General features: G+C 44.0%; 1 long non-coding RNA gene across 1 annotated transcript; it reads left to right on the top strand.

Moving 5' to 3' along the window:
• The first annotated feature begins 26,123 nt into the window (after nucleotides 1-26,123).
• Nucleotides 26,124-106,172, top strand: LOC144930371 (uncharacterized). The gene is made up of 4 exons (XR_013635500.1): nucleotides 26,124-26,195; nucleotides 90,286-90,331; nucleotides 91,672-91,727; nucleotides 105,895-106,172. It is a non-coding gene; the product is annotated as an uncharacterized LOC144930371 (long non-coding RNA).
• Nucleotides 106,173-121,896: the final 15,724 nt, after the last annotated feature.

Here is a 121,896-nt window from a genome sequence, read left to right on the forward strand (position 1 = left end):
GAGGGTGCAATCCATGCCATCCTCCAGATAATTAATGAAGATATTGAACAAAACCGGCCCCAGGACCGACCCTTGGGGCACTGCACTTGATACTGGCTGCCAACTAGACATAGAGCCATTGATCACTACTCGTTGAGCCCGACAATCTAGCCAGCTTTCTATCCACCTTATAGTCCATTCATCTAGCCCATAGTTCTTTAACTTGCTGGCAAGAATACTGTGGGAGACCGTGTCAAAAGCTTTGCTAAGTCAAGGAACAACACATCCACTGCTTTCCCCTCATCCACAGAGCCAGTTATCTCATCATAGAAGGCAATTACATTAGTCACGCATGACTTGCCCTTGGTGAATCCATGCTGACTGTTCCTGATCACTTTCCTCTCCTCTACGTGCTTCAGAATTGATTCCTTGAGGACCAGCTCCATGATTTTTCCAGGGACTGAGGTGAGGCTGACTGGCCTGTAGTTCTCCGGATCCTCCTCCTTCCCTTTTTTAAAGATGGGCACTACATTAGCCTTTTTCCAGTTGTCTGGGATCTCCCCCGATCGCCATGAGTTGTCAAAGATAATGGCCAATGGCTCTGAAATCACATCCGCTAACTCCTTTAGCACTCTCGGATGCAGTGCATCCGGCTCCATGGGCTTGTGCTCGTCCAGCTTTTCTAAATAGTCCCAAACCACTTCTTTCTCCACAGAGGGCTGGTCACCTCCTCCCCATGCTTGCTGCCCAGTGCAGTAATCTGGGAGCTGACCTTGTTCGTGAAGACAGAGTCAAAAAAAGCAATGAGTACATTAGCTTTTTCCACATCCTCTGTTGCTAGGTTGCCTCCCTCATTCAGTAAGGAGCCCACATTTTCCTTGACTTTCTTCTTGTTGCTAACATACCTGAAGAAACCCTTCTTGTTACTCTTAACATCTCTTGCTAGCTGCAACTCCAGGTGTGATTTGGCCTTCCTGATTTCACACCTGCATGCCTGAGCAATATTTTTATACTCCTCCCTGGTCATTTGTCCAATCTTCCACTTCTTGTAAGCTTCTTTTTTTTGTATTTAAGATCAGTAAGGATTTCACTGTTAAGCCAAGCTGGTCGCCTGCCATATTTACTATTCTTTCTACACATTGGGATGGTTTGTCCCTGTAACCTTAATAAGGATTCTTTAAAATACAGCCAGCTCTCCTGGACTCCTTTCCCACTCAAGTTGTTCTCCCAGGGGATCCTGCCCATCAGTTCTCTGACGGAGTCAAAGTCTGCTTTTCTGAAGTCCAGGGTCTGTATGCTCTCCTTTCTTCCTTGTGTCAGGATCCTGAACTTGACCATCTCATGGTCACTGCCTCCCAGGTTCCCATCCACTTTTGCTTCCCCTACTAATTTGTCCTGGTTTGTGAGCAGCAGGTCAAGAAGATGACTAAGGGGGGGATATGATGGAGGTCTATAAAATCATGAATGGTGTAGAGAAAGCAAATAGGGAAGTGTTATTTACTCCTTCACATAACAAAAGAACCAAAGGTCACTCAATGAAATTAACAGGCAACGGGTTTAAAACAAATACAAGGAAGTATTTCTTCACACACCACACAGTCAATCTATGGGACTCATTGCCAGGGGATGTTGTGAAGGTCAAACTATAACTGGATTAAATAAAGAATTAGATAAATTCATGGAGGATAGGTCTATCAATGGCTGTTAGCCAAGATGGTGAGGGATGCAACCAAATGCACTGCATGTGCCTAAACCTCTCAGTGCTAGAAGCTGGGACTGGACGACAGTGTATGGATCACTCGATAATTGCCCTGTTCTGTTCATTCCAGCTGAAGCTTCTCCTATGGGCCACTGTTGGAAGACAGCCTACTGGATAAGCTGGACCATTGGTCTGATCCAGTATGGCCATTCTTATGGATTTCCTAACTCAAGTCACAGCTGGATCTTTCGAACATTTTCTTTTGTTTTGTTCAAGGGTTTTTTTTAATTGCAACTGATTCACTTTTCCTTTCCTCATCAAAACCATCATAGCTAGAGATGGATCGAAGACATAAAGTTGATACCTAGATTCAAACTTTCCCAACTTCAGGTCGAGGCTGTTTGGATCTGGGATTTTTGTTCAATCGCTTTTCAGCCCTGATTCTGCAGTCCATCCCTTTGCAGAAAACCACTTGAATCCACGCTTCCCTTGACGTTGCTGGGACTTAAGTCTGTGTTTAAATACTCTAATGAATTGAGGGCCACAGAGAATTGGGGTCAATACCAAAGTTGGAGCTGGCTCTCAGTCTAGAGCTCAAGTGTCCCAAAGAATGTGGTGTTTCAATTTAATTACAAAATATGAGGTCTAATGACAGAGTTTCTGTCTGGATCTGAACTGAGTCAGAGGGCTCATCCACATTTGGATTTTTCATTCAGGACCATCTCTAATTATAATGTCAAAGGACTGGCCCACTGCAGTTCTTGCATTTGATGTTAAACAGTGTGTTGGACTAAGCAAACCTCTTCTGTCAGCCTGTATTGGCAATATTAGGCATAGGGAATGCTATACAGGGACTCTCTTGAGTCTTTTAGTCATTTGCTAATATGTATCTTCTTCCACAATGCCCATTGACAACATAAATGATAATGTTCTCTTGAAATATGTTCCATCTCTCTGTCTTGTCTCTGTCTCTGCGTCGATGTAACGTATGTATGCAATACAGATGTATAGACAGACATGTGGGGCGGGGAAGATTCTTTTTTGTCTTGGAAGACTTAATTCTCTCTCTTCTCACATTGGATCTGGACTTAGTTTGCTTGTTGACTCATTTATGGACCTCAGCAGCTGCACCTCAGTTCTTCCACAGAGCCACATCATCAGACTGTCTCTCCTCACATTCCTGGTGTTGTCCTGGCTTTTTCTGACCTTGGTGTTCTAATATTCTTGGGTTAGCACAGACTACCCAGCTGGCTGAGTTCCTGACTCCTCAGGCCTTGTTAAAGACAAAATGCTGTCTTTTTACAGTTCAGTTTCTTTCCATAAAGTTAATCATGCAGCCTTCTTTTTACAAGGGAGCTGACCCTTTGGTCTTTCTTCCTCTTGGCATGCTGAAGATTCTTCCTGCTGCCAGAATCACCCCCACCCCCTTTCTTAAGGCAGTCTAGTAAGTAAAATGAGCGACTCCCAAAGGCAAGAGAGAAGCTGCTTGGCTTGTGTAGGGATCAACCCCAATGGGATATACGCATTGTACCCTTATGCCCTCTTTTCATTAAAAGACATTATTGGACATTTGTATATATTTCTGGTATTAGAAATGGGTCCAAACCAAGACCCTGGATCGAAAAACATACAAACTTTGGGACTGTTCAGAGCTCAGATTGGGATCTGGATACACCCTTTTTGGCCAGAGCTCATTGCTTATTTGCATAGTTCAACACACAAATAGCATCACACTCAAGACAGAAAAGCTGCTGACATGACTGAGAATCCAAATGGTAAAGTCTTCTAATATAAATCCCACAAACCTAAAGGCAAACTGGAACCTGGACCTATGAGTAATCATGGTCTCAGCCCATGTTACACAGAGCACACTTTCTCTGTTCAATAATCATTTTATTTTATTAAAGAAAACATCAATTTCAAATGAGACTCAAAACAAACTTTTCTAAAATCCTGTTTATTTTAAAAAATATTCCCTACCTTTTGACTTCCTCTCAATGCCTCTCTCCAGTGTCTCACGCTATAGACTGTGGCCTTTTGTGTCATTAATCAACAAAAATCATCCCTTAAACATTTCCATGCCGTCATTTTCTTTTCTCAGGTTTAGTCATGGTTCTCTCTGAGGTTTAAGTTTTCCCATGCTAGTGAGATCGAGATCTTCAGGCACTCACTGAGCCTAAACCTGTCGGTCTCACCCCATGTGCTACAGCAGATTTTGATAGCTTAATTAATAAACTGCTTCATTTTGCAAGATCTTTGCTCTCTGCAGTCTCTCTTCACTACCCTAGTTTTTGCTATTTCACCCCTTCTTTCTGAGCAAACTGTCAATTTCCCAAATATCACAGTACTTTCCGAGTTCCAACATTCCATTCGTCCCCTTTAAAGGGACCGATCCATCCTAAAGGGATTTTTTTCCCTTAAAAATGATCTTACTGTGGTTTTATAGTCTGCTTCCCCAAATGAGTGTGGGCCACTTTCTCCTCTCCTCATACCATTATTACACTGATTGTAACATCATTGACCTCAGTGGAGTTACTCCTGGTTTACCCCAGTGTGAGAATTTGGTCCTGTCACTGGGCCACAGGATGGAATACGTTGTATCCCTTTACAAAACCATGGCAACAATAGATTTGTACCTTCCATCTTTAATATCAAAGGATCCAAATGTGCTGTACAATCTTAAATATATATAAAACTATATACAGGATTCACTTCATCTGCCAGTGAAATGCAGCCAGCTCAGAGGTGAAATATGGCAGACTGTTAAGGCACAGTCACGCTATGCAGGTAAAGAATACAGTGTCCAATTGAAATTATTATCATTAGTAGTATTATGGCAGCGCCTAGGAACCTCATTCAAGGATCAGGACATGCCCACTGTGCTAGGCTAGTAACAAAGAGGACACTCTCTGTGCCAGAGAACTTACTGTCCAAGCGTGAGACAGGTGTCAAACAGGTGGAGAGTGAGAATTTTAGGTAGGTAGTATGAAATGATCTGAGCTAGTATGGAGCCATGTGAGATGGGTGTTGTGTTTCACCATAAACAAAGAGGAAAAAGTGTGTTTTCAGTCTTGATGACTTTTATTTCTGATTAAGAAAAACTAGTAACAAACAAAAAGAGCAACTCTCCAGCCCCCATGAGAGAGAGCCCCCATGAGAGAGAGAACACAGTGAGTCACTCTGTAACATTCTGCAGCTAAAAATGGCTGCTGCCTCTGCTGCAGGGAAGGGGACTCCTTATAATTAAAGGTGCAGTACCCAGAAAACTGAATGCCATAATTTCAGTTGCCGTGCTATATACACCACCGTCAGGAAGAGGATTTTTTAAAAATGTCTCGCCTGAATAGCAGCACCGTCCAGCTGCTCTCCACCACACCATGACGAGACCTTGGTTCAATATTGACATGGAGAGGAAAATGCTGCCTGTTGAATCACCACTTCCTACAGTACCTGGAGGTTTCCCTTACCCACATGGTGACCAAGCCCATTCCATCAGCTCAGAGGGGAAGTAGGGTCACAGCACGTCCTGAGGTGACAACATTACTCAGGATCGACTGGACAGGCAGCAGTACTTCTCTCGTTCCTGTTTATCTAAAAAAGAAGGGTAACGCTTTCCCCCACCAAGTTAGTTGGCAGAGCAGGGGTGTGTGTGTGTGTGTGTGTGTGTGTGTGTGTGTGTGTGGGGCGGGGATGGAGGGGGATAGAACTTGGCAGACTACAATCCTTTCATCTCAAACATCTTGCTCCCTCAGTATGATTGGCTTTTGGCGGAACTCCCTCTCCATGCCTCCCCACTATACACACCTCAGTGCTGTGGCCAGTAGCATGTATTGCTAAGTGCCTTGTGAAAGGCCTAGTTTATACCAAAGCAGACCCTTGGGTCAGTGGGATCTGGGCCCAAAGTACATCAACAGGACAGTGAGTTAGTGAGCACCAGGAGTCACAGCACACATGTGGTAGCTGTCAGATGTCCATCTGTTGCCAGTTTGCGACTGGCATGAGATCATGCATCCTGGCTAGCCCACTCAGGTTATACTGTAATGTAATCTGAGGGTGGGGGAACAGCTGGGAGCCAAATGACTATGGTTGATGGCCATAACTGTGGGTGGAATGATGATTTTAAGGTTCAGGCACAAGTCTGGGTGTTAGGAGACGTGGCTTCTATCTGCCTGCCTACTGAAGAATTCCTTGGGTGAATCTCTCTGCCTTTATTCTCCCAAACTGTAGCCTGGGAATGATATTGGCCTATTTCACTAGAGTGCTCTAAAGCTAAATTAATGAAGGCCAGAAAATTGCTTTGAGGTCCTCAAAGGGAAAGTGCTATAAAAGAGTGAGACTGCACTTCCAGCAGCTCCCATTGGCCTGGAGCAGTGAACCGTGGCCACTGGGAGCTGCGATCAGCTGAACCTGTGGACACGGCAGGTAAACAAACCAGCCTGGCCCGTCAAGGGCTTTCCCTGCACAAACGGTGGAACAAGTTTGGGAACCACTGGGCTAGATGATCACTGTGGTGATCTGGTCTTGGTATCCATGAATCTGCCTTTGATGCTTTGGTATCCACACTTTGAGACATGTTACTGGACAAGGTGGACCACGGTACCATTGGTCTGCTGTAGTAGCAAAATTGTGATTTACACTCTGTATGCGTTAAAGATCATCTTACACTCGTTCACTTGGCAGGTTCAAACCAGTGGAAACCAGGTTCAATTCCATTTAATTCCAGCTGGGATCAGAGGACCATTGATCCCATAGCCCATTGAGAGACCATAGCCCATTGAGAGGGGTAGTATTATTTAAACCATAAACACAACTTGGATTCAAGGTGACACATCCCAGATAGCAGTTTCCTTCAATAGTCAATGCAAGAGCAGACAGAAAGAACTAGGTAGGGGAAGTAAACATGCATGTTACTGAGAAATGCCCCTGTCTGGCACTTTGTAAGGAGCTGGAATCTCATTGACTCATAGGTACTGTATTTCCAGACTTGACTCACTGGTTATTAAAACCATAAGATTGTACCATGTGCTTCATGTTTTCCTGGGGGAAAACAGCATATGAATATGATTAGGTTTAGTTAATCAAAATCTTAATCTTCTTTGTGTGTTGAAAGTTCCAAAGAGAACAAGTAAAGAAAGAAAACTAATCTCAAATAAATAAGTAATAAAAGAATCCCATCTAAATATTCAGGATATGTTGCTGGTATAATCAGCAGCTTAGACTAAGGCAGCAGATTATACCATGCATTCAGTGGCATCCGATGAAGTGAGCTGTAGCTCACGAAAGCTTATGCTCAAATAAATTTGTTAGTCTCTCAGGTGCCACAAGTACTCCTTTTCTTACAGTGAAAGAGCTGTTTTTGATATCCCCCCCCAACAAATTCTCAGAATGATCACAATATTTTGCCATGAGCCAAAGCCGGGGGGGAAAAATATCTGGTTTTGTTTCTCACCTAATGAAGTGGCTCAGTGACTCCATTTTTCTCAACTCACCTTTCTGTAGCTACAGAGGAGAATTTCTGTACGTGAAAGTTATACTCTGTGGTTGTGTTCATGTTTGTCTTGAAGCCCTTTTACCCCTGCAGATTAGTACCATTTAATAGGGGCTTTACTTTGGTTGTGTGGAAACTGCTGCTACCTGGTTAATTGGGGTTAAAAGTCTGTTGTCGAAAAGGAAATACTTTTTAACACAAGGCAATGTTACTTTGAGAAAGTCATTGCCACAAGATGTAATTGAAGCCCAAGAACTTAGAGGGATTCAAAAACAGGAGTGGACATTTATAGGCATAATGAGAACTTTAAAAGTTACTCTGAAACAAAGAAACAATAAACAAACAAATAAAATCTCCCTTACCCAAGAGTTTTTGAAGGGATATAAACACCATACTTCAGGGCCTAAACCAATCTACTGGGCTTAATACTAGAGTATTTAGATAAAATTTTACATTCTACAGGTCAGAAGAGATGTTGTAATGGCCTCTTCTGCTCTTAAAATCTGTGAACCTCTAATTAATGGGGGTTAGGGAGAATTTCCCCTGGGGGCAGGTTATTCGATAACTGTCTATTGCAGGCCTTCTTGTGTCTTCCTCTGCAGCTTCTGGTACTGGTTGTCACCCTGTCTGGAGTGGCTCAAAAATGTGGGTGCCAACCTCAGGATACAAACCCCAAATTAGTTGTGTGTCCTATAATTAGATTTCATCAACCAAGTATCCAGTGTGAACTCCTCAAGCACTATAACAGCCTTGCCATGGAGTTACAGTCGGGCCTCTTAGGTACCCTGATCTATCTTGCCAACCAGGCAAGTCTTCCTTTGTGGTAGATGGTTCCTTACAGCAAAAATCACAACAATATTCAGGTTACTCCCAGTCCCAAAGGACCAGTCACTGACCCCAGGTCAATGGCACCTCAGATCATATTTGTAGCCAGTCTTGTAATAAACTAACTAAAGGTTTATTAACTAGGAAAAGGCAACAAGAGAGTATTTTTAAATGTTAAAGCAGGTAAACACACACACATAAATGAGTTACAGCCTTAGGTTCCCAAAAATAACAGAAGCTGCTGCAATGTGCAAGTTCTGTATGTCCTTTAAGAATAACCCAAGCTAAGCTGCGCGGGGATCCCTTGCTTACGCTTAGAAATATTGTCTTCTTCAAATTCCAAGCCGCATAGTAATGACAATTTGTTCTAGACAGGGATTTTTATTCTGTTCCCCTAGAGTTCAAGCTATGATGGGATGAGTGTTTGTGCATGGGTGTGGGGAAAAAAATCAAAGAAGTATTTAGTCCACTGATGTTCCACTGTGGTTTGTCTGGCGTTTATGGGCCTTCTTTTGTTGGGCAGGAGATGACACCTCTTGTAGTAAACTAGTATTTCCCACTTGGTAATGCTTCTCTCCTGACTGGGGCGGGGGTGAGGTGTTCCAGTTTCATAGCAAACACTTTTAAAGTTACAGAGAAAACACTTAAGTATTACCTTATTACATGGGATACTGATATTATAAGTGAGATTAATGCACTCAGAAACTCACAAGCATTTCATAAAGTCCAAACACTGAACACATCTCTATAAATCTAATAGCTATTTTAACAATGCTAACACACAGGTGAGCTAGACTGGTTTCCAGCTCTGCATTGTCAGTGCTCAGCGATGCCTAGGGGCCTTGAGATGAGCTGGAACCTGGTCTGCCAGTGTCACACTGGCCATTGTCAGAAACAAGATACTGGACTAGATGGACCACTGCTTTGATCCGGTCTGACATTTCCTATATGTGTTGATTTACCCTTTATAGCAGCTGATAGCTGTCCGGAAGTAACGAGCAAACTTATTTTGATGTTAACTAGGCCAGAAGAATTTCTTCAGCCACTAACATACCTGTGTTGGCAATATGTTGGGAAAAAGGGCCAGACACAGGTTGACAGCATGTGTAGGGTCTATGCTGCTTTGCGCATACAGCTAGGCCTATGGCTTCCCTGAACACAGGGTGGGTGTGTGCTCTACCCTTATATTTGGACTGCCTTGAGAGGCTATGGGGAAGGTTTCACCTTCCCTCCCTCCAAGATCTGCCTGTAATAGAGGTGGGATGGTATAGAGATAGAAGGATGCCATAGGCAATTGGAAGGCTATGAAGGTAACCTCAGTGCATGCTGAAGCAGATGGAATAAGCATGGAAAGCAGTGTAACAGCACACCTAGGTTCAGCAGACCTACTGTAGCAGACCTAGGTTCTACTCCTGTCTCTGTCACAGACCTGCTCTTTGACTCTGGGCAAATCATTTAATCTCTCTTTGCTTTGATTTCCCCTTCTATGAAATGGGGCTAGTCAGACTCACCTTGCTTTGTAAAAACAACAAGGAGTCTGGTGGCACCTTAAAGACTAACAGATTTATTTGGGCATAAGCTTTTGAGCTGTATGGATGGAAAACTTGAGATAGCAGTTAATTTTTATTGTGTAACAGGGTGGGGAGTAGGGATTGTCTATCCAATACATCCATCTGTCTAGTACCTAGGGGACAATTCTCTTCTTAAGAATAACAGGCGCTGCTGAGGACTGAGAAAATCGAGCCATTTCTGGGAGGTGCTAAATTGGGAGCTGAAGTATTTTTGAAAATGTGCCCCAAAATGGATAAAGACTCACACATGTCAGTGAATGAATAAAAACTAATTGAAATTAAGCCAGAGACAAAGATGAAACAGTGGATTGCCCATGACAAACTGTGAGAACAAATTTGTTCGCATGAAATGGGAATAAGTATTTACTCATAACTTACCATTACTCAAGAGATTTTGAAAGAGCACAATTCTGCAGGAGTCATAATGTGATTAGTCACCTAAAATACATCCCAGCTAGGCCTTGTATGTGGTACCTGAAGAGAGAAAACCAGACAGTGGACCACAATTTGTAGGGGAGGAATTCAAACAGACTACTGACTCTGTCATGCAGAAAGGCACAGGCAATGGTTTGTCTTTGAAGATAGACCAGATCATTAAAAGGCTACTTGAAAAAGTGAAAGCAGAGAAAAGTGTGCCTGTCTGAGGTACCTCAGCTAATAGACTCCTAGTTTAAACAGTAGACAGATGGACACATGGCAAGTTTGGTGTGGGGTCTTGGACTCCAGAGCATACTTCACCATTTGGGCCACCACAGCATGGATCTGGCAACCCTCACGTAACCCTACAAAGGTCATCTATTTTCTTAGATATTTTTCTTGTGGGTGTGATGAGAGAGTTTGAGTTCAGAAGTAGGGTGGTGGTGGGGTATCGTTTTTTAACATTTTTCCATTTGGTCCGGATTTTCTAATTAATATTTTGTACATGCCCCTATTGTTTTGAATGAGTGGATTTGAAATATATCAAATTATTTTATTAAATGTCTCAGTATCTTGGAATATAGAAACATTTATTTAAAGGAAGGTGGGTCCCCAGGTGAATAAATGGGGTGGGGACTGCCTTGATCAAAAACAAATGTTAATGGAAGGATACTTAATGCTAATGATATTGCTCTGTTTATACACATTTCCAGACCTCACACCCAAACATTTAAGAATATTCAGATCCCTGGTTTTGGTTTGATCCAACATAGAGGTAAGAGCAAGATATGAAGTTAGGAATTAGATCCAAGCTGTGAAATCACACACACAAGTCCATGGATAGTCACTTCTGTGTTTTGATTCAGACATATTTTAATGTACAGAATCACTTTGCACACTGCTGAGATGCAGCCGTTTCTAAGGTGAAGCACCGCAACCGGTTAACAGTGTGACAGAACACCTCTCACAGCTTTCAAATGCTGTATTTCAACTGATACTGCCAGGGGATTGGAATGGACGGGTTTAGAAAGGCAGAGTGTAGATTCCCATGTTGGGGTTCGGCCACGAAAACAGAACTGGAACTCTTGTGTCACGGGATTTTCAATTACCACCGTTAGGACTTTGGTTTCACTTCTTAACAGAAAGATGAGCCTGTAGTATAGTCGGGCTTTCTTGAGGAGCAGCTGCAGAGTGAGGCGTACACACACAGTCTTAATCTAACGTTATAAACACAACCCGAAAACACAGTATACAAGTATCCTGCAACTTGCTACATCATTAGTGGGAGCCGTATTACTCATTCCAATACCTTGCAGAGACGCATCCAGCAGCAAAGCACCCCTTGCCACTGTAACGAGGCATTGGTTCTGTACTGACTCACTGGGGAGAACACCACCTACTGAACTTCCAGTGCACTTCTTACCGCTCTCTAGGGGACTGATTCGCTACTCTCTGTACCTTGAGTCTGATTTTCCACTGCTTTCTGCTAATACCTATGCCAAGAGAATGAGAAAGGGGTATTAAAAGGCTACTGTCTTCTGATATGGAAGCAGTTTACCCATGATGTACATTTATACACGAATACACAGGTGCATGGCAGTGGAAAAATAAGGCCCAAGCTCTTTCCCCTTGAGGTTTCCCCTCCACCAGGTATAGCCCTATTTAGTTTGAGGGGCAAAGAGATCACAGCTTGACTCAGTTTGGCTGCAGGTTAGATAAAAGCAATGATCAAGCAAAGCAAACAAACAAATCAAAAAACCCAGATGAGTGAAACTTCTTGAAAGGTTAAATACAGGTGGTATTCCCTCTCCAACAACCTCCCTTAGATTAAAGATAGGTGAGTTAGTTCAGACAAAAGAACTCATCGAAATTTTCACCATTCCTCACGCCCTATCTTATTAACATTTAGTTAACAGCTGCCATCTTTTCTGCTGCACCAGGGAATCCTCTTCCTAGGGTCATACCTCCCAACAGTCCTGGGTTTCACAGGCCGGTCCCGCTGTGATCCCCAAAGTCCCCGGTCCTGTGTCAGTGAGGCCCATGTCACAGTCCTTGTTGTCCAGGATCAAACCTGAGACCTCTGGAGCTTAAGCATGAGCTGCAAGACATATATCTCTTAGCCAAGGCTCATCAGGCTCTAGCTGATCTAGCTGCCATTAGAGGGGGGCAGAGTGCCACACCTGGGTTACGCCCACAGTCGTACGCACATTACGCACCATTGGCAGAGCTAGGGAAGGCAGCAGCTTCGGCGGCTCCTGAGCAGCCCAGAGATGGGGAATGACACTGCACCTGGGTGGACTGGGCTGGGTGGCAAGAGCTGAGTGTGGCACAGACTCCGTGGGCAAGGGGTGGGGGCAGAGGCTGCAGACAGGCTGGCTCCACAAGAAATTGGCAGCGATGCCTGGGATCTGCTCAGTTCCCATGCACTGGGCTTGGGCACCGCTGCGCTTCGGAACCACTATGTTCTTGGTGGGTGGCTCCCTTGCATCCCACTTTAGCCACTTGAAAACTTGGCAGGTATGCCTAAGGTATTTACATGCCCCCATCTTCCCATTGCATATGCACATCTCACATTATTTTATACCTTTATCCTCACACCACCCCTTATTTTATGGGTGGAGTAGTGAGACTCAGAGAAGTTAAGTGACTTGCCCAAGGTGTCCAAGGCAGCCTGTAGCAGAGTAGGGAATTGAACTCAGGCTTTCTGAGTCCTGGACTAGTTCCCTAACCACTGTACTATCCTTCCTCCAGAGATAAAACCTACAGCTGAAGAGACAATCCCTGTAGCTGGGGCTGTAACCAATTCATACCCTCTGTAGCTGGGCACAGAAGAGGGTGATGCGTAACACTCGCTGACCCGTGTGTTGCTTAGTTATTGAAGTCCAGTGTACTCACTCTGAGCATCTCTTCACCGATGTCTTCCTCCTCTCTAAAAGTAAACCCCACCCAACGCCTATCCATCATAGTTCTCTCTGCTCCCTATTAAAGCGTCCCCTAGCAGCATGTCCCTACATTATTACTATTATTTTTATCACACTAGCACCTAGAGGCTCCATTAAGAATCAGGGACCAGCTGTGATAGATGCTGTACAAACAGGTAGAAAAAACAGTCCCCCCCACCCCACAAAAGGAACTCACAATCTAAATTCATGACAAGATGCAACAAATGGAAAACACGGACAAAAGATCGGTGAGGGAAGGATGAGGTAACTAAAATGACTCTTCTGTGCATAAAAAAACAGATTGGTTTCAGCTTGCCACCTTCTGAGCCATGGTCAGGTAGCAGGGTTTTTCAGGCATCATGGCAGAAATAAGTCTTAAGGAAGGTTTGGAAGGAAGACACGATTGTGGCTTTCAATGGGGGAAGAGCAGTTACTTTTAAAAGGATTAATGGTGATGAGAAGCACAGTTGGTGACCAGATTTTTGTCTGTGCTACTTTTTATAAAACGTTAGCTGTTCGCTTTTAAGGATCATTTGCGAATGCTTACTTGTCATACGTCTAAACGAGATTTCCTCAAGGTTTGTTGAATCACTGCTCCCCAGTGTATGGAAAAACGTAACGCTTAGCATGGTTTCCTTGGCCAGTGTAGACAGGGATTAGCCAGGCTATCTATGGGCCTTCAACACTGTTCTGGTTGACACTAGCGTTGAGCCAAAATCTGCTTTTTATCCGAACTGCTACAAACTTTGGTGGTTTGGAGAGAAATGGAACCTGGATCTGAAACACCTCTCATTTTTATTTTGATTTTGTAAAACCAAAACCCAGCTACCTCATCCCATTTCTAGTTAACATGGTTTGAACTCTAGTATAGACAAAGCCTTTTTGTAATGAAGGAAGCCAATATGCAAAGGAAGGAAAAGTTATCAAGAAAACTGGAGTAACTTTCCATGCAAATCTCAGGGACTTAAATGCATGTTGAAGTGCCATATCTAGCTTCAGTCCACACGTGTCATTTCTTTAGGAAAAGGATGGCATTCTGATGTGCGATGAAGATGGACTTGTGAAGAGCTGAGTACCTGGGTGCTGATGTGCAAAAGAAATGATTGTGAACGCCTTGAGCTTCATTTGACTTGCAGTGTCAATTTGCTATCTGGGATACAAAACCTGCCCATAATAAAAACAGTTTTTCAACATCATCAGATTTTTCAGATGCCAAAAATAATGAAAGAGACAAGGTAGGTGAGGCACTATCTTGTACTGGACCAGCTTTTCTGTTGGTCGAAGGTACAAATTAGTGCAGGTTCAGCTCCTCAGACCTGAGGAAGAGCTCTGTGTAGCTTGAAAGCTTGTACCTTTCATCAACAAAAGTTGGCCAAATTAAATACCAACACGGCTACAACAACACTGCAAACAACTATGGAAGAAATAACAATAGTATGGTGTGAACCTCTCATTACTTGGATTTTCCCAGAATTGTTATTAAATTGGGCCTTGGAATCCATGTCAGTGCCTTAAAATTTGCACTTAGTTGCAGCTAAAATAGTTATAAAATCTATCTTAGGGTTTTATATATAGCTGCCCATCCCTATAGTTTCTCAGCACCATCCATGTAATGTGTTCCCAAGGCTAAAATAAAGAGCTAGATGGGACAGACTAATGTCAATTCTCCAAATCTTTGAGGCAGCTGAAAGGGTAATAGTTTCTCTACGTTTCTTTCAGAATTTGTATTAAAAAAAAAAATAGGGCCATCTTACAGCGAACATCCATATTCAGTGATGGGGGCAGTAGTGGATACAGAGCCAGGAACCACAACCTGGCTCTCTAGGTTCTTGCATTTTCCCCAGAGGTTGCTGCATCGTAGTATACTGTATATGTAGGGCTTATTCCAAACAGGAGTCTTCCTAATGATTTCAGCGGGCATTGGATCAGGCCCACGGCTTGTATATTGCTTTCAGACTGGGGTAGGTGTCAAGCCAGGATGCACAGCAGCATACTTGCCTGTTCAGTCTCTTCTTTGTTGATTTTATGTCTGAAGCCACTTAACTATCTGCAGGCAGTAAACTCTTCAATCTGTCATGCCTCAAGGCAAAAAGCAAAGTCACTGAACAGCTAATTCAGGAACTGCTTTTTTGCTGCTCCTGCTGCTGACTCGTCGCCCATTGAAGCCAGAGCTCCCAAAACTGGACATTTGTTTTAAATGTAGCAGCTCCAAAAACACAGCCATCTGCCACTCGACTTTCCGTGAGTAAGAACATTATGATTTGGTTCCAAGACTGGCCAGAGACTCATGATGCATCCAGCACAGGCAATTGTGTTCGTTATTTCAAGCCACATAATATATACCTTGGTGATGTTTACCAAGAAATGTTAGAGCCAGAATGTGGGCTTCAGAAAGGCTGCTAAAGCAAGGTCAGTCTCTCTGTATTAGATGGTGTTGTAAATGCTTGAACTATATACAGCAGATGTTGAAATTGGGTAAGTGATGCATTGGCTAGTGTGTCTATATAACACTGTCCCTTAACGGCTGGCCTAAAGAGAATAACAGCCCTCCCCCTGACAGCTAGTGAACATTCTCCTTCAGCACAGTTGGTACAGAGCTCTGGTTCTGGAGCTAAGGATTCTGGTCCCACTGAAATCAATAGCAGGTTTGCCCCAGCAAGGGTTTGTCCATGTTGAACTCACTCTGGCAATTCATGTACACCACATATGCAGTCACATGTTTGTAAATGTAATGTGCAGCTTCACATGCTGGAGGATTGGTGACACATGACTGATTTCCCTTGCAGACTCGGAGCCTTGCACCCCTGACACCCCATCTGCCACTGCCTCACCATCATCCTCTGAAGAACATGGGCCTTTCACAGCTCCATCATCACCATCCTCCTCTTGTGATCCTAGAGCCTCGTCGTTTTCACCACCCTTATCTGCCCGCGTCTCAACCTTCCATCCTGAACTGCCTCCTATTCCACCAGCAGCATCTGCCTCCCCTGCCACCCTGCACCCTGGACTTCCCCCTGGCCCACCACCACCTGCTTCTAGATCATCCCTACACCCGGAAATTTACTCACCTGCAGCCATCGCACATGCCAATGCCACCCACCTCATCGATGTGTTGCCCTACCTTGCCTCAGGAACATCTGCCGGCATCCGGGGGAGGGAGGAAGAACAGCCACACACAGGGACAGGCCCCATCGAGAATGTGAAAAGGTGTGGAAGTGTGCCTCTGCGTGCTTATGAGGAGGGAGATGACCAGGCGGGATGTATGGAGGAGCTGCCTCCTGAGGCTGTTTGCTCACCTCCGGCTGCCCACAGCAAGCCCTCCAGTTCTGAGCAGGCATCAGCGAGTGGAGGGGACATACTGTCAGAGTTGCGGACAATGAACAGTCACCTTTCTATCATAGCTAGAGCCCTCAGCCAGCTAGCATCAACCTTTGCACCCCAGCAGGATTCTACAGATGCCCCAGCCCCTTAGGGTCCTCTTCGCTGCACAGTTAACCCGAGCTCTTACCTGGGTTTTAGTCTAACCCTATTACCATCCACACAGAAAAACCTCTGACCTGGGTTTGGAAGTGCTTCCAGCCTGGGCTAGCTTACCTGGCTGGGGGTGGGTTTGGGTCATAGCCCAAGCTCTGCTTTAACTCAGGCTGGAACACACCTCAGCCCCGCCCACTGGGGTGGGCACCAGGCTCACCAGCAGCTGTCCTTAGGTCGCGCTCTTGTATTCAAGCAGCGTGCACACCCCCAGACAGGAGATGCAGGCAGCTATATGGAAGGGATGGGGGTGGGGCTGAGGGTGGTACAGCCGTGCTGGAGAAGCTGCCGGGCTGGGGGCGCTGTCTCCTGGGAGCAGTGGCCCCGCATTCTGCAATGAGGCAAAATCACTTGGATGCTGCTAGTCCTCCAGTGGTCTTCTGACAATTCCTCCCTGAAGGGCAGACAAGTTCTCCCACAGCTGACACAAGTGACTGGGAAAGAATCCTACAGGAGTGGCCTTCAACCTTTCCAGACTACTGTACCCCTTTCAGGAGTCTGATTTGTCTTACATACCCCCAGATTTCACTTCACCTAAAAATGACTTGCTTACAAAATCAGACATAAAAATACACAAGTGTCACAGCACACTGTTACTGAAAAATTGCTGACTTTCTCATTTTTACCATATAATTATAAAATAAATCAATTGGAATATAAATTTTACACTTACATTTACATGTACAGTATACAGAGCAGCATAAACATGTCATTGTCTGTATGAAATTTTAGTTTGTACTGACTTTGCTACTGCTTTTTATGTAGCCTATTGGAAAACTAGGCAAATATCTAGACGGGTTGATGTACCCCCTGGAAGACCTCTGCATTCCCCCAGAGTTAGGGCCCTGCGCGAATACAAATTTATACCAATGGATGTGGATATAAATCGGTATCCGTGGAATTGCAGGGCTCTCCCAGGAACCAAAGCAGTGAATGGAGCAGAACGCGGGGGGGCCGCTGCTCCCAGGAGACAGCACCCCCAGCCCGGCAGCTTCTCCAGCGCATCTGTACCACCCTCAGCCCCACCTCCGTCCCTTCCACGCAGCTGCCTGCATGTCCTGTCTGGGGGTGTGCACGCTGCTTGAATGCAAGAGCGCGACCTAAGGACAGCTGCTGGCGAGCCAGGTGCCCACCCCAGTGGGCGGGGCTGAGGGCAGTACAGCCACGCTGGAGGAGCTGCCGGCATGGGGTGCTGGCTCCTGGGAGCAGCAGCCCCACGTTCTGCTCCTTTCGCCACTGCAGTTCCCGGGACAGACCTGCAGTTCCACGGATACCGATTTTATCCGCGGATATCCGCATCAGCGGGAATAAATTTGTATCTGCACCGGGCTCTACCCAGGGGTACCCCTGGTTGAGGACCACTGATCTAGAGTGTCTCAGCTCAGACCGTCATGGGACAGGCACCTAGACACACATGGGTGAGGGCAGAAATACTGAGGTCACACTGTAATTTGCATACGGCTTTGCGGTGGGAATGCTTGCACTTGGGCTAGGCTAACCCAGGTGCCAACCACCTGAGTAACTGTGCAATGAAATCAGACCCTTAGTGACAAATTATAGGTCAGTTCATTGTCCTTACAATGGTTTCTCATGTATGTGTTAGCTAGGGAGTGTCATTGATGTAGACGGTGAATGGTAAACAGATCTTGAACGTGCCCAAGTGTTCTGTGACTGTTTGCCATGCCCCGATACCTACCATGTCTCTGTGGTTGTCGGTTTTTTCTCCTCCTTGTAACTTGCTGCATATAGAAAATTGTTTTGTATTGTTAATAAAATGGTTTATATTTGTTATTCCTGCCATGTGTCACCACTCCCCAGGCTATCACCAGAGTCCCACCACAGTGCACAGGAATTAATAATACCTAGCTCCTATACTGTGCCTTTTCATCTAAAGAGCTCCACATACTTTACAAAGGAGGCAAGTATAATTATCCCCTTTTCACAGATGGGGAAACTGAGGCAAGGGGAGGTTAAGTGACTTGCCCAAGATCACCCAACAGGCCAGTGGCAAAGCCAGGAATAGCACCCACATTTCCTGCATTTAAGGGCAGGACCCTGTGTAATCCCATGGGGCTTCTCTGTGTGCTAGTAACTCAGGGAGAGATGCACCGTCCTTGGAAAGCAGGAGGGCCATGGGCAGGCTCAGAGTCTGCCGGGCAGTCAAGAAGGAGAGATACCATTTTGAGCAACAGCGACCCTGGTCAGCTCAGGATGCCTGGACAATCACCAGTGCCCCTGCCCAGAGGAAAAGCAATGTCTTAGAGAAAGGAGGGAGTTAGAATCAAATGACTGACAAGTAAAAGCCTGGGAAGAAGAGCTAGCCTGACCAATAAGGGAGGTTCCCAGTGAGATGACTACACCTGGGAGCACTGTGCGTGGGAAGAAGCCATTTTGGAGGAGTCTGGAGACAGCCACTGAAAGGGAAGGGCTGGCTGTGGGGTGAGCTCGTGAGTCCCCGGCCTGCATGCAGGGTTTCTGGCCTCTGGGGATCTGGTAGCAATATCCCTCATTAATGTCCCTATTACTTATAAAAGCTGAGTTAGTAAAAGCAGGTGTATTCTCCCACTCCTGCTGCTCGAATGAGGTATGCAGGTCTATTTCTGTTCCCACCCACAAAGACTGGCTTGATTTGGAAGGAGTCAGTGTCTCTTTTCTGCCACCACTAAATCAAAATATGTGTGTACACATTGCTGATGCTTGTAGATCTCCCTAGAATTCAAAGGCACCATATCCAGTGGGTACAGGGCTCAGCCCTTGTCATGTTATAATCCCAGATGTTTAGTTACCACATCTATGAGCCTATAACTGGCATCATCCTAGTTTGTGTCCATACAATAGATTACTTTAAGGTTGCAGTCATTTGCCCAAGCTGGGGTTTTATGGAAATGTGTCTGCAGTTAATGGCACCGGGTGCAAATGCTAAGTGAACTGTTTCATGAAATGTCCTCATGGATGGACGTTGATTCTGTGATTCTCTTTGAAAATAAATATTTTGACTAGTTCTCCTGAGAACAGCACAGGAAGATGATCTAGCTCTTAGCAGGTGGGTTATTTCTTATCATGCCTCTTAAAGGGTCCAAAGTTTGAATATATTTCCCCCCAAACTTGAATATTTAAAACATTAACTGGTCAGACTGTGTCATAGGCTGTGTCTCTAGAGTGCCTCCATGGGATGGGGATGTGCACTTCGTCTGTCCCCAGTGCCTTTCTCTGGCTGCTGGTGATACTACAGAGGCGGTCTGCCATGGGAACGTGTCTCTCTGGGTATGAGTCTCAGGGGACCATTCTTCCCCTTCCCTTCTTGGAGTTTTTCAGCACTCCAGATGCAAAGAAACTGTAACAGTCCTATTGTCTCCCAGGCAGTCCAAGTTCAAGGCTAATGGAATCATAGCCACTGAGGAAGGTCTGCATCTCTAACACCCTGTCAGTCTGAGGGGCTAGGCTGAGCATCCCAGGGTTGAAGAGAGCAGAGGTAGGGGAAGAGTAAAAAAGGTCTTTCTACTTAACTAGAGAAACCAGGCAGCAGAGGATCCTCTGCAGCTTTCCTAGTCAGTACAGTCCCTGCTCTATGAGTTTTAGGAGCTCTGAAGCTATTTCTACACTACAAACAAGGATGTGATTTCCCTGCTCAGGTACACATACAGTAATACCACTTAATAGCCAATCTAATAATAACAACTAACAGCTAATGGCAACATGTCACCAGGAACCAATCCCATCCCATTAACATCAGTGTTACTGGGATTCATATATTGGCAACAGACATGCCACTTATTAGCAACCCATTTACAGGAGAGGTCCTACCTGTAATCCATTTTCTGGCATTGAGCATGTGTAACTGAGCACTTCCATCATGTGTAATGGCTTCCAAATACACGGACCTCTCCCATGCTGCTAAAGTTTGAGTTCTGGAGGCCCTGGGTGAGCCCGGTGATAAGCAAGGGTGAGTAGTCACAAAGTTTGGTATCTCAAAGTCAGTTGTTTCGCACATTCTGAAGAACAAAGCTCACATTTTACAGGAGCACAGGAGCAGCACGAACTGGGACCACAAGTATCAGCAGGAGGGAAAGGAGGCAGATATTGGTGAATCCCGGTGGTGCTGATGTCAGCTTAAGCTTGGCCAAGGTTCTCAACCCTCTGGGCCAGTGCTGAAACAGAGAGCAACTCTGTGGGCAGCGGAGCAAAGGAAGGAGTTCAACCCTTCAGACAGCTGGCTTTATGGTGGGAAATGTAGGGGTCAGGGTGTGGGCGGTCAGGCTTAATGGTTAGCATCAGGAGCCTGGAACCAAAGCCAGGGTCAGAGCCGGTGTCAGAGTCAGCTGCCAAGCAAACAGACGAAGCCAGAAACAGAGTCAGGAGCCAAGCCAGGCGTCAAAGCCAGAGTCAGTATCAGGGGTAGGAGCAGGAACCAGGAGCGAGGCACAAGGAACCAGGGACAGACGGGGAGTGGGATGAGAAGGACAGACACCGGCAGGAAAAGAGGGCTCAAGAGTCCAGCAAGTAAGCAGGGCTGATAGTAGCTAGCAGCCAGCCAGCCAGCCAAGGATTCCTCTAGTTGCTCGTACAACTTCCTGTGCCTCTTTCTGATTTAAGTAGAACTTCCAACCAGCTGGGGTTGGGGGAGGGCGGACATCTCCCCCAATCAGAAGCTTTGTGGGCGGGGAGCTTTGTGAGCTAGAGCTTCATTGGCTCCCTGCTCCACTAATTCAGGCCAACTGCTGGGTGATGGCTGTGGTCTGAGCATTGCCTAGGGCCCTGCAGGCCTGCCCGGCCTCCCTCCTGGAAAGCCCAGCGCAATGTTGCTCTTGGTGAGGGAACAAGACGCTGACCTTCTGGCAGCTACTCAAGGACAGGTACCCCGCCCGGCACACTAGAGGAATTCCAGCCACATGACAGCTTCAGCACTGATGAGAATGGTCTCTTCTGCTGGGGCTTTCCTGACAGATACCGTAGCATGCTGAAAGAAGGGTTTGCAGGAGAGAGAAAAGCTACGGACCACATTGTGTTGCTGCGTTATGCAAACTGGGGTGGAGAAATAGCCTCTTATGTTGATTGGAAAGAGCAAATGCCCTCATTCTTTTCCTAAGGAAAGTTGTCCACGATCTACAGAAGCTCACCAAATGCCTGGATGACAAGTTCGTTCTGTGACAAGTGGCTTAAGATCCAGAACAGAGAGCTGTGCCTACAAGACTGCCAAGTGTGCCTGTTGATTGACAATTGCCTAGCTCATTACGCTAATGTAGTGCCTCCAAACACAACCTCAGTCATGCAGCTGATGGACATGGGTGTCATTAAAAATCACTGCCATGCTCATCTTAATGTGCACATCATTGCCTCTTTTGATGCTGACCCGCCCCTACAACTCTAATTGATGCACTTCTTCTTGCTAACGAGTCCTGGACTGTTGTTCTCCCCATGACTAACTGCTTCAGAAAGGGAAGGTTTGCAGAAGCAAGAGAAAATGTTGGCCTGGTAGACTTTGATGTGCTAGTCAATGTTTCAGTTCCTGAAAATCTAACAGCACAGGAACTTGAGGCCATTCTTGTGTCTGCCTGTTGTTTGCACATGGAAAGTGAGCCCATGGATGCAGAACTTCTGGAGACAGTAGTGTCTGTAACGTGTCTACGTGCAGATGAGCCACAAGGAGCACAGGAAGATAATGCATCAGATGATAAACCCGAAGAGCCTTCAGTACAGAACAGTCACATATGGTGGACATTTTCCACAGGATATGCCATAATTGTGCCTTTGAGAAAAGTGATGAGGTTGTGTGCAAAATTGAGAAGGATTACAGGTGAAGGTAGCAAGCCACACAAAGCAGAAAACAATGGAGAAATGTTCCTTTTAAAAGCATTTTTAATTTTTTTTTTTTTTTACGTTTTAAACAAATACAAAATGCTTTATTCTGTGTGACACATGAGGAGCGCTAACTGCCAGTACAGTACTGGTCAGCATGCCGAGACATGCGGTAAGTATTTTATATGTTTTCTTTGGTGCTTTTAGAATGCATTTTCTTCACAGAATTGTGTGCTGCTGTAGTCTTTGTGATACATAGCAAACTGAGATTTTCCAAGTTTGCTCTAAGCATTGTATCCATTTCTGTGTGTCACAATTAGTTTTCTTCTTTAGCTCATTGTATCGAACTGAAAGTTAATAAAAAAAAATCACTTTACCATGTATCATTGTTCCATTCTCAGATTTCAATGTATCCCCCTGAAAACAGTGCCTTCTGCTTATTGTGAACTTCCAGATCACAGCAGCATTTTGTTGGGAACCAAGTGGTTGCTTGTAAGTGGAATCTACTGTACTCTCACCAGCTCAGCTGAACATGAAAGTGGTCTAGAACAGCTGTGGACAGCAGCTCATCTCAGAGCTTCTGAGTCAGAAGAAACCTCAGTGTGGCTACAGATAGTATAGTGGCCCAGCACCTGTGAAGATGGTGTCTATGGCCCTATATGGAATATAAACTGCTATTCCACTGGTATAAAGCATCATAATCCCTAGTTTAAAGGATTTGCAATAAAACAAGGGTCCTTCATCTCTAGGTCACGCAGTGAAATCCAGCTCTGGTTGCTAGTGACTAAAGGTTTTTACTCTTCAATGGGTGTTCGGCACCTATGTAAAAAGAATTTATGTCTCAATCCAGTTCCTGCTAAACTACCTACAAATCCCCCGTGGACTTTTCCCTATGAAGCTCCTATGCAGTCCACAGCCTAATTTCATTCCTAGTTGTCATGTTGAGAAGCACAAAATCAACACTCTGTATAGTGGTAGAGATCTCTAATGAAATTAATGAAGCTGCTTGGGACTTCAATTAGAAAAGTCAGAGGACTTCTGCGACCTTCCTGAAGATTAATAGATTCCAAGGTCAGAAAGGGCCATTGTGATAATCTAATAATCTGGTGTCCTGTATAAGAGGACTTCTGCGACCTTCCTGAAGATTAATAGATTCCAAGGTCAGAAAGGGCCATTGTGATAATCTAATAATCTGGTGTCCTGTATAACCCAAGCCATTGAACGTCCCCAACATAATTCCTAGAACATATTTAGAAAACATCCAATCTGGATTTGAAATGGTCAGTGATGGGGAATCCACTGCAAACTCCAATACACTGTTCCAATGGTTAATTATACTAATGCTTAGAAACATACACCTTGTTTCCAGTCTGAATTTGTCTAGCTTCAGCTTCCAGCCATTGGACCATGTTATACTTTTGTGGGCTAGACTGAAGAGGCCATTATCAAATATTTGTTCCAATGTAGGTACTTATAAACTTATGAACTATGATCAAGTCACCCCCTAACCTTGTCATTGTTAAGCTAAATAGACTCAAGGAGCTCAACCACTATAAAGAAGGTTTCCTAATCCTTTAAGCATTCCCATGGCTCTTCTCTGAACCTTCTCCAGTTTACTAACATCCTTTGCACTATGGACAAGACTGAGAGTCTCATTGTAAAATATAAACTCTAGTTCAACCAGAAATTGTGGGCTTGGTGCAGGAATTGGTGAAATTCCATGGCCTGTGTTATGCAAGAGGTCAGACCAGGTGATCATAATGGCCTTAAAATCTACAAATATACTGTGTGAACTTTTCCATTGAGAATGGCTCTGCTGATCAGATGTTCTACACATATACTGCACAGAGCTATTTGGTGTTCATGGCTGACTCTAGACTGGTGCAACATCTAAATATCAGATTCACTTGTACCCTCTGTTTGATTTATCAGTAGCTGGGATAGTGGATTGAAAACTCATGAGAATGGAATCAATCGCAGAACCAAAACCTCATGCTAAAGCAAATATGCAGTCCCATCTCTTCTCATGGGTGAGGAGAATGATTCTGCTACTCTGGAGCTTTCCTTTCCTTTCTCTTTGTTCTGAGGTTAAGCTCTTTAGAAAGTGGAACTGGAAGCTTAGCAACTTTATGCTGTGCCTGATTCATTCACTCAGCTCTTAGTATTCCAGTGGGAGTTATTGCAAGCAGGTAGCGGGCTGTACATAGTGTATTAGACTGCAACTCGAGAAGGTGGGAGAAATCACAGGTTGACTCAGTAGGAACTGGAGGAGGCATGTTTTTTCACTTTGTTTTAGGCAGGGTATATTGTTTTACTAATACTTGTACACACTGTCACTGTAGCTATATTCAGATCCTCCAATAAAAATAATTAAAACAAGAACCAGTGCTGGGTATGAATTCCTGTAGCATTAGCCAATCTGAAAGCTGGCAGCACACTGTGCCTGGACGTGGGTTCAGTCCTAGGGATAAGATAGTTATTCAGTGTGTTTTTGTCTGTGAAGTATAATGCAGGTACAGTCTGCAGGAGCCCTGTCTCAGCCCACAAAGTAACATGGCCTGCACGCCTTCAGCCTCCCATTAGAGCTTTTACCACAGCGTCTTTCAGATTTATTTGAGCTTCTGTTCAGATTGTGAGCAGTTGCCCAGGCCACCCATGTCAGAATATTGGCAGCCTGCATGTCTACAGGGACAAATCCCGACTCCTGGGCAAAGCCCAAGCCAAGAGACTTTGCAAAGAACTTCTCCGCAGGCGTCTGGGGATAGAAGATCCTACCCCCACAGGCTAGAGAGCACCAGTAGGGTCATTCTACTGCAGCAGCAGGCGGCCATTGTTGATCCAGTAGGTAAACCTGCCCTCAGCCTCTGCCCCAGGGAACAGAGAGTCACTATGGAGCTGCTGTGTAGCATACCAGGGTGGTAGACTTCCCCCTACTCAGCCTGCCAGTGAGTGAGTCTCCTCATTTCATACCAGTTCTCTCTCGTTATGATGTATCCACTTCACCTGATAATTAAACTCTCCTCCTCACGTGGCCAGGAAAGGCAGTATTGTACTTAAACCAATGACCTCCCCACCACCCCTTCAAGAGAAGAGGGACTAAGATAATGCAATTGGTGCTTGGGATAAGGAGAAAAAGGTGAGCAAGACATTCTGGGCCAGAGCTGGTATAAATTGGTGAGGCTCCTTTGGGTTTTTCTTTCTTTCTTTCTTTCTTTCTTTCTTTCTTTCTTTCTTTCTTTCTTTCTTTCTTTCTTTCTTTCTTTCTTTCTTTCTTTCTTGTTACCTGTAGGCCTCTATTAAAGAGCGTCTGTTTAATTTAAATACCTTTTGTTGATTTATGCTGAAAATACATTCTTCATCTCAACTGAGGGGAATTCAATGGTATAAAAGTTCAGCTCAGAGGAAGATTATACAGCAACCCCTTGCTGGATTTTGTTTCAAACAGTATGTCAAAAATAGTCTGGCCAGAAATAGTAACTTTTCTCTGCAGCTTTTGTTTGAGGAAGTGCTTCACAGTTAGCTGGGATTGCTTGCCGTATTTTGTGTATCATACACTCTGATAAACAGGAAACAGGATGATCTGAGTAATTATAGGCCTGACATCGATCCTAAGCAAGATGATGGAGTAGCTGATACGGGACTCAATTAATACAGAATTAAAGGAGGGTAATGTAGTTAATACAAATCAACATGGGTTTATAGCAGAGTTGGGCAAACTACAGCATGGGGGCCACATCCAGTCTGCAGGACTGTCCTGCCCAGCCCTTGAGCTCCCCGCCTGGGTGGCTAGCCCCTGGCCCCTCCCCTGCTGTCCTCCCTCCCCTACAGCTACGCCGCCGTGCAGGCAATGCTCTGGGCAGCAGGGCTGCATGTTCCTGCAGGGCAGCGCAGCAGTGTGTCTGGGTCTGGGCGGCGCGGCTGCCAGACCTGCTGCTCTGCGTGACATGGTAAGGGGGCTGGGGCCAGGGGGTTCTGAGGGGGCAGTCAGGGGATAGGTAGCAGGGGGCAGTTAGATAGGTGTGGGAGTCCCGGGGGGCCTGTCAGGGGGCGGTTGGATGGGGCAGAGGTTTGGGGGGAGCAGTCAGGGGATGGGAAACATGGGGGGCTTGGAGAGGCGTGGGAGTCCCAGGAGGCTTGTCGGGGTGTGGGGATGTAGATGGGGTTGGGGCAGTCAGGAAACAGGGAGCAGGGGGGGTTGGTTAGGGGTGCGGGGTCCCAGGAGAGGACAGTTAGGGGACAAGGAGCAGGGGGGTTGGATGGGTGGGAGGTTCTGAGGGGGGCAATCGGGGGTGGGAATTGGGAGGGGTCAGATAGGGGGCGGGGCCAGGCTGTTTGGGGAGGCACAGCCTTCCCTACCTGGCCCTCCATACAGTTTTGCAACCCCAATGTGGCCCTCTGGCCAAAAAGTTTGCCCACCCCTGGTTTGTAGGAAATAGATCCTGTCAAACTAACTTGGTATCTTTTTTTTTGGATGAGATGACAAGTTTGGTTGACAAAGGTAATAGTGTTGAGGTAATAGACTTAGACTTCTGTAAGGCATTTGACTTCGTCCCAGACACCATTTTGATTAAAAAACTGACACAATATAAAATGAACATGGCACACATTAAATGGATTTAAAATGACTAACTGATAGGTCTTGAAATGTAATTGTTAATGGGGAAGCATCATCATGCATGTGTGTTTCCAGTGGGATCCCACAGGGATTGGTTCTTGGCCTCTACACTGTATAAAATTTTGATCAATTACCTGGAAGAAAATGTCAAATCATTACTGATAAAGTTTGCAGGTAACAAAAATTGAGGGAATAATGAAGGGGACAGGTCACTGATTCAGGGCAATCTTGATCATTTGGGAAATTGGAGCAAGCAAATAATATGTGTTTTTATATGGTTAAATGTAAATTCATACATCTTGGGACAAAGAACGTAGGCCATACTTACATGATGGGGGACTCTATCTTGGGAAGCAGCGACTCTGAAAAAGATTTGGGGGTTGTCATGAATATCAGCTGAACTTGAGCTCCCAGTGTGATGGTGTGGCCAAAAGAGTTAATATGATCCTAGGATATATACACGGGAATCTCGAGTAGGAGTAGAGAGATTATTTTACCTCTGTATTTGGCACTGATGCAAGCAGTGCTAGAATACCATGTCCAGTTCTGGTGCCCACAATTCAAGAATTGTTGATAAATTGGAGATGATTCAGAGAAAAGCCCCAAGAAGAAAACATGTCTTATAGAGATAGACTCAAAAAGGTCACTACATTTAGCTTAACGAAGAGAAGGATATGGGGTGATTTGATTTCAATCTATAAGTATCTATATAGAATCATAGAATATCAGGGTTGGAAGGGACCTCAGGAGGTCATCTAGTCTAACCCCCTGCTCAAAGCAGGACCAATCCCCAATTTTTTCCCCAAATCCCTAAATGGCCCCCTCAAGGATTGAACTCACAACCCTGGGTTTAGCAGGCCAATGCTCAAACCACTGAGCTATCCCTCCCCCCAAATATGGGGCGCTACTATTTAATTGGCTCTGCTCTTCAATCTATCAGAGAAAGGTATAACACAATCCAACAGCTGGAAATGGAAGTGAGCCAAATTCAGATTGGAAATAAGGTGTAAATTTTAACAGTGAAAGTAATTGACCTGTGGAACAATTTACCAAGGATTGCGGTGGATTCTCCATCCCTGACAATTTTTAAATCAAGATGGGATGTTTTTCTCAAGGATCTGCTCTAGGAATTATTCTGGGGAAGTTCTATGGCCTGTGTTATACAGGAGATCAGACCAGCGATCAAAATGGTCCCTTCTGTCCTTGGAATCTATGACTCTATGATCTATACATTCCATATACCTGCTCAGTCTATTCAGTTTCCTCAGTCTCTCACTATTCTAGAACCAATCTGTACTTGTCGCAGTTCTGAGAGATGTGTTCTTGATGTTTTTCTTGGATTTTGGTTCTTTTTTTATGATGGAACTGTGACTAGAGCTTCACATTATTCTAACATAGGTCTCATTGAAATGGCTCTGGAAAGGTCTTTATTGCAAATAACTTAAGCTAGTATCTCTTAGATTAAGTTATTAGCATCAGAGATATCACTGTTGGCTGTGTACCTCTGAACTGGGGTCCCATTCTCATAACTTCTCCCAGCTTCTGCTGGCTCAGTAAGCAAGCTTCCTGAAATTGTTGGTAAAGACAGGTCTCCTGTCCCATAGGAAATTATGTACATTACGAGCCTGCTGCAGGAGCATATTTCAAAGCAAGCTCTCTTTAAATTGTACAGCAGTCAAATTACATTTAACTTAAGATGCTCCCTGGGCTTTACATAAAGTAAAATAAAACAGTCTTTCACTGACTCTATCAAAACAGTGTAGTCAGAGTTAGGCCCCTCACCAGCCTGGGCTTTTGGGCTAAGACAGAGAGAGATCCTTCCCCCGCTGTCCCAGCTTCACCCAGAAATACCCCAGGGGAGGTGGCAGCCAACCCTTTTTATCTTGCTTGCTGAGTCCTTCTAGCTACTTGAAGGCTTGAGGATCCACTTGAGGATCAATTCTGGCTGACCACACCAATAAGTGATCCTGAGCAGCCTTTCTGGGCAGCTTCTGGAGATCTAAACTTGCTGCTCTTTTTTATTTACCCCCAAAGGACACCTTCATTGGATGGGGTGAGCTAAGACAGTGGGGCCTCCAGCAGGGGGCACTAAATGCCTGGTACACCCTGTCACACAGCCAAATCATATATAGTCCCACTACCTCAACCTGCTGTGAATTGGAACCCATGTACCAGCCCTCAGCTGATGTAATTCAACATAACTCCATTGGCTTCAATCGACTTCAGTGCAGCTATGCTGATTTACACCAGATGAGGACCTGACCCCAAAAGTTTTACTTGTAAAATGTTGGTGGCATGGCCCATCATAGAAACAAATAAAGTTTTTACTTTTTATACGCTCCATATAAACTAGCAGAATTTTTATGTTTTACCATAAATTTTATACTCACTATCATTATAGAGATATAGGAGCTTGATATTATTATTATTTACTAAGCCCAAGGGGCTTGATTCAGTGGGAATTACTGGTATCCTGTGACTGGAGAACAGGGGCTGTGGAGTGGAATAAGTTGTTTAGGGCTGTCCAGGAGGCTTTACAAAAGTAGTGGTATGAAAATGAGCCAAGGAAACTTTTGGCTGAACATCAGAAAAATGTTCCTAACAATGAGGTCTATTAGTCTGTGGAATGGGCTCCCTAGGGAAATCGGGGAAGCTGACTAGACAAAGCAATGAGGAACATATTGTAGGGAGCAAGCCGGCAATGGCAAGATGACCTAATGGTATTTTCCAGCTCTAGTTTCTATGATTCAACCAGTACGCGGGTGCACTGTATGACTACTGCACTCTGCCACATCAACTACTGCTTTGGGCAGAGCTCCACAAAGCCAGCAGTCAGGATGAGAAAGGCACAAATGCTTTAACATCTAGACGCCTTCAAAGGTTCTACCATGTGCGGGTTGCTTTTGGTGGGTCTATGAATATGCACCATTCTTGATTGTGCACCATATTGTTCTATAACTCTGTACATGTCAAACATAACCTTTTTCATTCTTGTACTATTCTTTTCTTTGTGTTTTCTTCCTGGCTTTTCTGTGCATTTGTTTACAGAGTTTTCCACACTCAGAAACTATTGGTTCTGATTACAATTTTCCGTGGGGGAATTTGTTAGAGTTTGTCATGCAACAGATTAGAGACAGGCTCAAGCTGCAAGATTCAGAGCCTGATGCAGATTTTTTAACATCTCAAAGTTTGGCAGTGTTCATGCGATAGCTGCCATCTTGGCAGACGTCAAGCATCAACCAGGGCTCTCCAGAAATAAAAGCATGATTTGCTCAGCTTGAGCTAAAGAGACAAGCCATTCTGTTTCACTGCTGTAACAGACCCACATACTCCGGTGCTCAGGCACAGAAGAGGACATGTAACTCACCTCTCAGCAAGTGAAATTCATATACGTGGTTTTAGTTCAGCCATAGTGCTAGTGGCTAACTAATCATGAGGAGATGTTATCATTCTGTTTCCTGAGTATTGCTTTTGAAAGATCAGAAGCCCATCAGCTAAAGCTGAGCCATAGTGCTAGTGGCTAACTAATCATGAGGAGATGTTATCATTCTGTTTCCTGAGTATTGCTTTTGAAAGATCAGAAGCCCATCAGCTAAAGCTGGTTGGGGATTTTTTGACAATGTTTTTTTTTGTAAAAACATTGCTGATTCATTGAAACCAAAACGTTGCATGAGAAAAGATCAGTTCTGATTAATTTCTTCACTTGAAATTTTTTTGAAAAAAGTGGAGATGTTGTTGAAACGCCCTTTGGCCATTTTCAAAACGAAAAGTTCTAGTTTTTCTGTTCAAAATGACTTTTTGTTTCAAAATTTTAGCTAACTGGAGTTATCTTTTCTAAAAAAAAAAAATAATGGTCTAAATCAAAGCAAAACATTTTGATTGACACAAACCAATTTTTTTTTTCAAATGGCCAAATCCTTAGTGGAGGACATAAATTGTTGTGGCTCCATTGAAATCAAGCTCATTTATACTAGCTCAGGATCTGGCCCTGAAAGTGTATGTTTTGGAAAACATAACAGGCCTATTATATAGGCAGGGGAACAAATTCAGAGCTGATCAATACTAAGTGGGCATAACTCCATTGAAGTTAGTGGAGATGCATTACTTTACACCGAGTCTGAATTTGGGCCACTTGTAAACTTGGGATTCATGTTCCGTTTTCAGCCAGGTTCAGCAGACTGGTAATCTGAGGGCATGATTCACACCCATCTCAGACATATACATGTATGCTCACAAAAAGCAATCAAAAGAGTGGTTTCGAGGAAGAGATAAGTAAATCTAGAATTCACACATGATCATTTCTGTATTCAATGGAAGCTGACTGCAGAGCATAAAAGTAAATACTCATAGTGAATGGGTAAATTGCTGAAAAAAGCTTCTAGAAATAGAAGACTGTTTAGAAAGAAATTAACCAGCAGTTAGTAAGTAATGACTAATTGGAGAACACATTAGGACAAGGCAGGACTGCAAAGACTTTCTAGTGTCTATGTAGTCATCTTCTATTTAATATCCAACCTTCGTTCATAATAATCCTTTAACAATCTTTTTAAAACATTCCTAGATCTCTCATCCGCCTGCCCCATGGAAATGACAAGTTCAGGGGCAAAGCCTGAGAGATTGACATATATTAGACATTGCACAATATAAACCCTTTCAGTGTTATAGGGACATAACAGGGGAGTACAAAATGCACAGTGAAATGCCACTTGCTGAAGTCATTAAAAGCTCTATTCATTGGCTCAAGTGGCACCTTATTGAACTGGAGCTTAACAAACCAATAAATATAACACTACTGAGAAAAAAATCATTCTAAACTCTGATTAACCTGACATCAGAGGGCTGATAAATTATCGCCCAATAAAACCCATCAAGATGTGACCTAAAATATTCCAGATCTCCATTCTCTGAAGGAAAAAAATAGCTTGTCAGTCCTCCAGTGTCATAATTCTTTTATTTTTTATTAGCACCATTTAAGTTAATGTACCTGCGCTGGTTTATACTAGATAAGGATCTGGCCCTAAGCTTATTTGCAGAGATCGTCAGATGGTGTAAATTACCGTGGCTTCATTGACTGCTCTGGAGCTATGACAATTTATGCCAGCTGAGGATCTGCCCCCTTGATTCTGAAGAATATGATATATTTTCTCTTATCTTTCTTAGGAGCCACAAGAAAAAATTCCCCTTCCCTTCCCCCGTGCTTTGCTTTCCCTTTTCTGTACAGTAGAACAGGGATTGGTAACCTTTGACACACGGCCCATAAGGGACATCCACTGGTGGGCCTGGATGGTTTGTTTACCTGCAGCGTCTGCAGGTTCAGCCAATTGCAGCTCCCACTAGCCATGATCCACCGTTCCAGGCCAATGGGGGCTGCGGGAGGCGGTGGCCAGCACATCCCTTGGTCTGCGCCGCTTCCTGCAGCCCCCATTGCCTGGGGACAGCAAACCGCGGCCAGTGGGAGCTGCGATCGGCTGAACCTGCGGATGCTGCAGGTAAACAAACTGTCCTGGCCCTCCAGCAGATTTCCCTAATGGGCTGCGTGCCAAAGGTTGCCAATTCCTGCAGTAGAATCTGAGCATTACAAACACCTCGGGAATGGAGGTTGTTCGTAACTCTGAAATGTTCGTAACTCTGAACAAAATGTTGTGGTTGTTCTTTCAAAATTTTACAACTGAACATTGACTTAGTACAGCTTTGAAACTTTACTATGCAGAAGAAAAATGCTGCTTTTAACCATCTTAATTTAAATGAAACAAGCACAGAAACGGTTTCCTTATCTTGTCAAATCTTTTTTTTTAAACTTTCCCTTTATTTTTTTAGTCATTTTCATTTAACACAGTGCTGTACTGTATTTCCTTTATTATTTTTGTCTCTGCTGCTGCCTGATTGCATACATCTAGTTCCAATGTGTGGTTGGCCGATCAGTTCGTAACTCTGGTGTTCTTAACTCTCAGGTTCTACTGTAGTTCCTTTCTCCACTCTCACAACCATGAATGGAGAAGCTCAATGTACAGAGAGGATAGCAGCAATTCAGAACATAAGAACAGCCATTCTGGGTCAGATCTCTGGTTTATTTAGCTCTGTACCTGTCCCCAGTGGTAGCCAATACCAGAGCTTCAGGGGGAGTGTACAGAACAGAGCAAACCTGGAGAGCTCCATTCCTATTTTCCCCTTCTGGCAGTCAGAAGTTTAGGGTTGCCAAGAGTGTGGAGTTTGTGATGATCTACTAAGGGGTATGTTTTTATTTCTCCAGTTTAGGTCATGCCCATAACTGCCATTGTCATTAATGGGAGAAGAATATACTCCTGAATGCACACACCTAGAACAAGAAAGACTATTGTGTTCCTGCTGATACTCATAATAATTCTTACATTCGCATAGCACATTACCTCCTAAAGGGTTCCATAGCACTCTCTCCACCACCTACTTCATCCACCCCGCGAAAAAAGGGAGGCAGGCTGAGGCAGTGTGATCCAAGGGACAGGGCTTTCAACTGGACTTTTAGGAGATCTGGGTTCTATTCCCAGAACTACTACAAGTCTACTAGATGACTCTCTAGGCAAATCACTTCACTTCTCATTGTCTCACCTGTAAAATGTAGATAATGACACCGACAGCCTGGTTCCTTTGCAACAGACTTGGAGCTCTGTGGAGGAAAATGCTATATAAGAGACAGATATTAATTATGATGATGATGGTTTAGGCACCGGACTGGGAAGCAGGAGTTCTGGGTTAATTTCATGGCTCTACCACTGGATTCACATGTGATCTACCGTAAATCACTTAATCTCTCTATGTTTCAGTTCCCAGTCTTCAGCTTGTATGTTGTATCCCCTTTTCTTATCTATTTAGACTGTCACCTTTTTAGGGCAGGGACTGTCTCCTACTATGTGTATGCACAGCATCTAACACAATGCGCCCTACTCCATTAGACTCCTGTTAATCTCTGCTGGTTTCTGTCTGTAGACCAATAATCCCACAAACCAGAGCTCTTGCTTCTACCAGTGTAAATCACAAGTAACTCCTGAATGAATTCTGAAGTCAATGGTATACATTGATATAAAATGGATGAGCGAGAAGAATAAGTCTGTGATAAGCAATACTATTATCTAGTGGTGAAATTGTAACCTAATATTTTAATGTTCTAAAACATCGTTGCCAAATAGATGCAGCTGAAAATATTCACCTGGTATTCCCAGTATGACGATGTAATTGCACCAGCCGCCCTGTATGAGGGGTTTGGATGCAGTTAGTGAAGAATATTATTGTGTAGGTAAGATTTAATTAACCAACTGGACTTTAACGAGGGCACCAGGCAGCACAACCCTTTCTCCTAAGAGAATTGCCAGCGATAAGTGGACAGATCACAAATGGTCAGGATCTCAGCTGGGCATCCGAAAGATGGCACCAGTGACCCATCGGCACCACTGTGCCCCCTAACAGCACACTGGGGCACACTAGTAGAATCGGTGCTAAGTCAGCCGGGGAAGAGTGATTCACTGCCGCCGCAGCTACTCCATTCCTTCCCTCTTCATTTCTACAGAATATCACTCACTTCTGGTCACAAGTGAAAAACAGAAGTGCACCATTACGGTGAGTCTTCGCCTGAGGAAACCTGCTAGATCGCTCCCCAGCAGTCTTAAGACAAATGCCACCTCTTAATAACTGATGAGTGCAAGGAAGCATGACCAAGTATCAGTATTTTCTGAAAGATGGCTGGTTATTTCTTCTTCCAGGTACCGCTCTTCCATATTGTTCTAAGTGCCTTGCTAGATGTAAAAAAGAAATGACCTCCCCTTTCTTCATACTGCAAATAACTTGTTGAAATGATGATTGAAACCATGCGACGGATGCAGCCAGCGTAGTGGGACAGGAATTTGGCAAGGGTAGTGTGTAGCATGTCTCTCCCTCATTATTACAGATAACTTTTAAAAATCAGGAAGATTCAGGAAGCAGACCCCTTCCACATTGACCCCTTCCACATTGCCACAGGGCATGTAGAGCAGATCTATTAAGCTGCTGTGTGCACAGAGCTCTGTGAGCTACAACTGCCTGGACTGGGATGGGGGATTGGGCCATTTGTCTCTTATAGAAAATAATAACGTGAGAGCAGGCAAAAGAGAACTTTTAATGTTTCACATTCCTTAAGTGCAGGATGTTTTCCAAATCAGAGAGCATGTGCTAGTCCCTGCCTTCTGTTGTGTCTTATGATGTGGGTTACTATCATGCAATAACCAACTGAGAGCCTATAGTTTTAACATATCAGTACATAAACCTCCATAATATTTGCAATCACATTAAAGTCTATTGATGTCTTAAATGGCAGGAGTAGATGCATCTCTGAAAATTCCTGAGCAAAAACATGTGAATGTCAGAGAAATAACATTTATTCTGTGTGTCTGGCCATCTGTGTGTCTATACAGAAAGCAACTTTCAGAGGTGTGGTTATCACAAGATCATTACACCTCTATGGAATTAAAGTCAACTGACTGAATCTTGCAGCTCCATGTACATAGTATGAAAGTATAGCTAATGTGTATCCTATTAAAATATTAGGTTACAATTTCACCACCAGATAGCAGTATTGCTTATCACAGACTTATTCTTATCACTCACCCATTTTATATCAATGTAACTCCATTGACTTCAGAATTCATTCAGGAGTTACTTGTGATTTACACTGGTAGAAGCAAGAGCAAAATCAGGACTGTTCTTTGTTGGCCAAATTCTGAGCTCTTTATGTGGCTGTTACTCAGTTCTTACTGAGAAAAAACTTTTATGTGAGTCAATGGGACTTTTATCTGAGTAAGGAATTTATCCTGCATGTTTGCTTGCCTCTGAAAGGAGCATTTCCTTATCAAAGAGAGCAGATTCTAACTGTTCGTGCTCCCCACACCTATGTAAATATCAGTAGGATGATAGGCTCCTACTGTTTAATAGCACAACAGCAAGGCCCTAGGGTGTCATCTTAAAATAACCACACTCCCAATTTTGTGTTTTGCTTCATTATTTTATGTTTAGATTCATAACAATATACCATTGAAAAGTGCCTATTGTCAGCCCCGGCTGCCTCTGCCAATCCTGAACATGCAATTACACTAACAGAAAAGCCAGGAACTATTCCACCACCCACAGGCCAAAATTAACCAACCACAGTAAAAATCAAGGCCAACCACACTCCCCTCCCAAACATGGGCCCCTCCTTCCACTCTGCCAGTAAATAAATAGGCTTTATAGCATGGCCCGAAGGTCAATACATTTAGGATATTTCAGACTGAGGTTCCAAAATTGAGGCCCCTTCAACCATCTCTCCCTTATACTGAGAGGGTGTCTATCTTGAGCACGTCTGTTCATTGCAGTTGGACTCAAACAGTAGATCAGGCTGTGTTGGGTAAAACCGAGGGCAGGGTGGGTTATATCAGCATGCTGAAAGCACCGTAGCCCCTATCTCCTCAGTAACCCCCTACTGGCTCCATATACAGGTGAGACAAGAAGGAACGTTTTGAACTCTGCACAGCAGCACCTTTAGAAATAAAGAACAATTGCCCAGCGCCACACTTTGGGAACACGCAGTAAGAAGGGAGTGGAACCACACGAGTTAGATCTAGCAAGATCATCGTGGGCAGCTAGTATTCACCCATCACCAGGAGAAGATCATGCACCAATATCACCAGTGCGCTGTCTGCTCCACACCCAGGTCTGACAAGAGCCAGGGAGACATCAGGAATCTAGGTTCTTTGAGAACATACTCTATAACCCTGAACACAAAGGGAAGATAAGACCCTGGGAAATGGTTAGCTAGATTACTGGTATCAAGAAGCCACAGGACAGAAGCAATCTGATAAGTATTCTGATTCCATTAACCTTCAAGGGGGTACTATTCAAACACGTTGGGGCAAACTTGCCCCCAACAGGGAAGGTTTGCCCCAACTTCAAAGCACTGGAGGGAATGGCTGATCCTTGACATTGGCCTAATTTTCAGCTGTCTAATTTCCAATCCCAGCCCCACCAATAGATTGAGAATGTGACCAGCTATGTGAGTTAAGACAGGAGCTGCCTGTAATCGTCTCAGGTCATCTTGGTGGCTATCAGATCCTGAGCTGATTCTCAAGATTTGTCATGCATCACATGGCTTTCCATCTGAGTTCCTCTTCTCTGCAGAGAGCAGCTGCAACACCACTTAGCTGCTGGCAAGAAATAGTTCAAAAGCAGCCAAAGGATACATGAAGACTCTGAGGCTGGATTGATATGGAAAGGCTATGTGAAAAAGCCTGTGTTATAGTAGGTATTTGTTTGCACACAATAGTTGTCCTGTGTAAAAACCTGCCAATTCAGCATTCATTGGGCTACATTCATGCTACATTCTAGACCCTGGCAGATACCCCTAGCCATATAATATCTGCTGGAGTGGCAACAAAGTTGTAGAGGCCACAACTTTTTCTGAGTTGGGCAAATGTTTAGAAGGATAATGTCACCTGAAAAGTTGCTATGGAGAGGTTTGGCCAGGGCAACACTGTGCTGATTCAGTACAGCAGACTGTACGGTGGGACACCTGGAGGATTTGAAAGCTGCTCCCACCCAGTGAAAACAACGAGGAGTACTTGTGGCACCTTAAAGACTAACAAATTTATTTGGGCATAAGCTTTTGAGGGCTAAAACCCACTTCATCAGATGCATGGAGTGGAAAATACAGTAGGAAGATATATATAACAGTAAATGAAAAGATGGGAGTTGTCTTACCAAGCTGGGGGTCAGTTCTAACAAGACAATTCAATTAAAGTGGGCTATTATAAATTGGACGAAAAATCACTTTTGTAGTGGTAATCAGGGTGGCTCATTTCAAACAGTTGACAAGAAAGTGTGAGTAACAGTAGGGGGGTTTTAGCATGGGGAAATTAGTTTTCAGTTTTTGTAGTGACCCATCCACTCCCAGTCTTTATTCAGGCCTAATTTGATGGTGTCCAGTTTGCAAATTAATTCCAGTTCTGCAGTTTCTCATTGGAGTCTGTTTTTGAAGTTTTTTTGTTGAAGAATTGCCACTTTAAAGTCTGTTATTGAGTGTTCAGGGTGGCTTAAGTGTTGTCCGACTGGTTTTTGAATGTTATAATTCTTGATGTCTGATTTGTGTCCATTTATTCTTTTGCATAGAGACTGTCTGGTTTGGCCAATGTACATGGTAGAGGGGTATTGCTGGCACATGATGGCATATATCACATTGGTAGATGTGCAGGTGAATGAACCCCTGATGGTGTAGCTGATGTGGTTAGGTGCTATGATGGTGTCCCTTGAATAAATATGTGGACAGAGTTGGCAACAGGGTTTGTTGCAGGGTTTGTTTCCAGTGGAAACCCAAAGGAAGAGCCATGTGCACTCCCTGGGTTGAATTTCCACTGGGATGCAAGGAGTCAGGTTGGAACATGGAAGTGTAAACAGTACATCATTACGCCAAATTCAGTAAATCTGGACCAATCCCATCAGCACGAAAGGTCTTTGTCTCAGAGGGCCTGCAGCCATACCACCTTCCACTGAGATTTTCTCATATCTCACAAACTAAGGAGAAGTATGGTACTTGGATGGGAGAAACAAAAGGAAAATCTGGGTTTCTGGGTGAAGCGGCATGAGTGATTCAGTGCGGTACTCTTCTCCTTGAATTAGTACTGATCCAGTGCTCCAGCACAATACAATGGGGCCCTGTGCTTCTGGCAGAGTTGTTCTTTGGATGAGATATTAAACTCATAAAACTCAGAGGAGGTCCTGAACACTTGTGGTCATTAAAGATCCCATGACTTTTTGCAATGGCTTTGGTGTCCTGGCCACATTCCAACTTGGAACACTTTGTCTAGCTAAACTCCCCACACAGTTTCTATTTATGAATGTATCCTTCACTTCTAATCCTAAAATGGTGTGTAATTTTGATGATCCTTGTTAAACTGCCATTGCATTTCATTCCAGACATGGCCAAAGTGGATAAATAATAGTTATGATAATAATTAGTGAGGAAGTGAAGCGTCTGTGTAGCTTGTATACGAGGCTCAGAAAAATGTTTTGGGTTGAAAAATGCTATATAGATGGAAGATACTATTAAATCTCTTCTTGGGTTTCTAAGAACTGTAGTTAGTGTTCTTTCCACTGAATCACACCTAAGTAACTGGTATCATGATAAGCAGCACTTATAATGCTTAGAATTTTAAACTCAGACCATGCATTGGGTAAACTACAAATAACGATTGCTTACAGTTCTCATGAGATACATTCACACAAGAAAGTCAGCCTAGCAAATCAGGACTCAGGATTTGTATTGGGTCCCTTTTGAAAAACAGAGCTTTAAATCACATTCATCACTATATCAAGTGATGCCCAATACACTTCCCTTCACTGTCTGGATGAAAAGGTCAGATGTGTGAGAATCCAGGCCACTAAGTCTGCAATAGGCTATTAAAATACACCACATCCAGATAACATTTGCTTTAAGATTTTCATTTTCACAGCCTTACACAGTGAGAGCAGCTTAAGAAGCCTCCTGTTTAAAGCCTGATTTGTGATTTAGAGTGATTTATAACAGCACTAAAACCTCCCACAAAAGACAAATTAATACTCAGATGCTTTTTCAGCACCTCCTTTGAGAAAGAAGGTTTTGGTTCAGTGCCAAGAAGTGGGAGGCAAGTATTTCTACTGAAACTCAAATGGGTGGCAAGCTCTGTAATAACATTTTGGCATGAGATACGCTCTAAATTTTTGGAGTCTCTTCTCTTTAGAAAGCCTGAAACTTTCAATTTCTTAAATTAAATGTTCACTAATAAAATCAGTTGGTGGGGAAAAGAAAATTAATTTAAGTTATGGATAGAGGTCTCCTCCAATGCTTTTTGCACATTTGAGTTTTAAGCCCCCCTGATCTGTTGCTCAGTTCCCGGTGTTTTAAAATAACAAGGACCTTTTTTATGGCTCCAGGCATCATATTATATTACCATTAAAATTCCAGCTAAATCCTTCAGGTTTGTAATTATAACTATGGAGAGACCCAAAAGTAGAAAACTAAGGGCTGCAGAGCTTCAGCAGAGGAAATTGTGGAAGAATTCAATGCCGGAAGAGCTGCGTGAAACTGAATGGAATAAAACAATGGAGCAGATGGGGGAAAGAGAACATGTCCAAAGAACAATTAATGGATGCCTGAGTGCCATGCGCCCCACTTAGCAATGCATGGGCTAAGACTGGACAGGGGCTAAGGCAGAGGCAGAATGAAGTGCAAAAAATAATTGAGGATAAGAGAGAGATCCATGGATTCACACTGTAGGAGGTCAGTGAATCAAATACTCTTGCTAGAGTTTAAAAGGTCAGGTTTATTTAATGATCAGCCACATAATAAAGGATCAAGGTAATCAAATCTCATGATTCAAGCTATAAACTGATAACCAGGAAGTATTTTTTTCCTCTCAAGAATGTTGCATTAGACTATGGTTGCTTTGTGTAGCCGGACCTAGAGACAAGTCTTGGTGGGTCAAGTTGTCTGACTGAGTGCGACCGATCTGGTCTTCTTATGAAAGGTACAAAATATAAAGTAAGAGAGGAGAGGAATCTGGATAAAATTAGAGTTTAATTCTGCCTTCATTGCTCTGGCAAAACTCCCAATGACATCAGTGGGAAAGACAACAGAAGAGACTTCAGAGCATGGAAAGGACAATTAAAGCAATCAACCAGCGCTGAATACAGGAGGAAAGAGGTTAAGATGAAATAGTTAGGTATCTTTTGAATACCCAAGAAACAGGGCAGGACATTGGCCATTAAAGGCAGTGACAAAGCTCCCATCAACTGCAAATGGTTTTGAATCTGTCCCAGTATGAGGATTTCAGAGTTAAATTTTGCTTTTAACAAAAGGAAAGTAAATGGAAAAAAAAAAAAACACCCTGACAAAATTCTTTCCCTTGGTATCCACAGAGGTGGGTGAAAGGCCAGACAGCCAGCAATAAAGCTTCATAAGGAAGAAAGGGATTCAGAAAGAAATTAGGATTGTGTCAGAACAGGCACAGAATTAAAAACTCTTTAGCTGAAAAAGCTGCAGGGCCACACAATACCTATCCTTGACCCCAGAAAGAAATGGCTAAAGAGAAAGGAAAAACTTTTAGCTTTGACATTTAAAATCCTTAAGGAAACAGGGATGCACTGTGGGACTCAGAATAGGTAGGGCCAGTTTCTGCACTAACATACACTGCAGGTAATCACACTGAAGTTAACACAAACCATTGCAGAATTTGGCCCGCAAACTCTTCAGGGCCAAACTCATCAGTACGGCTAGGCCATTGTAAAGCCCTTGTAGGCAACAATGTCGAATGGGTGTAACTGAGAGCAGCATTTGGCTTCATATTTAAGAAGAGACCTGGCGAAGGGTAAAAAAATTGTAAGCCAGTAATCTGGACATCAGGAGTTGGTAGATAATTGCAAGATAGCCATGTATATAGCAGGGGAACAGTCGCAATGTCAACAGTGAGGAAAGAATGGGTTGATAAGAGGAAGTTGCAGACAGTCACAGTTAACTAGAATGAGAGGGGAAACTGGTTTTGTGATTAAGGCTTTAGAGTAAAAAGAAAAGGAGGACTTGTGGCACCTTAGAGACTAACCAATTTATTAGAGCATAAGCTTTCGTGAGCTACAGCTCACTTCTTCACTTCTTTAGAGTGGGACTCAGCAGACCAAGGTGCTATTCCCGGCTATGTGAGTTTTGACAAGTCACTTAATTTCTCTGTGTTTCAGCTCCTGTCTGTACAGCGGGGGCAAGAATAATCCCCCTTGCCCACCTCTTGTCTAGTGGGATTGTAAGCACTCTCACAATGCATGTCTAGCCTGTCTGGCACAGTGGAAGCCTGATCTTGGTTGGGGCTTCTAGGTATTAAAGTTATACAATCAAGAATAATAATAATAAGTCCTGCTATTGCTAATAAAATGGTTTCCTTCATTGCCTTGAAACATTATTAAAAATATTCTATTCTCCCTAACAAAAGCCATGCACACTTGCAAGTCAAGAAGGCTTTTCCCCTTCCAAAGCTGACAGTGTGGGGCATTGAAAATAGGGCTTATAAGGGGACTATGATTGCATGGGTTGTTCATGGGAGCAGCAGCCTCCTCCTGGGCTATACATTGCAGGATCAGGGCCTTAACTATAAAAACTTTCTCTGCTGCCGAAGCCATGACATATGGAATAAACTGATAAAAGTAGAAATAAGAACGGGCATAGTAAATAGAAGCTTTTTAAAAAAAAATGACCACTAAGTAGATGTGAAAACAATATTGTAGGGATACATCTGCTAAATGAACATGAGAGTACATGGGTGTAATAGATGGATTTCCTGGAAAACTTTTGTTCTTCATATTTTCTGAAAAGTCTAAATCTAAGGTTGTTTTTGTTTTTGTTTTTTCCTGAGTGCTCTCACTTTTGACAATTTACTGTCCCTCACAAATGCTTTTAGAAATGGAAGATTCATTTTTGCTGATGTAGGAAGCTAGTTTCCCCTTCCTTTAAAAACTTTCTTCCCCCTGACCTGGCCATTGGACTAGACAGAGATGTGGTTGTTTATGATCTTACCTCATAGTAGTGACTCTAAATATCTGAAGATAGTTCCTCAGCTCTAGAGCCATGTCTGTGTAATGCCTCCCTCTACTGGATTTGTTTGCACAGATAAGACAGTTAATAGAAGGCTGTGGATCCCTGGCAGCACTGGAAATAGATGGGCTTCTATGCACATTCTAAAAAGGCTAGCAGGTTTGCATTGAGTTTACATGGATTAAAAGTCTGACATATATGTAGCTTGGATAAATAATGGCCAAAGGAGCTGTGATAGCTATCTACAGAAAGCTGTCAACATAGAGGAAATGAAGTTTGCATTTAAGATGTTACACCTGTATTTAAGTGATGGGACTAGGAAGGGGTGAGTGAGCCTTGCGGAGTTTGCGGCGAGTGAAACTCTTGAACTGTTTTTTGGGGGTTTGCTAGGTTTACAGAACTGGTCTGAGTTCTTAGATTCCTTTTTGTCCTGAAAAAAGAAAAAGGAGTACTTGTGGCACCTTAGATCCAATGAAGTGAGCTGTAGCTCACGAAAGCTTATGCTCAAATAAATTGGATTGTCTCTAAGGTGCCACAAGTACTCCTTTTCTTTTTGCAAATACAGACTAACACGGCTGCTACTCTGAAACTTTTTGTCCTGGTAATTTAAACGTATGCCCCATTTTGAATTCAATTTTGTGAACATATGTTTCTGGCTCCTGAGAAATCTGTTTTAACACCCAGGAGAGACTATATAATTGCCATAAATAGGTGCCCTCTTGGCAATATATATGTGCATAAAATCAACCATTTTCTGCATGGAAATGAGTAAAGATCCTGTTAAAGGGAAAAACCACATGCAGCCTTAATTATGGAGATACTATTGTTCCTGCATTTACTCTAAGTGTGTAAAGTGCCTAGCATCACAAGGCCCTGATCCCTGATGGGGACCCTAGGCACTACTACAGAACTACTGGTTTTATTTTTTAATAAGAATTTTTTTCACTTTCTCCCCTCTCCAACTTTTCTTAGACCTCATGGGATTTGAAGTCCATATCTCATTTTTCTCCAGAAACTCCCACTGACTTGCAGAATCAAGTCCTTAGAACTGGACTTTGTTTGGCTGTCAGCCACAACCGGTGCTAAACAATTGCTGATGCACAAGAGGGAGCAGTCTCTAGCTGACTCTCTCTTAGCTGGGTCAGCTCTGCAAGGCTAGCAGGAGTGACAAACTTATTGTTGTCATCAAAGTCAGCAGCAGCAGATTTGTTGAGTAAAATGGAGCTATTTTTACATAGTTGCCTTTCAGATTAGAACTGTTCTTTACAAATATAGAGATGTAAGTTGATTTTGTTATAACGATCAGATAGACTTGAACCAGATAAACGAATTAGTTACGAGCACAGATCACAAGGGAATGCACTTTTCCAGGGGTGGGGGTAGGGGTGGAGGGAGGGCAGACTATCCAGAACAGACTTTGCAATATTAGTAAACTGCAGTGAGATCAGATTGTAGAAAAAGGGGGCAGGGCACAGGAAGAGAATGGATGCCATTCTATTAATTAGAATAATGGTTATATTTTGTAACTGAGAAAATATTTGATCTCATGCATTAATTGTGATTTGGCTGATGATGCTCATTAAATTTTAAAATGTCCTCCACCCAAAAGCCATTAGTCAAAATAATCTAAAAATACTTTGCAAAACTCAGATGGTTAGATTTCATCCCCCACATCCTCCTCCCAACCTCGTAAACACTATCGGTTGCTGTATTGGAATATGTAACAGGGATCATGTTTCCTGTGGACAAAATTCCTCAATATCTTGCAGCTTGAATTGTAAAGGGTTGCAGAAGCTCAGATCATTGAGAAGGATCCTGATCTTTCTGTCCCTGTCAGTTCTTATTTCTTGAAGTTGGCCTGAGTTAAAAGAACATAAGAGTGACCACGCTGGGTCAGACCAAAGATCCATCTAGCCCAGTGTCATATCGTCCGACAGTGGCCAGTGTCAGGTGCTTCGGAGGGAATGAACAGAACAGGCAATCATCAAGTGATCCATCCCCTGTCATTCACTCCCAGTTTCTGGCGAACAGAGGCTAGGGACACTCAGAGCATGGGGTTGCATCCCCACCCATCCTGGCTAATAACTATTGATGTATCTATCCTCCATGAACTTATCTAGTTCTTTTTTGAACACCCTTATAGTTTTGACCTTCACAGCATCCCCTGGCAAAGAGTTCCTCAGGTTGACTGTGCATTGTATGAAGAACTACTCCTTTTTGTTTGTTTTAAACCTGACACCTATTAGTTTCATTGCGTGACCCCCTAGTTCTTGTGTTATGTGAAGGAATAAACAACAGTTCCTTATTCACTTTCTTCACACCAGTCATGATTCTATAGACCTCGATCATATCCCTCCTCAGTTGTCTCTTTTCCAAGCTGAAAAGTCCCAGTCTTTTAAATCTTTCCTCATACGGAAGCTGTTTCATACCCCTAATCATTTTTGTTACCCTTCTCTGTACCTTTTCCAATTCCAATATATCTGTTTTGGGTTGGGGTGACCAGATCTGAATGCAATATTCAAGATGTGGGTGTACCATAGATTTATATAGAAGCATTATGATGTCTTCTGTCTTCTTATATATCCATATGTAATGGTTCCTAACATTCTGCACATTGAGAGGATGTTTTCGGAGAACTATCCACAGGGACTCCAAGATCTCTTTTTGAGTGGTAACAGCTAATTTAGACCCCATCATTTTGTATGTATAGTTGGGATTATGTTTTTCAATGTGCATTACTATGCATTCATCAATGCTGAATTTCATCTGCCATTTTGTGACCCAGTCATCCAGTTTTGTGAGATTCCTTTGTAACTCATTGAAGTCTGCTTTGGACTTAAATATCTTGTAATTTTGTATCATCTGCAAATTTTGCCACTTCACTATTTACCCCTGTTCCAGATCATTTATGAATATGCTGAACAGCACTGGTCCCAGTACAGACCTCTGGAGGATACTACTATTTACCTCTCTCTATTCTGAAAATTGACCATTTATTCTTAACCTTTGTTTCCTATCTTTTAACCAGTTACTGATCCATGAGAGGACTTTCTCTCTAATCCCATGACTGCTTACTTTGCTTAGGAGCCTTTGGTGAGTGATATTGTCAAATGCTTTCTTAAAGTCTAAGTACACTATATCCACTGGATCATCCTTGTCCACATTATTGTTGACCCCGTCAAAGAATTCTAATAGATTGGTGAGGCATGATTTTCCTTTACAAAAGTTATGTTGATTCTTCCCCAACAAATCGTGTTCATCTACGTGTCTGATAATTCTATTCTTAACTATAATTTAAACTAATTTGCCTAGTTAGTGCCTAGTTAAGCTTACTGGTCTGTAATTGCTAGGATCGCCTCTGGAGCCTTTTTAAAAAATTGGTGTTACATTAGCTATCCTCCAGTCATCTGGGACAGAAGCTGATTTAAATGATAGGTTACATACCACAGTTAGTAGTTCTGCAATTTCATGTTTTAGTTCCTTCAGAACCTTTGGGTGAACACCAAGTCACATGTAGTCAGCACAATAACAAATAGCCTGATTTTGAGAGTTGCCTAGTTTGCACTAGTATTCTTGCAGGTCATTTAGACATGCCTCTGTAGCTGGTGTGCTGATACAGTCAGGCACTCTGATGTGTAAATGACCTGTATTGTGGGTGCAAAAATGGAAAGCCAGATTTTGTAAATGTTGCCCAAACCATTAGTGGGCATGTCCTCCTGTAGCCAGTCTATGGCTATTTTGAAGAATAACTGAGGATCCTTGGGATATCTGTTTTCTTTCCCTACGTACTGTCCTTGCTTCAGTTCCTTAGAAACATATTCACACCCTCTCTGAGCCTCTAGCTCTCTATCTGTGTAAGCAAATATCAATAAAGTATGGATGTATTCCAAATACCTTTTTAGTCTATGAGGACATAGGAAACAAAAGAAGCCTTTAACAGAAAGAGTATTGTTTTCATGTGTTGTTTTTGCCAGCAGAAGATGCCAGTATCTGTGAGCACATGGGGTCAATACTCCAGAGAGAATCTCTTTTAAATAATTTGAATATCTCACATACTAGAACTGCAGGCAAGAGTAAAACCAGTCACTGGGGTGCTGGAGGAGAGGAAAAGGCTGGGGTGGAGTAATAAAACGCTGATTTTTATTTTTTACATTTGAGAGATGTGGCTTTGCTGGTTCAGTTCTATATAACTCTTACTTCATCTAGATTTATGGGTGTATGGTATCCAAATAAAATCACAGCTGAAGAAATCTTCTGTGAGCTTCAAAGGGCAGTTCTGCGAATTACACTCAGAAAATATCCCCTGTTCTGCTCCTCATCTGCACAAAACAATAACAGAGGGCAGCAACTTCCAGTCCTACTTCTACACCCTTTTCCATGCTGACCCCATGTATGGAATGCTCTTCTGAAGACACTGTGCCTCATTCTGATCTTTCCTGGAAACATAGAGCCAGATTCTGACCCCAACAAAGGCTGCTGCCAGTCACTCCAGTCATGCAAAACAGCATTAAATCCAGCTTGACTGGCTTCCTGGAAGTTCCCAGATGGCTCTACACCACTTTCTCACAGATCTTGGAATAGAGGGTATGTTGGGGGTATGGCCACGGAAAGGGGGACATGGTCAGGAAGCCATAATCTCCATCCATTCCTGGTTGTCAGACCTCACAGGTGGACCCAAGCTTTGCCCCTTTCAGGACTGGGGACTCAGACAGTCAACTCTTTGGAGCAGGGACTGTGTTTTTACCCATTTCCATGAAACACCTAGCACACTTTGGGGCAATTATTATTAATCATAATAATAACAAAATTTGGGTGGGGGATTGACATTGATTGACAGATGTCCACACAGGAATACATACCCTCTGAACCTAGAGGTGTGTTGGTTACTGTACAATAAGATAATGAAACTGTAAAGTAACTTAACATGTAGCGGGTTCAGAAGTACTAAAATACAGTTCAGCTATAGTTCCATCAAGCAGAGGTATGGTCCTCAGTACTATTGTTCTAATCATGTTAAAAGGGTTTCTATCAAGACTGCAGCTGGAGAGACCCAGAATAAGGTTTTTAGGTGTGGGGACAAGGCAATTATTAGCAGTGGGAGGTGCTGGACCCCTTGCTGAAGGAAGTCAGAGTGGATCCAGATCCTTTGCTTGGCTCAAAATAGAAAACACACCTTTTTGCTAAAGTCTTTCTTGATCTAATGACTCCTATAAAAAACATCCAAAGATGGGGAGGAAAATGCCTTTTTAGACTTTGTACGCTTTCTTCAGAACTGTCGTAAGGTGCCTAGATACCAAGCTGACAGATGATGTAGAAATGCCATGGAGGGATGTATGAATAGATATTGAAGAACATTCTTTCCCTCCTCCCCCTGCCATTTCCTTGGTAAGTGAAATTTGGCAAGTGGCAGGGATGATGCAGTGGATTACAATACTTCTCCAGGTGTGAGCAGCAATTATTTGACAGTGATAGCTAATGACCATCCTGTGTTTCCTCATGTTGGCAAAAACTCCTATAAAATTGAAACACCATACGGGAGTGGCTAGATAGTGTAACCCTGTTAAACTCACTCATGGCTCTAGCCTTATCTCCCAGTGTGTCTATATAATCAAAGGGACTGTGATATTTGCTCTGTTTCTCAGTGGTTCCATATCAGAAATGCTTAGGTTACAAACTAAGAGATGAATTTTCTAACTCTCAGGGCTGCACATTCAACATCCTACTCCCATTAAAAGCTGCAGCAAAATTTCTCATCAGGAGCAGGACTGGGTCTCAAACTATGGCCCAGACCATTTCGTATATGGGAAAATTCCATGTAGGGCACCAGCAACTTCACAAGACTCTTCTGTGGAGTTTTCTCTGGGTTGTTTCTAGTAGGACTGTGATAGATGAAGATGAGGTTTGCCTTCTCATGGACCTAGCCAGAGCTTTGGTCCCAACCCACATAGTGGAGGGCTTGAGCTTCTGTATCATATCTAGGGCCTCTGGACTTCTCTCGGCTCCATGGCAACATGGTTACATTGAAGATCTACTTCCACTGGTTCTCCTACCAGTACCTTACTCCAGAACTTCCCCCTGGTGGTAGGGATTAGTATCAACTGCCCACAGACGGGGCACAACAGATGATTCTATACTAACCCCCAGCATGCCGTGGCGGTCCTATCCCTGTAAGTGCTCCTCAGTTCTGAAAGGTTTCAGAGTAGCAGCCGTGTTAGTCTGTATCCGCAAAAAGAAAAGGAGTACTTGTGGCACCTTAGAGACTAACAAATTTATTTGAGCATAAGCTTTTGTGAGCTACAGCATCACAATGCATCCGCTGAAGCTCACGAAAGCTTATGCTTAAATAAATTTGTTAGTCTCTAAGGTGCCACAAGTACTTCAGTTCTCAAAAGATCTCTGGTGTCCAAGGGAGGGGGAGAAATGATGCCACAGAGGCTCTCACAGGGATGGCAGGATAATTTTCATCCCTTCCTCCAGCAGTGGCTAAAGGGATGATTTGGGCCTCTGTACTTTCCCTTTAAAAAAAACCCAAGTGATTTTCTGCATGTAAAACCCCACAAAAATCCCATTTAATTCACATGGCATTACAGAATATTGTCAATAAGTCAGCAGTTAGAAATTCATTCAGTGCCAGCTGATGACTGGTTTGGCATCTCACATCCTGAAGGGTGCTCTTGGTGATCCTCTAATTCTTGTCCAGAGAGGTACATAGGTTAAGTCCTTTCTGTGACTCATTTTCTGAAAGGACTGTGCTGTTAGGGCCAGATTCAAAGCCCACTACCGTCAATTGAAGACTCCTATTTATTCCAGTGCCTTTGGATCAGGCCATTTTTCAAAAGTATCATGATACCAATACCCGTGCTTAATATACTGCCAGTCACCAACAGGGCATGACTCCCACATTTTTCTTGAAATCTGCCCAGATCTATGGCTACCAGGATATTGATTAAGCAAGTACAAGTTCAGGGCTTCATAAAACTGAGGAACTCCCTCCAATCCTGTATCACCTGCTAAAAATCACTCATTTCAATCCTACTGTGATTTCCATTAATTGGATCCAGTGGCTCAGGTCTGATATACATTGCTCTGAATAAAAATTTATAAACACTATGGGAGAGATTTTCAAAAGTGCCTAAATGACAGAGTACAAATCCCATTAACTTTAAATGGGATTTATACTCCTAGCTCATTAAGTGCTTTTGAAAATCCCACCCCAGGTGTTTGGAGATTATTCTGCCTTGCTCATAGACAGACATCCATTCAGTCCTCTCATCTATTCTTCTGCCAAACCTCTCTCCTATTTAGCCTTCACTTCTTTTCCCAGCCCTGTATGCTTCTTCCAGTGACACAGATATTTCTTGTTGAATGAATGTGTTTGCATTTGCCCCTTCAGACGGTTGACCTCAGTGCCTAAGCTTCAGAAATGCTATACGGTCAGGAACCAGCTATCCTCTTCTATTCTCTCCTCTTTTCCTCTCCTCCCTGAATAAGTATTCTGAAATTGTTGTGAAGAACAGAAAAATGGGAGGAATAATTTTTTACCTAATTTCTTGAAATATCTTTAAAATCCTGTCCTTGAAAACGCACCACAAAGTTTTCACAATGAGATTCTTTTACAGTCTTTTACATTTTCCTGCTGCATCATTCACAGTAATGATGACTCTGATTCAGGGACTTATCTGACAATTTCACTGATGATGGGCAAGCCAGAATGGAGTCTGGCTCACTCTCCCATAGATATGTTGATTCTGTAATGCCTGCAGGAATAAAACTCATTTAGTCAGTAAACTAAATGGATATGATTTGCAGGGAAATAGGGCCAGGTTCTCCTCTGTTACATTAGTGCAACAGCAATGATGTAGATATGTTGTCTGTGAAAATGCCTGCTATGCACTAAAGTCAGCATCAATGCTCCCATTGCTCAGTAGTGCAAGATCAGCATCAGTAGTGCAATCACGTTTCTGATTACAAACATACTTTAGTGTGTACTTGGTCTGTGTGGTGGTGATTTGCAACATGATTATGATTCACATATACATGCATATATATGTGCATCATAATCACATATATATGTATATGCATCATAATCATGTTGCAAATCACCACCACAGAGAACAAGTACAGGCTAAAGTAAGTCTGTAATCGGAAAAGTGGTTACAGTGCTGATCTTGTACTGCTGAAGTCAACGAAAATGTTGATACTGACTTTAGAGCATACCAGACATCTTCACAGTCAGCATATCTACAACTTCACTGCTGCACTGATATAACAGAGGAGAACTTGACCTGTGTCCGTTCAAATCATATCCATTTAGTTTGCTGACTAAACAAGTTTTATTTTTATATATTTAAATGTATAAAATGTATATACATATAAAATGTGTATATATACACACACACGCGCATTCTTATAGCCTTGCACAACTGAGACGCACCTTAAAAATAGTCATATATCACTGCTGAAACTTAAAATAATAAAGGCAGAGGCCTGACTGAAGGTTAATGCTGTACAGTGAGTTCAAGATTTTTTTTATTAAAGGAATAAAGGGAATTTTTTTCAGTGTCACTGATTTCAAAGAAGAAACACGGTATTGTTTCTATGGGGATTTATGTCACAGATTTTTTTTTTTTACTTTGGTGTAAATCCCAGCTAGAAACAATACGTTTTTTGTGAAGCACTCCCTGCAGAAAATTTGAGAAATAAATCTTTCACTATCGCTGCTCAAGCTGAAGTTGAGCAGGACTTGAGTACAGAGGATTGGTGCTCAAAGGAAATAAATCATGAAAAATGAAGAGAAAGAGGGGGGAAAAGAAAAAGAATCTAATTAAATTAAGTTGCTCAGTACTGTGGCAAGTGTGGTGTGTATGCCTGGAGAAGTGTGTCTGGGGCTTAGAACCCAGCTTCCATTGCTTTGCTGTCTTGGGGCACATCTATTCTCAGAGCATTTGTAATATTATTGCTTCAAGGATGAATGACTGCCTGACACCTCAGGAGAACCACTGGGAGGCATTGTTCCTTAGAGAGCCCCCTGAGATATGATTCTCTCCTTGCCCCACACTTCTCCCCTAGGCAAAGGGGGAAGAGTAATTTATACCAACTCAGCTATGCTGTCTTGCACAATGGGGAGGCAGAGCCAAATCGCCTCATCCAGCTACTTGATGGGATAGGAGGGAATAAACAGCCACACAGCTCTCTTACTCCTCCGTGTCCAGACTCAAGGTGTGGGTAGCTCGTGCAGATGTGTAAGGAGGCATTTGTATTCCTCCTTCCTCTCTTGCACAGGGAGTATAATCTAAGTCAGCATCTTGCTCTAAAATAGACAGCAGAAGACAAAAAAACAAAACCAGGGAAGCTTTGTGCCAAAAAGAATCAACAACAAAGAACTTGGGGTCCAATTCTCCTACCCATATTACAGTAGTAGTAGTCCCAAGAACTATTGACAGAGTAAATTACCACTCAGCATAAGCAAGGTGCAGGACTGGGCCCTGAATGGCCACCAGCCTTTATGTTTTGTACCATTGCCACATATAGAAGGCTGGCTCTTTGATTAGAATGATAGATGAGGACATAGAAGGTCTGGGTTTAAGTCCTGGCTATCCCGACCCCCACCACAAGCTCTTTTAAGGCTTAATCCTCCCAAGTGCTCAGTGCCCTCAACCTCTGTGGACATCAGTGGGATTTCAGGGCCCTGTGCACTCAGACCTTACAGGATCCAGCCAGTCAATTCAAAGCCCTTCAGAAAACAGCAGTTGTGGATTTGATACTCCCCCATAGAATCATAGAATATCAGAGTTGGAAGGGACCTCAGGAGATCATCTAGTCCAACCCGCTGCTCAAAGCAGGACCTAATCCCCAGCTAAATCTCTTCTGCCAGTGTAAATTAAGAGTAACATAGCTGCTAGTTAAATATACTAGAGTTGAACAGGCTGCCTGTCCCGTGAAGGCATTTAAGAATGCATAGTGCAATCTGCAGATCTAAACAAAGGAGCTGGCTAATTTCCTGGAGAAAGCGACAGGAAATCTTCTCCTCGGGTACAAGTTTTCTATTCAGGTGAGAAAAAGGGGAAGTTTTCAAGCAACCATATTCTTGGGTTTTTATATCCAGTGTTTTTTTCATTGGAGTGAAAAATAAAACTGTCTGAATCACGTTAGATCATTGTTGTTATTATTGTTATTTTAGATACTTATTAATGTTATGGTTAACTTTATCCCCTCCTGTGTTATTGTTGTTATACCACATATTAATGTAGTGCTTCTGTAGCCGAGAGAAGTATGGTTGAATTACAGTAACAAGCTACAAGCAGGAGGAAAGTGCTGTGGTTTGGCTGGTCCACTAGTAGATATACACCAGCACATCTGGACAGGAGATCATGTGACAAGTAGGAAAGCCAGAAACATATCCTGGATACTATAAAAAATGGGTTCTGTTAAATTGAAAAGGCTTTAAATATTGGCTCAGCTGGTTTCTGTAGAGCATTTTTTAGTAGTCTTGGAATGTGTTGCAAGATTTGTGATCACTGAGAATTTGATTAAATATTGCAAATCTATTGTGTTGTTAGTTTATTCACATAGGCTCCTCATGTCTTGCCAGTTCTCCTGTGCTCTCGTAACTCAAGACTTGACTCCTGATTCTGGATTAGAACTTTGTGTCCTCAGAACAACTTTTGTGAAGAGAACCAAAAAACAAAAAAAAACAACACTCTCTTTACATCACATTTTAGAGACACCCCATGCTCTCGCAGATTTTCAAGTGCTGTAGGACACTACATTACACTACACTATCATGATTCCATGTGGTAAAGAGCTGGTCAGTAGATTCAGAGGTAGAAGTTGTAATCTCAGGCCAGACCAACTGCTAAATTTCATCCATGTCTATCCTGATTTACTACAATATATTGTTCTTGAAACAGAACGTTCTGCTGTCATTGGCCATTCTGCAGAAAAGGACCTAGGGGTGACAGTGGACGAGAAGCTGGATATGAGTCAGCAGTGTGCCCTTGTTGCCAAGAAGGCCAATGGCATTTTGGGATGTATAAGTAGGGGCATAGCGAGCAGATTGAGGGACGTGATCGTTCCCCTCTATTCGACGTTGGTGAGGCCTCATCTGGAGTACTGTGTCCAGTTTTGGGCCCCACACTACAAGAAGGATGTGGATAAATTGGAGAGAGTCCAGCGAAGGGCAACAAAAATGATTAGGGGTCTAGAACACATGACTTATGAGGAGAGGCTGAGGGAGCTGGGATTGTTTAGCCTGCAGAAGAGAAGAATGAGGGGGGATTTGATAGCTGCTTTCAACTACCTGAAAGGGGGTTCCAAAGAGGATGGCTCTAGACTGTTCTCAATGGTAGCAGATGACAGAACGAGGAGTAATGGTCTCAAGTTGCAGTGGGGGAGGTTTAGATTGGATATTAGGAAAAACTTTTTCACTAAGAGGGTGGTGAAACACTGGAATGCATTACCTAGGGAGGTGGTAGAATCTCCTTCCTTAGAGGTTTTTAAGGTCAGGCTTGACAAAGCCCTGGCTGGGATGATTTAACTGGGAATTGGTCCTGCTTCGAGCAGGGGGTTGGACTAGATGACCTTCAGGGGTCCCTTCCAACCCTGAGATTCTATGATTCTATGATTCTATGATTCTAATTTCTCCCTAAGTAACCCTATTGGGCTGGATAATCAACGGTTCAGATTTTGGTCCAGGCAAATTATCTATTTCCTTTTTTACACACAAGAGCAGCAGTTCCAGTGGAACAGATGGCTCTTCTGGGAACAGTATTATAGGAAGACTATAACAAAGTGTTGCTGAAGCATCCCATAGAAAGTCATGATGATATTTAATCTCATTTGCCTACTGTTGTATTAAAGTATCAACCAAACACTGCAAAAGTAAATTAAGACTGTGATGAGGTGTCTAAACCCTGCATCAGAAGGGAAGGGGTTAAAGAGCAGACACGGGCTAATTTAGCCCCGCCCTGCTACACCTATACTGGATGCTAGGCCTAAGATGGGCTTCAAAGGAGGGAAGCCCAGTAATTGGTGGCTGATGTGGAAGGTTGCTCCTGTGTGGGGCAAGAAGCCTGGCTGAGGGATGGATGGCGTCTGCAGCTTGCTAGAGCCCCTTTGTAGGAGAGTGGGCCTGGTCCCAGTTGTTGGTTTGACTGGAGTCCAGGGACCTGTTGTTAGGCTCTAGACCAAGCTGTTGCAGCTGAGGGCCTGCCTGCCAGGAATGGGGCTGGAAGCCGAGCCTGGCCGGGCAGGAGATTCTTTTCTTTGGTGTCCTGGTTGGATTTGGACTCAAGGACTCCATTACTCTGGAAGGGGTTGAACTCTCTGAAATGACTTGGCCGGAGGACTAAGCCACATCTACAACGGAAGTGAGCTGAAACCCATGTGCGGAACCAGAGGCAGAGCTGCTGCATCACCATGGCATTTGTGCTACACAGGCTTTTCATAGCAATTGTTGAGTGTGTAGTTCAGGGAATTATGCTGTAAAAACGTTTCCATTTTTTGACACATACATATGGTGTTCTCCACAAGAGAGCATCTTCTGTGTTTGGAAGCGAGAATAACTCCAGCCTCCTCCTCTCTTGGAATGCATGCCATATTATTTATTGCTCACTGAGTGCCAAGTGTGGTTGGCGCTCTACAGAGCGATAGGAACAAACATGAACCCTGATCCAAGGTACTTATAATTGAAATCAGACACAGTCAAGAGAGGAAGGATGCTGCAATAGACTGGGACTTGGGAGATCTGGATTGAATTCTCAGTTCTGTTACAGACTTCCTGTGTGACCTTGGGCAAGGCACTTACTTTTGTGTGCCTCTGCTCACCATCTGTAAATTGGGAAAAATAATACTTGATTCTTACTCCCTGTTTCTGTCTTATCTTTTGAGACTGTAATCTGTTCAGGGCAGGGACTGTTTCTCACTCTGTGTATGTACAGTTCCTAGCACAATGAGGCCCAGATGATGTAATGATTGATAATACACGTTATTGAAGCACGTGCCATACAAAAGACTTTAAAAAGAATTTTAAGGGCTAGAGTGAGACATTACTTCTTGTCCTGTGTTAGGGGTGGAATGCAGCTGCTTCCTCCTGGTGACAGACCTGGTAAAGTAGTGAGTCATCCCTCTCCAGCCCTGCACACCTGGTTGCAGTGGGACTAGCAGCTCCAAGGAGACTGTTTTCCTTCTATTCCCAGAGTGGTGATCTGGACAGGCCACACAAGTGAGTATAGAGATAGGATTATGCCCCTTTACCTCTCTGATAAGGGCTGGCTGGCTAAGGTAAGTGCTAATATTGATCAAATGTTGCAAAGTGAAGCACTCAAAAGTATCACAACCTTAACTCTGACCTTTGTGTGCCTACATTGCAGTACAGCCTTTAATCCTCTGAGGACATATTACATGCCTGCAGGACTCCTGCATCCATCAGGGCTCAATCCTGCCCCCACTTAAATCAATAGCAAAGTTCCCACTGACTCCAGTGATGCAGGATTAGGTCCTGAGGGAGTAGGATGGGGTGAATGAGGCAAGACTGTGTAGTGAATGAAGCTGCAGTCTGGGATGTTCTTGCCTCATTCATCGATGGGGTTAGTTGTCATGCAGAGAATGGGGTAGGAACCGTACATTAAAAAATGAGTATCCATCTGAGTATGTAGAGAATCCTTTTTACACACACACACAGTGCTCAATTCATTATTTTTTCACACTGCTTTGAGGAAACATCACACACACAGTGTGTACATTATGGTTCATTTTAGGGAAGCTTATGGGAATCATTGGGCTCCATGTATTAGTCACAAAGATGATTAATAAGGACTTAAAGGTTCACATGCACATACTTCCATGTTAATGAAGCCCTCATGCTGTATGCATGAAGCAGAACACAAAGCTCCGGAAATAGTTCTCTTCAATGTTCTTTCCAATGCTCCTATTTTTTAGGCTGCAACAGACACTGATTTATTTGAAATCAGCATAAAATATGTACCAGCTCAGTAAATCCCTGAGAGGTTCTCAGCCCTGGTTGAGTGTCCTCATCAGGCAATAAATCAAGGAGGCAATAAAGTATGTTAAATAGCTTAACCAATCATGATGTGGAGAGCCACCAAATGGCTCATTTAAATACTTACAGGACATTAACCAAATAATAGAGTTACCAGAGAGTCTATACATGTCTCTCTCTCTCTCTCTCTCTCTCTCTCTCTCTCTCTCTCTCTCTCTCGCTATAGAGTGAAACTGTAGGGCAGTGGAAGTCTGAGGCATAAATAAAGAAAAAGTAATCACACAATAAGTTATTTTTCTAACCATTTGATACAGCGAGGCAAATGAAAAAGACTACAGCTTAGGTAACTTCCTGTCTTATAAACCACCCCAGAACATCCCCAGATGTGCCGAGTTCAATCTGCTCCACCTTTGACAGAAGACCACCCCCACTAAGTCCCTTTGTTGGCCTCCTGACTAACTGCAAAACATGTTTCACTGTGTTCCAAACTGTATTTTGATGGGGCCCCAGGACATTCAAGCATGTGCTATTACTGACCCACCTCACATTCACATGAAACCAACTTTCTTGGTTTCCTCGATTCCCTTCTTTCCAGTGGGATGCTATGATTACTTTTTTTTAAAAGGGCTTGTTTCAGACCCCCCTCCCCTCCCAGAAGTCAATGCAAAGACTCCCACTGAGCTTTGCATCAGGCAGCCAGTGAAGGGAAAACACTACACATGATGCCAGTGAGGTCAAGAAGGACTCTTGCTGTCATGGTATATTGACGGGGAACACGAAGGGCCTGGATACTGAGCAGTTCACATTCACGTGGAACACTGGATGTTATTAATCTGCTAGGAGTAGGTGGATGTACCCCATACAAGTATCGTCCAAGGACTACAGGGTTGATCTCTGTCCTCCCCATCTTTTGGTTTTGTGTTTCTTTGCTTCTAAAAAAAATGTAAGGGAACCACCGCACAGCATCTCCGTGCCCTCCTGGCCAGCAGTTGTTGTTAGTCCACAGCAAACTGGAATCAGTTTTCATCATATCATAGAATCATAGAATATCACGGTTGGAAGGGACCTCAGGAGGTCATCTAGTCCAACCCCCTGCTCAAAGCAGAATCAATCCCCAATTAAATCATCCCAGCCAGGGCTTTGTCAAGCCTGATCTTAAAAACTTCTAAGGAAGGAGATTCCACCACCTCCCTAGGTAACGCATTCTAGTGTTTCACCACCCTCCTAGTGAAAAAGTTTTTCCTAATATCCAACCTAAACTTCCCCCATTGCAACTTGAGACCATTACTCCTTGTTCTGTCATCTGCTACCACTGAGAACAGTCTAGAGCCATCCTCTTTGGAACCCCCTTTCAGGGGGGTTGAAAGCAGCTATCAAATCCCCCCTCGTTCTTCTCTTCCATAGACTAAACATCCCCAGTTCCCTCAGCCTCTCCTCATAAGTCATGTGTTCCAGTCCCCTAATCATTTTTGTTGCCCTCCGCTGGACTCTTTCCAATTTTTCCACATCCTTCTTGTAGTGTGGGGCCCAAAATTGGACACAGTACTCCAGATGAGGCCTCACCAGTGTCGAATAGAGGGGAATGATCACGTCCCTTGATGTGCTGGCAATGCCCCTACTTATACATCCCAAAATGTGATTGGCCTTCTTGGCAACAAGGGCACACTGTTGACTCAAGTTGCAGTGGGGGAGGTTTAGATTGGATATTAGGAAAAACTTTTTCACTAAGAGGGTGGTGAAACACTGGAATGCGTTACCTAGGGAGGTGGTAGAATCTCCTTCCTTAGAGGTTTTTAAGGTCAGGCTTGACAAAGCTCTGGCTGGGATGATTTAACTGGGAATTGGTCCTGCTTTGAGCAGGGGGTTGGACTAGATGACCTTCTGGGGTCCCTTCCAACCCTGATATTCTATGATTCTATGATTCTATGACTCATATCCAGCTTCTCGTCCACTGTAACCCCTAGGTCCTTTTCTGCAGAACTGTGCCGAGCCATTCGGTCCCTAGTCTATAGCAGTGCATGGGATTCTTCTGTCCTAAGTGCAGGACTCTGCACTTGTCCTTGTTGAACCTCATCAGATTTCTTTTGGCCCAATCCTCCAATTTGTCTAGGTCCCTCTGTATCCTATCCCTACCCTCCAGCGTATCTACCTCTCCTCCAAGTTTAGTGTCATCTGCAAACTTGCTGAGGGTGCAATCCATACCATCCTCCAGATCATTTATGAAGATATTGAACAAAACGGTCCAGGACCGACCCTTGGGGCACTCCACTTGATACTGGCTGCCAAGTAGACATGGAGCCATTGATCACTATCCGTTGAGCCCGACAATCTAGCCAGCTTTCTATCCACCTTATAGTCCATTCATCCGGCCCATACTTTTTTAAGTTGCTGGCAAGAATACTGTGGGAGACAGTGTCAAAAGCTTTGCTAAAGTCAAGGAACAACACGTCCACTGCTTTCCCTTCATCCACAGAACCAGTTATCTCGTCATAGAAGGCAATTAGATTAGTCAGGCATGACTTGCCCTTGGTGAATCCATGCTGACTGTTCCTGATCGCTTTCCTCTCCTCTAAGTGCTTGAGAATTGATTCCTTGAGGACCTGCTCCATGATTTTTCCAGGGACTGAGATGAGGCTGACTGGCCTGTAGTTCCCAGGATCCTCCTTCTTCCTTTTTTAAAGATGGGCACTACATTAGCCTTTTTCCAGTCGTCCGGGACCTCCCCCAATCGCCATGAGTTTTCAAAGATAATGGCCAATGGCTCTGCAATCACATCTGCCAACTCCTGTAGCACTCTCGGATGCAACGCATCTGGCCCCATGGACCTGTGCACGTCCAGCTTTTCTAAATAGTCCCAAACCACTTCTTTCTCCACAGAGGGCTGGTCACCTCCTCCCCACGCTGTGCTGCCCAGCGCAGTAGTCTGGGAGCTGACCTTGTTCGTGAAGACAGAGGCAAAAAAAGCATTGAGTACATTAGCTTTTTCCACATCCTCTGTCACTAGGTTGCCTCCCTCATTCAGTAAGGGGCCGAAACTTTCCTTGACTTTCTTCTTCTGGGTGCAGTGGTAATGCGGACAGATGGAAGGGTTATTCAAAATGAACCAAATAGATCATAGAATCATAGAATATCAGGGTTGGAAGGGACCTCAAGAGGTCATCTAGTCCAACCCCGTGCTCAAAGCAGGACCAATCCCCAATTAAATCATCCCAGCCAGGGCTTTGTCAGGATCTAAACTGATACTAACTGATTTCTTTTGGCCCAATCCTCCAATTTGTCTAGGTCCCTCTGTATCCTATCCCTGCCCTCCAGCGTATCTACCACTCCTCCCAGTTTAGTATCAGTTTAGATCCTTTAGATCCTCCCAGTTTAGATCCTTCAGTTCACTCACCATTGTCCTTTGCAAACAAGCTGGACTCTAAATTAAGCACGCAAAGCCATGCTTGTGCATCCTCCAACAAAATGCTGGGAGTGGCCACCTCTCCGCATAGTAGAATAACCTTTTCAGATGTCTATTCTCACCTCAGTAGTTGCAGTTATGTCCAATATGCATTACAAGGAATAGCAAGCATGAAAAGGGGACGAATATTATTGTCACAGCAAAAAATCAATCGATGACATGAATGGAGGATTATTTACATTTATAGCAGGACCCCTTATCTCTTTAAACCACACACACACAAATAAGGAATTTACACATAAAAATATTTTTTGATTAGTGGTAGGAGTTGTTGGCATAGGGTCTGATACACAACCCACTGTAGTTAATGGGAGCCTTTCCATTAGGCCCATAGACATTACAAAAATTGCTTGTTTTCTCTAGTCCTAACCCCACGGAGATGGAGTTATGCAGTCCTTCCTCCTGTCAGTGCAAGCTTTTGTTTTAGTGCTTTGTCCAGAAAAGCTTTGCATAAATCGTGCAATGGGGATTCTACCTTTTCATTTGGGAGACATTTCATAGAATCATAGAATCATAGAATATCAGGGTTGGAAGGGACCTCAGGAGGTCATCTAGTCCAACCCCCTGCTCAAAACAGGACCAATCCCCAATTAAATCATCCCAGGCAGGGCTTTGTCAAGCCTGACCTTAAAAACTTCTAAGGAAGGAGATTCCACCACCTCCCTAGGTAACGCATTCCAGTGTTTCACCACCCTCCTAGTGAAAAAGTTTTTCCTAATATCCAACCTAAACCTCCCCCACTGCAACTTGAGACCATTACTCCTTGTTCTGTCATCTTCTACCACTGAGAACAGTCTAGAACCATCCTCTTTGGAACCACCTCTCAGGTAGTTGAAAGCAGCTATCAAATCCCCCCTCATTCTTCTCTTCTGCAGACTAAAAAATCCCAGTTCCCTCAGCCTCTCACATGATTTCCACACATCATCAGATTATTTATTATTAATATAATAATAAAATAATAATAATAATTGTATTATTATTATTAAAATAATAATACTTTCTAAGCATTTGTATTGTGATAGCAGCTAAAGAACAACCATGTCAGGGTTCTATTGCATGAGCCATTGTACAAACATATAGTAAATGACATTCTCTGCCCAAATTCTAACAGACAAGACCTAGCAGGTGGATGAGATGAACAACTGAGTTGGGGATGGGAGGTGGAGGAGACAGGGTAATAAAAAAAAAACAGAACGTGTGCAATTGTTAGCCAATCAGAAACAGCAATTACAGCTTCCAGATCTCACTGTTATGAATCTTGATCCTGGTAACCAGTAACTTTTTCTTTCATTTCACCCTATCAGTGCTCGCTTGCTATATCATCCTAGTAGCTTCAATGAACAAATAATTTTAGCAGTTCCCTTGAAGCATATGTGATCATGGCAGAGAACAGCTACGTGGAAAATTCCACCCTTCTTCTGGTTGATCAGTCACTTTGATGTTTTAACTGTGGGCAATCTCCACTGACAAAGAGAAAGTGAGTAGATGATTGTCCTATTTGACAGATGAAGAATAAGAAATTAAGTGATTTACCCAAGGACATCCAACAAGTCAGAACCAGAGCCATTAGGCAGGCTGGTGCTGAAACTTTTCAGCTGACTCCTACTGGTTCCATTTGGCAACTCTCTAACTAAGCTTCACATATAGCCCCCATGACTATAACATGTGAGAGCCTCACAATGTATTTATTCTCACACCACCTCTGAAACATAGCAAAGTGCTATGATTCCCATTTTACAGATGGGGAACTGAGGCACAGAGAGGCAAAGTGATTTGCCCAAGGTCACATAGAAAGTCTCCAGGGAAATGAACCTCGGTCTCCCTGATCCAAGGCAAGTGCCCTAACTAGACACTTCTCTACAGGTCTGTACAAAGCTACTGGCTCCTGAGGTGACTGCTCCTGCAGAAGAACCCAGCACAGACCAGCTGGAAAAGTCTAATGGATCCTCCTGGAATTCTCACTGGATGGAGGAGCAGGAGCAGAGGGATTATGGGAGGTAGGGGACGCAGAAAGGCTGTAGGTTGGTCAGTAGGTGGCACACAATTGCAGCTGTATTCCAGCAGGGAGGGAGCAGAAAGACCTGGAAGAGGCAGGTTGGGTGGAAGGGCCGTGGGAGAGCTTTCAGCCACAGAAAGGGTTGCATCCTGCTGGTTCCACTGTTGCACTTTGATCAAAGGAGCTGTTCCCAGCACTCTGTGTTTGCAGTGAACTGGAATCAAAGGACCAGCTGGAATCTGAAAAAAAAATCAGCTTAGGACCAAATGTCGATGGGAAGGGGCACGGCAGGGAAGAAAGCGCGTGCTCCATGGCAGTTGACAATGTCCCTGACACAAGGCCACGTGCCTACCCCATTCAGATGAACATTCCTCATGACAATAAAGTCTGTTCTCTGTGCTTGCCTTTCCATCTCCTACGTTCTAGACCAAAGCTTCTGTGCATTAGAGTCCACAATTCAGCAGACGGGACGTGCTAAAAAATGTCAGTTCTAAGAGCCTGATCCAATGCCCATTAAAGCCAATGGAAAGACTACAGTGGATGCTAGATCTGTCCTTTGATGTTGATCTTGCTTTCTGCTGCACTGTTGGTTACTGAGTGACAAACTGGAGCATGAGTCTAACAGAGCATGCCCCAATAATAGTCCTTCCAATAAACACGGGCCCTCTGACTCCAGTTCCGCTAATCATGATACCTCTTCCCTATATTGCAAACATTTTAATATAAACATTACAAACAAATAATTGATGCCCAGACCCCATCCCATGTCCCTTTGGCCAGAGGTTGCTAGCACATAACAGAGCTGGAATTTCATCTTTACCACAGACTTAGCCGGTTATAAAGATTTTGAAATAGCTTGGTATCTTCAACAGGCGACCACACTGGGAGTGACATACCCCTGTCTCCTGTCTAGTAGGGGAAGCAAAAGTGGATGGGAACCTGGGAGGCAGTGACCATGAGATGGTCAAGTTCAGGATCCTGACACAAGGAGGAAAGGAAAGTAGCAGAATACGGACCCTGGACTTCAGAAAAGCAGACTTTGACTCCCTCAGGGAGCTGATGGGCAAGATCCCCTGGGAGAATAACATGAGGGGGAAAGGAGTCCAGGAGAGCTGGTTGTATTTTAAAGAATCCTTATTGAGGTTACAGGGACAAACCATCCCGATGTGTAGAAAGAATACTAAATATGGCAGGCAACCAGCTTGGCTTCACAGTGAAATCCTTGCTGATCTTAAATACAAAAAAGAAGCTTACAAGAAGTGGAAGATTGCACAAATGACCAGGGATGAGTATAAAAATATTGCTCGGGCATGCAGGAGTGAAATCAGGAAGGCCAGATCACACCTGGAGTTGCAGCTAGCAAGAGATGTTAAGAGTAACAAGAAGGGTTTCTTCAGGTATGTTAGCAACAAGAAGAAAGTCCAGGAAAGTGTGGGCCCCTTACTGAATGAGGGAGGCAACCTAGTGACAGAGGATGTGGAAAAAGCTAATGTACTCAATGCTTTTTTTGCCTCTGTCTTCACGAACAAGGTCAGCTCCCAGACTACTGCACTGGGCAGCACAGCGTGGGGAGAAGGTGACCAGCCCTCTGTGGAGAAAGAAGTGGTTCGGGACTATTTAGAAAAGCTGGACGTGCACAGGTCCATGGGGCCAGATGCGTTGCATCCAAGAGTGCTACAGGAGTTGGCAGATGTGATTGCAGAGCCATTGGCCATTATCTTTGAAAACTCATGGCGATTGGGGGAGGTCCCGGACGACTGGAAAAAGGCTAATGTAGTGCCCATCTTTAAAAAATGAAGAAGGAGGATCCTGGGAACTACAGGCCAGTCAGCCTCATCTCAGTCCCTGGAAAAATCATGGAGCAGGTCCTCAAGGAATCAATTCTCAAGCACTTAGAGGAGAGGAAAGCGATCAGGAACAGTCAGCATGGATTCACCAAGGGCAAGTCATGCCTGACTAATCTAATTGCCTTCTATGACGAGATAACTGGTTCTGTGGATGAAGGGAAAGCAGTGGACGTGTTGTTCCTTGACTTTAGCAAAGCTTTTGACACGGTCTCCCACAGTATTCTTGCCAGTAAGTTAAAGAAGTATGGGCTGGGTGAATGGACTATAAGGTGGATAGAAAGCTGGCTAGATTGTCAGGCTCAACGGGTAGTGATCAATGGCTCCATGTCTAGTTAGCAGCTGGTATCAAGTGGAGTGCCCCAAGGGTCGGTCCTGGGGCCGGTTTTGTTCAATATCTTCATAAATGATCTGGAGGATAGTGTGGATTGCACCCTCAGCAAGTTTGCAGATGACACTAAACTGGGAAGAGAGGTAAATATGCTGGAGGGTAGGGATAGGATACAGAGGGACCTAGACAAATTGGAGGATTGGGCCAAAAGAAATCTGATGAAGTTCAACAAGGACAAGTGCAGAGTCCTGCACTTAGGATGGAAGAATCCAATGCACTGCTACAGACTAGGGACCAAATGGCTTGGCAGCAGTTCTGCAGAAAAGGACCTAGGGATTACAGTGGACGAGAAGCTGGATATGAGTCAACAGTGTGCCCTTGTTGCCAAGAAGGCCAATGGCATTTTGGGATGTATAAGTAGGGGCATTGCCAGCACATCGAGGGACGTGATCGTTTCCCTCTATTCGACATTGGTGAGGCCTCATCTGGAGTACTGTGTCCAGTTTTGGGCCCCACACTACAAGAAGGATGTGGAAAAATTGGAAAGAGTCCAGCGGAGGGCAACAAAAATGATTAGGGGACTGGAACACATGACTTATGAGGAGAGGCTGAGGGAACTGGGGATGTTTAGTCTACGGAAGAGAAGAGTGAGGGGGGATTTGATAGCTGCTTTCAACTACCTGAAAGGGGGTTCCAAAGAGAATGGCTCTAGACTGTTCTCAGTGGTAGCAGATGACAGAACAAGGAGTAATGGTCTCAAGTTGCAGTGTGGGAGATTTAGGTTGGATATTAGGAAAAACCTTTTCACTAGGAGAGTGGTGAAACACTGGAATGCGTTACCTAGGGTGGTGGTGGAATCTCCTTCCTTAGAAGTTTTTAAGGTCAGGCTTGACAAAGCTCTGGCTGGGATGATTTAATTGGGGATTGATTCTGCTTTGAGCAGGGGGTTGGACTAGATGACCTCCTGAGGTCCCTTCCAACCCTGATATTCTATGATTCTATGATTCTATGCAGTCACTCATTATAATTACCTTGATACATCTTTGTAATTCATATACATAGGAAAGATCTACCAACAGTCTGAAGTAATTGTTTTATTTTCCAACCCAGGATGCTTCCCTGGGCATTTCCCTCACTTCCTCTTTGTCTGAGAGCATGCAATAGGCCATTTATAGAGATGCTGACTGTGATGGTGCTCAGGTAGTTGCAAATGTCTATTGAAGAGTGATGCTGTTGTCACTTTACTCGTCTCCCTTCCCCCAGAGAATAGGCTGTCAGTAGCAGGCCTTAGCAAATGATAAATGTGTAGTTGGACAAGCAGTTGTCTGATTTCTGTGCCTACAACCCTGTCTGGGTGAATAAATAGATGCATGCACAGTTTGGTCACATGCAGCTGAACATATAGCCTTTGCAAACTGACTGTCACTGGAGGGTGAAAAGAAAAGGAGTACTTGTGGCACATTAGAGACTAACCAATTTATTTGAGCTTAAGCTCAAATTTGAGCATCCGATGAAGTGAGCTGTAGCTCATGAAAGCTTATGCTCAAATAAATTGGTTAGTCTCTAAGGTGCCACAAGTACTCCTTTTCTTTTTGCGAATACAGACTAACATGGCTGCTACTCTGAAAACTGGAGGGTGACTTGTTCAAAGGGAAAAGACAGCAGCAAAAGCAGAAAACATGGTCTGACACATTTTTAAACAATTTTTCAATATTATAAAATATGCCTGAGAATTCAGGGGTTCCAAACCTCAGGTAAGGAGAAGAAAGATGGGCTTGAGGTGCTGGACCGGAACTCAGGAGATCTGGGTTCAATGTTCACCTCTGCTACAGATTTCCTTTGGGATGTGGGGCAGGTCACTCAATCTCTTTGAACTTCAGTTCCTCATCCATATGATTAGGCCTGGATCCTGCAAATATTTATTCGCACTGGCTTCAGTGGATCTGCTCCCATACTAAAAGTTAAACACATGCATGGACTATAGGCTCTGCACAGCAGGGAGTTTCTGTGTTTTTTACAGTACCCAGTACAATGTGGCCCTGATCTCAGTTGAGGCCTCTATGTGCTACTGTAATATGAATGATAAATGAAAGATTTGCAATACCTGGCCTTTGCCGCCTTCATTGTTGGCAAGAGAAATTGTGTTTGAAAGGCATTTTTACACACAAGTCAAACTGGGTTCCTGCTTAAATTGGAGGTAATCCATTTTAAAGAGAACTCGGGAAGGATTAAAACCAGGAATATCCCATTTAAGAAGAAAGCCCCTCCCCCCAGGTAGGACCCTTTGCTACAGGACAGTTTCTAGTGTGGGCAATGGTGTTCTATAAATAAATAGATTATTGTAATGACATATCTTGATACATTATCTTTCACCCTTGAAGGAACCTAAGCCACTTGAGGTATACATATTAATTATGATCATAGCTTTTAGGGGCCCTAGGCATAGACCAGGATCCCATTGTCCTAGGTGCTGTATGAACACAAAACAAAAAGACAATCCCTGTTCCAAAGGTCTATAATCTAAGTATACCACAAGAGACAGCACAGATATAGACAAATGGGGGAGCACAAGTAAACAATGAGATAATATTGGTCAGCATGATAGACTGTGGTCTTAGCACACCAGCAGCTTAACTATTGTCAAGTCTTTTGTAGACATAAGAACATAAAACGTCCCTAATGGGTCAGACCAAAGGTCCATCTAGCCCAGTGTCCTGTCTTCCGACAGTGGCCAATGTCAGGTGTTTCAGAGGGAATGAATAGAACAGGTGATCATCCAGTGATCCAGCCTCTGTCACCCATTCCCAGCTTCTGGCAAATAGAAGCTTGGGACACCATCCCTGCCCATCTCGGCTAAATAGCTATTGATGGACCTATCCTCCATGAACTTATCTTGTTCTTTTTTGAACCCTGTTATGATATGACTGTGTGTTGTATGAAGAAATACTTCCTTTTGTTTGTTTTAATGCTGCTGCTTTTGGTGACCCCTAGTTCTTGTGTTCTGAGAAGGAGTAAATGGCAAAGTAGAGTTTTGAGGAGAGATGAAAAAGGTGGGCAAGAAGATAGCTTTGTGGATTGTAATAGAGCCCTCAGAGGGCCAGATAGTCTAGTGGGTAGCACACCCAGAATCACTTCTCACCAGGAAGGTCTTGCAGTCCAGTTCCTCACCCAAGAAGGAATTTAGCTTCTCAGGTTGCAATGTCCTTCCCCACTTCTTTACTAAAAGAGGATTGATACTGGATTATGGTATATGCCCCTCCTAAAGGTTGGCAGTTTTTAAGGGAGCCCAGGCCCTCCCACTCCACCAGGCTCCAACCCAGGGCCCTAGGAGAGTGAACAGTGTCCAGCCCTTGGGCGAGCTCTCGTAGTTACTCTCCCTGGGTCACTTCCTACTGTCCATCTCCTCAATGGCTCCAAATCCAATAGAAGGTAACAAAAGAAAAATAAAAGACAACTAAATCTTCAGCCCCCACTGGGCTCAGCAGGCAGTCCTACTCCTCACAGAGAGGCTTCTTCGGCACCCTTGTCCAGGAGCCCTCAGGGTAGGTCTGTCTTCCTCCCCAGTCTCCCCCTTCTGAGATGAGTTGCTCCCTTTTAAGCTTCCCCTTGAGTTGGAGCATGCTCAGCTGATCTGGAGGGGTGAGTCTACCTGGGCCCAGTATTGTCCTTTATCCACTTTGGGCCCAGTGTGGGGTTTGCACACTCTGTCACATGGATGTTTTCGGTGCCTGCCAAGCACATGGGGCAGTGTGGGAGGAAACACAAAGGTGTTTGTTTGAAAATTTAACATGTGGGAGGTGGAAGCTGGCATCTTGGGGCTGATTGAAGGTGAGTATCAACAGCTTGAGAGTGAATAAGTAGATTGGGTTTGGGGGATTAACTGTTCAGGGCCTTGAAAATGAATGCAAGCGGCTTATGGTTGATGTGATAGAGAGCAGGGAGCCAGTGGAGAGATTCAAAGAGAGGGGTGAACATGGTCAAAGTCACAGGCTGGGAACAGGATCTCCGCAGTAGCATTCTGAATGGATTTGACAGGGGGAAACTGCATTTGTGAAGGCTAGGCTAGAGAGAAGGACATTGCCATAGTCAAGATGTGAGATGGGGAGAGATTGGATGAGAGTTTTAGCTAAGTGGATGGCTAGGAAGGGTCATATCTTAGAGATGTTATGCAGAAAGAATTGGCAAGGTTTATATATAGCCTGGATGTGAGGACCTAGAAAGAGCTCCAAGTTGAAGATGAAGGCAAGGTTATGGGCCTGAGGGACAGGCTGGGTAGTGGTGTCATCCACAGTGATTGAGGTAGGAGATAGCAGGGAGGGCTTGGAGCGGGAGAGAGATTGGGGCTCTATTTTCACCGGGGTTAGGTTGAACTGATGGCTGGACATCCACAAGGAGATGTATCGATGTTACATTACAATGCTGGGACAGTATGATGTAGTAGGATGGTAATGGCTATCTCAGGAGACTGTGAAGCAGGAGATTGGGAGCCCAATTCTCCCTCTGCAGAAGATGTTTCACTTCAGTTGGAGTTACCCACATCCTACAGTGAAAGAACAGGGGATATGAGTTCTACTTTTGATTCTGCCACCCAACTTGCTGTGGGACTTTGGCCAAATCCCAATGTCTCTATGCCTCAGTTTGGCTGTCTGTAACTTAGGGATAGAGAATAATATTTATGTACCCAATGAAGTGTCCTGAGAGCCTCCAACGAAAGGCACTCTGGGCTTGATCCCTCTCCTAGTTGAAATCAATTTGCGTCTTTCCATTGACTCCGATGGAGTTGGAACAGGTTCTATAAAAGGGACAAGTATTGTTATTAGTAATAGTAATTCTTAGATGAGGGAAATTTTCTTGGCAACCACTGTTCTCCTGTTCTCAGGAATTTCTCTGAGGTTGCTAGAGGAACAGTTGTTTTCTAAAAGGTATTCTGCCCTCTGCGTGTGTGTAAGAGAGTGAGAGAGAGTGTGAGCTAAGTCCACTTGCATAATAATTTTACAGGCTTGGAAAGGGTTATATAATTCACCAGGCAGTCCCCATCAGCAGCACTACTGGGAATGCTGGGCCCAGTCGCCCACGCTATTACATAAATTTAACTCCATTGACTTCAATGGAGTTACACAGACATAAAATAGGTGTAAATGGAGCAAAGAATCAGACCCAGATGATACAATTACCATACAGCCAAACAATTGTCAGTTCAGCTATTAGCAAATGGCTTGAGATGTATATTTGCTATTATTATTACTACTATGTGATGAACGGAAATCAACTCCTGTCACATTCTAGCCAACACCAGTATTCCATTCAGACTCACTTTTACATACAGTTTCCAGTTTTGAACTGCACAAATCTAGAGAAAAATATCAGTTAATGGAGGAATTAAACAAACAAACAAACAAACAAAAATCCCGTTCTAACCATCATGTCCTGGCAATGTGCAAGTTTTCCCACCCACTTAAGTTTTCCCACCTTCTCCAGGCATGAATAAAAGCATATGAGAACTGGTTCCAAAGCCCAGAGACAATGGCAATGTTAGTCTATTGGCAAGACAATTAACTTGTATGTAATAGCATCAAGAGTTTTCAACTGAGCAAACCACCAGCACTTGCATGGTTTTCAGTTACCGCCCGCCAGGGCAATTTTCAAAAGGGCTTCAAAACAACAGGATGAGCCTCAGTCAATTTAACTGATGTCGGAGGGATTTCTTTCTTTCCATGGGGGAACTGCAAATGCAGTCACAGTGACAATGAGCTGAGGTTTCTAAGGTTTTCCTTAAAGGATGTAACAAATGGAGGAAAATGTGCAGGAGAACTCTCCATAAATCAGAACTTGAAGGGACACATTGTGCGCTGCAGCAGCTCTGAACCTCCGACAAGATGTTTCTCGGGCAAGTTTTTTGGAATTTTGGTGGGCTCTGACCTGCAGTTTTCACTTCCAAAATAACTTGACTTTTCTAAAGTGGTAATTTCATTTTCATGATAATGCTAAACTCAAGCCACATGTGCTTTAATTTAAAGCAGGGCTCGGGCTGCGGTGCCTGCCAAGAAACAGTAGAGAAACATGCTTATTCTACTAGTTTGCTTGAGGCTCTCTGCATTTTTGAATGCCTCGGCAGAAATATAGTTTTTAAATAAGCCAATCCCAAAGAGAGAGTGGTGGGCTGTGGAGGAGTTATACATTTTTGCATAAAAGTTTTGTTGGCGTTCCATGCATTGACTGGTTAATTAAGAACCGATGAATTGGCACTAGAGGGACACATCATTTGATGACCTCGTTGGCTATCTAATTTGACAGCTAAGGTGCAGTCCAGACCTTTTCTCAGCCCTGAACTGGCACATTTGACTTCACCACAGCACAGACAATCATACTGGTTTAGCTATGCTAAACCAGCCCTGTTTTGAAACTTTGGTTGTCCAGCTCTTTCTACTAATTAACACCCCCATGAAATACAGAAGAGACAGACAGAAATGAAGAGACAGAAAAGAAGAGCTTTTCTCCCCTCCTTTGGAAAATGTAGGGCTCGGATTCTCAGTCAGTGAATGCTGTGAGGATCTGGCCCATTACATCAGTTAAAATGTCTTTCCGAACCACTTAGAATAATACTTTGTAATTGTGGCGCACTTTTCCAGCCAGAGTTCTCAGAGCAGATTACCGGGCTGGGTAAAGCTTATTAGTCCCGCTTTGCAAATGATGCAGCAGAGGCACAGATATGTTAGGATCACTATTTGCAGACTTGCTTTCCACTGGCTTCAATTGGACATGTGGGAGCTCTGCATCCTTCACAATCAGGCCACTTTTATTTACGGGGCCCAAGTGGGATTTAGATGCCTAATGTTACGCATCAGTGACCTATTTTTACCAGCAGGGAATTTGGACCATTTCCACTGACTTGCATCCATTACATCAGTAGAGAATCTGGCCCATTTCCTAAATGATTTGCCCAAGGTTACACAGAATGTTAGTAATTAGAGTTAGGAACAGAACCCAGCTTTCCTCACTTCCAGCACCATGTGCCATCCACTAGACCACAGCTGTCCATCTCTTTGTTCCACTGTAGTGGCTAAGCACTGCCCAAACAGGAAGTCAGTTTCTGACACAGAGTTATAAGCCAAAGCCCCTGGAAGTCAATGGATTTTCAAAGTTATTCCCTTCCTCTGAGTACCTATTGGACAATCTGTTCACTTTAAGTGACCCGATTTCTGACTACGTGTACCGCTAGACATGCTTGTCTAGCTCAACTTTTCCCTCCTGCGTGTGAGACGTGTTAACACTTCAATCGATATTTCCTCCCCTGCTTGCTGCAGCATTGTTTCCAAATGGCCCCCATGCTTAATTACTCAGCCTTCTGCTCAGCATCACGATTCCAAGCTCCCTACAAAGTTCCTCTTATTGGTATCCTGCCATTTCCAACTAGGAGCTGTTCATTGTGTGCCAGCTTAGCAGTGCAGCAATGAATTTTCTGTTTCCATAGCGTCTGCCTATATCTGAGACTGTAAGTAGCATCAGTGGGCTTTGCTCACGAGCCTTGAATTCCATTTGCTTCAGCAGAAAGGCCCTGACAGACTCCATGTGCCCAACGTCACCCTCGCCCTCTGGAAAAAAAGGCTGTTGCACTCAGGGTATGTTCTTGAAAATCCCTGAAATTATATCTCAATTTCCCCAAAGCAGTTTCAGACTGGAAGACAATAGAGGGAAGATGTTAAAAAAAGGATCTTTAACTTTTAGGCTGCCAGTTGCCTGCAAACCATTCTTGTCAGGCTGTGGACAGGGCGGTCTAGAGATCAGTTGTTTTACAGTGCCCTATCCCCAGGAAGAAGTATTTAGAAACTGAGCCACAAACGTCTCAAGACAGACATGATTCAATGATTTCCCAAAACAGGGATTTTAAATAAACGTTGCTTTGCATCTTTCTGTAATTTTTAATAAACCAGAAGTAAAACGTATGTAGCAGCTTGTTGGAAGGATGTGCAGGTAGTGAATTATCTATAAGAAATGACACGGGGCTGATTGCTCAAAGCTCCCTTCTTCCCCTGAATTATCTGGCTGGCTAGGGTATTAGATAGTTTGCACACATGCACACACAGGCACGCACACATGCAAACTCTGTTAAAAGAACATTATTATGGTTGAAAAGTCAAGCACTCAAAAGTTAGGCAATGCAAGAATTAAGGTTGCCTGTGCAGCCTTCCCCTTTGTGACTACGCATTATGATACAGTCTGTTATTTAATGATCACGTGATATTTTTTTCCCCACAGGATCCCTGCCTCATTCATTCTGCTCTGGGGATGAATCAGGATTGTGTAGCCAAGGAGGCCATAAGACCCCCCCTGGCCTCATTGCTTGCAGAAGTTGGAATGTTTGTAGTGGATGACGCAGGGCATTGCAAGAAGAGAAAGGATGGTCTCATGGTTAAGGTAGTTCAGTGTTGCCCTGGAGTACTGGATTCCATCCCTGCTTTCACCACAGAGTTCCTGTGTGATGCTGGGCAGGTACCCAAGATGTTGTCTGTAGGACCCCTGCTCATTTGTGGCAGAAATTGGACAATGCTCATTTAATGAGGCAGGGATCCTGTGGCAAAAATAGTATGTGATCATGTAATTAAAGACTGTATCATAATGTATATGCACAAAGGGGTCAAATTAAGGTACCACAGACAGTCTGGGCTCCAGTGAATGACACCAGAAGTAGACTGTCATCCTCGACCAACCTGAGGGAGGGATGAGACATATTGCCACGGGGTTTCAGATATTTGCTGATAGCAGAGGAATGGTGAGACTCAGGAATCTTGGGTTCTGTTCTGGGATCTGCAGCAGAGAAAGTGGTAGTGGGCACAGAAGCTTCTCCCTTATCTCCTCCAACCTGTCCTTGTCCCAGCCCCATTCTCCTTGCCTACAAAATCGAAGTCTCCACTCTTCAGGGTTCTCATCCCAGTCCAATCTCTTTGCCCAGAAAGTCTCTGCATCACCCTTCCAAACTACCCATTGCATTCTCCCCTACAACTCCTCATCTAATCTGTCTAATCTCCTCCCTCAACCTGCCCTTCAAGAACTTTCCCCCGCCTATATTCCCTCTGCTCACTGCCTCCTAATCTCCCTTCCCGGGGTCCTCAAGCAATCTAAGTGTCCCCTCTCTTTGTTGCAGTCTCCTTGCGCAGCCACTCCTAGGCTTCCCCTAGCTTCTCATCTGATCTCAGCCTCCTCCCTCACCTACTGGCTCCCAGTCCCCACCCCCACCGGCTCTCCCTGGCTTCTGGACTCAGTCTCTTTGCCCAGCCAGTCCCAGTCTCCTACCCCTCACTCCCAGGCCCAGATTCTTTACCCAGCTTGTCTCAGTCTCCCTTTCACTCTCCACTCCCTGCCAACTGCTAGACCCAGCATGTGTGAACTGCAAATTTGCAAAGCCTTATAACTTGGCCAAGTCTGGGCAGATTTTCCCATGGATGGCAAAAGGCACATCCCTGACACAAAGGCCAGCCCCCTCCAAATTGCAAGTCTCTGCTCCATACCTTGAGAGCACTAGAGCAGTTCAACAAAAAGGTCACCCGAATTGTTTAACATGGGCAAAACAATGTATTTTTCCGTAGCCTAGTTCTTGGAAATGATGAAATACATACCTTTCCCCTAGCTCTACCTAAAATATCTTGTCACACCCTATGGAAGAAGATAAGTAGACCATCTATTCGATTAGTCAAATACACTTGATTTCTGCCCATCGGAACTGAAAAAAACTTGGTGCTAATGCTCAAATTAGAGAAAGCATGAGTTTCTCCAATTAATTATGAGAGCCAAGAAATAAGTTTTTTCCGTGGAGAACTATGGAAAGCTGACAGTGAAAGTGCTGAGAAAAGCCGTTCCACTGTATTCAGATAATTACTTTCTACTTCCACCTCCCTGTTTCAAACATAAGATCCGTGATGACCCGGAAGGATTGGAGCCCCAGAGAAGGAAGCACGGATTTTAGTGAATGTAACACTTGCAGGTCAGACAAGATGATTTAGTGGTTCCCTCTGGCCTTAAAGCCCATGAATCGCTGTGCCCTCTCATCTGTGATCAGCCTTACCAGGGATCTCAGGCCACTTGAGGGATAGGTTCATTTAAAGTGGACTAAACACAATTAAAAGTAAACTTGTGCTAATCATGCACAATTTAGGCCATTTAGACAGCCAAGAATCAGCTTCATGGGCATCTAAATTGCATCGTCCACTATGTAAAACTATAGCCCTATATGTCTAACAAATCTCTCCCTCTGAAACACTTGCAGCTTTAGCTCTGTGAATGTGAAATAATCCCTCTGTGGCTCTGCTCTACCTTGTGGGGAAACTCCTGTAGCTTTACTGTAAACATAATTATGCTGTGTGGAGCTTTCATTAATCTAACACAAAACCACAGGCTTACATGCATCAGGGTGTTTTTTCCCCCTTTCTGGAATCTGCCCTTACTTGCAGTTGCCGCATGGCACTTATTTGTATAGCATGAGCTTTTTGCAAATGTACCATCAAAAACTAAATCTCTTCTGGTCTTTACATTACGATAACTAAACAGAAGGTGTCTAATAATAGGGAGTTCCAGGCAGGCCCTTTCCTTGTGCCATTACATTTCAGATTGGTGTACTTAAGCTGCTTGGCTCAGTGGGTATGCTATCCTGTGCAACTATTACTGGGCTTTTGTGTTAGCAGAAGTAGCAAACTATAGCACCAGGGTTAAAAATGCAGAGACTACAGTATGAAGTAAGTTCAGAGATGACTGGACAATCAAGGTAGTTTCCTTTGTCCCACGGTCATGGGTTATTCTTCCATGATTGTGGGGGGGGGGACCCTATATCATGCCACTGCTTAAAAAATAGAAATCCTCTCACCTCATTCAGATTTTTTCCATCATTCTCTAACTTCCTGAGCCAATTTCTGCCCAGCCGCAAGACTGTGTCAGTTATTATTATTTGTCTTACAATAGCCCCTAGAGGCCCCAACTGAGATCAAGGCATCATTGTGCTAGGTAGTGTACAAACACATAGGAATAACTTAGTGTAAATAGACAAGGTAAACATAAGGTGGAGAGGGGAAACAGGCACACAGAGGTATAGTATCTTGCCCAAGTTTACAAAGCAGGAAAGTGGCAGAGAGGAATAAAACTAAGTCTCCTGAGACCTAGTTGACTGCCCTACTCCCTGGATCATGCTGCCTGCCACTAGATCACACTGCCAGAGAAGCTTTGGTGCTCCATGTTTTGACTAATCGGAGCTAGTCCATCCCTTTTATTGTAACCCTGAGAGGAGATATACAACAGTGTGGAATTCTCTGTGGATAATTGAATAATTCTATTCCATTCTCTGTAAATTCTCATACTGTTCTCATCCTGGTCATATCTGAGCACCTTCCAGGAGCTCATTAAGCAATGTGACTACACATGTATTCACAGATTCTAAGGGCAGAAGGGACCATTGTGATCATCGAGTCTGACGGCCTGCATATAACACAGGCCATAGAACTGCCCCAAAATAATTCCCAGAGCAGATCTGTGAAGCAAACCTGCAGCCAGACCAGGACTGCTCACTCAGGTACTATGATTCACCCCTACAACAGAGCCTGCAGAAACTCCGCCCTTAGGCATGCTGCAGCAGCCTATCCCTGAGCAGAGCCCAGGTCAGCTGACCCCCAGGCTCAGGTACTTCACCAACCCTGCCAGAGCTGCAAGTTAGTTTGTGCAACATTACTACACAGCCAGGAACCCTCCTGCTTCCTTGCATTGCAACAGATTCTCTAGGCTCCCAGCCTGCTCTTGACTTGGTTCCTGTTTTAATCCAAGTACTGTCTCAGCCTTGTCTAGGCTCTACTCCGACCTTGCTCTAGCCCTGTTACTGACCCACTCCAGCCCCGCATCCACCGCCTGATTCCCAGACCCTCAGACTGGCACCCAACAGGCTTTGAGCTTTGGCCTGCATCTAGACTCTGGCTATGATACTGACTTGGTTAGCCTATGGACTCTGACCTTGGTTATGACCCATGGCCTGTCCCCGGACCTCGGTTTCAGCACTGCCCTTGGAGAAAGTTCTATCTCCTGCACAGACAAGCTTTACTCTAAACTCTGTGGGTAGGTACTGTACTGTAGATAGGTACAGCATTCCTATACTTAGGCCTTTTCTCATTATTAATAAATCCACCATGTTTCTTGATGCCATCTTTAGCAGTATTGCCTCCCGGAAGTGACATAGACCTTTCATATACCACAAAAAAACATGGCTGGCAAGTAATTATTTAGGGATGTGCAGGTAGATCTGGATACCACATGTTTAATTATCTGCACATTGCTAAGCCTCTATCACAACTAAAACATCTAGCAAATTTAAAGGAATGCTGTCAAGAAGTTTAGGATCTACTTGTTCAAGAAAAATTACAGGACTTAGTGGGGCAAATTCTGAATAACTTTCTTAGGGACAGAGTCTGCAACCCATAGTCAAATTGTGTAGTTTCTTACTTGGTGAGTAATGAGATTGCATGTGGAATATGATACTATCCAACATAAGGGAGCGCAACAAAATCTTGTCCTTATTTTTTGTTGTTGCTTGCACTGTTTTCAGTAAGTGTTTTGCCTGTTGGATTTGGCTCAGTCTGAATGGACGTGTTCCCATGAATTAAAAACCCCAGTTAAATGATCAGGAGAAGAATGGTTCAGTGGTGAGGACCCCAGCTTGGGAGACTGAGGTTCAATTCCCTGCTCCACCATACACTTCTTGTGTGAATTTGAGCACGTTGCTTAGTTCCTAGAGCGATGCTTCCATTTCCCATCTGCAGCGATGCAGCTAGTTACACAACACCCCTGTGAAGTACTAAAAAAATATGTTCAAAGATTCTTAGGACATGTCTACGCTGCATCTGGGCGTGAACTTCCCCACACAGGTCCACAGACACACTCCTGCTCTAAAACCTGCTGCGCTGATATTGCAGCTCAGGTTCTCAGGCCCAGCTCCCCAGGCTTCAAAGCCCGAGCTCCAGCTCAAGTTGCCAGGTCTACACAGCCACTTATAGAGCACTAGCGAGAGCCTGTGAATGCGGACTGGGAGGTTCGGTCCCAGATGCAGTGTAGATATGTCATTAGGTGCTCAGATATTATAACAGGCTCCATGTAAGAACCATAGATAAGAGTTGTGGTCTGTGTGCATGTTTAACAGTAGACATGGTCCTTACACATACTATCCTGAGCATTTCAATGATCTGTTTCGTATCAATAAAATGCATGTAGTGGTGGTATGAAGCAGGACATGACGTCAGTGCTGGTTTTGCTGAGTGTATATGCCCCAACTTGGTCATGGTATCAAGACACATTCGTTGCATGAACCAGAATTTGGTCCCTTGCATATGATCTGGAGCTAGCAGCATAACTGAAATTCTTATTTTCATGAGGACTGATTGAATTTTTGAGTAACTAGTTCCTGTGCAAACAAAAAGAGATGTCATAGAAAATCCTGCCCTGAACATTTATGAAGACTGACTCCAGGAAACAGAGTGAATGCCAAGCACGTTTTTTCTGCAGACCTTTTTGACTGGTTTCTTTTTAGTTTGGATGAAGGGCTGGTGGGTTATACATGGAATATATTTCAAAACTAATTAGCTCTGACTGTTCATTATGCATCATAAAAGGAAAATGTCTAATTTCTTCTTTATTATTCAGATTGCATATTTTCTTTATCAGATGGTTGAGAACAGTTCAGCTAGAAAGATTATGACAACTCATCTCAGGAATAACAAAGAAAATCAATTTTTTCCATATTTGTAAAATTACTTTCTACCCTACATAATTGGGTCAAAAGCACTTATCTTTGGCATAAGCACAGAACCATGATTTCCTGGCTCCCAGTCCTGTGTTCTAACCACAGAAACAATCTTCCTCTCACATATCTAATATATTCCTTCTTCATTTCAGTGGAATGCCCTGAGCTACAGGACATGTATTTAAATTCATATAGATCAATCTTAATTTATAATGATCTTTATTTAGTTTCAATTCTTCTTCCATGCCCCTTTTTAATCATATTCTCTAAAGACTAAATAATCCCAATTTTGGTCAACCCCTTTTACATGAGAGCCATTCTGTTGCATTTATCATTTTTATTATCCTAGACTGTGCTCTCTCCAGTTTAAATAGATCTTTCTTCTAAGTCGCTACTTATGAGTAAATTTCAGTTTTATATATTAGTCAATAAATATCCTCAAATGACTCCTCACATTCTTATCCCAGCTAACTTAACTGAAAAGCCTATTCCTAGTCATACATGTCATGTTTCTAATCTCAGTACAATATTTGCCATAATACTATGTTGCATATTCCTGTTATCCAATTTAATGACCTGATCTGACATCCATTGAAACTGGTGAGAGTTTGACTTCTAGGGGCTTGTGTGGAGCTCTGTCCATACCAGAAGAGGTGGCTAACTGCTGCTAGGAAGCCAGAAGCTGCTGCTGAGAACCTGCTAGGGCTTTGATTGAGCAGGGAGCCTCAGAGATGGTTGGTGGCCTCACTGGAGCAAGGGCAGAGATTGTTGCCGTGCCTAGAGCTGACTGAGGTGGGGCTGAGGTGAAGGCAGTGTGAGTAGCCACCACCCTTGTTTGGGAAAGTACTTGCAAGGGAAGGGGGGACAGCAGAGAGACTCTAAGGGGTTGTTTGAGTCTCAGAAGAGGCAGAGTGGTCTTCCCAGCAAACCAGAATTCAGGCTTGGTGACATTTGGTTAAAACAACTCCAATCTTCAGAGGGGGTGTGTAGCTTGTTGCCTTGGCTGGACTGATACACTAGACCAACAGAGTGCTGTCTCCATTTTCAAGATCTCCAAGCGTGCCCACGCAAGTGTTTCGCACTCTGAAATCCAGAGGAGAGTACACTCAGGGATGGGGTAAACAGTGACAGTGTAAATGCAAGTTAGATAAGTTTAATTTACTGTTGTACACTGTATTCGTTAATTGAGTTCTTGAACTGCCCCCCTGCTCATTCAAATTAGTGGTGACAATTAATTTCAGTCTGTTATATAATGTTTTCTTAAACTGTTAAGTACAGGGGTGTTAATTCTAATATAAGTGTATACTGGGTGTGTATTGTTTTATTTCTGAGTTAGACCCATTGCATAGATTAGCTCAGGTTTATTCCTGGAGACTCCCAAGTGAGTGTGTACAGAGCCCAGCCAGGTGGAGGCACTACCAATTTTAATTTCTTCTACAAATAAAAGGACTGCAGTAGATGGGTGGTCAAAGGATTCCCATCTATCCAACATCACCACTGGGATACTCAGGATCTCCTTTAATATCAACATCAGGGACCTGGGCACACAGGTAAGCGTTGCCTGCTCCCGAGTAATCCAGAGAGGAATGGGGGAGGTTACATAAGGTGCTACTCATTATGAGTGGCAACATCTGGCCCTCTCTATACACAGCATCTGGTCTTGCGCAAGAAACCACAGGCAAGATTATCTGGCTTGTTATGAACATTTCTAGTCCTTTAAATCTCCTTAAATGACCACTGTCCTATTGGTACTGGATAGTCTAGTCTGCACACACACACAGCTTCTTGGCACTATGCCAAATCAGTCCAGCTGAGAGCCCCTTCTTTCCCTTCCCACTGGATATTGTGGGCCAAATTCTAATCTTAGTCTGAGTGACATAAACCAGGAGTGCCTCCTCTTTAATTAATGGATTGCAACTAGTGCAACTGAGATCAGAATATGGCTCCCAATGACTTGGTTAAGAAGCTTTCAACTCCTGTTTAAATAGTGAATGTATCAGTTAATAACACTAATTAATAACAAAAAAAATCTATTTTACGCCATTGTTTCAAATATCTAGTGTTTTGTGCAGCTCAGATCCACTGATGAACTGCATTATGTAACCAACTCTCTTTTCTCTCTAGTTTTCCATCTTAACTTGGCATCTGTATCTGAAGCAGATTTCTTGATTAATTAGGTCAGCGTTAAATGTTTCCTGAGCAAGTTCCTTCAAAAAGTCACTCAGATGCATGACGCATGCAACACCACATGCTATGTGGTACAATTATTGTTATTATTTGTATTACAGGAGTACTAAGAGTGTCAGCTGAGATCAGGGCTCCATTGTTCTAGCCATTGTACAAACACACAGTGAAAGAGAGTCCCTGGCCCTCATTTCTTGCATTTCAAAGAAATTTCTTGTATTTCAAAGGCTGGGAGGAAGGATTACTATTGGAGCTTGCCAACAGGTTTAAAATGAAAGCATTTTAAATCTAGAAATGGCCTTTTTTCCACAAATGAAAATGTCAGAAATTTTTTTGAACATTTTTCCTTTTTTGGAATTTTTTGACAGAAAAAAGTTAAATGACAAAAATTAGCCTGTTGGCCTTTCGGTGTTTCGTTTTAGGTCTTGTTCAGGTGCAGTCTGTGTCATCCTCGTCTTAACTCTCTTCTCTGTTTCAGGGTGTGTTCCTAGGCCATCCCACTTCTTCCTCCATTTCATTTTGTATGTGTGTGTCCTTTTCTTCTGCCTGCTGAAATTTTACAGAGCAGCCTTGCTAGGCCATTGCCCAGCCCTCCCACTTGATCTGGGCTTGGGATCAGCACCAGAAACATGAAACTCATTGGCATGGTGTAGTGGGCTTTTCACGGGTGCCAGCAAGCCTAGTGGGCAGGCCACAACTCAGTCTCCCAGAGTTTTGGGATGGCCTTACCGGGCAGTCTGAGGGCCTGACGGCTGAGTTACAGTCTTCTTTATTTTCAGTTTGGGGCATGGCCTCAGCACTCTGCTGCCGTCTCAGGAGAGGGTTGCTTACACAGTCTAAGCAAATCAGCTGGGACTTCTCAGCTAGCTTTCAGTGTCTAATTGCTCCTCCTTGTCAGGGAGAAGGGGTGGGGAAGGGAGCTAGGCCCCTGGCTTCCCAGTCAGATCTTACCCACAATCCAGACCCTTCCCCTGTAGATTGCTCTGTCCCAGAAGCCATCTAAGTCTATGAATTTGTCTCTGGCACAAAGAGTGTATAATCTGATTTTAAAAAAGATGCAACCAGTGATCATAATAAATCATAGGAGGAAAGGAGAGCCAGGCTATAATAGCAATAATATCATTTATTCAGACTTTTTACTGAAAAATGCTCGTTTTTGGTCTACAAAAGAATTTCTCAAATCAAAATATTTTGGTTTTGGAAACTGAAATTTTTCATTTTTGATCTGGAAAAAAATTCCCATCATGTACCTAAGATTCTGAAACAAAATTGGCAATACAAACCCAAGTCCCTCACCTCACATACAATCCCTCATCCTCCCCCACCGAGAACACACACAGAAAAGAAGGAAGGTAGAATGACTGGTAACTGAATGTGCACAAAAGCAGGGAGGTTCAACAACCTCTCACAGACACAGCAGTAGCATGAGCAGATTCACATGGCTATAATGTAGGCATGGTGTTGTGTAGAACAGACTTCCATCTTGAATGGTCTCTTGCAAGTTGTATTCCTTCATCGAGTCAATATGAGAGAATTTGGGCTTCTTAAATCCCTCAAAATTGCATCTTCCAACCTCATCCCGGTACCAAATTCTGTTTGTGTTCGTATGATTCTTTGTTTCCAGGTGAAATGTTGCTGACAGTTAATACCTAGTAATATTAGTGCTATCACCTAGCTCTTATATAGTGCTTTCATCTGTAGGTCTCAAAGTGCTTTACAGAGGAGGTCACTGCTGGGTACTATATCTTCCCAAATACTCTGAATATAGTAGTAAGATTTCCATCAGATCAGACCTCTGTACAATTTCCTTTTTTAAACAAAGGAAAGGAGAATTAACTTAGAAGTGAGAACTTTATGAAAAGCCATAACAAAGGGATAAATAGTAGAGGTGGGTAAGAGTCATTTGACCTCAAAAAGGTAACATATTATGGAGTTTCAGAATAAAAGTTAAGAACATAAATAATTTTTAATAATGTTAAAGCCTAAATCTGATCCCAAATTCACGCAAGATTCAGGCACCTGGTGCAGGTAAATGATTCCAGAACCTCATTCAGGAGTGACTGCATCTGACACTCAGGTTGTTCAGCACAACTTTTTCTTCTTTCCTACTAGCAGTAAGTCAACATCCTTAGCTGAGCATGATCCCAATGAGTCCTCCGTACAAAATGCTTCCTTTGATAAGAACATAAGATCAGAAGAATGGCCATACTGGGTCAGAACAAGGGTCCATCCAGCCCAGTATTTTGTCTGCCGACAGTGGCCAATGCCAGGTGCCCCAGAGGGAGTGAACCTAACAGGTAATGATCAAGTGATCTCTCTCCTGCCATCCATCTCCACCCTCTGACAAACAGAGCCTAGGGACACCATTCCTTACCCATCCTGGCTAATAGCCATTAATGGACTTAATCGCCATGAATTTATCTAGTTCTCTTTTAAACCCTATTATAGTCCTAGCCTTCACAACCTCCTCAGGCAAGGAGTTCCACAGGTTGACTATGCACTGTGTGAAGAAGAGCTTCCTTTTATTTGTTTTAAATCTGCTGCCCATTAATTTCATTTGGTGGCCCCTAGTTCTTATATTATGGGAACAAGTGAATAACTTTTCTTTATTCAGTTTCTCCACACCACTCCTGATTTTATATACCTCTATCATATCCCCCCTTAGTCTCCTCTTTTCCAAGCTGAAAAGTCCTAGCCTCTTTAATCTTTCCTCATATGGGACCCATTCCAAACCCCTAATTATTTTAGTTGCCCTTCTCTGAACCTTTTCTAATGCCAGTATAACTTTTTTGAGATGAGGAGACCACATCTGTATGCAGTATTCAAGATGTGGGCGTACCATGGATTTATATAAGGGCAATAAGATATTCTCCATCTTATTCTCTATCCCTTTTTTAATTATTCCTAGCATCCTGTTTTCTTTTTTGACTGCTGCTGCACACTGCGTGGATGTCTTCAGAGAACTATCCATGATGACTCCAAGATCTCTTTCCTGATTAGTTGTAGCTAAATTAGCCCCCATCAGATTGTATGCATAGTTGGGGTTATTTTTTCCAATGTGCATTACTTTACATTTATCCACATTAAATTTTATTTGCCATTTTGTTTCCCAATCACTTAGTTTTGTGAGATCTTTTTGAAGTTCTTCACAGTCTGTTTTGATCTTAACTATCTTGAGCAGTTTAGTATTGTCTGCAAACTTTGCCACCTCACTGTTTACCCCTTTCCCCAGATCATTTATGAATAAGTTGAATAGGATTGGTCCGAGGACTGATCCTTGGGAAACACCACTAGTTACCCATCTCCATTTTGAAAATTTACCATTTATTCCTACCCTTTGTTCCCTGTCTTTTAACCAGTTCTCAATCCATGAAAGGATCTTCCCTTTTAACCCATGACAACTTAATTTACTTAAGAGCCTTTGGTGAGAGACCTTGTCGAAGGCTTTCTGGAAATCTATGTACACTATGTCCACTGGATCCCCCTTCTCCACATGTTTGTTGACCCCTTCAAAGAACTTCAAAGAATTCTAATAGATTAGTAAGACATGATTTCCCTTTACAGAACCCATGTTGACATTTGCCCAACAATTTATGTTCTTCTATGTGTCTGACAATTTTATTCTTTACAATTGTTTCAACTAATTTGCCCGGTACTGATGTTAGACTTTTCAGTCTGTAATTGTTGGGATCACCTCTGGAGCCCTTTTTAAATATTGGGTCTAGAGGTGATATTATTACTTGCAGACAATGAGGAATAGTCTGTGCAAATAGAACTTCCAACTCTCTTTCAAACCTGGCTATGTGGAGCCTGGCTGCAACAGCCACCAATGAGGGGGAGTCTGTCTGAACCTTTGGCTGGACTGAGAACAGAACCATTCATCAGGGGACAGAGTGAAGCAAAATGCCTGAGACAGATGCAAATAATTCAGTTTAGCACCAAGTTCTAGACAAATGGTCAATGTAGCTCAGGAGAACACTAGAACTCCCAGTCCCTTCATCCTATATCTAATGTTTTTATGCACCCATGTGATTGGAGTTAACTCAGCCTTTGGCAGTATTTTGAATTTAACCTGCTTGCATGTACTTTACTGATATTATTGCTCACTGCTCTGCTGGTCATAAATGGAAACTGGGTTTGACCAGAACCTTCAGCACTGCAACACAGACCTTTGCCACTTGAGTGGAGGTACTAGTGGCCCAAACTAGAATTTCCATTGACTTCAGTGTGTGCTGGACAAATTTCTAACTCTGTTAATGCAATCAATAGAAGGGGGTATCCCAAGTGGATCAGCCACAGATACATAGCCCCTCCCTGCCAAAGGAAGCTCATTGCAAGTAGAGCTGCTTTAAATTTGTATGGAACAACATTGTTTCACCAAAATGTAAATTTTTGAACAAACTCATCAATTTTGACAAAACGTCTCAGGTCCAGAATGGAATTTCAAGAGCAAGCCCTTCCGTAGAATAACAAATAGCCCAGTGGTTAAGACCAGCTCTGAGGAAATGTAAGAGCCAGGATCAAGTGTTTGCTCTGTCTGATTTAAAGCAGGAATTTAAATGTGGGTCTCCCACATCCCAGGGAAGTGCCCTAACTACCGGACTATAGAGGGTGGACCTTTCTCTCTCATGTTTTCTGTGAAAGAGCTTGTTTTCTTTCCTCTCTGGAACAAAACTTCAAAACCTTAAATATTTTCATTAAATGAAATTGTTGTTTTCCAGCCAGTCCTAGTTACTAGTGCCTGAGAATCTAAGTTCCTGTTCAGGAGCCATTTTCATAATAACCAAACATTGTGACTCTGAAAGTCAAAAAGAATCTCTTATCAAGGAGCAAAAGACTGAGGAATGCCATAGGAGTGACCCACCATAGTTGTACAAGACCATAGGCAGATTCCGTAGTTATTTCTGTAAGGATTAAAGGGCAACTGGAATAGCACGCTGCATGATGGCTCGGTTCACCCCACAGGCAGAATACTTAGTAACAGTGTATGGATCTCATCAAAGACAGACTGAAAATGGGAGCCTTACTGGTTTGTATTCCTCCATGGCCTGCCAGTTCTATTCACTTTGATCACAGCATTCCTTCTCACTGCAATTTCAAGGAAATGGGGAGAAAATGCAGTAAGTACATCGGAAAAATTCACTGGGGCTTTTAGAACAATTTTCTGTTAAGGATTCAATATTTTGTCTCCAAGTGGATTTACAGCATTTCACCCAATACTAAATAGGAAACTAAACCAACCTGTCACTAAAAGTAAAATGTTGACTCATGTTGACATTTGAGCTAAAACTTATAACAGGCCTTGGAAAGAATATTTAAGATGTCTTGCATCTGCTTCCTATCTGGCAGTGGAGAATTTTATCATGTTGCTTTCCTTTTGGCTAACAAAAGCATGAGGGGTTAACAAGAAAAGGGTGAATGGAAATTAAAAAATAATGATAATCTTTATTGTAAATAGCATCTCCCATGGACAAGTATCGCAAACATAATTACAGAATTATACTGTTACAGAAATAAATAAACTGCTCACTTTTAAAATCTTTGTCATCCCCATTTGCAAGAAATTATTGTATCCACGGTACTAATGGAAATAAGCAGAGGAAATACTATGGATTAAGTACCATTTGCATTAATTGATTGTAACAGCAAAATTATGAAGGTCTGAATAGTGAGCACAGTGTATATATAAGGATACTGTGCCATAACCTCAGCTGTTTTAATTTGGGGTCGCTCCATTATCAATTGAGCTGAGGATCTGATCAAGTCATATCTCAGATAAAAACATAACAATTAAACTATTCATCCTGCCATAAAACCTAACCCCTCTACACATGAAAACTTTCAGCCTACCCAAATATCTGGGAGTTAGATGGGCATTGCAACATGTTAAAGTCGGAGGACATAATAGTTCATAGGGTCCAGTACTCTTCAGTATTTTACTTAATGACTTTAATGATGGAGTGGAGAGTGTGCTTGTAACATTTATGGATGACAAAGTTGGGAGGTGTTGCAAGCACTTTGGAGGACAAGGCTGGAATTCAAATGATCACATAAATTGGAGGAGTGGGCTGAAATAATAAAAGACTAAATTCAATGAAGACAAATGCAAAGTACTACACTTAAAGGAAAAAAACAAATGCACAAGCACAAAATGAGGAGCAGAAAAGGATCTGGGGCATATAGTAAGTCACAAATTAAACATGATTCAACAGTGTGATGCTGTGGTGAAAGAGGCAAATATTTTTCTGAAATGTATTATTAGGAGTGTTTTAAGTAAGACTGGGAGGTAAATATTTCGCCAAGCATCATCTGGAGTACTGGATCCAGTTTTGGGTACCACAGTTTAAGAAAGATGTGGACAAACTGGAGAGAGTCCAGAGGAGAGCAACAAAAATGGTGAGAGCTTTAGAAAACATGAACTATGAAGAAAAGCTGAAAGAACTGGGCTGGCCCACTGACAGCAATTCCGGGCCCCAGGGCAGAACAGTCAATGGGCCCCCACGCATGCACAAGCCGCACTGGCACGGACACGGTCCGCCTGACATTTGGGCGGTGCTGCACCTGTGCTGGCTCGTGCCCAGTGAGCTGCCAGCTGCGCTGCTGGGAGTGCTCTTCCAGCAGGGCCAGGGCTTCCACATGCCCACCCAGTAGGGTTGCCAACTGTCTAATTGCGCAAACCCAAAGACCCTGCCCCGCCTCTTCCCTAAGGCCCTGCCCCTGTCCTGCCCCTTCTCTGAGGCCCCGCCCCCTGCTCACTCCATCCCCCCTCCCTCATCGCTTGCTCTCCCCCACGTTCATTCACTTTCTCCAGGCTGGGGCAGGGGGTTGGGAGGGGGTATGGGGTGCAGGCTCTGGGAGGGAGTTTGGGTACTGCAGAGGGTGCGGGGTGTAGACTATGGGAGGGAGTTTGGGTGTGGGAGGGCGTGCGGGGTGCGGGTTCTGGGAGGGAGTTTGGGTGTGGGAGGCGGTGCAGGGTGCGGGCTCTGGGAGGGACTTTGGGTGCAGGGGGGCTGAGGTGTCAGGCTCTGGGAGGGAGTTTGGGTGTGGGAGGCGGTGCGGGGTGCGGGCTCTGGGAGGGAGTTTGGGTGTGTGATGGGGTGCAGGATCTGGGAGAGAGTTTGTGTGCAGGGTGCGGGCTCTAGGCTGGGGCAGGGGATTTGGGGTGCAGGAGGGGGTCAGCGCTTACCTCGGGTGGCTCCTGAAGTCCGAAAGCGACTGGCACACCCAGTGGGTCTCTGCACACCACTGTCCATTGACCGCAGTTCCCTGCTGATGGGAGCTGCGGAGTCAGTGCTTGGGGCAGGGGCAGTACACTGAGACCCCCTCCCACCCTGGGGCCACAGGGACGTGCCAGTCACTTCTGGAAGTGGCACAGAGCAACAATCCTGGCTCTTACATCCCCCACACCCCAACCCCTACCGCCGGTAGAAATATTGCCAGATGTAGTTCCGAGCCACCGCTGGCTTGGGGCCCCCAGGCCCTTTTAAATCGCCCGGGCCCCTGGGCAATTGCTCCCTTTGCTCCTCTCCTATCAGTGGGCCTGGAACTGGGCATGTTTAGTCTAGAGAAAAGAAGACTGTGGAGGGGGGAATGATAAGAGTCTTGAAATATGTAAGAGATTGTTATAAAAAGGACAGTAATCATTTGTTCTCCATGTCCACAAAGGATAGGACAAGAAGAAATTGGATTAGTTTGCAGCATGGGAAATTCAGGTTAGATATTAGGAAAAACTTTCTAAGTATAAGGATACTTAAATACTGGAATAGGTTACCTAGGGAGGTTGTGGAATCCCTGTCACTAGAGGGTTTTAAGAACAGGTAATACAAACACCTGTCAGGGATGGTCTAGTTATATTTATTCCTGCCTCAGCACGAGGGAATGAACTAGACTGCTTGAGGTCCCTTCCAGCCCTGCATTTCTATGACCCTCTGTCTAGAAAGTTAGCAGAAATAGGCTCTAATGGACAAAGGTGGGGAAACGATATTCTAGAAATGACACAAAGAACACCCTGCCCTTGGCTCCCTACCAGGAGTGAATCATCGGCAGTTCTGCCCTAATCCTGCCTTCTTCTGTTCATATACAATTAGATGCAACTCAAAACTTCTTCCACTTCTACAAAAATAGATGGGACCCTTACTTCAAAGTCTGTCATTGAAGATAGGTTAGTGCAGATATTAGAGCCTAAGCTTGATATTTCTGAGACCAAAGCTGAGAATTGGACTTGTTCTGTTATTCTTCTTCTCAATTAATCATCTGCTATCAGAGGTGCCCAACCACCCAAAGTTCCCACTGATTTCAGTAGGAGTGGTAGATGTTCAGAACCTCTGAAAATCAGGCTTAGTGTCTTAAAGATAGTGTTTATGCCTTTGGTTCCTGGTTTCCCGTGTTTATTGTCAGAATTCTAAAAACTCTTTACAATAATAGGGTACAGCTTCCCATGCTCCACTCTGTTGGGGACCCATGAGAAAAAATTACAATATTTAGACCTGGAGATGTTTCTTTCTTTTTTGTCTTATTGTGAAAGTTTCTCTGGCACAGGGGCAGAAGCCACGTCTGTTCTAGATTTCTGCATTCTTTACTATTTCATTCGGAATTTAAACACTTTTAAGGGTGTCGTTTAAAATACAGGCAGTCCTCGGACTTACGACACAATTGCTTCCTGAAAATTGCGTTGTAAGTCGAAACGTTGTAACTCAGAACCGCAATACACGCCATTGCAGGACTGGGCATCGTAAAGTCGAGACCTATTGTCGTAAGTCAAATCAGGGGGTCAATTCAGAAACGTCATAAGTGCCGTTCATCATAAGTCGAACGTCGTAAAGTCAAGGACTACCTGTATATGTGGCTCTTGCTCTTCATCTAGTGTTACATGATCCATTTCCTACCCCATAAGCCCTTCTGCAAATGAACTATGTTAGGTCTGCTACATTTTTGTCTTTCTATGCGTATGTGAAAGTGAGCAATGGGCCATGATCCCACAAACACTGACGGCGTTCATGGGACAAAACACATGCACAAGTGTTTGCAGGATCAAGCCTTAACAGGGCTGTTCATTGAGGTCTCCAAACTAAAGGCCAAATCCTATCAACCCTTATTCATGTGCATGGTTCCAACAAAGCCAACAGGACCATTCCCATGAATAAAGACAATTTGCATGAATAGTTATTTGTAGCATCACTTCCTAAGAAAAGTCTAATATAAACAGTAATAAAGATAATTGATATAGGTATGATATTAAAGACTATAGGTATAGACAATCTGTAACAGTTACACAGGAGCAGCGAGAAGACACTAAAGATGGGATTTTATGAAGCCTGTGTAAGGGTCTTGTCCATGATATTTTTTAAATGTCCCTTAAAATAGCATAAGCTTTCCCACTCCATAGAATGCTAGTGGCTAAAAAAGTCCTTCATTTTCTTCTGTTTTCACCATCATTCTAATGAAGTGAAATAATTTACTGTCTTAATTTTCTCTGCACTAAATGAGGCTAGAAGGAACAACTCTCACTCATTAATATATGTGAATTTAACATCCAAAATCCTGTTAATCTATTTTCCCTTGACCAGAGGCTTGGAACTACATCTGGCAATATTTCTACTGAGGGTGGGGGGGATGTAAGAGCCAAGTCTGAATTGGTGGAGTCTGGGACTGAAACCTAGGTATGGAGTTGGGAACCTCCTAATGGCTGGCTTTCAAACAATCTGTGTAGGAATTGACTTTCTTCCCTTCAGGCGGCAGAGGTAGTTTGTCTAAAATAACTGTCCCATCTGCACGACAAAGAGGAATTACGATAATCAGTAGAGATGGGTGGACTAGAATAAATAAATATTTGTGACAATAATTAATTAGGGATGTTACAACGCACTTTGTTCAGAGGGTACCAAAGATCAGGATTTAAATGCAATCTGAAATCAAACCTAGGTCATAAAACAGAGAATGGAACTGGTTGAAATAAATGACTTATTCATGATAGCAGAGATCACGCATGGTTTTAGTGGATAAACAACACTGTAGACGGGGGCAGTGGTGGGGGGGAGCTTTCCCATTACAATTCTTTAGAAACCATGGTCAAAGGGGACATCCCAGATCACCTAGGAATGAAGAAACATGGGGTCTGGCTTGAGGAAGCCCCTCGAAGTTGGCTTGGGATTGCAAAGGAGAAGGTTCAGTGAATACTCTAAATTCAACTGAGAGCAGAACCAGGCGCCATGTATGCGTGACGTACCCTATTGTAACTTTTGTTTTCTTGATCAGAGCAGAGGAACGGGAAGATCCTCCTCAAGCACCAGATAGAGGAATAGTAAGTGCGAACTTTTATTTACTTGGCGCTATTGATACATAATCTTAAATATCTGACTAATTCTGATTCTTCCTCTCTTTAGGGCAAATCCCGAGATCCTCTAACTCAGGCTAACTGCTACTGATTTCAGTGAGCTGGGACCCCTGGGGTATCCCAGGTGGTTTCTCACTCAATGCAAAAAATTAGATACACCCTGGAACTGAGGGTTGGGCTGGGATCGGGGGGGGGGCCCTGGGACCGGCAGGATTGGAACTTGCCAGCTGTAGATCATTGCAGCCTGTGGCTTGAGATCAGGACTTTTCTTTGCCTCGGTTACTACGGAAGACCCAAGATCCCTCAACTGGAGCGCTGTTCTATTAACAGCTTAGCTGAATGTTATGGGCCAGGGCCCTGCACGAGATTATTGGCACCTTTGCCCCTGCTGCTTTGGCCCGAAGTTGCCCTAAAGCTGGCAAAGGAGCTGTTATGACAGACCCATGACACCCAAGAATTCCCTCACTGGAGAGTCCTCCAATGGCCATTCCCATCTACCTATGGCCAGCTCAGAGGTGTGGCTTTACCCCAGGGGCGCCTAGCTGCAGCAGTGGTCTTTTGGGGCCATTGGCAGTCAGCACCAGAGGAGACTGGCTCATCATAGACAGACCCCAGAATTGGGAAGTTGTCTTTTACTGACACCCCTGATCAGCTGCACTAAGTGCACCTCAGATATAGCAGAGGATCTGGCCCTAAGATTTTGTCACGGGGCTCTCGACTCATGTTGGGTGGCTCCCCTGTCAGGTGATTGTATGGATTAACTCTGCCCAGTTTAGCACCCCCCTCTCTTCTCTTCTCTTCTGTCATTGCACTATCTATCTATCTATCTTCCGACTCACAGCATTGTAGTCTGGCCAGTTTGTGACTTGGCCATCCGGCCAGGTCATGCTCCCTTTCTGGGAGAGTCTTTCAAACTCTCTCCACAAGCAGCATCAGGCAGTCCTCAGACCCCTTGTCCTGGCTACGTCGCTCCCACAGTGACTCAGGCAATCTTCCTGTTCACTGCTCCAAGCAATACCACTCTGTGGGGGATGGTAGGAGAACCCAAGCCAACTCTCTATTCTGGGTTCCAGTCCAGAGCCCTATAGCCAGCATCTACTCCACCCTTACTGCTCTCGCCCCTGGACTGCTTCTTAGTGTGCTTCTTTCTCCCTTAATCTCAGGGAGACAGACTGCAGGCTTCCTCTCTGCTGCCAACCTCCTGGTTTTATACAAGCCCCTCCTGTTCTGTCACAGGTGAGCTTCCTCCTAATTAGTGCCCTCCACTCTGCCTAATTCTCCCCTTTCACTTTCCCCCCACTTTGCAGCTTAATTGGAAGATTGGACCCACCTGGACTAATTCAGCTCTTTCAGGGCCAGGGTGGTGAGTACACCCCATTGCATATTTGCTGTTGTTCTCAGCTATTGATAAAGTGGCTGCTAAATAGCCCCATGTTGTCCTTGCAGTTTGCAATGGTTTATTGTTGGCTCCAAAGGGAGTTGCAAGAGCTCTGTGCCTGCCAAGATCAGGGCATAGAATCATGAGCTCTTCTGGGGGTTTACCTCTGTGAGGTACTGCGTGCTCTCAACCCCCACTGAATTCCAGGGATCTCACAGGATCAGGCAGGGGTTCTGTTCTTTGTTTGGCACTACTTATTTATTGCAAAGCACTGAACCAAACCCCAGCAAAGTCAATGTCAGTCTTCCACTGATTTCAGTAGGCATTGGATCAGGCACTCATAGCACTAGATAAATAATAGTAATAAAAAATGGTTAATATTGATATTGTTTCTACAGGTTGAAACCAAGATCAGGGCCCCACAACACTAGGGGCTGTACAGAGACATAGTGAGTGACAGTCCCTTTCCTAAAGAACCTACATTCTAAATAGGCAACACAGACAAAGTGCGAGGGGAAAAACAAAAGCGCAGAGAGGTGAAGTTACTTGCCAAAGATCAAACAGTCAGTGGCAGAAGCAGGACTAGAACTCAGGTCTTTCAGTCCTTATCAAATGTTGTAGGTAGCAGAGCACACTGCCTTTTCATGTTTCTGGTGAACATGTCTGTTATTTCTGCTGACCCTGATCTCCACTTTCTACTCTGACTTCCCAAAGAATACTGAGTCAAATTCAAGGCCTCACTCCTTATCTTCAAGGCATTCAGTGGCCTGTCCCTGGAGTATCTACAAGATATTCTTAAACTTTGGGTTGAAGACCGGAGTTGACAATTTTGCTCTTTGGCTCAATGAAATTCTCTGCAATAAAGGGTAAAACTCATTTGTGCAGGAGACAAAGTTCCCTCAGAGGCTGGTCTGAGACTGTGGAATGAACTCCAAGAACTAAGGACCATCACAAACCTTCCCACCTTCCCCTCCCAGTGCAAGGCATGTTTCTTTGACCTTGCCATCTCAACCATAAATACACAGCAACATGCATATTGGAAAAAAAAATCCCTAACAGAACAAAACCCTCCACTGTACACTCTTCTCCCCCTGGGGAGTGGATGAGAGAACAAATGACAGTTATTGGTCATGTCACTTAATGCACTACTGAAAAACTCTCAGAGACTATGTGGAGAGAGCAATGTAAGAACCTGAATAGAACAGACTTTACTGAACTCTATAGAAAACCCAACACACTATCAATTACAAAAACAGAACCGGATCTGTCAGTCCTTATTCAGACAAAGTTTTGAAGTCAATGGGGAATTCTCCCTCAGTTGGAACTGCAGCCCGGGACCCACCATCCCAGCTTTTACATTTGCTGCGTCGATATAGTTTTTTACTTTTTGTTTGTCTTTTTAAGTTATTTTTTCCCAATAAAAAGTTTTAAACCAACCTCTCCCCCGCTCCTCAAAATAACCACCTCAATCTTCTTTTTTTCTTTCCTTTTTTGGTTTTCCACATTTGCAGTTGAGAAGGGGTGTGTTCTAGGAAGAGAATAGCAGTCTCTTAGGAAATCTGTCGTTTAAAAACAAACAACCAGAAACTAAATGCCAGTGTCAGTCAAAATGAAAAAGGATCATCAAATTCTTAAGCAAAAGCTACAGATAAAGTGAGCCAGGCACCAAACTGATTTTTTATGCCTCCACGTTAGCATAAATAGGCAACTGTCAAAATACAGCATCTTGTCCTTTGACAAAGTGAAATTCCACTAAATTGAATCAAGTTGAACAGAGAGTTGACTGTAGTTTAGACAGGCTCTCCCTCCCCTTCTGAGATCAGGGGCCTGTTTGGCAGAGCTCTCAGGTTCCAAATGAAAGAAACGTGTTGGAATAGAATGAGTGATGAAAAAAATGTCCCTAACAGGAATTCCATTAATTAAACCCCAAGAGGTTGACAAGCCTTTAGCGAATAGTTTGCAGTGTTAGGAGAGGGGAGCCATACTTCCCCGTGTCTTGAACCAGTTTGATCCCCATCTCTGTTAACAGATTAATTTATAAAGTATAATTTATAGAGTATCCTCTTCTTGCTATCAATAAATAAAAATAAACACTGAATTGATAAAACTCAGAAGAGAGTTTACCATTCATACAAGTCACTTCTGCTAACTATTATGTAGTGCCTTGGTCTCTATCAATGTTTAAGATACCTATTTTAGGGATTTATATTGCTGTCCATCACCACAGTATCTGAAAGCTCCTACATAAAACAGATTAGCAGTTATGAAGTTGCTAGTGGCCTCCATGGATGCACTGAGTCTTTTCCTTTTTTGGGGTGTAGAACTCTACTCGGCAGAGGTTGACTGTTTTGTTTGGTTGGTCGATTTGTTTGTCCAATACTTTTGGGTCTTTTCAGGTTTCCTTGAATTTGTATTTCTTATGGGTTTGATTTTTTGGGAGGGCAATGGGTGATGGCTGGAATGGGGTGTCAGTGTTCTGAGTGTCATTCTTGTTATGCGGAAAGGCACTGTTAAAGACAAAGGTTTTGCAGCATTTGTAGGAGTAGGTTAGGTTGCCTACTCTCCTCCTACTTCCACTGAAGCAAGTTCTGAATAAAGATGATAAAGATTGTTAAAGTAGCTCTGCCTATAATTAAGTTTGCCTGACACGTCCCATTGTAAGATCCTGTTTTCAGTTGCTTGTATCTCTGTCAAACTTTAAGGTGTTCAGACTGAATTCTTCCATGCTGGGCATCTGCCTCCAGCTAAATTTCCTTTTAAAGTTTCAGCAAAAATGGTTTAGCCATTTCTAAAAATGAGGTTAGGGGAAAATATATTGTTTTGCCCATATTAAAAATGGCATTGAGGGTCAGATGAGGAACCTGGGGTGTTGGGGGGGAGGAGAATTGGACTGGCTGGACAAGGAATCTGCGTAAATCAGCTGATTAGCCTGGGGGTGACAGACTTTAGAGCAGCATTCAACTGCCTTAACCATGAGACCATCCTTTCTCTTCCTGCAATCCCTTGTCTCATTCACTACACACCTTTCAACTTCTGCAACAAATGAGGCAGGGGTTCTATAGATAATAGCTTCCTTTACTTAAGGTGACCATATGTCCTGTTTTGGCCGGGACAGTCCCTTCTTAAAGCCCTGTCCCGGCCGTCCCTACTTTTCTGGCAAAAGTGGGCATTTGTCCCGTTTGTTCTTGCCAACTTGACCAGTTGGCAAGAGCAAACGGGACAAATGCCCACTTTTGCCAAAATAGTGGGTGCGGAGGAATGTGCGGGGGATGGGGGTAAGTGGCAATACCAGCCCTGCACATGGGAAGAGGGAGGGCTAGGGCAGGGGATAGGCAGGGCTCGAGTGAGCAGCGACACCAGCCCCGGCCTCATGCTGGGGGCAGGCAGGGCTCAGGCAAGTGGCGACACCAGCCCCAGCCTTGCGCTGGCGGACGTGGGGGCCAGCCCCACACGGGGAGGTGTCTCAGGCCAGTAGCTTGGGCAAGACCCACAAGCCGGTGAGGGGACTCGGACAAGCAGCTGGGGTCAGTCCTGTGTTGGGAAGGGCCCTTGGGCTAGCCCCACACGGTGTTCCATTTCGCCTCTGGAAAATATGGTCAGCCTTCCTTTACTACACAACCCTGATTCATCCTGAGAGCAGTTCCATCCTGCATACGAATGAGGTAGGGGTCATGTGAAAAAAATAGTGTATGATCAGAGAATCCAAGAAATGTAGGGCTGGAAGGGACCTCAAAAGGTCATCTAGTCTAGCAGCCTGTGTTGCCCCAAGACCAAGTATACTGAGATCATCCCTGACAGGTATTTGTGTTAAAAACCTCCAGTGGTGGAGATTCCACTCCCTTGGTAACCTCATGTAATTAAAAACTGTATCATAATGCATACACATGAGGGGGCTGAATTAAGGTCGCATGGGCCACCTTAATTCTGGCATTTACTTATTTCTGAGTGCTTGATTTTACAACGTTAATGTTCTTTTGTCATTTTTTTCTGTGATTAATAAATAAACCTAATGATTCATAGATTTTAAGGCCAGATGGGACAGCTATGAACATTTCATCTGAGCTTTTGCAACACATAGGCTATAGAAATAATTATAATCAGGTGCAAAAACTAATGTAAATGCAAAGTTAAGGGTGAGAAATCAAGCACACAGAAATAAGGATATTGAAAAAGTTACAGTTTCATCCTCAGCTGGTGTAAACAGGTGCAACTGTATGGAAGCTAACATCACCTGGGGTCTAATTAAGTATTAACTTGGCTATGTTCCATATTTTTAATATATTTTATGGTGTCAATTTTGCTGTGAAAAAAGAGTGGTATTTTAAGGTTTACATTTAACACAGAAACCTTCCACAGAAAACACGATCAAGTGCGGGTGTGATTGTGACATTTAGCCATAGCTTGAGAAGGGTGTGTCACAATCCTAATGTCTCAGTGGGAGCATCAGACAGCATTCTACGTCTTGTAGCTCTCAGGGTTACACCATGAGCTCATGTGCATGGCCAGGAGCAAATCTGGCTTTCTGGGGGGGGTGGAGTAGGATCATAGTCCCACCTTATCCCTGCTCCTTCCATCTCTTTTGGGATGGCTACTGCTGCCAGGGTTGCCCCTTCTTGTGGGAAAAGGCCTCATAATTGTAGCTGGCTCATATGCAAAGGATGCAAAAATGGTAAAGGTGCTTTGCATTCACCCCCTCCCTTGCACGACCCCAGAGGGGCTGGTCAAAACTCCCCTTTGCTGTGATGTCTACAGAAAACTTAACAATGATTACACTGAGACCACAGCTTATCATGTGGTGCTGAGACCACAGCTTATCATGATGACCAGTATTGTGTCACTGTTTCTTCGTACACGCACAGCCGTCAGTCTGGATCCATCTGTTGTCTCTTGTCTTCGATTGTAAGCTTTCTGGGGCAGGGATTCTTTTTATTCTGTGTTTGTACATCACCTAGCACAATAGGGTCATGATCCATGGCTGGGTCTGCTAGGGATTACAGATGGGATTCACAAAAGTATTTAGGCACCTAACTGCCATTGGGAAGTGCCTAAATTCTTTTGTGAATCCCACCATATGTAATACAGATAAATAAATAATAATAAAAGGGCCAAATTCTCTGCTAGTATCAGTGGATGAAATGCTGTTGATGTCAGCGGAGCAGACAACAAGGTGCCCAGCACTTTGCAAACTCAACCAGGCTCTGCTGATAACTGCAAAACAGAAGGCCCATAGTAGTTCGGAGGGCTGGTTGCATGTTCCATAACATAGATATGGGCTCAACACCATTTTGGAATGTGGTGAAAAAGGTGCTGGGAGTTTCAACCACTAACGGTAGAGGCCAGTAACTTCCTCAGCTTTCCCAGACCTTCTTCATTAACTGAAACATGCAGAGCTAACCACTGTTTGCCAGTGTAACAGCACTGCCAAAGGCAAAAAGATCTCTCCTGTCTCCCATGTGAAACTTTTGAATCTAGGCTTCCTTCATAGCAGCCCTATTAGGCCAGCAGAGGAGACTGCTCTATATTGTGCCCAGATTTCTTTATGGAGTAGCTGGCAGAAAGGACGGAAGGGAAACAGCAGGGAAAGGTGTGAGATTAAAGGAAAGGTCTGAAGTGAAATATTCTGCTTATTGTGCTGACTAAAGTTCAACATCTATGCAGAGCAGTTTTGGGAGCCAAGAATACGCATGTTACAGTGAAACTTTTATGAAATATACAAATATGTATATAGAGATATATTTATTTATACTAAAATATGTTGCAGTTGGGGCTTTTTTTCCTGGGATGTTCAGCGCAATACTCCTGATGTCTAGTTACACTGATGTTCGTAAGTTTATGTGACTCAGCTGACCATAAGGAAACAATAAATTTCTAAACATTCTTCAGATTTCATGGACAGGTTTCAGGATTAAATATAATTTACTCTTCAGCATTTATCTGAAGCTTTTGTTTCATTTCCAAAATGGAAGTACTTTTCCAGATACTTTCATCAATATTTTTAGCAGCTTGATTTTTTTTTGTTTAGGCTCCTACAACATTTATTAATATTGGTGTAGAATACAGCCCACAGATGAAAACCTTCCACTCGATTTTACTTTTCTAAGCAACCCGCTTAATCCATCCAAACCCTTTTAAAACAACGGGAACAAAATCCTCTGGAATTCCAGGGCATATTGACACTTCTCCAAGCTTCAGTTTAGGAGACATCTTTGTAATTTCTATTGTTTACGCGTAAGACTCTGGATTTACAGCTCTGGAGATAAAGGGCTAGTTCCCAACTGGTGTAAATCATTGTAACTCATGTAGATTTTTACCAGCTGAAGATCTGGCCCTATATAGTCACATCCCAATTACAGGAAAGCACAGGCCATTCAAAACAATCTGCTGTCTTATGCAAACTTCAGTTTGCCGTCCCCCTCCTTGCCCTCTTAGAGGTTGATGGCTGATGCCCAGCACCGCTCCTGCAGCTGCCGTCCTGTGACGGGGTGCCTACTCCACACAAAGCCTGAGTGGGATATTAGTTGGTGGCTCCTTCATGGAGCTATGAGCATGGATGTGTACCTGGCACAGTTCACCCCGTCCCCGACGCCTGTCCCTTTTGTGGCGTGAGGGAGACCCTGGCGCACGCCTACTTTCACTGCGCCAGGTTGCAGTCCCTTTCCCGGCTCCTCTTGGACCTACTTTTTGTGTTTTTGGCTGCACTTCTCCCCCCACCTTCTCATATACTCACACCCCATCTCTGGCCCCACAAAGTCGCAGGACCTTCTCATCAGCCTCCTGGCAATGGCCAAAGTGGCCATCTACACCACCAGGGAGAGGATGTTGGCTGAAGGATTTCTCTGTGACTGTGAGGCCTATTTCCATTCCACGCTCTGTTCATGTATCCAGGCAGAGTTCCTCTGGGCGGCGTCCATTCAGGGCTGAATGAACTCTCCTGTGGATCCAGAGCTAATAGATTTTGTGGGGCCCTCGGAGGTTTGGAGTGGGGGAGTGGGCTCACAGCTTGGGCAGGGGATTTGGTTGTGGGAGGTGGTGCAGCTCCAACTGGGGGGTGGGCTCTGTGGTGGGGCCAGTGATGGGACGGGGGTTGGGATGCAGCAGGAGGTTCGGGGTGCGGGCTCTGGGTGGGAGTTTGGGTGCAAGAGGGGGCTTAGGCTGGGACAGGGGGTTGGGGTGCAGGTGGGGGTGTGGGGTCTGGGAAGAATTTTGGGTGCAGGAGGGGGCTCTGGGCTGGGATAGGGGATTGGGGTGCAGGAGGGGGTGAAGGGTGCAGGCTGCTTACTTTGGGCGGCTCCTGGGCGGCAGTACAGCAGGGCTAAGGAAGGATCCCTGCCTGCCTTGACTCCCCGCTGCTCTGCTCCCTGAGGTGGCCAGCATGTCCGGCCCCCAGGCAGAGGGGCCAGGCTGCTCTGTGCAGTGCAGGCTGCCTGTGCCCACAGGTGCTGCCCACCAAGCTCCCATTGGCCGTAGTACCAAGCCAATGGGAGCTGGTGCTGAGGGCAGCTCGCAGAGATTCCCACAATGCCTCTCGCCTAAGGGCCACAGGGGCACATCAGTGAGCCAGCTCCAGCCCCAGGCAGGGGCACCGAGGCTCGGGGTCCGGCCCGCGGCACGGAGACTTGCTGTGGGCCAGATGAAAAGAAGCAGCAGGCTGCATCCAGCCCATGGGCCTGCACGGCCACCCCTTTAGCCCAAGGCCCTGGGCTGTAGCCCCTAAAGCCCCTGCATTAATAAGGCCCTGTGTCCGCTGGCTCCCTTGACACCTTCATGGAGCAGTGGGCACTGTCCGGGGTTCTCTGCTTGGTGTCCCCTTCAGGTTTTTGACCCTTTGACCTTCACACCTATTCCTGTTTTTTTCTTTGTTGTCCCCCATATTTATTTGAGTCCCAGCTCAGTGGCTCCTCCTCATAGGTTGGGGGAGGGGTCTTCAGCCGTGGGCAGGATTGTGCCCACCCTCTTCCCCGGGACCCAATACGACAAAACCTGAATGGGTAAAAATGACCAATTAACCCAGTGACAGGTTGCACCTGGAAGAGTGTTAGGGTTCATAAACTGATTGATGATAAAGCCCAACTGGGCAGGGGGAAGCTGAGCTGGTATAAAACCAGGAAGTGACATACAAGAAGGGGCTGTAGGAAGGAAGCATGCAGTCACTCTGTAGAGAGGTGGAGGTAGAGAGTAAGTCCTGGGTTCTTACCTCGGACTATAGATTCTGGCAAGAGCCCAAGAAGAGTGAAATAGCTACAGGGAGCAGAAGAAGCTCCAGTAGCAACCCGGAGGGGAGCTAAAGCTAGAGAAGAAAGATAGGAAGCAGCCTCTGGAAACCTCACTGGCGTCTAGGATTGCATAGATTGTGGTTCCTAGTCATAGTGTCCCAGGGCTGGAACCCAGAATAATGGGTGGGCCTGGGTTCCCCTACCAGTCACTGCACAAGTGGCACAGTATGGGTGGTGGATCAGAAGACTACCTGAGGTAATTGGTCCAGAGAGATTTTGATACCCAAGAAGGGTAAAACTATAGTGAGCTGACTGGAGGAGCAAGCCAGGATGGGGAGCACCCTGAGTTATGAAGATGGAGTAACCTGACTCCAGAGACAGACCGAGAGACACAGACCATGGGGAAAGAAACCAAAGGATGGGGCATCAGAGTGGTCAAGAGCTAATCCCCAGATGTGGCCACAATGAGATGCCACAGTGGTGAGTAGTAAACCTGTGACAAACCCCTGCCCAAGAACCTTGTAAAACTGGGTTGTCTGGCTGATGGGGCAGACTCTGACCTGGGGCTGCAGAAGCCACTGGACCCCAGTGACAGACTCAATGGGATGGGAATAAGCTGACACCCAGGCCCTGGCAGGGGGTAGCTCCCAATCCAGGGGCCTTCAATTACTGGGCAGTGTGGACCCTCAGCCCCGTACTAATCCACCTGGATTGGAGGTTGTGATTCCCTTTGCACAACTGGACAGAGTGGAGCTCCCTGAACTCATCCCCACACCTTGGCCCCAAAACTCTGCTGCCTCAGCCCATGTCTTCCTGCAGCCCCTACCCAGCCCCCTGTATTCCACATCCCCATTCCATCCCAGCCCGTGTGGCCCCACCCAGCCCCACATGCTCTGCACCCCATGCCCGACCCAGCCCACAGCTCTGGTCAGCCCCCCATGCTCTGCCCAGCTCTCCGCACCCTCCACCTACCCCCTCTGCCAGGCCGCAACAGCCTTTGCAGCTCTCCTGATGAGTGCCTCACTATTGGGCTCGTAGCCCATGTGGTGGCAGGGCCTTTGGAGCCTGGACATGGTGGAGTTGAAGCAATGGTGGCAGCTGGTGCAGGGGCTGAGCATGGAGTGATAGGTGCAGGCTGGGCACAAACACAGTGATGGGCAGGTCTCTGCACTTGTGGCCGAAGGCCTAGCAATGCTCATGATGCCACTAGGAGCAGCCCAGAGCTGCTCAGCACCTGACATGCAGCCACAAACTTACCCGCATCAGGGGCAGAGAGCGCTTTCCTGGCAGCCTGGCTGGTGGCCACTTCCTGCACCTTGGAGCCCAAGCAAGTAGCCAACCCTGCCCCCGGACAGCTCTGCCAGCCGCATTCCCTGCTGCCACTGCCAAGCTGCTGCCCTTGGCAGCTACTGAGCCTGCCTATACCTAGAGTGGCCTCTGTATGAAAGGAAGCAACAGTGAACCCTTCCCCTCACCTAGTTAGTGTGTCTGAACCTCCAGTATTTCTGGAAAGGTCACCTACATGTCAAGTCCATAGGCCATTCAGCTTTCCCTATGTCTCCTTGTGCACAACTCTCCCCCTAACCTCCCCAATGCCTAGTGGTCACGTGGGGGTTGGTGGCTTGGCTTCCCATTAGAAACTTGGTCCTTCCATTTAATGCCCATGCCCCAAGGGTTTCCAGTCCTCTCCTTCTGCAAAGAGGTAGCAGGAGCTGGGCCTTTGAGTAGTCAAGCCCTATTCCAGCAGGCCTCTCTCCTTAGGTGAAGGCTCCTGGTTTTGCTCTGTCTTCTGGGATGGGCTAAGGGAGCCCAGGCCTGCCCTCTCCACAGAGCGCTGGCCCAGAGCCCAAGGGTGGGCGACTACACTTGACACCTTGCTATGCAAAGCCACTGCCTTCCCTGGGCCACTTCCTACTCTTATCTTTTAGCTGTACAGAGTAAGTCACTTCTCTGACCTGTCACTTAGCTCTTCTTTGTAGGCCCTTCATGGGTCTGCATAGTGAGGCTTCAGGCAAGAAGTTCCTGGGCAGTACTTTCCCTTTAGAGTTAAGGGCAGCCAGCTGCTTCCTTCAACTGCCTGCCTCCCTGAGTGCCTCTGCTCCCCTTTATAAAGCCCTGCCTTCAGCTTGTGCAGGTGGGGCTGGGTAGGGCTGCCTGGGCCCAGAGCTGCTATCTTGTATGGGGTTTGTAAACATTATCACATTCCTCCAGCCTGTACTGAGCTCCTGGCAGTTCTAGACAGGGATCACAGTAGTAGTCACCCAAACTGTACTTTGGCATTATCCATTTATGGTTATGCCTTCTGAGGTCAGAGTTCAGTTTCTGTCCAAACAACCTGTCAGTGACTTTTTGCTCTTTGCAGCATACACTGAGTAACTCCAATTCTTAAGAGCAAAAGCATATTTTGTTGGCAAATTTTTATTTTGCAATTGCCCCTCTAGTTTATCTGGAAATAAACACTTCCTGTCCAACTGTTCGATAAGCATCCCTGAGTGACCCCAAAGCATGAGGTATAAGGTATAAAAATGTTATCATATGAGAGAACAAGTCTCTCTCTCTACATAAATACCACCTTTCCCTGCCTATTTCCTTGCCTTCTACACATATCCAAGTCTTTCTCCTCTTGGTAAGACCCACATTTGTCTTACACCCTTTGTAGCTCAGGAGATGAGCCACATATTAAACTTTAGGGATTATGACCACAATTTTTAAACTTAGATGTCTGTTAGGTCTCTAAATATTTAGGTACCTAAGTGAGTAGCCTGATTTTCAGAAGTGCCAAGAAGTCAGTTACAATTCCTATAGTTATCAATGGAAGCTGCAGGGGCTCATCACCTTCAAAAGAGAATCAAGCTTAATTTTAAGGACATGCTGTATTTGTGCTTTGGTGAATCAGTCAGATAACAAAACTTAAGCTCCCACAGGCATAAATGTAAGACTTACAACACACTTTCAATTCCATTGTGTCTATGACTGTGGTGCTGAGAGAAGATATACTATATTACCAACTGCAGAGCATTTTATAAATGTTTTTTATGGGGCAATACTTAATCAGCAAGCAGCGAGGGTTCCCAAAAGTCCTTACCAGATTCCTGGTACAGAAGCAATTATAAAGTCCATGAAACTATCCGACTGAGCCATTCATAATTAGGACTAGAACCATTCATAACATGCGCACACTCACCCAATCTCTGCATGTGAATGGGGCAGGAGCAAATGGAATTTCACTCTGCACTAAAGCAGGGTGAATGTGACAAACAATATACTATGCATATTCATTAGAATGGTTACATTTTCTGTGACAGTGTGAACAGCATTTTTGTTTTGTTCATGTCCCCAAAATGTTTCAGCAAAACAAAACTGCTTCCAGAGATTTTCATAAGTGAAGTGAATTTTAAGCAAATATTCAAAGAAAATAAATTACATATTGATAATCGAGAGTTTTCAGAGTGGGCATCTGATTGTAAGAGTAATACTCTTTCAACCAGAGGACATAAACATGCCATGTGACCAGTTTGTCCAATTAAAACCAGATGAATATTGAATACTCCCTGTAACAGGGCAGAGTGCCCCTTTAAGGGCCATGGGGGGCCACCAGCCCCATTCTGGAGGAAGACCCAGCAGGCAGGGGCTGGGAATCAGTTTACCCAGCTGGACTGCCCCTAATGATTGGGTCTGATTCCCAGCTGGACAATATAAATGAGGGAGGCTGGGACTAGGAAATAGCTGAGTGCACACTCTCCTGTGGCTGCAGCAGAAAGCTGCAAGAGGGCAAGCAGGACCTTTAGGCCTCCCTGGGCTGGGGCGGTCCAGACCCTTAAGGGGATGTCTACACGGTATCATAAACCGTGGACTCAGTATTTTCAGTCCTGGGCTAGAGTGTCTACACTGCATAGTAGACCTGGGTTTCCAGTTGCTGGATCTGTGTCTCACTGCTGTGCTAATGTATCTGTACTGCGTTGCACAGACCTTCTGACTCGGGTCTGCAGCTTGAGCTGTGTCCACACTGCAAAATTAAAAGGGCTCGGACCTGAATCCCAGTGGGACTTGGGCTCTGCCCTACACCACTAGTGAGGTCCTACGACCTGGGTCGCAAATGGTTGCTGATCTGCGTCAGACTGATGTGTGTGGATGAAAAGGGGGCTTGGCTCAAATCTGAGTCACTGGGCTTAAGTGTGCAGAGATACTGTCAGAGGTCCCCACAGTCCTAGTCAAGAACTGGGCTTTCCCTTTTGTTTATTGGTCTACATTTTCTTTTGTTTTTGGTGTTTGGAGAATAAACGGAGTCCTGGAAAAAGGCTACAAATAGAAACTGGCATGGCTAATTGTTTGTCCTAGTCTGGTGATCAGGACCACCAGCCTACGCTCCCCCAGAAAGCTGCCCTTGAATTAACCAGGGATCCATCATTTGCAGAAAATGATTTGAATAATTTTCTAAACTGAATAAATTCAAGAGTGCTGTGTTCTATCTCTGGGCAAATATGGAAAATAAGGAGAGTGTGTGTGTGTGTGTGTGTGGGGGGGGAATCACGGAATAAATTGTTTGTTATGCACCCACCCAAAAAACCTTACGGTAGCCTAATTCTAGGAATGATGTTTCAGGAATGTAGCCCAGAAAAGGTTTAAAATTCTCTAAAATCGCCTAATCTTACTTATCAATTTTCTTTCTCCTGAGAGATTCAAAGCCCCCAGATGGCTTCTTCAAATCCTACTCCAGATAATAAGAGTTTCACTTTTCCAGGCAGGGAACATAAGCAATACCATGTGATTTATGGAAGTAATTACAACTGAAAAAAAAATAGCTGGAATTGGAGATACATACTACATTTTCCATAGTTGGTATCAATTTATTGATCATACTTATTGAAAACCAGTCACTACAGTATCTAAGTGCTGCAAGTAGCAATATACTCAGGGGCCCAATCCAAAGCCCATAGAAGCCAATCAGAGGCATTCCTTTCCATTCACTGGACACCAGTCTGTTCTGGTCATGATCAATCCATATAGGTTTAAAAACCAAAAACAACTCACCAAAAATGTGAGTAAATCAGTGTCAATTTCACAAGCAGAAAAATAGTGAAATTCAAAGAGGAAATGATTTGTTGTGGATTATTCTCCCAGTGCTAATATATGAATGAATGCATGTTATGGCTATATGTCATATATATAATTGTTATGGCTGGTGTCCCCAAATAATGCTGTAACACATAGTTTTCAAAGTTTTTTGTTAGTGTGTGAGCAAAATTTTCAGTCTTGTGAAGACCTGTGTGTGCTGTTAGTTTTGTCATGCTGGCTCTGTGCAGAGGCTGCTGAATGAAGAGCAGGAGAGTTTGCTCTCTGCCTTGGCCTCTGACTGGAGCCAGTTCTTGAGGTGGATTGCTCCCTGATAATTGGGCATTGGTGTTGAGCTGGGATTCCTGAAAAAGGGATTACTCTGCAGGCTCTCTGTAACCAGGTCTATTCCAGGAGTGGTGTGGATATGTAAATAAAACAAGTTACACTTAGAACATACCGAGACTCTGCATCACTCATTTTGTTCAGCAGAAAGGTATCTTATCAGACATGTGGTAGATATTACTGTCTAGTAGCTGTTTTCCAACTAGTTTCTAATATGGCAATGAACTTCAAACTTACTAAATAAGTGCAGAGCAGACAACTCCTACACGGCCTCAGAGAAGTGAAAGCATCCCTAGCCTACACTCTTGCTATTGTGTGCTGGGCATGGGCGAAGCCATACTGGGAAGTCTAGGGCTCTATACAGTAAGATGAAAAATAAAACAGCCCAAAATAAATAAGAGGTGATTAGAGCTGTGGGTTTGTTGGTGCAATTCAAACCCACAGTCTGCAGATGGAAACGGTTTAGCTATTGGTATAAAACCTAAATACAGTTTGCCACGTTGGTTCCACGTTACTCACTACCCCACTCTTTGTTTTTTCAGATGTTCTTTGCCAGCAAGTGGGCCTTCAGATTCCTGATCATGGGCAAAGACTTCTGCCACCAAATTCATCCAGAGCCTGTACATTTGTTCTCTTAGTTTTGTTTCTTTCAAGACATATTCCTTTGTCCCTGACATACCCACATCCCACCATCATGGCCTCTTTCGCCCATGTGCTATCAAGTCCTTATGGAGCCATGGACAGTGGATTTGCTAGAGACTTGCATAGTTATCACCTTCCTAATGCCATCAGCTCTGCAAAGCACCTGAGACCATCTATGCCCTGCATGATTCATGTTCTCTTTGGGACTGGTACAGTGAAGCAGCAACACTGATGTCACATGGAAATTTAAAATAAATGAATTTTCCAAACACTGTTCAGATTTTCTGCAAACACCATTCACAATACCTAATGGACTTTTGGGACTTGCAGCCAACAAGTATCACTAAGACCAAGAGCTTAGTAGTCAAAACAGCAGTAGATGTTTACATGTTTATGACAACACCTAGAGTTAATTTAGATAGGATTTTAAAAAAAGCCTACTATTACTCTTATATACTACTAGTATCAGTAGATCTCAACGTGCTTTCTAAAGGAGGTCAGTATCATTATCCCCATTTTATAAATGGGGAAACGGAGGTACTTGCCCAAGGTTCCCAAGCAGCAAATGTAGGTGCAGAACTGAGGTTTCCTGAGTCCCAGTCCAGTGCTGTGTCTACTAAGCCATGCTGTCTCCCCATAAGGACTGTAGTACTGGATTTTCATTCTAATAAGGAAAATTCAGACCTGGCTGAGGCCTAAACCAATTAACAAGGTCCCTTAAAAGGCAGTGAAACAGTTAACCCAAGCTACAGAAGCGCTGCATAAAAACATTGTTTTATTTCTCCATATCAGCTGGCATCCTGCTGAACTGCTATAAACTATCCTGCAGTACAGCGTCTGAGTAGTACAGTTAAGCTTGTCCCAGATAAGAAAGCTTTGTTGATTGTAGAGATGTCGTAGTTATCCCACAATAATATATCCTCAGACATAGGAATCCTTGCCTGCTTGTGCAAATTCTTGTGACTGCTAGCCACGCTGGGAAGAATTATTAGTGCTAGGAATGACATAGAATTAGTAATAGGCGTTCCCATCCCCTGATGTAACCTCTCGTATACTGGACCAAACTAGACTTCAGAGGTAAGTCTAAACTTGTGAAACCTATATCTTTTTCCATCCCTCATGATGTAAATTATACCCATTTAGACTCAGTGTAAACCAGTGTAGCTGCATTGGCTTTAGTCATTTACACCAGCTGAGGATTTGGCTCAGATTCTTCCTCTTAGATTCAGTTAGACTCTCTAAGACGCTCACAGACTGAGTTATGTGTAATATACACCCTTTTGCGCATCTGAATTTGATGAACTGAATGTAAATTGGGATAGCTCACATGCCAACGTGTTGTAAGAGAGAACTGTTGCAATAAAAGCAACTTCAATCTTTCTTAAATTCAGTGGGCCAGAGGTGTTGTGTAAGCTAGTGTGTTGGTAAGTGGGTGTGAACGCTTGGGAGTCTAACTGAGTCTGGCCTCATTTAAACCAGTTTGATACCATTGTGCCTTCTCATGCAGAGCTAGCCAAATAATGATATTTTTATGAAAAATTTCTAAATTTCAAGTTTTCATTTTGCGGGGTTTAAACTGTATCCACCTGTATTATCTTCAACAATTCACTGAGGATGGGTAAGGAGAAAGGCTAACATGACACCTATATTTAAAAAGGGGAATGAAGAGGTTCTGGGGAATTAGACCAGTCAGCCTAACTTTGATACGTGACAGATACTGGAACAAATGATTAAACAAAAAATTCATAAGCAGCTAGAGGATAATATGGTGGTAAAGTAATAGCCAAGATGGATTTTTCAAGAACAAATCATGCCAAACTAACCCAAGTTCCTTCTTTGACAGGATTACTGGCCTAGTGGATGGAGGGGAAGACATGATATATCTTGATTCTAATAAGGCTTTTAACACAGTCCCACAAGACCTTTTCATAAGCAACCTAGAAATGTGGTCTAGAGGAAATTACTAGAAGGTAGGTGCAAAACTGGTTGAAACACCATATTCAAAGAGTAAAAACAGCCACACTAGGTCAGACCAATGGTCCATCTAGCCCAGTAGCCTGTCTTCCAACAGTGGCTGGTACCAGATGCTTCAGAAGGAGTGAACAGAACAGCACAATGTATTGAGTGATCCAGCCCAGGCTACTGGCATTCAGAGATTTAGGGACACCCAGAGCAGGGGGTTGCATCCCTGACCATCGTGGCTAATAGCCACTGATAGATAATTTCATGGAAGATAAGTCTAACTCCTTTCTGAACCCTGTTATAGTTTTGGCCTTCACAACATCACAGGGCCAGGTCAATCCCCACCTTCACTCTGGCCGTGCCGCCTTCACCCGCAGCAGGTCCGGGCCGCAGGCTGAGTCGGGGCCGGGGGAGGGGCGCCAGTGGGGGCTGGGCTAGGTGGGGGCTGGAGGAGGGATGCCCCTCCCCTGGCCACAGCAGGTCCCCGGGCGGGTTTCCTGAGTGCCTGCATGGTACTAAATAGGCTGCTGCGTGGCCGCACGGCCGCCCAGCTTACAGAAAATTCAAGACATGATCAATCGTCTTTGAAGGTAGGAAAAGAAGTAACCATCTTAAGTGGCCGCAAGGGTTAGATATGAGGAAAAGCTTTTAACTATAAAGGCAGTTCATTACTGGAATAGATTACTAAGGGTAGGTCTACACTACCCGCTGGATCGGCGGGTAGCGATTGATATATCGGGGGTTGATTTATAGCGTCTAGTCTAGACGCGATAAATCGATCCCCGAGCACTCTCCCGTTGACTCTGGAACTCCAGCGCTGTGAGAGGCGCAAGCGGAGTCGACGGGGGAGCAGCAGCATTCGACTCACCGGCATGACGCCGCCGCGGTAAGTCGATCTAGGTATGTCAACTTCAGCTACTTACATCGACTCCCCCCCACAGTGTAGACCAGGGCTAAGGTTTAGGCTGGACATTAGGAAAAACTTCCTAAATGTCAGGGTGGTTAAGCACCAGAATGAATTGCCCAGGGAAGTTGTGGAATCTCCATCATTGGAGCTTTTTAAGAGCAGGTTAGACAAACACCTGTCAGGGATGGTCTAGATAATATTTAGTTCTGCCATGAGTGCAGGGAACTGGTCTAGATGACCTCTCGAGGTCCCTTCCAGCCCTATGATTCCTTGCTGCTGTTCCCCGAGCCTTCTCCTACCTTCCTGGCTTCCCCCCTCTTTGGGTTTGCCAGCCTACCAACTCCCTCATCCAGGGATGAAAGTAAGTCAAGCGACTTACTGGTATGCTGGGGCCAGCTCTGGCCCATGGAAGGGGCAGGGCTGAGTGGGTCAGAGCCAGCCCCAGCCCACCCTATAAGATAAGTGCCCCTCCCTCCTTCTCCTCAGGGTTGAAAAGGGACCCTGGCAGCTCGGGTCAGCACTGCTGACCGGGCCGTTAAAAGTCCGGTCACCGGTGCTGCGGGTCTAAGGAAGGCTAGCCCCTACCTGTTTTGGCACTGCTCTGCACCCCGGAAGTGGCCAGCATGCCCGGCTCCTAGGCAGGGGGGGCCCACAGGGCTCCATGTGCTGCTCCTGCCCCGAACATCAGCTCTGCACTTCCATTGGCCAGGAACTGCAACCAATGGGAGCTGGGGAGTAGTTCCTGCAGGTGAGAGCAGAGCACAGAGCCTTCTCACCCCCTAGCCTAGGAGCCGGACCTGCTGGCTGCTTTCGCAGCACAGTGCGGAGCCAGGATAGGCAGGGAGCGTGCCTTAGCCCTACTGTGTCGCTGACCGGAAGCTGCCCGAGGTAAGCCCGTGCCCCAACCCCCTGCCCCAGCCCAATGAAAGTGAGTGAAGGTGGGGGAAAGCGAGCCACCAAGGGAGGGGGGCTGTAGTGAGTAGGGGTGGGGCCTTGGGGAAGGGGCGGTGCTAGGGTTGTTGGTTTTGTGCAATTAGAAAGTTGGCAATCCTAAAAGCAACTGTGGACTACCTTCTCGAGACCCAACACGCTTCCCTCCTCCCAGACTGCCTTCCTGCTGCATCCTTTTGTTGCCAGCTTCCTGGCTTATATAGGTCCCGCCTCTTCCTCCTCAGCTGGGTGCCATCAGCTGTTAGGTCCCAGCCCTCCCTGGCTTCTCCTTCAGGTGCAGCCAGGGCAGTTAGTAGGCCTACCTGGTCACCTTAACCCCTTCCTGTCCTGTATGGAGTGGACACCCCATCACAGTGGAAATTAGACTCCATTACATTTACTTATTCACATCTGTGAATTTAGCTCACAGGCCATAACCCCTTCTTACTTACTCTAGTGTAAATCCATTAAAAAACTCTCTCTAAACCTCAGACCTGATTCTCCTCTCACTTTTAGTGGTTCTCATAACGGTCTAACTACTGCTGTCAATAGTGCTACTCCTGACTTACCGTGACATAAAGTGAGAGGAAAGCCTGCTCCCCATGAATCCAGGCCCACCAAAGGGGGGATGGAAAGGGGGCAATTTTCCAGGGCCCCAGGCCCTTTTAAATCACCTGGGCGGACCGCAGGGGTCCTAGGTGCGCGTGAGGTGGTATCGGCGGCAGCAAAGGCAGCCGGGCAGGCATGTGGAAGCCCTGGCTGTGCTGGAAGGCCGCACCCAGCAGCATAGCCAGCAGGAGCGCATTGGGCACCAGCCAGCACAGGCGCAGCACTGCCCAAATGTCAGGTGGACCACGTCCACGGCTTGTGCGTGTGTGCACCAGCCGCCACACGTGGTCCAGCTCCCTGCCCACGTGGCAATGCCATGCTGGGCCAGCAGCAGCATGGAGCCCAGCTCCAGCACGTCCTGCTGGATCGGCAGTGGCTCCCTGCCCTAGCGCCCCTTACTAGGGGGCCCATTGACTGTTCTGCCCTGGGGCCTGGAATTGCTGGCAACGGGCCCCCATGAATCTCAGTCCACCAAAGGCAGTGTTTTATGTTTTAAAGAAATGTGAGTGTTTCCAAAGGGGGTTTCAATATCTGCTTACAATCTGGTTAAAAAGAAATGACAATGTTATTGAAAGGCCATTGGCTATCTATGTTTGCCAATATTTGGTCAAAAAAGAAGTGTTCCCTAAGGGTAGGTTTGGTAGGTAGGATCAGGTTTTTATCAGTAAATGTCAGCGTGTACATACAAACCGATGAAAAAATATTTCCACCATCGATGGTATTAGAAATGTAGATAGGCAAAGTAAGAAAAATGCTTCTTGAGAACTTATCAGAGTTTGGTGTCAGGATATTGACTTTGTATATTTTGACATGTGATATTGACAACTTGTGATTTAATGGTTATAAAGCTTTAACCCTTTCAATCTCAGTGTCTACTGTCAATCAATAATAATTGTATGACCCCTCTCCCCAATTTCCTGCAGCTGTGAAAATTTAAAGCAAGAGGAAAAAAATGCATAAGCCCCACCATTTTGCTCAACTGTGAAAATTTAAATAAATAAAAATAGAAAAAAATGTTGACAAGTAAATATTGATATTAGCCACTAAAATTATTTTTACAAAAGTTCTGCCCAGCCTAAGAGTATGTCTACGCAGCAGCTGGGAGAGTGCTTCCCACTCCGGGTGCCAGCATGGAACTTCCCGGCACGAGTAGACAGTCTGCTTGAGCTTGCTCCCTAAAAGACAATGCTGCATAAGGTCCTAGAAATCTACTCAGGCGGCTAGCCTGAGCTTTGGCCTGTGGCACCGTGGCCACACTGCTACTTTTAAGCTCTACATCCTTCACAGGCGTGAGTTTCACCCCAGGAGCACTTGAGTATTATGAAAGTATATAGCTGCAAAAAGTATTCTAAGTCTGTAACGTTGTCTTTGAGCACAATATAAATGCTACTGTGGACCACAGAGGTTAATCCATTACAACAAGGCAATTAGATTTAGTGACTGTTTGGAAGATAAAAGCAGTGAGTTGTAATCAATCCTGAGAACCCAGACATGATAAATTTCTATAATTTCCTCTTACTTCATAGATCTTAGTGTGCCAAAGCAAGTTAAGGTGGAGTGATTACAGTCCCGTGTCAGAAATGCTAGAGGAATTTTATTTGTATTAAACAAGTTACTTGTGAAAAGGGTGTCTCGCTCTCTTTCTTTATTGAGATTATGTTCCAGATGGCTCTAAAATTAACCCTCAAATTTTTGGTAGATGCTTCTTGCTAAGCTTTCAATATCAGCTTTTGTGGAGAGGTGATGCAAAGAGATTTTCTTCTAGGTTACATAATTCCACTCTAATTTTAAGAGGGGCTGTTATCCCCAGCATTCTGCCTAAATTCCAATTTGGGTAATTATGTTTTGCCTATCTAAAAGTCCCTATGCAGTTTCTGTAAGAAACAACTGTCTCACAGCATGGCTCTAAAATGTGGTGTAGCATTATCCACTGCCAGAGGCAGTTGCATTTCAGCAGTGGGCCAAATGACTTCTACAACTGAAAATGGCCAGTCTCCCTACCCTTCAACTGCTAAACCCTAACCTAACTAAGTGATCAAGAACCCAAGGGCAAGGTGGAAAGAAATAGGTTAGGGCAGGGGTTCTCAAACTTTTTTTGCCGGGCCCTCCCTTTGAAAATATTTTAGGCTATCATGACCTTCCCCTTCCCCCGTCCCCTCTTGGCACTGGACATAGCTTTTGCGGCATCAGTGCAAATCCCTACAGAGCTAAGTAATCATTCCCTGCCACCCTTACTTCTGCGATGCTGCTGGCAGCGGCACTGCCTACAGAGCTGGGCGGCCAGGAGTGCTGGCTGGAGCATTGTTCATTGTCTTGTAAGTGACATGAAATCCACCGTTTGACAACTGGCCCACGTATCTATAGCGATATGAACAGCTTACTTTGGATCAATTGTTTCTTTTCTGTGCATGATTTATTATGGCTTTAGACTTTTTTTTTTTGATATAACAACATGTGAAGAGGAAGAACATGGTAGCACTTAAGTGCAGCCATGAATTTTATGAACAGTTTGCTGGAAACCACATTAATGACTTCATCAGGGCTAAGCACGCTGATCGGCCCAGCACTATTTATTTTTTTTAAAGTGACTATAGTGTTCAGGAAAGGTGTCCAACTGGCAGCGCTGGAGAATGAAGTCCTCTCTTTATGTGCAGAACAGATACAGCATAAGGACTAACAGGACAAGCTTCACCACTTTGCCTTGCAGATGAAGGCCCTGACACGGTTTTGGAAAGGACACCTCTCAACTGAAGGACTAGTTTGTTATTTATGCCCTCTGATGCTTATCCATATTTGAAAAGGGTTCCAGCTGATGCCAGGTGTGATGGTGTCATTTGTGACACTGAAGCCCTGGGCCCAATTCTCCTCAAAATAACAGCAGAGAAAATCAAGAGATAACTGCACAGAAGTTAGTGGAGTTTCAACAGAGGCTTCCTGTTTACTAGGGACTAGATATCAAGATGTGGACTCCTACTTCCAATCAGTCAATAACACCAGTCTTCATAACCTACTTATTATATTTTCAAACAAGCACCTTCATGCTTTCTCCCTTGCTGTCCTCATGCTTGGGAGGAGACCCCTGTAAACAGCTGCAGAGTTATGTCACTGTCCTCCTTTAAAGCTCTTTTTAAAACTCCCCTTTGCCGTGATGCCTACAAAAACTTGACAATAATTACGCCGTTGGTGGGCTGAGACGATGCATATCAGGCTGACCACTGTTGCCTCATTGTTTCCTCATGTTCCCCCTGTGGTCTGTCTGTATCCATCTTTGGTCTCATCATATATTTAGATTGTAAACTCCCGGTGGCAAGTGCTGTCTTTTTTGTTGAGTTTGTACAGCACCTAGTACCATAGGATCCTGGTCCAGTGCTGGGGCTCCTGGGCACTACCATAATATTAAATATAATAATAAATGATGTACCAAGCCACAAAATCCAGCTCCATTTCAAGATTATGAACCTCTGTAAACTGTTATCCTAGCTATGAAATTCAGATCTAGATTCTGATTCAGGACCATCTCCAAAGTTCAAAGTTGTTTGGATTGGAGCCATTCGCTATTAAAAACTGGACTGTGACCACGACTTATTTCACAGAGGCCACTGAAAAACAAACAAGTAAGTAACCCTCTCCGCCCCACCAAAAACAAATCCAACCTGCCACCCTCCCCTCGAAAAAACAAACCCCCAAACCATCAGTGGGCAATTATTTCCATATACTGCCAGCCAGGGTCTGATTTGAATGGGTGTCCAGAAGGCAAAGGCTACATCCTGGGTATCCCATTCCCAATCCACTGAGCCACTTAATCTAACTTTTCATGTTTTTACTCTGAGGCCAGGAAAATTGAGAATTCAGAATATGCTTTCTTTCCATAGTGACTATTTCACACAATGCTATTTGAGTTAGAAAGGAAACCGTGTCCTCCTGTTTACTTGCCTGCACAATGCAAGAATAAGGGGACACTCAGAGAAACTGAAAGGGGAGAAATTTAAAACTGATGGAAGGCAATAACTTTTTACACATTTCACAGTTAGCCTGCAGAACTCATTGCCCCTAGATATCATTGAAACTAAGGCCTCAGTAGTACTATAAAAAAGCTTAGACATCTATATGGATAACAAGAACACACAGAGTTACATTAGCTAAAACAAATACTTTATAAGGGATATATGCTTGAGGACTTAAATAAACTACTATCTGATCAGGGTTAGGAAGAAACTTCCACTATGGGCAGATGATTCCATTGAGAGGTTTGGCAGGATCAGGGCCTTAAGCTGTAAGCTCTTTCGGGCAGAGGCTATGTCTTTCATTTGTCTATGAAGTGTCATACACACTTATGGCTCTCTGCAAATAAATAAACCAACAAGTAAATGGCAATAAAGATTTTCTCTTTACTCATATTATTCTAAACTGATTTGGACCATATCTATTTCCAAACACCACTTGATCCTGCAAAAAACATATGTATGTAACTCTAAGCATGTGTGCAGTCCCAGTGGACTTAGAGTTACTCTAGCGTGTAAGTATGTGCAGGGTCAGAACTTTAAATAGAAAGAATATTTTAAAATATCCCCTTTAGATTAAAAAAAAGAAATATGCATTTACTATCAGAAGGCACAACTACTGGGCTTCTCACAAACACAGCTAATAATTGTGTATATGTGAGGAAACCTATGGGGTGAAATATTAAAAATGGAAACTCTGAATATTTAGCATCTGTCTGTTTTTATTTTAAATGTAAATTTCATTGGAGCCATTTCTTCATACCATGTTTTTAAACATTTCCATACTTTCCAAAGTATTTAAGATATGTTAATAGCCCCTTTGATGCAATGCAAGCAAAACCACCTTGTGCTTTTAAGTTATCAACATTTCTATTTTTCAAAAACATTCATAACTTCCATCCATTTAGCTCTTATTTTTGTTGAGTTGTACTTTTTTGTATCTTTTATTAACCAAAAAAGGCGGGCAAAGGTAGGTGATGAATTGTGCTGTGAAACATAGTTATATACAAAGAACTGTGCATGTAAAGTGTATTTTCATAACGTTCCCAGAACAGCAGAACTTCCACTTCAAAGGGATTAAGCTTTTGCATTTCTTTTTTCTACCTAAGGGAAGATTTCCAACACTTCAGTGTTTACTTTCCATATCATGCTTTTGCTGGAAATGTCCTCTTTCCATACATTACCTTTGAGTCATGGCTCAATGGGAGTGATGACTATAATCTCCTCTTGACATTAAGATGTTGCTGAGCGTCTAGAGGATATTTCGAGCAATGGAATTCATGTTCGGCCACATGTTTGGGCTGACAACCAGTTAAACCTTGCTAAAGCAATATTTTTCTATGCAGTTAGTTTTTATACCAAACAAGGTTTGTAGTAATTGGATGCCCCACTTGAGCAAAACTGTTTACAAGAAATAAATCACTCCTGGCGTTATGAAAACATAAGACCCATGACTCGCAAGCACAGCATCATTCAGGTCTTCATTTCTCATAAACCTAGCCCCAAACATGTGTATTCTCATGTGCTATGACTTATGCCTTGACTTGTGGTCACTGTATTTCTATAACCCATTATTATCATGCTTACCTAAAGATGTAGCTGTATTTAGCTGCAATGCATAGGCAGCCATGTCATTGCTTGAAAACTGAAACGCAGTGTAGGAACTGATATAAAAGAGACATTTTATTTGGTTACGGTAAAATCCTAATCCAAAAGCAAAACTCCCACTGATTCACTGGGACCAGTAGTCTGCCTTTAACTTGTCATTTTGCCCTATGCTTCTGTTGCTTTTGGAACCCACTGGTAAGTGTGTATTTTAAGTCCCACTCTGAAGATCTGAGTTATTACAACCTCCAGCCAGGGGATTTTAGCTCAGGTCACAGCAGTTCCCGCTTTTAGCTCTGGAGGTCAACAGTTCAATACCCAGTGTGTCAACCAAAAGGGCAATTGTCACACTTTTCTTTATTAAGCACCAGCCTTTGTTTTGCAAGCCCCACTGAGGCAGTTGCTGAAAGGAAAGAGCAGAGAGCATACCATTATGAAAAAAAGAGGAGACGGAGGACTACATCTTCTTTGCTTCTCTTTCCAACACAGAAGGATGCTGAGTTGCAGCTACAGAACAAGCACTGTGCTGGGGCTGAACTCCAAATCAACCTCAAAGCCACTAGAGAGCATCTGTCCTAGCATCTAATAGTGCATTGATTTTTAGACATTAGACATGGGATAGATCCATTAGATCATCTAACCCATCCCCTCTGGCAGTGCAGAATTAGTCCTGATAGTATGTGCTCTGGTGACTCTAATACGGTCTGGAGTTAAATTTCCCAAGCGATGTGGTTTCCATCACTCCTTCTGTAATTTTGACATTTGCAAGGGACCCAGACATTAGTTCCCCATCTCTTCTTCTTCGGCTGTCCCTCAGTGTGAGGCTGATGTCTACCAAGGGGGTTAATTGGTGAGTTTTTGAGTGGTTAAGGAGCCCAATTCTTGCCCTGCTGATTTTCCCACAGAAGTGACAGGTGTAATCTTGGAGGAGACATAGTTGTTGGCTGGAGTGCTGTGCCCTTTCTTTCCTCCTTTGTCACTTCTCTGTCTCATGAGCACGTCTTGTTCGCCTCAAAGTGAGCTTGGTGTATGGTGTGGCACCACTGTGTTCTGTTCTGTGCCAAGTCCTCCCCGTTTGTTGGGTTGATGCCTCCCTTTTGAAGATGTACTTTCAGTAGGTCTTTGAAATGCTTCCACTGCCCTCTGTGAGACCTTCTTCCCTGACTTAACTGAGAGAAGGGTATTGCTGCAGGAGACGAGTGTCAGGCATACATACAGAGTGGCCAGCACAGCGGAGTTGGGATTTCATGAACTGCGCTTCTATAGTTCCCCATCTATAGCATAAGGATAACAATATTTCCTTTATCAAACCATTTGTCTGTCTTCTCTATTTAGATTGTAAGCTATTTGGGGTAGGGACTCCCTTGCTATGGGTCTGTACATTGCTAGCACAATGGGGCTTGGATTTTTGACTCCTGTCTCTCATTTCTTTGCTTTAACCACTACACCAGGTTATTTTGAGGTTTTATAAAGTTTCATACTAACGAACCTCAAAAGCTTCTTTTTCAAATGGGCCTTGTTAGGTAGTTTTGTCCCCAGAGGTAGGTTTTATTTAACCAAGTCATTTGTTTTTAAAATTTATTATTTGCATCGGTTCTTTTATTATTAAGTTATCTTTTGTCTTATAACAATCATTTTGATAAGCAATTTCAAATGTATTAACAGTCTTCAGCTCATGTTACCAGTCCAATGGGCATTCACTATAGTCATTAGAAAAAAGAAAAGGAGTACTTGTGGCACCTTAGAGACTAACCAATTTAGTTAGTCTCTAACGTGCCACAAGTACTCCTTTTCTTTTTGCGAATACAGACTAACACGGCTGTTACAGACATGAAGGCGGAGAACACTTCAATCTCTCTGGTCACGCAATCACAGACATGAAGGTTGCTATCTTACAACAAAAAAACTTCAAATCCAGACTCCAGAGAGAAACTGCTGAATTGGAATTCATTTGCAAATTGGATACTATTAATTTAGGCTTAAATAGAGACTGGGAATGGCTAAGTCATTATGCAAGGTAGCCTATTTCACCTTGTTTTTTCCTAACCCGCCCCCCCCCCCCAAGACGTTCTGGTTAAACTTGGATTTAAACTTGGAGAGTGGTCAGTTTGGATGAGCTATTGCCAGCAGGAGAGTGAGTTTCTGTGTGTGTGTGTGTTTCTGGTGGGGTGGGGGTGAGAAAGCCTGGATTTGTGCTGGAAATGGTCCACCTTGATTACCATGCACATTGTAGGGAGAGTGGTCACTTTGGATGAGCTATTATCAGCAGGAGAGTGAGTTTGTGTGTGTATGGGGGTGGGGGGGGGGGGTGAGAAAACCTTGATTTGTGCTGGAAATGGCCCACCTTGATTACCATGCACATTGTAGGGAGAGTGGTCACTTTGGATAAGCTATTACCAGCAGGAGAGTGAGTTTGTGTGTGTGGTTTTTGGAGGGGGGTGAGGGGGTGAGAGAACCTGAATTTGTGCTGGAAATGGCCCACCTTGATTATCATACACATTGTGAAGAGAGTGGTCACTTTGGATGGGCTATTACCAGCAGGAGAGTGAGTTTGTGTGTGTGGGGGGGGGGGGGGCGGAGGGTGAGAAAACCTGGATTTGTGCTGGAAATGGCCCAACTTGATGATCACTTTAGATAAGCTATTACCAGCAGGACAGTGGGGTGGGAGGAGGTATTGTTTCATGGTCTCTGTGTGTATATAATGTCTTCTGCAGTTTCCACGGTATGCATCCAATGAAGTGAGCTCTAGCTCACGAAAGCTCATGCTCAAATAAATTGGTTAGTCTCTAAGGTGCCACAAGTACTCCTTTTCTTTTTGCGAATACAGACTAACATGGCTGTTACTCTGAAACTCTGAAACCAGTCATTAGAAAGGTTTCTTCAAACTTTTAAGCATTTTAATTACAATAAACTAAAGAACAAGCACTGTCCAGTGAAAGTTACACATCAGCCATTATCTGAAACTTGCAATGTCATTATCAATTATTCTCTTAATTTCAAGCACCAGAGATATATTTCTTTAGCCCTTTCCCCTTCTGGAAGCCTCTTTTAAAAGACACCAATGTTTGGAGAAACTTCAGTCTCATCAGACATTGAGATATCATCAAACAAAAGACCTTTCTCCTCCTGTGTGATTCTCTCTTGAGCCCTTTATCAGGAAAGAACTCAGGCAAATACTTAAATCCTTCCTTATTCAGAAAAAGCAGTGGGATGTACTAATGTAATATTACTACTGTAATAATACCAATCTCTTATATCACACTCTTCATCTGTATAGCTCAAAGTGCTTTTCAAAGGAGGTCAGTATCATTAACCCTATTTTATGGTGGGGTGGGGGCGGCAAACTGAGGCATAGGAAGTCAAAGTGACTCGTGTAAGGTCACCCAGTAGGCAAGAGGCAAGGCCAGGAATACAATCCATATCTCCTGAGTCCAATCTATCAACTAGGCCACACTGCCTCTCTAAGTAACTGTGTGCTGAATCGAGAGATTTTCCTGAATTAGGACCTGGGTGCTAAAATTAATTCAGGATGATTCTTCTGAAATCACTAACCCCCTGGCATCTTCAATTAAAAATAAAATATTCAAATAACATTTTCCCCTCAAGGTCAATGCCTTCTCCACTATGTCCTCTGGAGACAAGCTGCCTCGGGATTGTACTACCCACAAACTAGAGTGTGTCAAACTTACATCCACCCTCTTCAGAAATTCTAATGGTCCTCCCGCTAGTTTAACCTTCACTGCCTTACAAAACTGGCTTGAAAACTAGGCATACATTGTACTCATCCATCCTTACCATGCCAATGATACATTACTTGCCTTCATAAAAAAAATACAGACCCATGATAGAATTTTGCAAATATTCCCTCAAATGAAGTGTCCACTGCAATGCTGCCAGCCCTCATGATTATAACATGAGTTTCATAGTATTTGGTGCATTTTTTAGGTCCCAGCTTGTGAACAGGGTGATTCAATAAGGATCTCAACTTCCATTAAAAGAAAGTAAGGGCAGTTTCTAAACTTCCTGGATGTGAGGGCAAATATGTGTGATTTTTTTAAACTCTCATGATTTTTGAAAACTTGAGATTGGCAAAGTCTAATCCCCTCCTCCCTCACTGTCCTGTTCATGGTTACTTCGAGTCATATTTATTACCCTAAGCCAAACAGTTCAGTTTGCTGATTGCTTAACCTAGTGCCATGCTTCCCTTATCTTTAATACAGCTGCTTCCAGCCTGAGTCACAAAACCCAGTCACAAAAACTTGCATTGCAGATGAAGTCGCAGCCTTATCCCTGAATTTTCTTGTTTTCTGTGGCTTGAAGTCAGCCCCAGGCCATTATTTTACACTGTGTTCTGGGTTTTTTTACTATTTTTATGAACAATGCTCCAAGTGGGCAGCGCTCCACCTGAGCCACCAAGCTGGGGGCTTTTGTCACAAAATGTGCAGATAAAAACCTTACTAATTCAATGGATTATTTATAGCTAAGACACACGAGAGCAGTTGACATTGGCTTGTGGAATTTAAATCTACCAGTTGGAAGCAAACAATTAGCGTAGGTTATGTATTTCCTAGCCATGTTGCTGGTTTCGATCACAGAATAAAATATGCCCACCAAGGAAGAGTCAGACTGAGACGGTGATAACTTTTGAGTCATTTAGCCCAACGCCCTGCTTCAAGTGTGGACTCTCCATAAGTGACTGTAATATTCCCTTAAATGGGACACACACTAAATGAAATCAGAACTGCAATAGCAATATTGTTGTTTCAGAGCCCAATCACATACAAACATGGAGACTGAACTCACTACACACCCTAGATCTATGATCAAGAACTGTAGGATTCAAGATCTAATAGATAGCACACTGTGATGTCCCAGCTCATGCCAAGGCTCCAAGGCCTCACTGAACACTGACTGGAAACCAGTCTGGCTCACCGATGCATTAGTATCATTAAAATTAGACATTAGATGTATAAAAATGTGTTTAGACTTTATAAAATGCTAGGATGCTGCATGCACTAATCTTACTTATAAAATCTGTACCCCATGTTATAAGGTTATATTAAGTGCTTGCGTTGTAATGCTCAGTAGATGTGTAAGTCATCAAGCTTAACGTAGAAGTGCTAGCTTACTACAGAAGGTAATAGATCCTTCCCCCAAGGCAGCCCATTGAAACCAAATGAGCCATTGTGAATCATCAAAGAACAAAGACTTTGCTGATTGCTCCCCCACACCCATGAAGAGGAGAGGTGTAGGTGGACTCATCCCATCAGCTTGAACTCTGGGGGTGGGGGGGAAGGGAATCAAAATCCCTGACAACAAGGAACTGTATCTCTATGTTGCTTGAACTCTGAGGGGGCGAAGTTTCTTAAGCATAAGGAAGAAATCCCCAGCTGTTTGGACTGGGTTAACCCTAGAGGATTTATAGAACTTGAGTATTACAGCAGCTTCTATTACCCTTGTGGAACCTAAGCCTATACCTCACTTATGTGTGTATGTTTACCTGCTTTAAGCTTGTCAATAAGTCTCTTTTTTTCCTAGTTAATAAATCTTTAGTTAGTTTATTATAGGATTGGCTACAAGCATTGTCTTTGGTGAGCGAGCTAGGGTGCAATTGACCTGGGAGAAGTGACTGGTCCTTTGGGACAAGGAGTAACCTGAATACTGTTAAAAGAAAAGGAGGACTTGTGGCACCTTAGAGACTAACACATTTATTTGAGCATAAGCTTTCGTGAGCTACAGCTCACTTCATCGATTTTGGATGTAAGGGACCCTCTATCGCAAAAGGAAGCCTGCCTGGGTGGCAGGATAGATTGGAGTGCCCAAAGGGACTGTGTGTGACTCCATGTGAAGGCTGTTGTAGTGCTAGAAGAGCTTACACTTGATACGTG

This window comes from Lepidochelys kempii, chromosome 3 (genome assembly GCF_965140285.1).
Source record: "Lepidochelys kempii isolate rLepKem1 chromosome 3, rLepKem1.hap1, whole genome shotgun sequence".
Classification (NCBI taxonomy): domain Eukaryota; kingdom Metazoa; phylum Chordata; order Testudines; family Cheloniidae; genus Lepidochelys; species Lepidochelys kempii.